At 44.0% G+C, this 144,179-nt stretch overlaps 1 protein-coding gene, 1 non-coding gene and 1 pseudogene across 2 annotated transcripts; 1 reads left to right on the forward strand and 2 right to left on the reverse strand.

The window, feature by feature from the left end:
- Positions 1 to 10,496: 10,496 nt before the first annotated feature.
- On the reverse strand, positions 10,497 to 40,562 carry LOC102273996 (liprin-alpha-1-like; annotated as a pseudogene).
- Positions 40,563 to 60,894: 20,332 nt separating this feature from the next.
- Positions 60,895 to 112,354, reverse strand: FBXO16 (F-box protein 16). Its single transcript, XM_070370124.1, is given in 7 exon segments — positions 60,895 to 60,978; positions 75,437 to 75,539; positions 79,239 to 79,471; positions 86,581 to 86,745; positions 93,783 to 93,986; positions 104,934 to 104,969; positions 112,256 to 112,354. Coding segments are annotated over 7 exon segments (924 nt in total).
- LOC138988086 (U6 spliceosomal RNA) lies at positions 69,814 to 69,920 on the forward strand. Its single transcript, XR_011464421.1, has one exon. It is a non-coding gene; the product is annotated as a U6 spliceosomal RNA (small nuclear RNA).
- Positions 112,355 to 144,179: the final 31,825 nt, after the last annotated feature.

Here is a 144,179-nt window from a genome sequence, read left to right on the forward strand (position 1 = left end):
CCGTGACTCTTACATACTGTGGAGCAGCCCAAGCTGAGCACCGACAGGGTGCCAGGCACTGGCTCTTCTGGGAGCTGGGTGAGGACCGGAGAGGACCGGAGAGGACCAGAATTCCTGCTGTGGAGAGGCTGGGGAGCAATGCTGCAAGGCTACTACGGAGGCCCCGGGGAGGCTGAGGCCTGGGGAAGGCAGGGAAGGGCAGATGTGGGAGCAGCTGGGGGCCAGCCAGCCTGAACCTGGATTCAGGCGTGTGAACCGTGGCCCCTTCACACGGGGAGGCACAGCCTGTCAGCACTTTCAGGCACAGGTGGCTCCTGTTAACCTGAGTGAATCTCCAGAGAAGGGGCAGTTGAGAGCCCCCAGGCAATGACCCAGCAGCAGGACGCCAGGCTCACCCTGGTACAGGTGTCCAGTGGCACACAAGCCACATCTGTGGCAGCTGCCACCACGGTGCCCGGTCCCTGAGTGAGAGGGATACTCAGGCCCCAAGGACAAAGAAGGGGCAGCCTTGTTGGAGTGACCAATGGGCATTTCCTCTGAGATCTGAAGAAGAGGTTTCCCAGGTATATGGGAAGGGGCTTCCCAGAGTGGAGCCAGCACCAGCAAAGGTAAGAACATAGGAAGAAGCAAAAGGAATGGTTTGGCTGGCGTGGGGAAGACCCAGTGGGCCCCATGCAGGGCCTGACTGCCTTCCCCAGCCTTCAGCCTCCTTGGGGCTCACCCAGCTGGATGGCCCCTGCAGCATGCCTGGTGGCCAAGCGCATCAATCCAACACTGCTCACAACCTATACTTGTTTGCTGAGGTCATCACAATTAGGCTGTGAGCAAGCATGTCCCCAGGTGGTGTGAGAGCTGGGACACAGGACAAGGAGCTCCTGAAGGCTCAGCAGACAAAGCACAGTGGCCTCAGTGGGCAGCTGCCTCCCAGAGCATCTGCCCTGCAGCCAGGCCTGTGACTGTCATTTTAAAGTTACTGATCAATGACCTTTGGCAGGATAAGATCCTGGTGGGCCTAATCTAATCACATGAGCCCTTACGAACTGATGGCTTTCTCTGGTTATGGACACAAGGGCAGGTCCGGTCTGTCAGGAGCTGAGCTCAGAGGTGTGAGTAGGTGAGTAAAGCTACAGGCCCTGAATGGAAGCGCAAAAGCTTTCATCACTTCCTGGGTTGAATGATGCAAGCATCTCCAGCTGTTTCATTGTCCCCTGGGAAATGGTGCAGCTGTTGAGAGCTAGGTGGGGCAGAGCACATAGAGGTCATCTCACTGTGGGGATAGGCCCAGCAAAAGGCTCTTGGAGTTCTAGGGACCCAAGATTGTGGGTGTGGACTTGGAGGGGAAAAGTACTGGGTACCAAGTCAGAGTGGGGAAAGCACCTTCAAGGTTTCCCCCTCTTCCTCGAAGTCGCCTGGGGAAGACCCCTGTCTGAGCCTCAGATAAATCTCAGATAAATGCACCTGGATTGGAGGTGCCCATGCTAGAAGTGTAAGTCTGTGAAGAGCCCAGCCAGCTAGGGGCCTGAGTCCTTGCCTGTGTAGGGGGGCAAATTCTGTTACCTGAGAATGTATCTCTCTGGCACGAGGATTCATTTAAGTCCTGATTATTTTAAAAAACAGAAGACTTGGGAAGTGTTTTGTTTTGTTATTTTTACCTTCCTCTTAGGTGCCTATAGAATTTAGATAAAGAGACTGTTCCTGGAACAGAGCTGTCCCTGGAGAAATCTGCCAAGAACGTGGGTTTTGTGTAGTGGGGGGAGTCAGCAGAGCCTGGAGACCAGAGTCCAGTCTCGTCCCACTGTCTCCGCAGGGCCCAGGAGACACTGATTTACCAAACTTTGATTTCGCATCTCCATGTGAACTGTCTGCATTCCCAATGAAGTCCCCAATCCCTACCTGACTCCCTCTTTTGTCTTTAGCTGAAGATGGTATTAATACTTAAGGTGAGGGTTTTGGCATTGGCGAATTACTCATTTTCCCTGGGTCTCTCCCATGTATACATGTTATTAAACTTTGATGCTCTCCTGTTAATCTGCCTCATGTCAATTTAACTCTCATACCAACCAGAAGAATCTAGAAGGGTAGAGGAAAATCTTCTTTCCAGATAGCTGAGTATTTCGTTATACATACAAACAGATAGGGGCATCCTTGGTGGCTCAGATGGTGAAAAAATCCACCTTTCATGTGGGAGACCTGGGTTTGATCCCTGGATTGGGAGGAGGGCATGACAACCCACTCCAGCATTCTTGCAGGGAGAACCCCCATGAACAGAGGAGCCTGGCGGGCTACAGTCTATGGGGTCACAAAGAGCTGGACACGACTGAGGGACTAAGCACAGCACGAACGCACACACACACACACCACACACAAACTAAGGTTGTCTCCATATCTTGACTTTTGCAGGTAATGCGGCAATGCACAAGGGACATAGATATTTCTTTGAGATACAGATTCCATTTCCTTTGGATATACACCCAGAATTGGGATTGCTGGGTCATATGGTAGATCTATTTCTAATTTTTGAAGGTAGCTTCCTCCTGTTTGCCACAGTGGCTGCACCAATTTGCACTACTACGAACAGTGTACATGAGTCCCCTTTTCTCCAAGGGGAGCGTTTTCCATCTGGGGAGACTAGCAGTGATGCCTGTACAGAACCTCTCTGCTGGTTCCTCCTAAGTCTGAGCACCAGACTTACCAGCATCACTGCCTTAGAGGATACCTGTGGGCAAGAGGGAGAAGGTACTGCAGAGAAAGCAGAGGCTGTGGGGATGAGATGCAGGACCCATGTGGGGAGGGGCAGGGAAGCACCACCAGCTCCTTCAGCTGCAGCTCCTCAAAGGGCCCTGGAGAGTGCTGACAAGGGCTGGTGCTGTTTTGAGAGCCTATCTGAAGAGTCTTCCTGAGGGGTTTACTCCATGTGGATGGCTGGGGTCTCAGCGTAGCCTTGAAGGTACCAGGGTCCACTGCAGACCACGGGGAAAGCAGCCCTACCTGCCTCCTGCCCTGGGCCTGGCTCCTCTGAGCTGGAGAACCCATCCCCCCTGCTCCCAGGTGCGCATCTGCTTCCCCTGCTGGAAGGCACCTAGTCTGGGCAATCCTGGGAAGGTCAGATCAGAGTACCACTCTCATTTTTACACACATTAGCTGTTATTTCAACCAAGCATGCCCCTTGTGGATGGGGAACCGAGGTCTCAAAGAATAAAGGGCCATAGTCTAAAGCTTGTTCCTCTTCTTCCTGCCTCCAGCATATGATCATGAGCTGCTGAAAATAAATTGGCAACTCACATCTTGTATGTTTCACTGCCTCTAGAGAAGTGGTTTCATCCATACTAGAGCACGTGAATAGATGTGCACAGCTAGGACATGTTTCTAGCTGTCACCTGCTAATAACTGACATCTGGTACACGTGAGCTTCTTGTTAAGTGTCTACAATACACATAAGTCAATCTTCAGGATGATGAACGTGACAGGCGTTGTATGTTGTTTGTCAAGACACCCTTTGCAGTGCCTTTTAAAATAAATGTGTTGAATTCTATAATTAAACACCTTAGACCTTGATTGGAGAAGGCAATGGCACCCCACTCCAGTACTCTTGCCTGGAAAATCCCATGGACGCAGGAGCCTGGTAGGCTGCAGTCCATGGGGCCGCTAGGAGTCGGACCTGACTGAGTGACTTCACTTTCATTTTTCACTTTCATGCATTGGAGAAGGAAATGGCAACCCACTCCAGTGTTCTTGCCTGGAGAATCCCAGGGACGGGGGAGCCTGGTGGGCTACCGTCTATGGGGTCACAGAGTCGGACACGACTGAAGTGACTTAGCATAGCATAGCATAGACCTCGAGAGCAGGCTGGCGTTTTAAGTGCCTGTCAATAAAAGGCCATGAGGTGCGTCAGATCCCTTACTTGGCCTCCACGTAGCAGCAGCTACATTAATTCTGTGCTTCTTTATTGAGCACCTATTGTATGACAGGTTCTGCATTTGGCTCTGTCCCTGGTTAGGCCCTGTTTAATAAGATGCTTAGCTCCTTGGGTGGAGGACAAAGGTCAAGTGGTCTTGGAGACATTAAGCCCATGAGTGAGTCCGTTTGTCTGCTACACAATATAACCTTCCTGTGTTCATTGCTCTCAGGAAGCGCATCTAGGGTTGGGGGAGATGGGCGCTACCCATGGGAACCTGGTCTCTATTTGATGTCACTGTTGCCTGACATCAGAATTCCCGGTCCACCCCCAGACTTGGTGCACAACTGTCACGTCCTTTGACTTGTGTGCAGGGTACCGCACACCTATTCACATGTCTTTTTCTTTGTTTGTTTGTTTGCATTCTTTTCCTTTCAGTGAACACCGCTGCATGAGTACCTTCTCTTGGTTTGCAAAGGTTCCGGAATGTTCCTTTGTTGTGTCATGCTGTTGGATGTCCTGTTTTTTAAGCTCAAATAAATAACAGTGAGCGTCGAATAAATACACTCAAGTAGTATTCAAGAGGAAGATGTCATCATGATAGACATCAACTTGCTTCACCTGCTTTTGCTTCTCTTTTTCAAACAAAGAGCCTGTCATGTGGGCTGCTCTGCTGGAAGCACACGTCCGCCCCCCACCCCAAACCCCCACCCCCCGCCATCCAGAGAGGGGGGCGAGATGCCTGCCCTCAGGAGCCTGCAGTGTTGGAAGCGTCGGCTCTCTCTCTCTCTCACACAGGGCCCTGATGGCATCTGTCCCTCACAGTTGTCAACCTCAGGAGATTGAGTGTCACCTGGCACACAGGTGTGCAGTCTCACTGAGATCAGACGTTTTGTCTAATGAGAGTTAGGGGCAGCAACACATGTGTGTGACTGACCCAGGCATCTAGGAAGCTCTAAGGAACCACACCACACCCTGACGGTCACGGTGAGGCCACCACTCGGCTCACTGGTGCGCTCGTCAGGTCCTTGCTCTCTGTGCTCTGTGGTAAAAAGTTCAGCTGCAGGACGGCTGGAGCACAGAGAAGGGAAGGCAGGAGGCATTTGCTGTTGCAGGAGAGGGACTCTGGCAGGGGCGACCAGAGGAGGATCCTGGGAAACTGTGAGCAGCAGGTCTGAGAAATCAGAACACCCTGAAGACAGGGCAGGTGGTGCCACGGCTGCTCCTTGGGTCTAGGCTGCACTATCGTTCAACAAGCCGAGGCCTGATCTTAGAGACGTGCCTGCCACAGCCCCGGCAGGCAAGGGGTTTCCAGGCTCTGGACCAGGTGCTTGGCAGCCATGACTCAAGCCTGTGTCCTCCTCACTGTCTAAGGAAGAAGAACAAGGGCATCAGTGGGGACCCCAAGTCTCCGGGTCTCCAGGGGCTGCACCAGGGATGAGCTCTCCCATGCAGCCCTGTCTGGCCTCACGTGGCCCCCTCCTCGGCAACATTTGCGCATTTTGGACGTAGACCTGACTAGCTAATTGAGACTCAAATTACGTTCTGTATAACGCATATATATGGAATTTAGAAAGATGGTAACAATAACCCTGTGTACGAGACAGCAAAAGAGACACTGATGTATATAACAGTCTTATGGACTCTGTGGGAGAGGGAGAGGGTGGGAAGATCTGGGAGAATGGCATTGAAGCATGTATAATATCATGTATGAAACGAGTCGCCAGTCCAGGTTCGATGCACGGTACTGGATGCTTGGGGCTGATGCACTGGGATGACCCAGAGGGAGGGTATGGGGAGGGAGGAGGGAGGAGGGTTCAGGATGGGGAACACATGTATACCTGTGGTGGATTCATTTCAATATTTGGCAAAACTAACACAATATTGTAAAGTTTAAAATAAAATTAAATTAAAAAAAAATTACGTTCTGTCGTATGATGTTAGTTGACAGCAATCCAAAGTAGATATTTTGAAAATCTGAGTTGACAGAAAAGACTGCCCCCACAGGTGAGTTTTCTGGAAAATAAGCCACAATTATGGAGCAGCAGCTCACAGCCCCATACCTGGGCCCTGTAGCTGAGGCCCTCCTATAAAGTCCACTCCATGGCTTGCATTATGGGTCCTGCTGCTGCCAGGTGGCAATCAACGCCAGGGGTGGCCTACGTCCACAGCACGGACACGGCCTCAGCACAATCAGATGGGCTGCTGGGATGGAAGGTAGAACAGAGGACTAACAATCTCCAAGCCCAGCCTCTCTAAAGGGATCCAGCCCATCCAGCAGAGCTACCTGAGTGTGTGGCTCTGACACAGAGACGCGTCCGTGGTGCTAAAATGACCCCCATCTAACCCCAGCTAACCCCCCTCCTCCTGCCACAAACAGGCGACTAGAAATTACAGTTCTATGTGCATAAGAGGGTCTTAGCCCCCTGAGGTGGAAGGCAGCAAGCTGTCCCAGGTCCGACTTGTCCCCACTCTGGCCCATCCCTGGCAGCATCAAGTCATCTTTTGGCCTTCTGCTTTAGGACCAGAGGGAAGGAAATGACCGGAAAAAGCCAATCCCACAGAATCAGCATTTCTTTCCATCTGTGTTTGCACACTTCCTCCCCGCTCATGGGACCATGCAGCATGGCGGGAACGCAGAGGCTGGATTCTGCTACAGTCAGGACTTACTCCTGCTGAGCTTGAGGGGTGAGTACAGGCAGCCTGGGCCTGGTCCAGGGGCAGGGGGCATGGACGCCACACCCTAGGAGTGGAGGGTCAGCGGGTCTCCGGAGGTCGGCCCGGGAGAGCCCTCAGCAGCAGAGAACATGACCTTGGCACCTGGCTGCCGCCGGAGTAGTCAGAGCATGGCCCGAGTCTCCCTCCCGTCCCTCCCGGCACAGGTCCCCTCCCACAGGGTGCAGTGCAGTGCTGGCCACGCCCTGTGTGCACGTTCTCAGAGGGAACAGGGCCCAGAGCATCAGGGTTCACGAGGCTGCCCTGCCCTGGGCCTCTCCGTCCGGAGGCCAGTGTTTAACACTGAAGTGCACCGGCATCTGGGGGTCGGCTGCCGCTGAGGGGCCACCTTCCCTTGCAGGTGCTGCTCTGGGTGGTCCTCTGGTGGGTCCGGCCCGGGAGCCCAGCCCTGCTCGAGCCGCTCTGAGAGCAGGAGGCTGTCTGCTCTGTCCTGTTCACGGCTCAGCTGGAAAGCTGGATTGGGTTTTAAGTTTTTTTACCAGCAGTTTTTAGCTATATGTCAGAATAAAGTCAGCCACAGAGTTCTCTCCTTGATCTGCTTGGTCCTTCGTGTTTCTCTGGATTCTCAAAGCAGCTGAAGCCCAGAATGGGGTGGGGGGGTGTCTGAAGGGGCAGGGACTCGGGCACCAGCTGCTGTCCCAGGACTGACTCGTCTGTTTGTTTCCAGTTTACCTGCACTAATTCTGCAGGTGATTATACAGCATCCAGAATATGACAAAGACTACATTTTGAACTCAATGCAATCTTTAATCTGTTAATACTTGTTATATGGACCCTAAGATATTTTATTACAGAGTTTTTAATTAGTGAAAAATTCATGAATACCATAGAGAAAATATTTTAAAATTTAATGTTTCTTTTATTTATGTAAACTTATGACTTCATTTATATACTTACTTTTTCTTGTATATCTGGGCTATGAATCTCCTTTCAGATCAGTTCATGTTCTGATACCTGATTTTAGTCTTTCAAATGTATGTACTGTAATGCTTGTCTGTATAAATCCTATGAACAAATATAGGGCTTTTGTAAATGATGCATTTATTGTAATTATTCTTGTTTAATTTTTAAATGTTAAACCATGAGAGAAGGGGTTTTACTGCGATTGTAAAATCATCATGACACGGTGTGCATTATCCTTCCAGAATGTAACCAAGCTGTCCAACAATCACTCTGAAATGAGCGAACTTAATTTCAACCAATTGTTGTATTTTAACGACTGACCTAAACTGTACTTTTTTTCTAGGAGGAAATGCTTTTTGTCTGCAGTGTGAAGCGATTTAAAAGTACTGGGTGTTAAATGTGAGCTTCTAATGAAATTTGGGCTGAAAGGATGACTAGAAGACGACTATGAAAATCTCTCCGGTAACCTAGTCTCTGTGGCCCTGGATCCCTCGCCTCCGGTGAGACTCTTCGAGGATCAACCGCGGTGCCCTGCACCCGCTGTGGAGCCATCGAGCTGAACACTGAGGGCACCACATCCCGGACAGACAGACAGCATAGTGCAGCTCTGACAAAGGCCTTATTTTTCTTATGTAAATCATCTTTTTACATCTGTTTGTAAACATGTTTAAAGAATGGACCTAGGCGTACATTTTTAGATTTTGATGACATAGCCATTTTGAATAGTATAAGTAGCAAATGTAACTTTTACTTTTTCAGCAGCACATTAAAAAAGCTAGTAAGAGATGCGTTCAGATCATGGTGCCTTATGCAGCTGATATCTCGGTAGACAGAGACAGCATGTCTCTCTACATGTGGGTTCTGCCTTTAATTTCCTTGTACAATTCATTGTTACCATTCTGTTTTTCTATTAATCTTTTGTGATCTTCCTGAATATGTGACAAAGTATGTACAGTCTACTTTTGAACTATTTTTATCACAGTATTATTTATTGCTTTCTTTCAATAAAGTCAGAGCTTCCCTGGTGGCTCAGAGGATAAAGCGTCTGCCTGCAATGCCGGAGACCCGTGTTCGATCCCTGGGTTGGGAAGATCCCCTGGAGAAGGAAATGGCAACCCACTCCAGCATTCTTGCCTGGAGAATCCCATGGACAGAGGAGCCTGGCGGGCTACAGTCCACGGGGTCGCAAAGAGTCGGACACGACTGAGCGACTTCACTGCACTCACTGCTTCAATAAAGTACTGGAGCAAAATTTCCCACTGCCAGTAAAGAGTGACGAGGGTAAGCTGTACTCTCAATGAGAACAGACCAGAGCTGGTAATGGGAGCCCGTGTCATCACACGGACATTCTGTTAAGAGAAACGGATGGATACAATGGAAAGGCTAGAAGGCAGAAGTATAGGTGTCCCCAAAGGACGACCGACTAGGTGTTCGTACCCTTGGCTCCGGAGACAAGAGGCTTCATCACTTCAGCATCTGCGGGGACAAGGCCCCTCTGCTGCTGAGGCGTGGGCAGCGGGCCCAGGGTGGGAACAAAGTGCAGGTGTCAAGGCTCACCGTGGATCCCAGGGCGGGGTGGCCGAGGGCAACCCTGACGCGGACCCGAATGATGCACTAGGGAGTGTGCGTGTGCATGCTTGTGTGTGGGAGCTTTTTATGTTATTTTAGTCAAGTCTTTATTATTCATATATCCATAGAGACAAGAATGTAGCAAAGGGAGGTGGGAAGGAGATTCAAGAGGGAGGGGACATTTGAACACCTATGGCTAATTCATGTTGATGTATGGCAGAAATCAAATCTATATTGCACAGAATTATGCTTCAGAAAAAAAGAACATAGCAAGGTGGTCAGGAAAGTATGAAAAAAAGATTTCTCATATTTATAATCACAACTCTGCGTACATCTGGGAGCAGGCTGCCCACCATCATCACACCTTCCCGCCAGCATCAGACGTTTACCCCAAGCATCAGGCCATAGTCCAGCATCAGACCCTCCCCAAGCATCAGGCCCTCCCCAGCATCAGGCCCTCCTCCAGCATCAGGCCCTAGTCCAGGATCAGGACCTCCCCCAGCATCAGGCCTCAGTCCAGCATCAGGTCCTCCCCAGCATCAGGCCCATAGTCCAGCATCAGGCCCTCCTCCAGCATCAGGGCCTCCCCCAGCATCAGGCCCATAGTCCAGCATCAGGACCTCCTCCAGCATCAGGCCCTAGTCCAGCATCAGGCCCTCCCCCAGCATCAGGCCTCAGTCCAACATCAGGGCCTCCCCCAGAATCAGACCCTAGTCCAGCATCAGATGTTCCTGCCCCAGCATCAGGGCCCTCCTCCAGCATCAGGTCCTCCCCCATAGTCCAGCATCAGGGCCTCCCCCAGCATCAGGCCTTAGTCCAGCACCAGACCTTCCCCAACCATCAGACCCTAGTCCACCATCAGGCCCTCCTCCAGCATCAGGCCCTAGTCCAGCATCAGGTCCTCCCCCAGCATCAGGTCCTCCTGCAGCATCAGGCCCTCCCCCAGCATCAGGTCCTCCTCCAGCATCAGGTCCTCCCCCAGCATCAGGCCCTCCCCCAGCATCAGGCCCTCCCCCAGCATCAGGCCCTCCCCCAGCATCAGGCCCTCCCCCAGCATCAGGCCCTCCCCCAGCATCAGGCCCTCGCCCAGCATCAGGTCCTCCTCCAGCATCAGGCCCTCCTCCAGCATCAGGCCCTCCTCCAGCATCAGGGCCTCCCCCAGCATCAGGCCCTCCCCCAGCATCAGGTCCTCCTCCAGCATCAGGTCCTCCCCCAGCATCAAGCCCTCCCCCAGCATCAGGCCCATAGTCCAGCATCAGGCCCTCCTCCAGCATCAGGCCCTCCCCCAGCATCAGGCCCTCCCCCAGCATCAGGCCCTAGTCCAGCATCAGGCCCTCCTCCAGCATCAGGCCCTAGTCCAGCATCAGGCCCTCCCCAGCATCAGGCGTGGCAGCCCCACTTGTCTGACACTCCTGAGCACACTTAGGCAGCCCCAGAGCAGCAGGACAATAGCTCTTGCAGGAGGTGCATCTTTAGCAATCACCTGCGGAGCAGCAGTAGCAGCTGGGGTCTGTTTCAGGCCAAGGAGAGGCAAAGGAAAGGCACTTTGTGCCGAGGCAGCAGTGGGTGTGGGCACGTTTCAAAGCTCTGCTTCCTCCCCGAGGGGGCTTTGCTCTCCAGCTCTCTCACGTGGTCACTCGAGGGCCCCAGGGCTGTGTCCTTCCAGATTCACGGTCTCCTTAATATCTCAAGCCCAAGTCCTGAGTTGCATCCCAGTCTGGTGTGGCAGAGGGCTGGGAACACACAAGCTCAAGGGCTGAAAGGATCCCAGGGGAACAGTCGGGCCCCAGTGGGTGGCAGAGCAGGGGATGAGGGTGGCCGCCCACAGAGGGCCCCGCAGCAGCACTGGAAGGAGAGCAGGGGTGCCTTAGCTCACTCGGGGACGTTGCCCGGCCTCAGCGCCCAGATGTTACTGCCAGCAGCTCTGGGGATGCAGAAAGCCCGGCGAGTGACACCACTCCACTCGGGCCGTGTGAGTGGGCACTGCCTACCATGGCCTCAGTTTTCATTCCGGTTCCAACTGTCCCTCCAAGGGCTCCTCTTCCGAATGGCACATTTTCTTGATGTGGGTGAACGCGTCCCTGCTTGTTTCTGTCAGCACTGTTGTCGGTCATCGTGTGTTTTCCTCTTTACAATCTGTGCTTGCTGCTCTTCCAGTTTAACTTAGGAGCAGCCCTTATTTTCTGCATTTCCTAGTTGTCAGCGTTCACTGGGGCTTTCCAGGTGGTTCTAGCGGTAAAGATCCTGCCTGCCACTGCAAGAGATAACGAGAGATGTGGGTTCGATCCCCCTGGAGGAGGGCATGGCAACCCACTCCAGTCTTCTTGCCTGGAGAATCCCATGGACAGAGGAGCTAGTGGGCTACAGTCCCTGGGGTCACAGAGAGTCAGACACGACTGAAGCAGTTCAGCACACACTCAGGTTTTAGTTCAGTCGCTCAGTTGTGTCCGACTCTTTGCCACTCCGCGGACTGCAGCACTCCAGGCTTTCCTGTAATTCACTATCTCCTGGAGTTTGCTCAAACTCATGTCCATCGAATCAGCGATGCCATAGAACCATCTCATTCCTGTTGCATCCACCAGAGAGGTGGCTGGGGCTCGGCAAAGTGCATGGTCCCACTGCATGGGTGTGAACCTGCCTTCACCACTCCCTAACCGCATGACCATCACTGTCTCCTCCTCTGTAAATCGGGAGGTGGCAGCACCTGTTTGGTAAGGGGCACACACAGCATCTGGTATATAATCAATGCACCATCCATCTCAGCGTTACATTTAGTAATAATAAGGATAGCATTTAATAATCTGCTCCTTTTTCTCTCTTCTCACTTAACTGCACTCCAGACCACATCTGTTTTACTTACCCTTATAAATCCCACACCCAACACAAACAAGACACTCAACAAATCTCTGGCTGAAGAGGCAGGAACATATCCTGTCCTTAAGGAGATGAAGCCGAGTGAGATGGGGGCCTGATGATAACACTGTGTGATGAGGAGACGCCAGGAGGACCTGCGTGGCTGTGGGATGGAGTAGGGGGCATGGGCAGAACCCGTGATGAGCTCCTGGGGATGGGGAAAGTGGCAGGAAGGAGAGGTGCTGTTCCTTGTGGGGTGTCCACAGATTTTACCTCACCCCTCACTGATGAGCACTTAGGCCATTTCCAAACACTTGTCACTGTTCTGGAGGAAACAATCATTGCCCAGCTCCTACTCATTCGTAGAGTATGTTTCTAGCACTGCAGTATAAACATCTGCAATATTCATTCCATGCTCTGTTCATCCACCCATCTGGCCAGCCATCTGTTCATCCATCCATCCACTCACTAATCCATCCATCCTTTAACTCTTAATTCTTCCATCCATCCACACATCCGTTCATCAACTGATCCGATCATCTCGGACCCTAAAGAAGACAGATGCCTCGTCTGCTCCTCCCAGGAGGACACCCAGCGTGAGTGACAGGGGCCTCATGGGGACAGCGGGAGAGACACAGAAGGGACATGCATGCAGACCCTCCTCCCTCTGAACGGTGAAGCACCCACCTGGTCCTAGCACCTCCTTGCCGGGGTGTCCAGGCCGGCCCTTCTCCTTCTTGCCAAACAAACGGCCGATGGAGGACTTGATGCCCTTCTTCTTTGGGGCTTTCTGCGGCGAGTCCTGGCTGCTGCTGCTGCTGCTGCTGGGGTTGCCCCCGGGGCCGTCCTGAGAGCCTGTCGAGCTTTGGGGAGAGAAAACAACCTTTAACCGGCACCCTTGTGCAAACACACACCCCTCCACAAGACCTACTGATAGAACTGGCCACCCAGCAACACCCGCGCCTCAACCTCGCAGCAGACAGTGGAGTCTCCTTCACCAACCACACTCCACACGAGCAATGCAGGCTTCCGGCCACAAACAATGGCCCCGGGAAGCTGAGATTCTCTGCCTGGAGCTCTCCCCTGAGGAGGGCTTCACTCCAGACGAGCTGGTGCAGAGGGCTCTCCAACCCTCCCTCAGGGTCGCTGCTCGGCAGGTGATGACCCTCCCAGAGAAGGCGAGCTCCCCTGCTCTGGGCAGTTCCCCCCGCTTCCCGCAGGGTGACCGTCCCCGGCCGTGGCAGGAGAGTGATGGTCACTGTGCAGGGCTGCTGGTCAGGTGACCACACGTGCCCTCCATCGAGTGCTGCCTGGCTCACAACGGGAGCTCAGCAGGTGGGGGTCTGAATGAGGACAGGGTCAGTCACAGGAGGTGACAGACAGTCTCCTGAGAGGAGACCCCTGAGAAAAAGGGAGGGACCCTCAAGAGCAAATCCAAGAGGCACGGAGCCGTAACCATCAGGAATGCACCCAGGCCGGGCAGAGCTCTAGCAAGAGCAGGAAGAAATCTCCCACAGGAGTCAATACGTAGAGACGGATGTTTTCTAAAATCACTGAGGTCACTGAGCTCTTCTACCCCAGCACCTGAAGTTCACCACTAAACACAGGCACTGAATCCAGTGGGATTCCTTTACAATCATCCCTGCAACTCTTTGAAGACAAGAGGCGCAGGGCTCCTGAGACTGACGACGAGGCACGCAGGCCCCTTACTTGTGGGCGTCCCTGATGTCCTCGTAGCTGGCTCTGTGCGGTGACCCCCTGTCCAGCCGGTCTAGCCGAAGGAACCGCAGCAAGGCGGGGGTCGAGGCTTCACATTGATGGCGGTCTTGTCATCTTCTACCTCTTCCGGTAAAGGTGGCAGCTGAGGGAGTGAGGTAAGTGTGAAATTGGCTAACGATAGACTGTGTCCGAAAAAGGCAATCACACAGGCTTTACATTATAACCAGAAACTTATTTGAAAACATAGTAGCGATGCTATCCGCCAAGTACAAAAAAATGTGTTGTTCTAGCTTAATGCCATCTTAAAGGACTGTCTTGTTCAAGAGAAGCGGGGCCGTGGGGCAGCGAGAACACCCTACTGAGTGCACAGATCCTGGCCTGGAGCCTCCCTGCAGCCTGGCTCCACTCTCCCTTGAATCCAGCGACCAGATGGCCCTGCCAGGCAGGACAGCGGAGCCACGCCAGCACCGTGAACCCTGCATGGCATGAACTGCCCTGATGAAAGGACTGTGTTCATCGCCAGATGCTGCTCAGGAGAACCACTAGCAACAGTAAGAAACCTCTCAGCAAAGCCGTCCAGACCTTTCTGTTTGAAGGAGAAAAGGAAACAGCTTGTACCACCACCCAAGATCATGTTTAGTGATGATGCAGGTCACTGAACCCATGACAACAAGTGAAGTATAGAAAAGGTACCTAACCCCTGCATGCGAACACCATGTGTCTGGCTTGTCTTTCTCAGAAACATACAGACTGGGGGCTACACACTGAAGTGCTTACACGCAGTTGGAGTGTAATTTGCTCACTGTGGTTTACATAAAGTAAACTGCTGCTGCTAAGTCACTTCAGTCGTGTCCGACTCTGTGGGACCCCATAGACGGCAGCCCACCAGGCTCCCCCGTCCCTGGGATTCTCCAGGCAAGAACATTGGAGTGGGTTGCCATTTCCTTCTCCAATGCATGAAAGTGAAAAGTGAAAGTGAAGTCGCTCAGTCGTGTCCGGCTCGTAGCGACCCCATGGACTGCAGCCTACCAGGCTCCTCCGTCCTAGGTCTTCACTAAGAACTGATTTGTTTCAACCTAGAGGGGTGGGATGGGGAGGGAGACGGGAGGGAGGTTCAAAAGGGAAGGGATGTATGTGTACCTATGGATGGTTCATGTTGAGGTTTGACAGAAAACAATAAAGTTCTGTAAAGCAATTATCCTTCAATTAAAAAATAAACTAATTAAAAAAAAATGATCTCGCCTGGACTCCCAGCTTTTCCGCTGGTCCTGGGTCTGAAGACAGGAAACACAGTGGTGGCAACAGTGTGGGGAACAGATTAACCCCTTCGGGGTCCAGACAGGTCTCACTATACATTTGCTACTGGGTGTGCGAGCCTGGGCACGGTGCCCGGCCTCTCTAAGCCTTAGTGTCCATGTCTGCTGAATGGGGATAACAGCAGCCTGGACCTCACCTGGGTGTCTGCGGGATTAGATGACAGACTCGGAAAGCATCTGACACGGTGCCTGGCGCACAGAGTCTCCTGCACACTGCTACCCACCATCATTAAATTGGCTTCCTCCAAATCTAACATCTATGGCTCTGAGTCAGTCATTTGTTTTAAAAAAACTCTAAGCGGAGATTCCATGGTAGTCCAGACATTAGGACTTGGCACTTTCACTGCCGGGACACCGGTCTGATCCCTGGTTGGGGAACTAAGATCCCATAAGCTGTGCAGCATGGCCAAAAAAATAAGTAAAGAAAATTTTAAAAATAATAAATAATACTATGTCTACTATAAATAAGCATGAGATGATTAGAAGGCAAACAAGTGGGATATAGGCAAACTGTTACAATCGTCCCAACGAATGACCTATTTCCAACAGAACCATCAACATATTTTAAGTGGTGGGTGAGTTTCATTACTTCCATTAAAATGTCAGTTCTTCACCAGTACATAACCACACAGTGTTCATTCACATAAAATGATAAGGACTCTCTAATACTTCACAGAGAAACAAAGGCATGCTAAATTACTAAATAGTTTACCTTTCAACAATGCTTCCTTAAATCACTAGGCTGATAGATGCATGCAAAGAAAGGAAGAGAAACCAGATGTATTGTGACTTTGAAGCTAAAACTTCAAGAATCGGCATAGACAAACACAGTATAGCCAAAACGATGGCAAACATAGAAGTGAGATGAAGATTTAGACAACGTGTAACTAGAAACAGAACATTTTTTTTGACCACAGAAGTGAAATAAGCTATTCAAGATTTACTAGAGAAACACTATAAATTATTACTCAGGAAGATACAGTTCTATTACAACATCATGATTTATTAAAGCACAGCATTCTCTACAATAAAGGGCCTTAACAGTTGTCTATTCTCAGCCAAACTTCTCTATAAGTTAGTTTCTCTTAATAAAAAAGATGTTATACTTTAAAATAGTGATTTAACTGATGAGGAAGTTACCATAATACCTATTTTAACACTGAACAAATCTAACCACCTATTGGATATTAATGTAAAATGCTTACCTAGAATTTGATGTAAAATTTCTCAAAATAAATTTATTAAAGTAGGTTCCTGTGAAAATATGTAAGAATGGAAGCTAGCATAATAGCAGGTGCAGTCTTTACATTTTATTCACCATAGAAGATAGTTTTTTAAAGAGTCTAGTAGAAACATTAACTGTGCAAAAGCTGATGAGATTTATAGCCTTAAATACAAGCACCAAAATAGAAAGGATATTGTGTCAAAAGTCCATTAATTCTACACTTAAGAAGATCATTTCTATAGGTAAGGATAATCTCATTTATGAATTACACATGATATGTAGTTGAGGATCCATCTACATTATGCTTGTAAATGCATAGTGATAGGCTAATTCAAACTTACTGCTCTGGGGGGAAAACACCATTTAATGAGACATGAAGACAAAGCACAAACCCGACTAAGTGCACCCACAACACTGCTATGACCAGAGCAGGTGGGAGGACGGGGAAGGGGAGATGGATGGGTAAACTACAGCCTGGGGGGCGAGGGGGGCAGTGGTGGGAAGCTGGGGTCTGGATTGACAACCACTAAGCAGACAACAGGATGAGCCAGGAAATCAAAACCAATGATGAAAGCAGACACACCGTCAGAGAACTCCAACAACAGGACAAAATATACAGAACTGTTCTTTTACAAATACTCGGAAGGAAATCAAGCATGAAACCACAGAGAAATCGTCAAAGAATTTTAAATATCAACTACTTAGCCAAAGATGCAAATTAGAAAAACAGTGTCTCCAAAGACCACAAAATGGAGTAGTTACCACTTCACATGCCGCTAAAATGATTCACAGTTAATTTAATTATATGCTGACTAACAATGCAGCTAACATGAAATGGGTGGTAACAACAAAAAAAGGGATAATACAAGTGCAGTGACAAAGCAGAGTGCTGTAAACATGATTTCACGGGGTAAACAGCAATGCACTCACAAAACCTAAGCTAAACATGGAAGAAAGCTGGAACACGTGCTTTAGAGCTGCACACTCTGTCACCAAAAGCCCTAGGTCGTCATCCTGTTTTCAGACTCGGAAGAGTGAAGAAGCCCGACCTCTTCCCTGGGGCCCTGGGGCACCGGGCTTTTAACCTGGTTTCACACGCAGAGCTGGCCTGAGCGCGCGGCCAGGCCCATCAGCAAGACCAGTGTAGATTCTTGGTTTGGTTCCCGCCGCATGCCCTGCACCCTGCAGCCAGGCATCCCCAGTGGGAAATGTGCCGCCCGGTTTCCACGTGCAGTGAGAGCTGCCTACGGTTACTCTCACGAAGCGGTCTGCTCCCTGAGAACAGCAACTTCCTGCAGCTGCTGTGTCCAGCACAGGCCAGGCCCAGCGTTACAGAGGCAGGCTCTGGCTGAGTTCATGATGACGTGCTAAGCCTGTGGTCCAAATATCAAGACTAATTTGTCGCTGTGCGATTATGGAATGGTGGTCCAAATATCAAGACTAATTTGTCGCTGTGCGATTATGGAATGATTTCGCTCAGTTGTGTCCGACTCTTTGCGACCCCATGGACAGTGGCCTACCAGGGTCCGCGGTCCATGGGATTTTCCAGGCAAGAATACTGGAGTGGGCTGCCATTTCCTTCTCCAGGGCATCTTCCCAACCCAGGGATCGAACCCGGGTCTCCTGCATTGCAGACAGATGTTTTACCGTCTGAGCCACTAGGGAAGCCCTGATGAAAGACTAGGCAGTTTTAAAAATCTTAGACCTCTGAGCGTAGCAAATGTACCTGACTTTCTTCTGGGTAAAAAGAGAAAAAACAAACAAACAAAAGAAAAGTAGTGTGCTCGGGGAGGGACGCGGCAGGGAGGAGGCCGACACATACCAGAGTCATGATGCCCAGCTTGTCTACCTTCCGCGCCAGGCTGTGCCGCCTCCTTCGGGGCTTGGAGCACCCTCTGCTGGGCGGGCAGGAGCCGGCATGCGAGGAGGTGGCATTCAGGTTGAGGGAGTTCAAGGATTTAAAACGACGAAGGTTGCTTGAGCTCCCCGTGCCCACCCTGCTCTCAATCCCCTCGGCCCGCTGCTCCGTGTTCTCCTTCTTTTCTTGGATCAACCTAAAATAGAAGAAAATCATCACCTGCCTTTGTCAGCAGAGGAATGTGTCTGGACAACAAATTTGGGCTTGCATTCTGTGTCACGATTAGCAAATTCCACGAACAGTTGCTCAATTAACATCTCAGCAAAAAGGTTCAACTTTCCCTCTTTGGAATAGTCTCAAACTTAGAATAATTTATCATTGAGTCTTACAAAGTGGCCCCTGATCATTCACGTTTGATTTGACTTATTTACTCTACCATTCTGATGGGGTCTGGGTGGCGACTCTCTCCGTGTAAGGAGATACCTGAAGTTGACAACCTTTACCTTCCCTGCTCTCAGGGCAGAGATGCACGTCAGTGCCTCAAGTCTTTTCCATTGGGAATCAGGAACTCTGTATAACCAAAACAGCGATTCACGAGCAAGCTAGAGTTTCTAAACACGAGTCTCCAGACCAGATGAAGTGCTGAGGTGATCTTTTAATTTTTTTTCTAAGGTTGTATATGTACAAACGCATCACTTGAAGTTCTCCACCAGCTTTGTGTGAGTTTCTGGATTCATGTCAATGTGCTGCATTAACCTAGAATTCAGTTACTGCTCTTCTCCCCTAATGTGTCATGGATGATTTTATATACAGGTTAAATACATGATTATGCAAATAAAATGCTTTTCAAATTAAAATACAAGATCCTTACAGGTAGTAAACTCTCCAGTTTCACTTCTACTTATACATCTTGAAAGTTTTTCAGTGTTGACAAGTTGATGGACAGAATTTACCATTTACATCAAGTCAACTTGTTGCATAAGGAAAAATCACTTTTACCTGACAACTTGCTGTAAAAATAAAAATATTAATATATAACCATTCCAAATTTCCTATGGGGATGCAAAAGACAGTCTTTCTGAGCTTGTCTGTGCTCAAACACGGCCCATAAAGCAGTCTGTCTCGGCGTCAAAAGTGCAGGTAGCACATCTGTGTTTGCTGGTTGTGGCGTTCACCCCTGCCTTTTGCCCGAGCCCCCCGCACTCGACCGGCAGGAACGGGCACCTCGGCCAGGGCTGACGGGACGAGAACAATCTGAGCAGCAGCTCTGCCAGGCCCTGTGCAGGGCCACCGGCCTGCGGCCACTCTGAACGTGGACTGGGACAGGAGGCACAGGTGCGCGGGTGTGGCACCAGGCAGGCCTCAGGGCCCCCAGCCACCCGGCTGCACCCAGACCCAAGGCCCCCTGCTCACCACGAGGCGGGCCTTTGGGTTCTATCCTGTTTTGTAAACTGTTAGAACTGCCAAGACTGTGTCTAAAGAAAACATTTTATATATACTGATGAGATGAGAAAAACTCAAACACATGTCCTGAGAGTGACATACAGTAACATATCACTATCTTACAACAAGCCAATCTTCACACTGTATTAAGTTAAAAAGGAAATGCAGATCTGAGTGGGAATTTGCCAACCCCAGAACCCCAGCTTTTCTGTTCCAGGTGGCTTTTCACCAGAACGTGGGAGGCTCCGAGGGACACATGAGGACGAACCCTCAGTGCCAGAGGGTGCACGGGCCGCAGGGGACACCACCTCGGCACCTCACCCACCTTGGGGCCCAGAGCTGAGGGGGGGACACCCCACAACGACCCCCCACAGAGTGCTGACACCACACGTTGGACAGAATGCCCTGGCTGACTGAGCTCTATAATCAAGGGCAATCTCAGAACGGAAACTTCTTGAAGCAGACCTGAAGTCAGTTTTCTTACTATGGAACACTCAGACTTCTCTAAGCAGAAGACAGCTCTTCAGAGAAACTGAGTTTCCGGGGAGTTGGGCTCAGGCGCACCCACCGGATCTCTTCGTTGATCTTGTCCAGCTGCTCCTGAATCATCACGGCCAGAGTCTCGGCATCGGCCTGCCCGCTGGGCGACAGCAGAGCGGCCGAGCTGAAGAGGGTGACCCCGCCGCCCTCGCCGTCAGACGTGCCCTCGTCACTCTCGAACGCCTGGGCCACGTTGGCTAGCACGCTGGCTTGCCGCCCGTGCTCCCGGTCCTGATCCTTCAGGGGCTGCACCTGGGCACGAGAGGACCACGTCTCGTCAGCGACATTCTGGGCAGCTCAAGTCTGTCAGGAACTGAACACAATTTTACATGGAAGCCCTGACTTCGGACAAATGGGCCATGCTTATGAGACACTGCCATCTCTTAAGCGAGCAGAACTGAAGAAACGGGCAGGAGGAGAATCCAGTTCCTAGATGGCCCGGTGACACTCAGGTCTTAGTGTGGACGGAAGGCAATCCTATGAGGTTATTCACAAGGGTGGGCTGATGGAGTCAGAGACAAAAACCGAAAATTAAAAAAATACATCCATGCTTCCGTCAGCCAGGCTGAAGGAAAATTAGAAAAAAATCCTTCAGCTCCACAGCCGCTGGGTCCCCCTCAGCGGTCATCACTGGTACTAGTTCACCGGGAAGTGCCGTCCTCGCGGGTTCCCAGCCCTCCGTTTCCCAGGCTGGTCTGAATGTCCCCATGGCCAGTGCCCTTGCCCCCTGTCTTTGTCACGACCCCGCCCCAGGGCTGGGCCACCCCCTTCGCTGGCTCCAGAATCACCTGCCATCATTCCTGCTCCGCTCCAGTGAACCAGCTACCTATGGGTTCACCCCGATCAGCCTGGTCAGCATGTCCTCTCCCTTCTCTCGCCTTCCAATCACACAACAGGAACCAGCAGATTCCTCCTCCAGGGCTCCCTGCAGCACCCACTGCAGGTCTCTGAAAGCTCCCTAGGAACGGCCTCTACTGTCCCCCTCCCCGCCCAGTTTCCAGCTCTCTGCAAGTAGGCAGTGTGCCCCGCCCTGCAGGGCAGCTCCCTGGGGTCTTGAGGAACCCATGTTATCAAGCCCCCTCCCCTGCTTGCCCTCCCCCACGCCCTCCCCAGCATGTCTCTCCCTGGGCTCCAGGCCCCACCTTCCCTGGGTTATTCCTTAGTCCCTTGTGCCCCTTCTCAACCTTGGAATTCGGGATGCCCCACAGCTCTACCCTTGTACCCCATCTCTCTTCACCAGCACCTGCCTGGTGACTTTACCGTGCTCGTGCCTTTAAATGCCATCTGTATCCCCACGACCCCAAGTCCACCCTGAGCTGAGTGAGTCCTCTCCCGGATGCAGGCCAGAACACTCAGCTGCTTTCCTGACACATCCCCTGGACACCCCATGGGCTCGTCCACCTCAACAGGGCTGAGGCCCGGCCCTTAGCTTCTCACCCTGGCAGCCCTCCTCACCTCAGAAAATAGGCTCCGGCCTCGAGCTTTTCAGGCCTGAGCCTGGGGTCCTCCCTGATGTGGCCCACTCTCTCCCTTGTCACCGCTAGTTGACACGACTCTTTTTCTATCTCCGAGTGGCTACTTCTCTTCCTGCCTCTGGGTCTCTGGTTCAAGGTCATCCTCCTGGTGTCACCTCGCTGGCCACCCTGTTCACACACGATCGTCCCTTCCTCCTCGGACAACTCAGGCACTCTGGTCTCCTTTCCCTGCTCATTACTGTCCGACAGGCTGTGTGGGTTTAAAAAGGGGTCCACAAATTCTTCCATCCTCCTCCCTTCAAGAGGCAGAAGGGGCAACTCACGCTCAGCCCCTGAGCGAGGCAGGACTTCGTAGCTCACTCTCACAAACAGAAGTGAATGTGTGGGGCTTTGAGACCTGGGCATGAAAGGTCCCGGGCTACACCCTGTGCTCTCGCTCTCAGAGGGTGTTCCGAGGAAAGCCAGGCCATGAAGAAGTCCACACGGCAGGGACCTGGGCCTGTCCCCAGCAGCCAGGTGAGTCTGAAAGCCTGCCATCCAGCCCTGGGGGGCCTTCCCGTGTCTGTGCCCTCAGGAGGCCCTGAACCAGGCCCGCCTGCTACAATGCACAGGAACTGTGGACTGTGAGCTGCTCACTGGGAAGTCACTAAGCTTTGCAATAATTCGTTACATAGCAGTGGATAAAGAACACACACGGTTTTTAATTCACTGCTGGAGTCCTACTTCTGACCATGTCTGGCCCAAACTAACTGCTCACTGAATATGGAAGGTCAAAACACAGACATGTATGAACAAATACATGCCATGAATGAGGTGAACATATAAAGGCACTTAAACTTCCAATGAGAATTCTTCTCACTATAAGCTGATGGATACGTGTATCCATTTACTAGTAGAACAATTACAAAACTGTGCTAATTAGTACCATGCTGGGCCTCACAGTAGGCCACAAGTTATCAAAATTGGTTATTTTAAGAAAAAAAAAGCATGCCTTAAAAGTAAACTCTTAGCCAGAAAAAGGAAAATGGGAAGACGTAAAGTGACCTATCAATGCTTTGCTCCAAACCCATTTCAGGACCACAGTGTGAGGGGGCAGGTGCCTCAAAAGGTGCCCACCAGGGACGGGAAGGGGGCGGCGGGGGTCCTTGCCTTGGATAGCTTGTCACACAGCACTGCCAGCCGGCCTTTCTGGGGGCGCCGCAGCACCACCCCATTGCCGGAGGAGTCTGCTGGCCGGTCCGCCACAGGGAATCTGAGGTCTGGGGTGCTGCCCAAGTGGGGTCAGCTGAAACACACGGGAAAGAAGAGCGTTGTTAGAAGAAAAGAGAGCTCACTCTGTCAGTCAAGCCAGAGCCTGTCAATTTGGAAGATTGGCAATTTCACAGCAAAAGGGCCCCTGGAAGGGCACTGCCCTCCTGGCTCCAACAGCAACAGGCTGCCCACTGCCCCACAAACTCTCAAGGCTCAGCCCCACCAGCTGGAAAACTCCTGTATGTGGGGAAAGCAGCGCTGACGCGAGGGTGTGGAGCTGACTATGACATGATCAGCTGTCTGGGGTTGGGGCATCCAGGGTCCCCCTGGAACCCACTCTCAGGTCCCAGGGTGGGGCCTGCACCTGCTCTGCTTTTTCTTTGGCACCCCACCTCCCTTCTGGCCCGCGCCTGCTCTGACCTCCCTCTCCTGCATGAAGTCCATGGATCACAATCACCTGTCTGCCTGGAACACTGTCTGCACCGCTCTCAGTGCTTCTAAAGGTGCCTCAGACAACTCAAAGCAGAAAGGCCTCGAACCCACAGCTCGGAGCTGAGCCACATTGGTGTCTCCCGTTAAAGCAGAGGTGAGCATGTCACCAGACTCTGGGCTGAACAAGGCTTAGCACAGATGCTCAGGCCCTGAGCACTAAGGCCTGGGCCTGCCAGTGCCAGGAACTCACTCAGCAGGGGCCTGCTGAGAGGCAGAGCGGCCCCCCCTTGACTGTGAGCCCTCTGCACTACAGGACCACCTGGGCTTTGCTCAGTCTTGTCTCTGGGAATAGGGTGGCGCCTTCACGTGCAGGAGTCCCTAAACCCGGGAGACAGAGCCCTCCTCCGAGGACAGGACACCCCATACATCTGCAGAGCGGCCAAGGCCAACCACCAGCTCAGCCTGCTCGGGGTCACATGCTGCTCTGCTTGACGGTATTGAGAGGAAAACTGTGCTGCACAGGAGATGGAAGTCTGGAATCTCCCCGAGCCACGCTTGTCTTCCCTCTGGTCTCCCCTCCCTCCTGACGGAACCGCTCCTTTCTCTGCTTCACTTCCACCCAAGGGCCTGGGGCCAGAGCACACTTGGGAATTGGGTGGGGGTACAACACAGTCCTGCCGTGGACTGCGGACCCTCTTGGGTCTCTGAGGGCCACAGAGGCCTCTGGGTTGGAGTGCTCCCCTGCCCCCCACCATGCCCCAACCATCACCTCCCAGTCCCCTCGCAGAGTGCAGCCTCCATCTCTCTCCCCCTCCTCACCCGAAGCTCTTTCCTCTGGGAGAAGGTCTCAGAGACAAGGTGACCAATTCCTCTGGGAGGTCCTACCAAATATGCTGTGCCTGCCCTGCCTGTGAGGCAGGTTTTCAGTCCCCACTCCCTCCCTCCTGAGCCAGCATAGTGCCCCCCACCCAGCCCACACTGCCCGTGAGCCCCACTCCGAGGCCCCACCTGTGCTGCTAAGTCACTGCCATGACCCCTCGAGAGCTGCCTCCTGGAGACACCCCTCCCTCACACCAGCCGCTGTGGCCCACTGTCTTCAGAGCACAGCAGCCCCTCCCGCCCCGCGGCTGCTTCCTCTTCTCATCTCTCACTCTCACTGACACACAGGGGACTGGTGACCAGGCCCCAGGCTTCTCCATCTGAACCCCCAACCGTGCCAGGCCTCGGGTCCAGGCACCAGCGCCCCCCTCCTTATCCAAACCCCCCAAGAGCAGGAGGCGTGTCCACCTCCTCTTCCTCCACTGTCTACACAGTCCTCCTCACACTCACCTCGTCCACCCTGGGAGCAGGGGTTCTCCACCTCTGACAGCACCAGCCCCTCACCCTGGAGGAGCTCTGCCAGCAAATTTGGCCATGTCCCCTATCCGTTCTGCAGGGCATGTGCTCTCCATGAACTCCACCTGCCATGGTTTTGGACATAGGGCCAGTTTCTGGCTCGGCCTTTGTCTCAAATGATATCCCCTTTCTCTAGAAGAAGGCTGGGTGGGGGCCCTGGACTGTGAAGATCCTCTAAGCACACAAACACAGAAATATGCGTATGGGCTCCAAACTGTCTCCTAACTCAGGATTCAAGCAGTAGTCCATTTCCTACAGGTGAATGAATGTCACCAGTTAAGCACTTAATAACCTTTGCTAAAGTTTATCTCTCACTTGTGACCATTTTCCGTGAAGAAGACAAAGAAACATTTAAATACTTAATAAGAATTACTGCCCCTATAACAATGAGTAAGAAAAAATCAGGATGCTCAGTAATCTGCTCACCTCATTCACAAGCCAGGTGATTCCTCCCACCACAGCCAAAGGCAGGTCATGTCTCAGTCTCCAATCACGTAAAAAAGACTACAGGTCATTAACCTTCTGCAACTCTTCAGAAACATCAGTGTCACAGTCTGTCAAGCCCCTCAAATGAATACACCCAAATATCAACTGGTTTTGAGTTTTGTCCCCACGCTCCAAACCTCCGCTGTGGTTGTGCTGAGTGTTGTTTTCCCAATCCTGTGAGCAGTAACCACCACTCTCCCTGGTACCAAGTTCGACCCTAAGGAACGATGCTTGTCTCTTCCCTCTCGCTGGCCACGAAGCTACAGGCTCCTTGAGGTATGACCATGAATTACACCCAGTCATACTGTCCACACACCAGACAGGCCTTTGTCACACTCGACAGTGCTGAGGGGAGCTGCCTGGGGGAGCAGCCTACCCGTGGTGGAGGGGAGCCCCTTGCAGTCTATCTGGTCCAGTTTGGCTCTCAGGGTTTCCAGGTTTAGAATCACCTGGTCCTAAGAAACAGCAAATGACACAGCCTGCACCGCTTGCTTTCCGGATGTAAAATGACTTGCACCAAAATGTGCATAACAGGTTACGTTAGTAGTTATCAACTCTGAACATTTTAATTCTGAAAAAATGTTCTCTAAGAGTCCCATAGCAAATATAAACATTCAGAACATTAACAGTTATAAACCATAATGAATAGGAAGTTCCATCTCAGGTGTAGAAAAGGTTTCTCTGAGGAAATATGGCAAGCCATTACAACAATGAAGTCTGTAGACAGAAGCTGGACTTGGGGCGGGGGTTCAGGTCAGGTACAGGACTCACTCTATTGCCCTCACTCCTCTCATTGCTTTAAACTGTCTCCCTGGAGCTCACCTGCATCCCTGGGCATTCCTCACATTCATTCCTCTACAGCCCACTTCACTTCCTCATGGGGTAAAACAAGTCAAACGGGCCAAGTTTCCGAGTCACTTGACTCAACCTGGCAGCTCTGTGCTGTCAGCCAAGGCAGTCACTCGCCTCGTGCAGCCCCTGAGCACATGAGGCAGGCCGGTGCAAAGCTCGATGTGGAAATCACACAGAAGATTTCAAGACTCACGGTGAAAGAAGGACGTCAGGTAGCCCGTTGGTTTTTAGGAAATTTTAGACTGTGTATGTAGCTTGTATTATCTTTCTGACACACAGCACAGTCCACATGAAAGGCTCACGCTTTGTCTCAGCTTTTGGGTGAACCCAGAAAGGACTACTCAGAATTCTGAACCACACACAATGGCCACACACTCTAAATGCATCTATAATGCAAACACATTCAGTGTTCAAAACCAGAATGCTATACGTGTTACAGCAGTGGATTAGCCATAAGGAAAATGTAACTTGACTTCTGCTAAGCATCTGTAGTGACTGTAACAATGAACTCAGCTCAATTCAGCTCTTAACAAATTTCTAAATGATTTAGAGATTTAAGTACCTTGTTGTTTTGCATTTCTTTTAATTGCCTTTTTGCTTTTTCAACTTCCCATATGACAGAATTCTGAAAAAGATATACACAGTGCTTTAGGGTCAATTCTTACAGATGCTGTGTTGACTGAGGGATGGCTACTCTTATGTCTGAAAGCATAAAGCACATCCAGAGGAGGGGTGGACCTTGAGCCCAGAGTGAAGTGCCAGCACGAGGCAGGATGACTAAGTTTAACACTAACTTGTACACAGACAATCTCCTCCTTGCCTGACTGGTATTCTAGACACAAGGAGCCCAGGTCCCTGGGTTAAGTGAAACTGCTTTATACTTGCTTTCAGCTTTTGCAGTTCAGTGGTCACTCAGGAAACTGGCACAGGTTTCACATGCCAAATTCAAATCTGAGACAAAACTATCCCCACCTCAAAGCCAGCCCACAAGTCAGGGTGAAGTGAGGGGACCGCCCTGTGTGGTCTCTAGTGAGGTGTGTGTTTCATCTTGGGTTTTGTGGGGGTAAAACGTGCTGCAGAACTTGTAGTGACCACTGGTATCTCTCAGACAAGCGTTGCTCAGGGAAGGTTCTGGGCCTCATTCTGGACCTTGTCTTTAGGGCACTGGTGCAGCTGGGACAGGTTTTCACCAGACCTGAACCAGAGTGTTGCCCACTGACCTGCTCTGATGGAGGTTCTCAGACATTTTCCAAAGCAAATGAAAAGAGAGAAGGCTAGAGTTGGAATATGAAAATGCTTGCTTTTACTTGCTTCAATCTTTTCTATCACATTATATGAAAGATCCTGAACTAAACTTCTTGATTTGGCTGCATCAGGCCTCAGTTGCATCACAAGGATTCTTTTGACGTGATTGCCACGTGGCACGTGGGATCTTAGCTCCCCAACCAGGGATTGAACCTGCTGAGTCCCTGACCTTGCAAGGCAGACTCTCAGCCACTGGACTGACAGAAAAGCCCCAGAAACAAACTTCTAAGAAAGAAACGAAGGGGTGAGGTGGACTTAGAAGAAAGTTCTAGCATGGCGGCTGGTAACACCAGAGCCATCAGTGGATCCAGCTCTCTGATGCTTTCTGTAAGGGTTGTGGGCACACATCTATGTGTGTTCCTTTACACACTGCCTGTGGATGCTATCACGCTTATTGACTAGCATGAAATGCTGTTACTCAATTATTCATAACCAGTAAAGACATTCACTCTGGGGCCCTCTATGGGAACAGTTTTCCAACTCCTGTCCTGAGAGATTTCCCCCACACACAGACCGGGCTGGGCCAGGCCAGGCCAGGCCAGATGCGCCTCTTTCTAAAGGGGCCATGGGGCTGGCTCACCTTATTCTCCAGAGCAGCCATTCTCTCCTTCAGATGAAGCTGAAGCTTCTCATCTGATTCGGACAGAAGCTTATCCACGGTATCTGATAAGCGTTTATTGTGTTCTTCATTCATTTTTTTCTCTCTGCCTTGCCTAAAACAGGAAAAAACAAAAACTCATAAACTTTAAGAGCACAGTACAGTCCTTATTTTAAAAGCATCAGGGAGCCGCGACGTGAGTGGCCTGTGCCCTGGTTCCCGAGGTGATTCCCTCCCACGGCCACCTCTGGTGGGCTCTTGAGCATCACCAGAGCAGACGGGCAGGTGCAGAGGGAGGCAGGGACTTCAACTGTCAAAGGTCACTTCCAATGCTTCTCTTTGGCAGAGCATCTGGGGGACCTTACTGTCAACAGCCATTACCTGTCGGAGAGGCTCCGGGAGCAAGCAGATTAACACTCAGAAACAAGCAGACTTTAAAGGGGATTGGCATACACACACATTGGTAGAGGAATTTCCCAGTATATAAACAGAAGCTTGAGTCTGGATTAAGGGGGTAAAACGAATTCAATTTATAAAGCAAAAGGTGAGAAAATTCATTTTGGGGAAAAAAGCCAGTGGAGATAGACTTTCACATATTTTTCTTTACAAGCAACATTACTTGAATTCTTTGTAATGATTACTGTTGTTCAGTCCCTCTGTCGTGTCTGACTCTTTGTGACCCCATGGACTGCAGCACGCCAGGCTTCTGTGTCCTTCACTATCTCCCAGAAGTTGCTCAAACTCATGTCCATCGAGTTAGTGATGCCATCCAACCATCTCGTCCTCTGTCGCACCTTCTCCTCCTGCCTTCAATCTGTCCCAGCATCAGGATCTTTTCCAATGTGTCAGTTCTTCACATCAGGTGGCCAAAGTATTGACCCTTCAGCCTCAGTATCAGTCCTTCCAATGAATACTCAGGACTGATTTCCTTTAGGATTGATTGGTTTGATCTCCACGCAGTCCAGGGGACTCTCAAGAGTCTTCGCCAACACCTCAGTTCAAAAGCATTGATTCTTTGGTGCTCAGCCTTCTTTATGGTCCAACTCTCACATCCATACATGACTACTGGAAAAACCACAGCTTTAACTAGGTATTCCTTTGATGGCAAAATAATATCTCTGCTTTTTAATATGCTGTCTAGGTTGGTCATAGCTTTTCTTCCAATGATAATTCATATTCAGTTCAGTTCACTTGTTCAGTCATGTCTGACTGTGTGACCCCATGGACTGCAGCATGCCAGGCTTCCCTGTCCACAATCAACTCCCAGAACTTGATCAAACTCATGTCCATTGAGTTGGTGATGCTGTCCAACCATCTCATCCTCTGTCATCCACTCTCTTCCTGCCTTTAATCTTTCCCAGCATCAGGGTCTTTTCCAATATGAAAATTCATGTTAAAAAACTGGAAATAATTACCTCAAACAATTTTTAAATGTAATAACAAAGTTGGCAAGTCTGTGTTTTATAAAATGAGCATCAACTTCAAGGTTTAAAAAGCTGTTTTAGGACCTAATATATAAAAAAAAAATGGAGAGAAGACAAAAGAATGATCTATTTGAGATTGGCTCTGTGTTAGAAATTGCTGAGACTAATTGGCAGGTCCATCTACTTTTGTGCATATTTGAAATTTTCCATTGCAATACATTTAAAAAGCTTATTTTCTGTTAAAACAGAGTCTTCTGCAGCAACACAATTTGAAAGCATCAGTTCTTCAGTTCTCAGCCTTCTTTATGGTCCAACTCTCACACCCATATGCGACTACCGGAAAAACCATAGCTTTGACTATATGGACCTTTGTCAGCAAAGTAATGTCTCTGCTTTTCAATATGCTGTATATGTTTGTCACAGCTTTCCAAGGAGCAAGCATTTTTTAATCTCATGGCTGCAGTCACCATCTGCAGTGATTTTTGAGCCCAAGGGAACAAAACCTGTCACAGCTTCCACAATAAGGCATTGGCATTCAAATATTTTTAAAGCAAAACAAAAGTTGACTTTGAATTGGCTTAGTCATAAACAGCATCCCGATCTCAACAGCCTCTGAGCAGAAGTTCTGAAAGTAAGGAAATGCACCCCTGATCGGGAGACATTGAGCTCTGTGCCTAAGCGGGGAGGGCACCTCACTGCAGGTCTCATGATGGGCGTCAGAACCACTGCCCCCTGGAAGTCCGCCTGTGAGGCTCTGCAGTCCAGGCCCAAGAACACAGGCATGGTGGGGACAGTACTGACACGTGAGGCTGGACCTGGGATTCCCACTCCATTTCCTGGATGGTCTGTATCTCTGTGTGGCCAACCCTTCTGGGAAACCTCTTTCAGGACTCGGTGATGCGAGCCTCCATCATCACCCTTTCCTGACGCACCTTCTGTCGCAGCACAACTATGGTTCTCCTCCTGCCCAGGAGCAGCCATTCAACACACACACACCGTGCTGGACCAGCAGTTTGGCATGTGGGACTCCAGTGCCACGTCCAAGGCAAGCAGGCTCCACACCTGGGTGCCATGCCTACAGTTTCATGGGCCCCGGGCTGGCACCCTCAGGTTTGTTTGAGGGGCAGTCGTGAGGTCCACCTGTATCCCAAGCAGATTCCCAGACTGGCTGGTCAGAGCAACAAGCAGCCTCTTTGAATGTGGGGACGCCCTGGCCCTTGCCCACTGCCTATGGGTGACCACCTTTGGCCCTGCTCCCGAGGAGGTGGGTGCCCGGATCAGCAGATGAGGCCACACACGCACACACTCGGTGGCACAGACGGGAGTGGTGGAGAAAGGCAGCGCTGGCCCCGCCCAAGCTGTGTCTCCTGCCCAGACACTGCCTCCCTGTCAGCAAATGCACCCGCTGCAGCTCCTTGTTCTCCTCCTCCAGTTGGGCCTCCATCTGGCACAGCCTCGCCTCGGTGCTGTTGTGTTTCTCTCCCGCCTGTTGGCAAAGAACAGCGTCAGCTCCACTCGCAAGGACCCTGTCCTGACAGCACGCGGGCTGTGACCGCAGGGGTGGCAAGCGGGCCATACTTTGTGCGGACCACGGGCCCTGGGTTTGCAGGGGGCACGCCCGCATGCCTGCTCACGCAGCCTGCATGGCTTTGTGTGTGACACGTGGGTCACGGTGGGTGCTGGTGACCGGCTCGTGAGAGGAGATGTGCTCACCCCCGCCCCGGGCCCCACACCCGTGGCCACTGTGCCCCTCCTCGGACTGCCTGTGGCAAGTCAGTGTGGGCAGCAGGCAGCGGCAAGCGTGGGATGTGCGAGGCACACGTTCTACCTTTCTAAACTGGGAGGTAAGTTCAAACCGTTTAGCCTCCTTAGTGGCAGAACTTCCAGAAGACAAAAGGTCGGACTACAAGGCCAACTGGGGACGGACAGCATAGATACTGGGGGAGAGAAGAAACCAAGCCTTGAGAGGAAGATCACAGGCAGAAGGGCGACCCCTGGCTACCGGGGTCCAGCCCCGGATGGATCCAGGAATTCCCTCAGGAGGACGGCGTCTGTGACTGAGAGAAATAGAGAAAGAGGTAAGGAAAACATTTTGCAGTTAAGAAAATAGAGGAGAGAAAAGAGGCTGATATTCCTTGGTTTATGCAGAAAGCCAATAAAGCCCCAGCACAGGACTTGCTCTGTTCACGTAGGCTGCAGGTGCCCTCTCGAATAGCAGAAGGTGCCCCACCTTAGGCACCTTCTCTAGTGGGTCTTAGAAGCCCAGGCAGGAAAGTGAACATGGTGGGCCCCTGCGCTCCAGGGAATCAGCCTGAAAAGGAAAAGGAAAGAGAAAGAACGACACAGGGAGACCAAGCTTCGGTGAGCAAGGCCCACACTTTATTTTCCAAAGTAGTTTTTATACCTTAAGTTGTGCATAGAGGATGATGGGAAGGGGGTGGTAGAGTCATGCAAGGTCAGCAGTCCTTGACCTTTATCGAAGCCAGGCTTTCTTTTTGCAAACTTATCATATGCAAAAGCTTTAGGTGATTTACATCATCTTCTGGCCAGGAGGCCTGTTAACATTTTATGACCCTTTCTTCAGAAAACTTATTTTTCTCTAAAGGTGATTATTCTAGTCAGGTGCCACCCTCTGAAAGCATTAGATAAAGTTGCATTCCTATAGGGCAAAAGTGTGGTGGGTTATAACAAGAAAAGAATTAACTCAAGGGTCCAAGGTTACAAACATTAAAGCTACTACTTACATTTCTATACACCAACTATATTAATCAATACACTCCCAGGGACACAGTAGGTAAGAGATATGGAAACTTGGCAGCAAGCATTAGCTCAACAAAAAAATCCTCTACTAGTTCTATTCCAACAATTTTAACTCTCTGAGAAGCTCTGCATTGTTAGAATATCTTAAGCTTCCTGAGCCTATCGTGGGTGGGAGGCTGTGAATCTGAACAAACCTGTCAGGCAAGCTAGAAAGTCATCAGAGGGGTTTGAATTGAAACACTCCTATTATGCCCAGGAGAATTATTAACTAGAGCTCTAAATTGATTTTCTTACAGAGAAAAGTGATCAGGGATAGCCCCCTGTGAATGTCAGAGGAGTTGGTGAAAGTAAAACAGACAGATTCTGATTTTGGGGTAGATGCTCAGGCAGGTCCATGGGGTGCCCCTCGAGCTCTGACTTGCTTTGCCCATCAGAGCTCTCCCACATGACCTTGTCATGGGTGGGGATTCCCGTGCTGGCTCCTGGCACCTGGCGGCTCTTAGTGACCCTGCTCTGGGAGGGTCTGTGAGCACCCGACACAGCCAACTGGATGGCCCCTCAGCTGCTCACTGAGCTTCAGGCAACAATCCTGACAGCCACGCCAGCACAGGCCCAGCCCGACTCTCCATGCCCAGCCAGTGCCCACCGGCAGTGCGGGGCAACACCTTTCCTGTGAGAAGGATGGGATGGCTGGCTGGCTGGCAGTGGGGATGATGCCCCCAGCAGCGCCACATCCCCGGGATGCGTCCTCTCACCCACGGACTCCCGGGGATGGTGAGCTGGGAGTGGACCCCGGGTCTGCACGTGCCCCGCTGTGACTTCTTCAGCAAGTGTATGGATAAAGACTTAAAACTGTGTTCATTACAGAGCTATTTTGGCCATCTCTTAAACGAGAATGGGAGTTTTCTAGGTCTCTATCCTGCTAGGCTTTGAGTTGCTGACTCAAATCTGAGCAGCAGTGACTCAGAGCTGAAGCGTCCTGGGAACACACAGAACACAGGACAAAACTGGAGAGAAATTAAGGTAGGGATGACACAGAAGCAGGAGCTGCCTGACACTCAGGGAGTGCTCCCATCTCAGACGGGCAGCACGACCCCCGCATCTGAGCTCCTGTGCGGACTGAGCAGCATGGGCAGGGGCACAGTGGGACAGCACGGGAACAGGCCTTCCCTGCACCCGCCCCCCAGGGACCAGAGCAGCACCTTGGAGAGCGCAGCCACCCTCTGCGCCAGCTCAGCCTCCACCTTGGGCAGAGTCTCTGCCCTCCACAGCATCTGCTGCAGCTTCTCCACCAGCTCCAGGCACTCCTGCAACTGGAGGTTCTTATCCTCTGTCTACAAAGGGAGAGCAGAGAATCAAAACAGGCCAAGTGGTGTAGCCACTGTCGCTTTAAGTAAGCTGAGACAAAATCTAAATGCACGTGTCTACTGGATTTGTTCTGTTTTGGAAGCTGCATCAGGATAAATTTTCTCTCAGTGTTCCTGGGCTTGGTCTCAGTGAGCAGAACACCTCCTGCCACAGTATTTGCTTTTCCTAAACGTTCCCCAAATACGTCTTTAAAAAACAACAAAAAAAGTTCTTATATATTAAAGAAGATCAGTTTTCTATAGAATCTTATTCGTTCTTATTGACAAGTTAAGGGAAGAAGGGTTCACTACAGACCCTTCTTAAAACATCACCAGAATCATCATTTGAAGGGAACCCTACCGACTGCAGATGGCCATGGGTGTGTAAAGCCAAAATATGGCTTTCATCTTCTCTGAAATACAGACCTGATAAGAGCATGCCTGGTGAAATGCCAGTCAACTAACATTTGCAAATGCACGATTATTCTTTTAACAGATCTCCTTACTCTTAAAAACTTTCAATGTAGAACATTTAGACAGATTCTTTTTTAAAAAAAGAAAAAAAAAATTAAAGTATCTATAAGCTCAGGTTCCTGAGAGGTTAGCATTTGTTTCTAAGCAGCTTTCTTACTTTTTCTGTGTGCATATTACTCTATGTACGTACACAAACAATATGATATGCTTTAAAACCCTCAGAAAACAATAGCATATGGTACATGGTATTTTCTGATCTGCCTTTTACAGCCATTATTTTGTATATCGTAATGCTCTTAATTAGCATTCCCCATCATACATTTCAATGGCTTTCTAGTATTTTATTTTTGTGGTGGGGACAATGATACACTTTGGCACACACCAGACTGACTCATTTTGTTTTGGAGAAGCCAGATTTGGTTTTCCTGGTTAAGTCCTGATTATCTGAGACCACATGGGAACAGGAGCGAGTAAGGCTCACCAAACCACAGGAAGTACAAACCCTAATCAGACCGGAGCTCTAACCCTGCCTTTTGTCACAGTGACCCCAGTTCCCAACAGGCAGCCAGCTGCCGTGAAGTTCCCTGCTGCTCTCTGCTCTTTCAGTAAAAACGCTAACAAGCCAACAGATTCACGTTCAAGTAAAACAAAAGAGTCAGGAGTGGAATCCCACAAAATGGTTAAACCAAGTCCCAAATAATTCAAACCTGTAAGTTGCAGTCACCCCCAATTTTTAAAAAATGTATTTCCTTCCAGTACAGCTGATTTACCATGATGTACATCCACACTTTTGAACGCAATATTTTAGGGTCATAAGAACTTTACACTGGGACTTGATTTCCAACATGGGAGTCACATGAAAAGGTCTTTACCTTCCTTCCTCAGTAATTCACTACTATAAAAGTCAGACAGAGTTCAGTAAAGGCCATTACCTGTCGATGCATAGAATCCTTATTTGCAATTTCATTTTCAAGTTTATCATTGATGTCGTCCTAAGTTTCAAATCAAACATAAAGTTAACGTCCTCAAAATTAAAGTCCTAGACATGGCAGTTTTCTCAGACGTGAGCAAAAATGCGCCTACCTCAAAGGTCACATTTGCTCACGATTGGCATCCATCTGTCTTAATGTTCTGTCCAGCCACTCGGTTTACCAAGCTTCTTTTCTACATAATAAACCCAAACAGCAAACAAAAAGTATACTAAACTACCCTGTTATTGCAAGAATTCCAGGAGGAAAGGTATCTGGCATGAAGTCAGGACCTCTGTCTGCAACACCATACAGGCGGGCTTGACCCAGAACAGGGAGGGACCTTCAACAGATCCAATGGGGAGCTCTGAGGCTCATTTCCTCGGGTAAAAGTTGGAAAAATCTTATGCAATTTCCTCAGAATTAAACTAAGAATATTAACGAGTGGAAACGGAAGTCAAAGTGTAACACAACTGGAAGCAGCCTTCTCAAGCCTAGTTCTTAAAGCAGAGTTACACCACATGTATGAAACGATCAAACCAGGACCAGAACTTGCTGCTGGTGCAACTCCTGTCCGCTGGCTCAAAATCCATTTCAGGTCCCTCCCTGGTCACTAAGTAACCAATGTGGGCAAAGTCCTAACATTAAAAGTAAAAGGTCTTAAAAACGCTTTTTCCAGAATTCTGTATGTATTAAACTCTGCCACCTAATCTCCTGTTGCCAAAGAGTAGTGTGAACAGGTTATACAAACATGTGCAAATATTTCTGTTTTGAGTTCTCACACAGACTCACTCACACCAAGCTACTAAACAAGTACACCTGCTGTATTACGTTGGAGGGGTTCTCTCTGAGACGGCCTCACGGGGGAGGGGGAGCAGGGTGGGCACTGTCTGTCTGTGCACAGAGGAGAGGCGAGGCTCACAGGGGGAGGCCTGAGCCCCCAGCACTCTTCTGTTTTCACAGTGACCGCTAGGGAGTTTCTCATAAATCATGACACTCACAGACACGACCACAAGAACCATCATGATTCCACATGGTCACACAGCTTGGGCCTGAGGATCTGAGGGTGAGCAAATGCCACTCAACTTGTCTGACCACCAGTATCATTGTCACACATCCCTTCAAGGAACGGAACCTCAGAAAACTAAAGAAGATGGCCAGGCAAGCTGCCTCAGGAGAGCCCATGCAGCATGTTCCCATTTCTCCCTGTGGAGAACAGGCTCCACAGACGTCACCAGACTCACCTGAGTGAATCAGAAGGAAATTTCAGCATCATCAGGAACACATTCAACAGGCAGGTGGAGGGCGGGGATGAACCGGGAGACTGGGGTTGACATATATACAGTACTGATACTACACATAAAGTCAACGAGTAAGGACCTAGTGTACAGTACAGGGAAATTTACTTAGTGCTCTGTGGTGAAGTAAATGGGCAGGAAATCTAAAAGACAGGGAGATAGATAGATAGATAAATAGATAGATAGATAGATATGACTGATCTACTTTGCTGTACAGCAGAAGTTGACACAGCAGTGTAAAGCAACTATATGCCAATAAATGAATGAATGAATTTTAAAGAAAGGAACACACTGGGCCCCCTAGAACTTGTGGAAATGAGGAGTCCACACCCAGGGTGCAGCACAGCACCAGGGCTGCCCTCATGTTGGTCCACTGCCAACAGACCGCCTGGACCAGGCCTCTTCTACCCCAGAGACCTCGATGCAGAGGCAGGGAGGCAGCCAGTTGCGGTCTCGCCAGAGCTCTGCTCTTGCTCACACAGCCATCCCAAGGCTGAGATCACCGGGAGAACAAGGGACCCACATTCCACCTCAGGACAACAGACACGGCTGCCGTCACTCACTTTGCAGACATCCCACTGCAGTTTCGTGTTCACTTCCTTGGACTTGAGGAGGTCCTTCCTGGCCATGTCCACGTCCTCCTCCAGCTCTGTCACGTGGGCAGAGAGGGCCGCCAGGCGCTCCTTCATCTGGCTCTGCTCCTGCAACTGCTTGTCTATGACTTCCTAAAGCTCAATCACATTAGCCAGGTCTTCCTCGTGGCTTAGAGAGTCGTCGGAGGGTCTCTAAGGGGGAAACGAAGCCTTAGACAGCCTAGTTTTGGGAGGGAGGGAATACAGCACTTCCAGGCAATCAGTGAGGTCAAACTGGGAGCTCACAGGACCCTCATGGCCACTCAGACCTACATGGTGCATTGGTGAGAGGTCCCAACAGCCCTGCACAGACTGGATGGTAAGACAAGAACTAGACAGAGAGCGAGACCAAGGACTTGCCTTTCCACTGGAGCTTGGCATGTTTTCTTGCTTGTGATTTACATCAAGCACCCTGTCCGTTAGTATCTTTTCCTGGTTATTCTCCTCTTTAAGAATCATCTGCTAAAACCAAAAAATTGAATCAGAGTAAAGAAATAACTAAAGACAGCAAAACTCCACCTGGAAAAACTCAACTCAAAACTGAAAACACAACATAAAAAGAAAATACATGGTGATGCTATCCATCTCGAATATAACCAGGTGATTAGAGTCCGAATTTGTCTTCTACTGGACAAAGGGGTACTTAAGAGATTCTGCAGCTCTGAGCCACAAGTCTAGTTTACTAGTCATTAAAATAACCCAGGTGGGCGGGGCCTCAATCAGAAAGACAAATAACATCTGATGCCCACCACTACAGTCTTCATTCTTTTTTTAAGTGAAAGGATACAAATGACAAACCCTTAACTGAAATTACACGATGACTGATCAAACTTACCTTTTTATGTGTGGCACCTAATTCTTCTTCTAACAAACTACACCTTTCAAGTGCTACTCGTAATCGCGTTCTCAACTCAAATAAAAGGGGCTGAGTCATTGTGTGTTGATGTGTGTATATACGTTAGTACACTTCTTACTGTATACTCACCCTAATACATGGATACTGTCACAGAATACCTTTAATGTCTCTCATTGATCTTAACTTCAAGAAAATCTGCTTGTTAACAGCTTTAAATTCTAAGTTTGAGAGAACAAAATATTATCCTAAATTAATTCTATTACCCAGTTTTTAACTGCAAATTGATATAGAGAATATAATAAATCTTGAGACATTTATGCTAACTAATACTTTTTAACTGGGGGCCTCCCAGGTGGCTCAGTGGTAAAGAATCCGCCTGCCAATGCAAGAGGGCAGGTTCGACCCCTGGGTTGGGAAGATCCCCTGGAGTAGAAGATGGCCGCCCACTCCAGTATTCTTGCCTGGGAAGCCCCATGAAGAGAGGAGCGTGGTGGGCTACAGTCCACAGGGTCGCAAAGATTCGGACATGACTGAGCATGTATGCAGGCAACAATTTTTAACCATATAAAACTGACTTCTTACAGAAAAATGTATATACAGGAATTCAAGAAGCTCAAAATCAACTAGTTACATAAATACATGCATTATCCACCTAACAAGGCAGCAAGTGTACAAATCCAGGACGGCCTGGTGGCTGGTACCTTCTCGTTCAGGGCCTTGTGGCACTCAAACAGCAATTTCAGCACCCTGAGCACCTCCATCTTGCTGGTCATGCCGGCTGGGGACTGAGCCTGCTGCTTGCCCACCGTCATCTGGAGAGACGGCATGTACCGGGAAACCAGGCACTCCAGTACTCCAGCAGAAGCTGCAGGGCAGGGCCAAAGGAGCACCTTCAACCTCATGCTCGAATTCAGGGCCAGTAACTCCTCTCAGCCTCACGCTATAGCCGGAAACACGCTAAGGCACATCGGAATCCCACCAGTTTAGTCTAAAGTTAGAGTGGACTTCCCCAGTGGCCCAGTAGTTAAGACTCCACACTTCTGCAGGGGTCATGGGTTTTAATCCCTGATTGGGGAACTAAGATCCCATACAAAGTGTAGCATGGACAAAAATGTAAGTTAAGAGAACTCCCCCCTTAAATGTACTAAAATTACATTAGCTCTCATCATAAATTTGAAGTGAGTTATGAGGACTTCCCTGGTGGCTCAGAGGATAAAGCGTCTGCCTGTAATGCAGGAGACTCGGGTTTGATCCCTGGGTTGGGAAGATCCCCTGGAGAAGGAAATGGCAACCCACTCCAGTATTCTTGCCTGGAGAATCCCATGGACAGAGGAGCCTGGCGGGTTACAGTCCACGGGGTTGCAAAGAGTAGGACACGACTGAGTGACTTCACACTCATAAGAACCACGAGCTGATCCACCCTGGTTTGCTCAGTGGGAAGATGTGAAAAATGACTTGAAAATCAGACGAAATTTAAAGACAGCAACACGGAGGCCAGTGGTGACCCCCGTGGGGCAAATGTCAACATGTGAGAATCCCCTTACTGACCCTGGTGTTGTTTCTTTCTGCTTTCAGCTCAGCAATTTCTTCTAAGAAGCTGCTCCCTGCATATTTTTAGTTCTTCAGTAGGAGTTAGAAACTCCTAGAAAACAGTTAAATGAGAAGCTAAATGCAAACATAAATTAAAAAGAGAGCGAGACTGTGAAGACTGACCTTGTCAAGTCTCTCCAGATACTCTACACAAAGTATCTCCTTGCCCCTCCAGAGAAGAGGGGGTCCACTGACCCCAAGACCACACAGACCACCACAACTCAGACCGGCCTTCAGCCTCCACCTTGACCTGGCAGGCATGCGGCAGGGGAGAACCCAGAATCCAAGCCTGCCTTCTCAAGACCCAAGGACATCTGAGAAACTTTCCAAAACATAAACCTAACAACAAAGTGGATAAAGAGATTCTTAAACGACACACAGACAAGTGAGCTAGAACCACTGGGGAGAGTGAAGAAAAAAAGGAAAGGTCTACAAGGCCACTAGGCTTTGGAGTGCTCCTCTGGGAAAAAGGTGGATTACACCCCAAGGCCATCTGTTAGCCTGACTCCACTGAAGTCACCCAGTCATTCAATCAACTGGTTAAAATGTTAAATTTATGTTGTATGTATTTTACCACAATTTGTGTGCACACAGGGCCATCCACATGGTGAACTTGCTCAAACTGAACCACACAGAGTCTTTCATTCTTCTATTCTTCTTTGCAGAAATAAAAAGATCCTGGGCTACATATCCCCTACTACATACTGAGTGTTCAGCACCCAGAACAGTGCCCAGCACTTGTAAGAGGCATGTGGTAGACATGTAAAGCTATGAGGGTGTATGTGATACACGTAAGCACTAGGTACCACTAGTACTGGACACACTGGTCTGTGCTTTGTAAGATAGGAGACATTAATGGGCTTAACCTTTCTACTTCAAGGACTGACTCTCTAGCTCGATCCTCATGCCCCAGAGATTCCTCCAGCCAGTATATCCTTTCTTTGGAAGAAGGGAGACGTTAAGGGGCTTAGCCTTTCTGCTTCAAGGACTGACTCTATAGCTCAGTCCACGTGCCCCAGTGACTCCTCCAGCCAGTGTTTCCCTTCTTATGGGGCCCCTGCCCATCCTCCACACAGCACCTGCACAACCTCTTACAAGGTAAACCTGCTGGGGTCGATCCTGCCCACTAAGGCCAAATCACCCTGGCCGGCAGGGCCCACAACCATGCTAACAAAATGAAACACAACCCCAACGCTTTGCCAGGTGAGGGCCAATCCGATGGGCCCAGCCCCCCGGCTGCTCTCACCTCAGGCCACTCTGCTTCCAGGACTTGGGCCAAGGCCACGTCTTTCCTCGTTTTGGCCTTTGCCTTGGGGTTGCAGCACTGGAATAATGCCCACAGGCGGGCCCTTCTGCGACCCATCCTCACGGATGGGGGCAGCCCCCACTCGGGGGCAACCGTTGTTTCATGGCAGGATACCTTGGCTCCCGAGCTATCAACACCAATCTCACACTACGACCATCACTCTCACACCCCACTCTCACATCCACCGCTCTCAGACACCACTCTCACACACACTGCTCTCACACTATGACCACTGCTCTCACACTATGACCACCAGCACCGCTGTCTCAAGGAGAAATGGCACAAAGGCTCTGCCTCCAGCACGTCTCCCAGGAGCCCAGAACCAGAACCCACTCAGTCACAAGGGGCTCCGTGGTAACAGGGGGGCTGGGCTCAGGCCCACCGTCAAGGGTGCAGAGAGGGGAGGGGCTGCCAAAAAGATGACAGGTGAGTGTGGGGTGTGGGAGAAGGAAGGCTGTGCCCACAGCTCAGGCCCCCTGTCAAACATGACCCTGCAAGGTACTGGGTCACAGTTGAACCAACCAGTATAAACTGCTTCAGAAACCACCACCCTGGGAATGAGCACATCTTCTAAGTGGGCTTCTGCCCCCTAAGCCCCAAACAAGCCTCCAGTGAGGCTACTGAAAGGGCACCCCTGAACTCAAGGGCATCCCCAGAACCCACCCAGCTGAGGAGGACTCACCACGCTAGCTGCCCCTCACTCTCACCCTGAGCTCGGTCCTCCCTGACTGACTCCCTCACTCAAGCTCAGCAAGGGCTTGACCAACCTCGCTCCAGGCACTTAAAATGAACCCACAGTGGGTACAGGGTTCATTCAACCTGCTGTGAACTCGCCCTCTTAACTTCAACCCTGGGCTGTCAGACGACTCTGCCCTGTGGGGGCTGCAAGGTGGAGGTTCAGGGGTGTCCCTGCCTCGAGCTGCGACAGCCAGTGCCTCCCAGACCCCACCAGGTGCTGCCCCACCCTCCGCCCCCGAGTCTCCCACCCCTCTCCTGGCCCCACTCCCACCCTTGTGGCTCTCCACTCGCCAGGGCACAGGCCACACTGCTCCTGGCTCAGCCTGGACCTCTGCTGTCACTTGAGGACCTCGGTCCCCAGGGTGTTTGGGGTCCTATATCCACCCATCTCAGCAATTACAGACTCTGGGAGAGACAGAGTACAGTTTGGGGTCCTGCCCACAGTTCACCCTGAACACGTTCTCTTTTTTTGGCTTTATCTACTGGAGTTCTCTGAGATGTGTTTTTAAAACCTCAACTGTTGCTTTCAAAAAGACTGTAAAATCACTGTGCTCAACTTTAAGAATAAGGCTGCTGAGACTGAGCTTACAAGGACACTGCCCCCTCCCCAGCCTCAAGTCCCTCAGGCCCTAAGTGAACAGACAGCTCTGTCCCCACTGGACGTGTGTGTCAGAGGAAACTCTGGAGAAGGCAGCATCACTCAGAACCTCTAGGGTTTTCCAAACATAATGTCCAACATGCAACCAAAGAAGCAAAAAAGGGTGTAACAACAAACAAGACCAAGAGAAAAAGAGCTGAACCAGATCCAGAGGTATCAGATGTATATCAGCATATCAGAAGTGTGCTAGAGGTATCAGATGCAAATGTCACCTGTTCAAAAATATACTTGACAAAAGGAAAAATTTCTGAGAATCAAAACCGACTCTCGAACTTTACAATAACAGTGACTGAATTTAAGAACTCAGTCTCTGGGCTTAACACCAAATTGGACGTAGTTGAAGAGAGGATCAGTGAACTGAAGGACTGGTCGAGTAAAAAATATATATAAGAGAGAGAAAAAAAGGATAGAATATATTGAAGGAGTCTGTTGTTAAACTATGTTGTTAAAAAGTATAAATGGGGACCCTCATGGTGGAGAAAAGACAGAAAGGGGAATAAGAAATGCCTCCAGGGGTTGAAACTAGAGAGCCTCTTGATGAAAGTGAAAGGGGAGAGTGAAAAAGCTGGCATAAAACTCAACATTCAAAAAATGAAGATCATGGCATCCGGCCCCATCACTTCATGGCAAATAAATGGAGAAACAATGGAAACAGTGACAGACTTTATTTTCTTGGGCTCCAAAATTACTGCAGATGGTGAAATTAAAAGATGCTTGCTTCTTGGAAGGAAACCTATGACAAACCTAGACAGCATATTAAAAAGCAGAGACATTACTTTGCCGACAAAGGTTCACTGAGTCAAAGCTATGATTTTTCCAGTAGTCATGTATGGATGTAAGAGTTGCCCCATGAAGAAGGCTGAATGCCAAAGAATCGATGCTTCTGAACTGGGGAGTTGGAGAAGACTCTTGAGAGCCCCTTGGACTGCCAGGAGATCCAACAAGCCAATCCTAAAGCAAATCAGACCTGAATATTCACTGCAAAGACTGATGCCGAAGCTCCAATATTTTGGCCACCTGATGCAAAGAACTGACTCATTGGAAAAGAACCTGATGCTGGGGAAGACTGAGGGCAGGAGGAGAAGGGGACAACAGAGGATGAGATGGTTGGATGGCATCACCAACTTGATGGTCATGAGTCTGAGCAAGCTCCGGAGTTGGTGATGGACAGGGAAGCCTCGTGTGCTGCAGTCCATGGGGTTGCAACGGGGCAGATACTGAGCGACTGAACTGGCTGACAGGGACAGTGGTAAGAGTTGGTTCAAGAATCAGACCACTGACTCAAAAATGATAACCACCCATTGGTTTCAGCAGCTCTGTGGGTGCCTAAGGCTAGAAGAACATGTTCAAGCACTCAGAGGAAAAATGGTGTGGCTTTTAATGGCACAGCAACACTGAGAGCTGACTTTTCAAGAACAAGGAAGTCAGAAAATAATGGACTGGCATCTGTAAAATGCTGAAAAACAAATAACCACCAACCTGGAATTCTATACCCAAGAAAAACACTCTTCGAAAATGAAAGCAAAATAAAGACTTTTAGGGCAAGTGGAAATGAGACAACTCATCACCCACACACATGCACTAAAAGAATATTCAGGCAGTGCTTTGGGAAAAAGAAAAGTAGTCTCTGATGGAAATATAAAAAACAAGTAGAGACCAACAATGAGGTAACTGTGAGGGTAAATACTAACTTTACAAAACAATGATGTTAACGCCAAATATACATCTAACAGTTTAAAGTGTAACAGTGACAAGGAGGAAACAGTCGTGTCAGGGAGGCAGTAAAAGTACTAAGTTAGACTTGAATGTAAAACACACGCTGTGTCTCTGAATGTGCACCCAACAACCTGACAGAGGAGCACAGAACTAGAGAAACACTTCAAACTTCTAAAAGAAGGCAAGAGCAAAGAACACAGACTAGGTGGGACAAACAGAAAACACACAGCAACATGGTGTCTACACACTGAATATCAACATTATAAACAGAGCAAACACTCTCATTAAAAGATAAAGTGTCAAACTGATTCCAATGAAAACTGTACACTATTCACAGAGCTACATGTTAAGATGGAATATCTTTTAGACAGGTGAACCTAAAAGATACCCAGGCCAACAAGGACAGAAAACCGATGTGGCAATATCACTGTCAGATAGTCTCTAAAAAAGAAGCATTTCTAGCAATAAAAAGGAGCATCTCATACTGATACAAGTTCAATCTAGCAAGAAGATGAGGATTCTAAACTTGAATGTACCTAATGACATAACTTCAAAATATCAATACATAAAAACCAATAGAAATAGAAAAGGAGTAACAGCCAAGTTCATAATCCCAGTGGGAGACGTTAAAGACACATCTCTCGTGGAACTGGGCCCTGGTATGTAGTCACCTGCAGCCATGAAGTACCTGAAATGCGGCTGGCTCTACAATCAGATGCGCTGCAAGCATGAAACTCACACTGGATTTTAAAGACTTAGCATGAAAAAAAGAACGTGAACTATTTCATTAGGTTTTATCATGTTGATTACACACTGAAATGATAATATTTGGGGTGTGTTAAAATAAAATATATTACAGGTAATTTCACCTACTTCTGCTTTTATTCAACGTGGCTACCGGAATCTGAATTACATGAGTGACAAGCCTGATCTGACTGATACACATGGAACACTGCATTCCCACTGATACATATTCAAGAGCCCAAGGAACATATAACAGAAAGAATATGTATTGAGCCATTAGGAAAGCTTGAATTATTTCAAAGGACTGAAATAATGCAGAGGATACTTAGGGATTGCAATGGGCTGACAGTTTATGGGCCCTCAAACTTCACCCAGCACGTGGTGATGATCCGAGGAGGCAGGCACCCTGCGAAGGGTCAGGCCAGGAGGGAATGGGCTCCTGTGCTGTGAGGACAGGGAGAAGCAGGAGGCAGTCTAGGAACCAGGAAACAGGCCTCACCAGATGTGGCACCTGCTGGTGATCTTGGGACTCCCCAGCCTCAAGACTACAAGAAACAACTTTCTGTTGTTTATCAGCTAGTCTACGGGATTTATAACAGTAACCCCAAAAGCCTACAATGGGGCTCTTCATGGAATTAAGCTAGAAATCAAAAAAGGGTCACTGGAAAAAGCTCCCCAAACATTGCGAAGTTAAATGACACACTGCTTGAAGAATTTCATGAATAATAATTTTAAAAAACACAATGAAAATTAGAAAATACTTTTCCATAAAAGATAATGAAAATCTGGCTTATTCAAACCTGTGGGACACAGCGACTGTGTTTAGAGGGTAACTTAAAGTCTTAAACACATACACTGGAAAAAAAGGAAGGCTAAAAATCAATTAAGCCTCTCTCCCAAGAAACCAGGAAAAAAACATAGCAAACGAAACACAAGGTAGATGGGGGGAAAAAAAAAAAAAAAGGAGCAGAAAACAAGCAAACAGAAAGCAAATATGAAGTTTTTTAAAAACAAAGCCAAAAGTTTGCTCTTTGAAAGAACTGATAAACCCCTAGAGAGACTTATTAAGACAAAGAGACAAAGCTCAAATCACCAGCATCAGGGGTTTTTAAAAGGGGAGACAACACATCTTGCAGATAAGAAAGATACTATGAACCACAGTTCACTTACTAACTGGAGAGTCTGCTCGCCTCAATAACTTTCTAGCAGGAGGGAAATGCTTTACTGAAATAGACCCAAGAAGACATACAAAATCAGAAAATTTTATTTGCATGAAAAAAATTACATCTGAAATTAAAAGCCTCCCCACAATAAAACCAACTGGTTTTGCCAATCAATTCTTCCAAAATTCTAGGGAAGAAAACAGTAATCTCACAGGAATTCTTGCAGTAAACAAGGAACACTCTCCAACCTTGTTTTATAAGACTAGCATAACCTTGATACTAAATCCAACCAGGAAGAAGTACAAGAAAGTAAAATTACAGACTCTGAGTATAGATGAAATAACCCTAAATAAAACACTAAGAAATAAAGTCCAACTGAAAGAGAATACATTGAGATCAGGTTGGGGTCGTTTTAGAATCACAAAAATTTTTTAAAGTTAAATCACATAAAAGAAAAATAATCACATAAAAGAAAAATTACCTGTTTCAAAATCTGCAGAAAATAAACAAGAAAATGTAATGTAATAATTTTAGTTCACAACTAAGAAAAAACTCTTAGTAAACTAACAGAGAAGAATTTACATATTTTGATTAAACTATCTACAAAAAAGCTAATATCATGTGTGATGGTGAAATACTGAAAGCTTTTCCTCTGATAATGTGAAAGAGACAAGGATACTTATTCTTACTACTTCTGTTCACCAATGTACTCAGGACTGGAGATCCTAGTCCATACAATAAGGCAAGAAAAAGTAAAGGGTTATCACAGTTTCAAAGGGGAAAAAAGAACTGATTTGCAGACATAATTGTGTGTACATAAATAAATACAATTAGAATGATTTGAAATATATGGATTTACCAAGTGAATATAGAAAAGTAAATTCTGTATCTATTAGGAATTTATAATGGCACTGAAAATATCAAGATATCTAATCAAACATGTGCAAGACATACGGCAAACTATAAACTTCTAAGATAAATTAAAGAAGATCTTAAAAAATGGAGAGCTATCTATATTGTGTTCACGGATTATAAGAACAACATAAAAGACACACACACACACAGAGTTAACCGTGTGAGGTGATGCGTATGTAAGGCAATCATTCCATGATATCTATGGGCATCAAGTCATCGCAATGTAGACTTGAAATACACACAAACTGTATCTGTCAATGACTCCTTAGTGAAGCTGGGGGTCTAAAATCAGGGCCTGGCACCTGGTAGCTGGCAGGTGTGGGAACCCAGGTTCACATGCAGGCTGTACACACTCTTAATCACAGGTGAGACCTGAAGCAACCCAGCAACTCTCTATTTTTCTTTTTCTGTTTTGCTCTGTTCCCCTTGCCATTTGTGTTTAACAGATTCCCAGTATCGAGTGAGCAGTGTCAATGCAGCAATAACGTTTCCCCATCTAAGGCAGGAGCATGTAACACCAACAGACTTCCCATCACCCCGAGATAACTGGAGTGCCCCATCACAACAGAAAGCAAAGAAACACGACAGTCCCCGAGAGAGAGCTGCCCCACGGCAGGGGGAACTAGGTCCACCAGACGTCCCAAGGGGACCCCCAGGGGTTTGGAGCCCAGGCTGGGCCCCTCAGCTTGAGGCCACACTTGCCTTTCCACCATTCTGGGGGTCCTGGCAGAAGAAAGCCAGGCCAAGGAAGGGGCATGGTGTGGCCGGCCCGTGGGACTCAGGGCAGGACTGACTTGGGTCTGTGCTGGGCTCCATGTCCAAGTCACCACCCTTGGAGTGTACAAAGCTCTTGGGATCATTGTAGGTTTTTGGCAAAAAGCAATGGAGCTGAAGTCACTTATGATGGTTTTTTTAAAAAAAAAATCCTCACTGAGGATTCCCTCAGTGCCAGCCTCGGCCCCTAGTGAGATGCAGACTCCTTGTCATCCATGGCTCTGCCCGCAGCCTGCCATGGCAAGGGGAGGCTACCGGACACTGGGTGCCACATGGGGTTCTTCCCCCACTTTGAGTGAAGGGCTGCACCCCCCAGGATGAACCCGGATCAACCCTCCACCTCTGATGCTGAGGCGCCCATGCCTCCCACGACCGGAGGATCCAGCCTCTCCCGGGGTCTCCGTGTCACTGCACAAGCCTTCTCCATGCGGCCCCAGCAGGCAGGGTGAGCCCTGTGTGGAGCCTCCCAGCTCGCTGGCCTCACTGCCCGCATCAGGGCCTTGTATGTCCACTGAATGAGTGGATGAGGGCCCCTCACAATGACGGTGATGGTGACGAGGAGGAGGAAGTGAAGCGGGCTGAGATCCAAATGTCAGTCCCTGATTCAGCCATCTGTGTGTATGAACTCATTTAACCTCATGACAAGATTGTGTGTTGGGGTTGGGGGGTAGGGGGTGGGTCCTGCCACTGTTCTCACCTTGGAGCCAGCAAGTTCACTCTCAGTGTCCAGGGGTGGCTGCAGCCACTGGCCACAGACTGGACAGCTTTAACACAAATTCATCCCCCCCCCCCCAGTTCTGGAGTCAGAAACCTGTGATCAAGGTGTGGGCAGGGCTGAGCTCCCTCCAGAGGCTCCAGCGGAGGGTCCCTCTGGCCTGGTCCAGTCCTTGGGGGACGCCAGGCCACCCTGGGCTTCTGGCCACATCACCCCGACCTGTGCGTCCATCTGCACAAACCTTCTCCCCTGGGTGGCTCTGTGCCTCAGATCACCCCCTCTTTTCTTCCAAGGACATCTGTCGTTGGATTTAGGGTCCACATGCATCCCGGGTGATCTGGTGCAGAGGTCAGGAACTTACTTCCATCTGCCGAGACCTTTCATCGGAATAAGGCCACCTCTGGAGGCTGCAGAAGGATGGATGGCTTTCGGAGCCACTACTCAGCCCACCATACTTGTCATGAAGCCACAGGGCAGAGCCTCACTGGGCTTGGTGAAGGGAGCTTCGAAGAAGCAGGGCTCAGTCCTGGGGCTGCCTCAAGAAAACAGTTAGGATCAGGACACTCGGGCACAGAGACCAGATGGGCAGGGCTCGGAGGTGTGCTGGTGGGCGTGGGGCTCACCTGCAGGGAGCCCGGAGCCTGATATGACGGCCCAGGGCTGGGGGACACAGTGCATGGTTGGGAATGGACACATCCCAGCGCAGACAAGGGGAGGCAGGCCCGGGGGCTCAGGCCAGGGGAGCCCAGATCTTCCTGCTGCCCTCAAGGGGCAGGTCAGATGGGCACAGGAGGGAGCTGTGGTTTCAGCGACCTGGGTCGGAGTCCTGGTCTGCTGCTGTGTTGTCTCTGGTGAGTGACTCAGCCTCTCTGAGCCCACCGGAGAAGTGCTCGCTGGTGCCCGGGAAACAACGCATGCATTTTGGAACTGGGAGAAGAATCCTCGTCACTTATTGGTACAGCTCAATCTTTTCTGGAGGCCATAACCAATGTCTTTATGTTTGATGTTCATTTCAAAGTCAGAAGTTTTTAAAAAGATATGTGTGGCAAAGGATTTAATTGGACTTGGAAAGGCTCTTCTTTCTCCTTCATGAGCATGGCCATTTCATTATCATATGAGCAATAATGATATATGACTGAATATTCACATCACCAGTGAGAATTTCCCGAGTGCCAGACTCCAAGTTAAGTACTTTAGGATAACCCAGTTATGTAATGACTTGTTTCCCAGGTGGTTCAGCAGAAAAGAACCCGACAGCCAATGTAGGAGATGCAGGAGACCTGGGTTCAATTCCTGGGTTGGGAAGATCCCCTGGAGGAGGAAATGGCAACCCATTTCAGTATTCTTGCCTGAAAAATTCCACAGAGAGAGGATCTTAGGGGCTACAGGGCTGCAAGAGTTTGACACGTATGAGCCACTGAACATGCACACAGTCGTGTAAATACTGTTGTTATCTCTGACAAATGGTGAAGCTTCGGTGTTGTTGATTAGTCATCAGATTTTGTCCGATTCTTTGTGACCCCACGGAGTATACACTCCATGGAATTCTCTAGGCCAGAATACTGGAGTGGGTGGTGTTTCCCTTCTCCAGGGGATTTTTCTGACTCCCCACATATTGTAAGACTAAACTTGAGAATTCGTGTTTTTATTTCATTTCAAATAGCCTTTGGGAATCTGAAAGGACAGTGTAGGTACTTTCAAGATGTCTTCTGCAAAACAAAGCCCTTTCGGCAAATGTGGTCATTATATCCAGGTAGGTGTTGCTGTTGTAAGTGTCACATATCAGCCAGAGGCAAATTCTGAGCTCTTCCTCTGGCAGAAACAAATTGACAAAATAAGGCAAGAAAGAGAGCTGGGAAAACAAACCAGATCAACAAGTGGAAAAGCGTTCCTCATGAGACAAAGCTAGAGAAAAACCCAACATCCTTGTGGCCCAAAAACCCTCTTAGAAATGAATGTTCCATAGGGAAGAGACGAAACATGTCAAGTTCCAAGGAGAGGCAATGCCCATGGCCAGTGTAGCTTAGAGACGGCCTGACCACTCGATGAAGACACACACCAACGTAAACCCTTTGCAGACAGCAGTGACGGTCATCACCATAGTAAGTGTTTAGTCTGGGGACAACCTGCCCTGGGCTCCAATAAGCGAGCAAACCTGGTTCTCTTCCTCTGCCCCCACACCATTCACTCATAATGGCAGCTCAGGTGCTTTCGTGCCCTGCCTGCCTGTCTGGCTCATCCATGAGCTTTGACCACCTCCAGGAAAGGACTCTGCCTTCTCTTCTCTATGCACCATGAATCTGCACACAGTGGGCCTTCAGAACCTCAGGAGACTCACCCCACCCCCACTATAGCCAGACCCTCCCCAGGCATTAAAACAGCTGTGGAGTCACTTTGGCCCAAGTCCTACTTACGGATCCCTGGAGCCCACTACAGCCTCTACAGCATGATTAATCAGGCCCTTTACACACAGATTCCTGCCTGTCAGATCTGAGCTTTGGATTCATGGTCAGCTCTGTCCCTCCGTGGCAGCCAGGTGGGTCACAATGCAGACAAAGGAGCTCAGGAGCTGAGTGTCAAGGGAAGCATTGAAAGGACAGTGATGGATGCAATCTGTTGCAAACTGAAGGAGGGTCCCTGCATGTCTCAGAAACGGCCTCTGGTGTGCAGGTGTTGAGAAAGGCCCCCACAGTGCAAAGGAAAGAGGGGTACTCGGGGGCAAAGGCACTTGGCCTCTCCAGTAGCAGCTCCAGGTGGTAGCTCGTGAACAGTGGACAGCCAATGTGGTCACATGAGCGTGACGCTTATTCCCTCACAAAGAAAGAGAAAGGGGGCAGGGTGTGGGAGTACCTGGAGGATGTGGTGGGTTGGATGGAGGGACGTATCCTTCCTCTCTCCAGTGAAAATCGCTTTTTTGAGTCTCAGAGCTGCAAGAAGGCAGTTACCAAGTTAGGTCCCCACAGTATCCGGTGTGGGCTGGGTGTCTTAGCCCCCATCACATGGACAAGCCACACCATATGGCTTCCCTGAGTTCTAACAGCAGGATCTGGGGGTTTTGTTTAGGTACACACTTCCTTGCTCTAGCTGTGTTACCCCCTTCTTTGAGCCCCAGTTTTGTCCTCTAGAAAAAGGACATCGATTGCTACCTTAGCAGGTTGCTACCTTAATCCCATGAAGACTAATTAGGGTGATACTACAATGAATAGCTGGCCTTAAGAGATACTGGGCTTCCCTGACAGCTCAGCTGGTAAAGGATTCTCCTGCCATGCAGGAGACCCCGGTTTGATTCCTGGGTCGGGAATGCTGATCCGCTACAGAAGGGACAGACTACCCACTGCAGTATTCTTGGGCTTCTCTTGTGGCTCAGCTGGTAAAGAATCTGCCCACAATGCGGGAAACCTGGGTTCAATCCCTGGACTGGGAAGATCCCCTGGAGAAGGGAAAGGCTACCCACTCCAGTATTCTGGCCTGGAGAATTCCATGGACTGTATAGCCCACAGGGTTGCCAAGAGGTGGACACGACTGAGGGACTTTCACTTCACTTTCAAGAGATATGACCTGAATCCAGATTAAACTGGAGTCTCCCAGTGTCATCTAGCATTTCTTCCCTGAAGCCAGCCAAAACCCACACAGGTGCATTTCCAGGGTCTTCACGTAGCCAGCTGGACAGAAAACCCAGCGTAGTCCAAACAAGCTGACAGTCAAGCAGGAGAGGACTCACGGGCAGACGGCTTCCCTCCGGTCTCAGGTGGAGCTCCGGGACCACAGCAGGAACTGGCTCTCAACCCCTGGGCTCAGCAGCACCCTCCTTATCAGGCCAGCGGCTCTGCCCTAACGGGCGCAAGAAGGTCACCAACTGCCCCAGGTGAACTCACGCCCCCTCCCACTGCTGCAGCCTGACCTCACAGGGCCCCACCCCTTCCGGCAGAGCCAGCCCTCCTCTTCCTTTGAATCCCCCTTGAGGCCTGGTCCTGGGTCCCGATTGGTCAGTGCCAATCATGGTGGCCAGGGATGGAGCACACTGATTGGCCAGGTCCAGGTCATGTGACCATACTCTCCAAGACACGTGTGAGCTGCTCACGCTCTGGCAGGGATGGAGAGAGTGCAATGCCCCCAGAGCAGGGCTGAGAGTCCGGTCACTCTGTCCGTGTGCTCAGTGTCCTGGGACATGCCTGCACATCATCTCTACACACCACTTTGTCTCCTCTGCAGACCAAATATTCATGACATACCTTTTCCCTTCCCAAGCGCTGTTTCACGACTGACATTCAAGGGAGCATGACCTCCTTTTGGAAGGTAGGTTTGGAGATCCTCTCTTAAACTCTGGGCTTGTTCCTTGTATCATGTTAGAATAGTTGATTCAGTCTAAAAACCCTCACTGAGCACCACCATATGCTGCTTTGCCTATTCAGGATTCTTAGCTGTTCTGAGTAGAGGGGCATGGCCTAGGGGCCTCCCAAAGGGAATGAATTTTTTCCAAGGAAGTACCTGAGAGGCTGAATCACTGAATCACTTTGCTGTAAACCTTAAACAAATTATTGTAAATCAACAATACCTCAATTTAAAGAAAAGATATTCCCTCATCAAAAATGGTTCGAAATTTTGTAAAGCTTTTCCTTCAATTGTTGGTTTTTAGTATGTGTCTAATTGATTTGGTGCTGTCTTTTGAGGAAGGGATCCAACTTACTTTCCCACATGGATACCAAATTGTCCCAATGGGACGATTCCTTTGTCCTTTCTCCTGGAAATATCCTTTCTGCGTTTACACATTAAGAAGCTTCTTTTAACAATGCCAAGTATCAAGAACTTCAGATCTTTGGAAATTTGTACAGCACCCCAGAAGCATGTTTCCATTTCTGTGTCTTCTCTTCACACTTCACCATTGCCTGTTTCTAGTATACACAAGTACCCTCAGAGGGTTCTCTGTAGTGAACCATGTATGTTTCTGTGAGGACAGAGGATGTGAGCACAGAGGAGGGACTGAGTGACCCTAGTGACCACGTAACCATGCTCAGCAACCTCAATATTAAGTCTGGCTGAGACTTCCTAAGGCAAGGTCTGTGTTTCTCCCTCTTGCTGTCTGGATATGCAAAAGGATGTTGGTGGATTGGGACATGGGTCCCTGGGTCCAGCAGTGTAGAGATATACCCATAGCCTGCTTTTCCATTATATTTTCCTCCTGTGGGCTCTGCTGAGCTGCTGTGGAGATATTTCTGCTAAAGGCTTGAGAGGTAGTCAATCCTCCTGCTTCTCATCCCCTGACCTGTCTGTACTTCTGTCATTTTTTTAAATATAGCTAATTTTCAATGTTGTTAGTCCTTGTGTCATTCTGACTCTCAGGCACCTGTGGTTTAATAGACCTCCAAGTCCCAAGAGCTCTTTGCCTGGTGGAGACCTGGAGAACTCAGGGAGCAGCCCCACATCACACTGGAGCCCGGACCAGAGAGAAGGTTCTTGCCAGGAAGGCTCCATCCCTGCTGGGGGTGGGGTGGGGTCGGGGTTCACATCTGATTGTGCATCCCCCGGGCCTTCGGTGCAGGCCCCACTCTGAGATCTGGAAAGGAGGTGGCTTCCCTCCCTGACACAGAACTAGTATTTTTTTTGTCCTTGTCATTGTCTAGTCCCATTTGGCTCCCAGGCTCTACACTTGACCCTCACCCACAGGATCAGGAGAGCCCAGTTCTAGAAGAGTTTCATACAGGGAGAGGCTCCAGGAGACACTCCAATGCCCGGGCCTAAATAAGCATTTCCTTGGAGTTTCACAGCCCTGGGAGGAGATACTGGGTTTGTGTCCATTTTACAGTTGAATATGTTGAGCCTCAGATCATTGTGTGATTTGCCCTGGGTCACTCTGCAGGTCAGTGTAAGGTGGGATTTGAATCCAGACTCTATGTCTTGGAGCCTGTGACTGTACAGGTGTTTCTGCTCATCGGTAAATTTTATTTCATGGTTGTTGTTGTTGTTGTTGTTGTTTGATGCATTTGTATATGGTACTGTTCTGTTCTCTCTCTGATGGCTCATTTTCCTGCTACATTGCTGAGTTTATTAGTTTTAATACTTGTTACTTGGTGGAGTTTTTATGGTTTCATATAAATCCTGTCATAATCGAATAATGGCAGTGTAACTTCATTTGTTCCAATGGGGATGCTTTTATTTCCTTTTCTTGCCTAGTTATTCTGGGTAGGACACTTCCACTACTATGTTGAACAAGATTGGGGAGAGTGGGCATCCTTGTACTATTCCTGATCTTTTAGGAAAATCTTTCACCTCTTTACCACTGACTTGGATGTTAGCTGTGGGCTTGTCTTATATACCCTTTAGGATGTTCCATGTTTAACCACTGTATTGAGAGATTGTACCAAAATTGATGTTACACTTTGTTGAAAGCTTTTTCTGCAATTATTGAGATGATCACATGATTTCATTCTTAATTTTGCTCATATTGTGTATCACAGTGATTGATGTGCAAATAATAAATCATGCTTGCAGGCACAGAATAAATTCCATTTGATCATAGTGTATGATTCTTTTTAATGTGTCTTCAATTTGGTTTGCTAATATTCTTTTGAGGATTTTTACATCCGTGTACACCAGGGTTAGGGTTCTCTGGTGGTTCATATGGTAAAGAATCTGCCTGCAATGCGGGAGACCAGGGTTTGACCCCTGGGTCAGGAAGAGCCCCTTGAGAAAGGAATGGCTACACACTCCAATATTCTTGCCTGGAAAATTCTGTGGACAGAGGACCTGGTGGGCTACAGTCCATGGGTCACGAATAACTGGACATGACTGAGTGACTCACACTTACAAGAGTGCTTCTTGACATTCTTAATATCTAAATTTAAGATTTTATCTCAGTCAAAAATTACAGCCTAAGGCAAAAATGTCAAAAGTCCAAGAGTCCTTAGAAGTAAATGAGAATATGGCATAACAGATGAAAGCAAGAAGGACTCGACATAATGTACTTTTCATAAGAATTTTAGATCTTCAGAGGAATTCTCACTGAACTGAATTAAAATGCAAGCTTTAGTTTAAAATGCAAACCTTTTTTGGTATTATGTTTCTATGTTGAGACTGAAATGTTATTATGTATGTGTGAGATATTAAGCAATACTGTGTAGCTATTAAAATCATATTTTAAAATCATATTTTCAAAACCTTTAATGACATTTATAAGCACTTATAGAAAAAAAAAATAGCTAGGAATAGAAGATGATCCCATATAGCTTTAGATGACAGTACAAATGTGTTGAATGATAGTTTTTAGATTGTATTTATTAATTTTTAATTGAAGGATAACTGCTTTACATTGTTTGGTTTGTTTTCCTCATACAACAACATGAATAGGCCATAAGTATATTATCCACTCTTTGGTGAGCCTGCCTCCCACTTCCCGCCATCCCACCCTCTAGGTCATCACAGAGGACAGTGCTGGGCTCCCCATGTTATATAGCAACTTCCCACTAGCTAGCTATTTTACATATGGTAGTAGGTGATGTTTCAGTGCTACTCTCTCAATTCATCCCACCCTCTCCTTCTCCAGCTGAGTTCACAAGTCCTTCCTCTACATCTGTGTATCTGTTTCTGCTCTTCAAATATTCACCAGTACCATTTTACAAGATTCCATGTGTATGCGTTCATTTACTATATTTATTTTTCTCTTTCTGACTTACTTCACTCTGTATCACAGTTTCTAGGTTCATCTACCTCAGTTAAACTGACTCGTATTGTTCCTTTTCGTGGTTGAGTAATATTCCATTGTGTATATGTTCCACGACTTCTTTATACATTGTTCTCTTGATAGACATTAGGTTGCTTCCATGCCCTGGCTATTTTAAATAGTGCTGCAGTGGACATTGGGGTATATGTGTCTTTTTAGAGGTATGGTTTTCTCCGGGTATATGGCCAGTAGGGGATTGTTGCATCATATGGTAGCTTTATTCCTACTTTTTAAAGAAACCTACATTCCTTCTCCATAGTGGCTGTATCCATTTACATGTCTACCAACAGTGCAAGAGGGTTCCCTTTCTTCCATGTCCTGTCCAGCATTTATATTTGTAGAATTGTTGATGATGGCCATTCTGACTGGTGTGAGGTGATACCTCACGTAGTTTTGATTAGCATTTCATTAATAATGAGTGATGTGGAGCATCTTTGCATGTGTTTGGTGGCCTTCTTAATGTCGTCTTTGGATAAATTTGTTCATGTCTTCTGGTCACTTTTCAGTTGGTTGCTTTTTATCTGATATTAGGCTCGATGATCTACTTGTGTACTTTGTAGATAATCCTTTGTCAATTGCTTCATTTACAATTGCTTTCTCCTATTCTGAGGGTTGTCTTTTCATCTTGTTTATAGTTTTTTTGCTTATATACTTTGAAGTTTCTCTAGATGCCATTTATTTTTATTTTTATTTCAGTCATTCTCGGAGGTCTTGCTGTGATAAATGGCAAAGAGTGTTCTGCCTGTGTTTTCCTCTAAGAATTTTATAGTTTCTGGCCTTACTTTTGGTCTTTAATCCATTGTGAATTATTTTTTTGTGTAAGTATGAAGAAGTGTTCTAATTTCATTCGTTTACATGTAGTTGTCCAGTTTCCCAGCACCACTTACTGAAGAGGCTCTCTTTTCTGTCCTTTCTCCATTGTAGCTTCTTGCCTCCCTTGTCAAAGAAAAAGATGCCTATAGGAGTGTGGGTTCATCTCTCAGCTTTGTGTCTTGTCTTGTTCCTTTGCTCTCTGTTTCTGCTTTTGTGTCTGTACCATAGTGTCTTGGTAGTATAGTCTGAAGTCAGAAGGTTGATTCGTCCAGTTCCACCTTTCTTTCCAAGATTGCTTTGGCCCTTCTGGGTCTTTTTTCCCCCCATATAAATTTTTTTCCCCCCATATAAATTGTAAAATTATTAGTCCTAGTTCTTTTTAAAAATGTCATTGGTTGTTTGATAGGGAGGAATTGAATCTTCAGATTGCTTTGGGTAGTATAGACATTTTCACAACATTGATTTCTTTCAAGTCAAGAACAAGGCATATCTTTCTATCTGTTTATTTCAACTTGGCTATCTTTCATCATCATACAGCCTGTCTTTCTGCATACATGTGTTTTGTCTGTTTAGATAACTTTATTCCTAGCTAGCTATTGGAGAAAAAATGGAAACCCACTCCAGTACTCTTGCCTGGAAAATCCCATGTACAAGGAGCCTGATAGGCTACAGTCCATGAGGTCCCAAAGAGTCGGACACGACTGAGCGACTTCACTTTCACATTTCACTTTCATGCATTGGAGAAGGAAATAGCAACCCACTCCAGTGTTCTTGCCTGGAGAATCCCGGGGATGGGGGAGCCTGGTGGGCTCCCATCTATGGGGTCGCACAGAGTCGGACGTGACTGACGTGACTCAGCAGCAGCAGCATTCCTAGCTATGCTGTTCTTCTTGTTGCAGTGGGGAATGGCACTTTTTCTTAGTTTCTCTTGATTTTTTTTCTTGTTGTGCTGTAAGTCTGCAAAGGATTTCTGTGTATTAATTTTGTATCCTGGGCTTTACTAAATTCATTGATTAGCTCTAGTAATTTTCTGGTTCTATCTATAGGGTCTTCTATGAATAGAAACAGGTCATCTGCAATCAATGACAGATGGACTTCTTCTTTTCCAATATGCGTTCTTTCTCGTTTTCTTCTCTGATTGCTGTGTCTATGACTTTTAAAAAAAAAAAAACTATATTGATTAATAGGAATAGAGTGGGCCCCATGATCTTGATGCTGATCTTAGAGGAAATGCTTACATTTTGACACCATTGAGAATAATGTTTGCTGAGAGATTTTCCTATATGACCTTTCTTATGTTGAGGTAGGTATCTTCCATGCCCATTTATGGAGTGCTTTTTAAACTGGTATTTAGTTTTGTCAAAACCTTTCTCTGCATTGATCAAGATTATCATATGCTTTTTATCTTTCAGTTTGTTAATATAGTGTATCACATTGATTGATTTGCAGATAGCGAAGAATCTTTGAATCCCTGGGATAAACCCCACTTCAACTTGGTGTATGATCCTTTTCATGTGTTTTTGTTTGGTTTTTGCTACAATTTTCCCCAGGATTTTTGCGTTGATGTTCATCAGTGATGTTAGCCTGTAATTTTCTTTTCTGTGTGGCATTTCTGTTTCCTTTTGGTTCATGGTGATGGTGGCCTCGCAGAATGAGTTGGGAATGCTCCTCCCTCCACATTTTTCTGGAACAGTTTGACCAGCATAGGTATTATCACATCTCTACCATTTGAAAGCATTCATCTGTGAAGTCCCGGGCATTTCTTTGTTGGAGACTTTTGATCCCAGTTAGTAGTGCTTGTGATTGATCTGTTCATAGTTAGAGCTTGTGACTGGTGTTGGTGCTTGACTTATTCATATTTTCTATTTCTTCCTGGTTCAGCCTTAGAAGATTGTACTTTTCTAAGAATTTGTCCTTTTGTTCCAGGTTATCCATTTTATTGTCATGCAGTTGTTTCTAGTTGTCTCTTATGATCCTTTCTCTTTCTGTGTTGTCTGTTGAAACGTCTCCTTTTTCATTTCAAGTTCATTTGAGTGGGCTGCCTTCTATGGGGTCACATAGAGTTGGACACGAATGAAGCGACTTAGCAGCAGCAGCAGCATATAAGGCTCAGCAACCCCGAGCTTTCCCAGATGTGGGATTTTTAGTGCTAAAACCAGGACAGCTCTGGGCAAACCAGGATCCTGGTCACCCTAGTTCTGTGTATCATCTTCCTCAATCCTGAATGCTCCCCCTTGTCGGTCCCATCCCGTGTTTACTCTCCAATACTCCTCATCCTCCGTTTCTGCTTGCACATCACTTCTGCTGCCCCCAGGGAGTGGTTTATTCATCCTATCTAGGCGCTCTGGGGCTTCCCAGGAGGCACTGAACAGAAAGTGAAAGTGTTAGTCGCTCAGTCATGTCCTGACTCTTTTGCAACCCCATGGACTGCAGCCCGCCAGGCTCCTCTGTCCATGGAAATCCCAGGCGAGAATACTGGTACCTATGCCCTCCTCCAGGAGATGTTCCTGACCTGGGGATAGAACCCAGGTCTCCCGCATTGCAGGTGAAATCTTTACCATCTGAGTCACCAGGGGTGCTAGTGGAAAAGACCCCGCTGCCAGTTCAGGAGACCCAAGAGACATGGGTTCGATCCCTGGGTCTGGAGAAGGAAATGGCAACCGACTCCAGTATTCTTGCCTGGAGAATCCCATTGATAGAGGAGCCTGGCGGGCTACAGTCCAAGGGGTCTCAAAGAGCTGAACATGACCAAGTGACTTAGCACAAATGCTCAGGCTCTCCTGGCAGTGACCACTGTGTTCTAACAGCTTCTCTGTCTCTCTTCAAGTTATAAACTCATTAAAGACTGAGGCAGTTTTTTTTTCCCTTCTACCTATAATCTCAGAGCCTAGCAGAGATTCTGGTGCACAGTAGGTGTGCAATGAAGTTTTATTGATTTAATGACTATCAGTATCAACATATCAAGTGTCATCTATTTCATATGACTACATGGGATGTTATGGACTGAATGTTTGGGTCCCCTCCAAAACTCATATGTTGAAGTCTTAACCCCCAGAGCGGCTGTATTTGGACGTGGATCCTTTAGGGAAATGCATGAGTGTGTGCTAAGTCGCTCAGTCGTCTCCAACTCTCTGCGACCACATGGACTGTAGCCTGCCAGGCTCCTCTGTCCATGGGATTTTCCAGACAAGGATACTGGAGTGGGTTGCCATTTCCTCCTCCAGGGGATCTTCCTGAGTCAGGGATCAAGCCTGTGTCCCAATGCAGGGGGCCTGGGTTTGATCCCTGGTCAGCAAACTAGACTGTACATGCCGCAACTAAGCCCTGGTGTGATTAAATAAATTTTTTTAAAAATTGAAGTAACCCTAAATTCAACACTATACTTTAAAAACAGCATGTGCAGATTGAGCCTATTCCTGTTACAGTCACTCTATCTATGTAGCTCTCTATTCATCCTTCTATCTGTATTTGTTATAACAGTGTTCACCAACTGTGGATATTTATAGTATTTCTGTGATCATAAAGTCAGGATGATTTGAACTTAGGTAAAAAAAAAGAAGTGGAGAAGGAAATGGCAACCCACCCAGTGTTTTTACCTGGAGAATCTCAGGGACGGGGGAGCCTGGTGGGCTACCGTCTATGGGGTCGCCCAGAGTCGGACACAACTGAAGCGACTTAGCAGCAGCAGCAAAAAAAAAAAAAAAAAAAGGGGGACACCAAGAGATCGCTCTTTCTCCCCCTCCCTCCATCCCCCTCACTTTTTCCCCCTGCAGAGTCACCTAGGAAAGACCGTGTGAGCACACACTGAAAAGGAGCTCCCAAAGGGAGCTCTCAGCAGACATCCACCCTGTCAACATTGGGTCTCAGGCTTCCAGCCTCCAGAGTGGTGAGAAAACAAATTTCTGTAGTCAAAGCCACCAGCCTATGGTATTTTGTTATGGCACACCCAGCGCGATAACACAGGGCTCATACCGAGTTCATATAACCATGCTGTGACGATTGATGGGTGTGGTCACACAGGTACCCTCCTGAGTCAGAGAGCTGCTTTCTATTCCAAAACCCTTCCAATAATACTTCCCATCCCATTTTAAGAACATAAGTGTTCAACATGTCAAGATTGACAAACCTATTTTTCTATCATTCTGCTTTACTTCTGCAAACAAGTATCTTAGAATAGTAACTTCTGGGACTGGAAATGGTTACATGAATACGTGGTTCAGTTTCAAATGTATGACTAATATTTTTTGCAGCTAAGTAGCATTTTCTGTTTTCCAATGATACTTTAAAGCCCATTTGTGTTACTGAGTATGCATAATTAATTCCTCCTTTGGAAATGTCTTTGTTTTCTCCACTGAGCTGGTGATTCTTCATCGTCCCACTCAAATCCTACCACTCCCCTCCCACCCCTGGCCACACTTGTCATCCTGTTCCCTGCCTCAAATCCTGACATCTACAAGCTGCAGCCCCCAGGCCTCGCTGTTCTCAGCGCCTCTTTCTAGGCTCTTGACCAAAGGGAAGCACTATTAGAGTGTGAAGAGAGGAGTGTGAAGGGCGGGGAGAGAGAGGGGTGGGTCTTCTCCCTCCCTCCCTCCCTGCCAGAGCCTGGTCTCCACCATGGGTGCCTTCCTCTGTCATATAGCACCCATGCCGGGTGGCCCCTCTCCTATGACCACAGCTCTGGATGGGTTCTAGGAATAGCACACCCTTTCTCTTTTGTTTCTCCAGGCCCAAGGATGATGGAAGCTTCTGCTGTTAATAGTTCCCAGTGGCTTCTCCATTCATCTTGATTCTTTTTACCTTGCCCACAGTGTGAGTTAAGGGTTAAGTTGTAACCCCTGCCCCCAATTCCTATGTTGAAGTTCTAACCCCCAAGACCTATGTTGAAGTTCTAACCCCCTAAGTGACTGTCTTAGGAGAGTGTCTCCAAAAAGGTAATTAAAGTTAAACAAAGTCATACAGGTGGACCCTAATCCAATCTGACTTGTGTCCATATAATGAGGCCCAGGTGGCACTAGTGGTAAAGAACCCGCTTGCCAATGCAGGAGATATAAGAGATGTGGGTTCGATCCCTGGGTCTGGAAGATCACCTTGGAGGAGGGCATAGGAACCCACTCAAGTATTCTTGCCTGGAGAATCCCATGGACAGAGGAGCCTGGCGGGCTACAGTCCATGGGGTGCCAAAGAGTCGGACATGACTGAGCAACTTAGCATATACACAGTAAGAGAAGATTAGGACATCGACAAGCAGAGAAGGAAGACAGTCTGTGGGCAAGGCAGCCGTCTGCAAGCCAGAGAGAGAGGCCTCAAAAGAAACCAACCCTGCCCACATCTTAATCTTGGACTTCCCAGCCTCCAGAAAATAAATGTCTGTTGTTTTTAAGCCACTCATCAATTGTGGTGGTAGCTTAGTCACTCAGTCGTGTCCAACTCTTTGTGAACCTGTGGGCTGTAGCCCACCAGGCTCCTCTGTCCATGGGATTTCCCAGGCAAGAATACTGGAGTGGGTTTCCATTTCCTTCTCCAGGGCATCTTCCTAACCCAGGGATCAAACCCAAGTCTCCTGCATTGCATGCTGTTTCTTTACCTCTGAGACATCAGGGAAGCCCACTTATCAATGGTACTTTTGTTACAGCAGCCTAAACGGACTAAGGTTTTGCTACAGCAGCCCCAGCAAACTATGACACCATGGTCAATCGTCCCATCACTAAACCACTTGTGGAGCCCTGGGGATGTGCTGGTTATATCCTTCTCGGACCTGGTCTCACACAGCCAACCTCACCAAGGACACTTATCATATGTCCCTTTATCCACTCCACGGTATCTATCATCACATTCCTAAGTTTATAAATATGTCAACGTTTGTGTTGTGAATACCTGTTCCTGAAATACTGCAGGACTTACTTTCACAGTAAGGTTCCTAAGCTGTTTCTAAGCGAGGAGCCAAGTGACATCCAAGTCTCTGTGTGGAGCATCTTGTCGTTTTAGGAAAAATCTTTTCACATTTTTTACATCAGCTGCTGCTGGAAGGCCTGGGGTGATGACTGAAGTCCAGAGAGCTTTTGGAGATGCTGTGTGAGAGTTTTTGCTGCTGCTTCAGTGGCTGGGAGACCCAGTGGCTGGTGAGCTGGAACATGTAGGGAGGCCCTGGGTTCTGCATTTAAGGAGATCTAGGGAGGAAAAAAAGATACCGCTACAGTGAGTTGTTAGAACAGCAGAAAAAGCTATTTAATTCAACTTATTGAAGGAATATAAAGGGCTTCCCTAGTGGCTCAGTGGTAAAGGATCCACCTGCCAAGCAGGAGATGTGGGTTTAATTCCTGGGTTGGGAAAATCCCTGGGAGAAAGGAATGGCATTGCACTCCAGTATTCTTGCCCGGAGAAATCCATGGACAGAGAGGCTGGTTGGCCAAAGGCGGACAGAACCTAGTTACTGACCAACGACAAAGTAGTGTAAAACAATTTTATAAAATCATAGGACGGGATGGGATTTATTGAGATGTCCCAGTTTTACCACCTTCCGCCTCATTCACCCCTCAAGTATTGAGTTACTCCTAATAAATACATTTCTTTGTCTCCAAAGCACTTTCACAACCATATTTCATTTGAGCCTCAAGGAAATTGTGTGAGGTAGATAGGGAGGTATTAATGTCTCCATTTTACAAATAAATGAAACTGAAGAGCAGGTAGTTGAAATGCCAGCATTCAAGGAGCTAAAAAGTGTTAGACCTGGGCCCGGAGACTCGTGATCCTCAGACCAGGTGGGTATTGATAGAGTTCCCATCGTTTACCCTCCCTGCTAATCTGGGCATGTGCACTAAAGACTGATGTCACACGTGGACATTCCATCCAAAACTCACAGTGAGGAAGGACTTCTCAACATCTGGCCGTGAGCAGAAAATGCAGAGGAAGGGAGAGAGTGAGAGAAAGACCTAATACGAGCTGAGTTTACGGGGACCAGGAAGGGGCACATGCACTCTTATCTCAGCCCTGACTGGGCAGAGCAACACAGGAGAGCAAGCAGATGTACAGAGGCTGAGCCTCTCCAAACATTGTCCCCCTCCTGACTCCATATTCAGCTGGCAGGCCCCAGGAGTCAGGTCATCCATTACCTCCCTCTAATGCTCTGATGGATATGTTTGCAACACACAGGGTTTCCATTAATCTAGGGAAAGTCCTACTTTAGGCTTTCACTGAATCTGAAATTGCTTCAGCCATGACTGCTGTCTCCAGTGAACTGGGTCCCTCTCCTTCCACAGAGATGCCCCACACAGGCTGCTCTCACCTGCACCCTCCACCTGCCTCTCTCTCTTTATATATATCTTTAAATTGGAGGGTAATTGCCTTACAATGGTGTGGTGCTCTCTGCCATACATCAATATTAATCAGTCATAATGATATATATGTATATATCCCCTTACCCTCTTGAGCCTCCCTCGGCCCGCATTCCACCTCTTTAGGTCATCACAGACTCCAGGTTGGGCTCCCTGTGCTATATAGCAGCCTCCCACAAGTTATGAGCATACATGGGGCTTCCTTGGTGGTTCAAATGGTAAAGAATCTGCCTGCAATGAAGGAGACTCAGGTTTGATCCCTGGATTAGGAAGATCTCCTGGAGATGGGAATGGCAACCCACTCCAGTATTTTTGCCTGGGAAATCCCATGGACAGAGGAGCCTGGCGGGCTGCAGTCCATGGGCTCTCAAAGAGTCAGACACATCTGAGTGACTTTGAGAGTGAGTGAGTGTATATACATCAATGCTACCTTCTCAATTTGTCCTAGCCTCTCCTTCCCCCGCCGTGTCCACAAGTCCATTCCCTACATCTGCATCTCCATTTCTTCTCTGTAAATAGGTTCATCAGTACTGTTTTCCTAGATTCTGTATATATGTGTGGTGCATGCATGCTGAGTCACTTTGGTTGTGACTTTGGTCATATAGACCCCATAGACTGTAGCCTGCCATAATGCATATCATACATGCATTAATATACAATATTTGTTTTGCTCTTTCTGACTTTCTCACCTGCTCTCTTTACTCCTTCTCTACATCTATCCTTGGAGGCCCACCTTCTCCAAGAAGCTTGAGTGTTTCAACCCTCAGGGATTTTTGTCTCAGCTGCATTCCTGAAGCCATTATCATACAGACCCCCAAACTCAGCACTGAACATATGCTCTTCAGGACTAGTTCTCTGATGAGATGTCAGCCCCTGGAGAATCAAGCTGGAATCCCACATCCTACTGAATCTATGCTCCTGCTAGTAGATCCATGCATGCTAGCTGTGACTTTTCTGGGAAAGAGTAGGCAAAACTAGGGTTAAACACAGCCAGTCATTGGAATCCAAGAGGAAAGGGGGAAGGAGTGGGAATTAATTGTCTTCCCGTGTTGGAAGTTTTCACTGTTGTTTCAAGATCCGTGTACAGTAGCATATTCATGTTGCTCTAGGATTAGCACAAGGTACAAGAACAAACAGAAGCCTTCCTTTGTGCTATTTTAGGAACAAGGAAAATAAAATAATACCTTCCAAATGGAGGAACAGCCTAGCTTTCTGTGACACAAGAATGGGCTCATAACACCTCGGCTGTAACTGTTTCAAATGGAATCCTATTACAGTGTAGAGGATATTTATCAGTGTATTTGAGGAACCCTTTCTTCTAAGTCCCCCCAGGGGGAGATCCACAGGCTCAGGCAGGCTCCTCTCAAACTCTCCTATTCCACCCTGGCAGGTCCCAGGGACTCCCCCACCCCACCACCTCTCCTCTTGGTAATTGTCACCACCACCCCAAGCTATCAAGTTTCTCACCCCTTCCTGAGGGGCTCTGGAAACTGGTCTCTTTATGCCCACCTGTTGGACTGCACCTCACAGGCCTACAAAGCCTATATTTGCCCAGCTTCAAGACTGACGAAAGCCTGGATTGAGCAACAGAGGGCTTCCCCGGTGGCTCAGCGGTGAAGAATCCACTAGCAATGCAGGAGACACAGGAGATGGGGGTTCGATCCCTGCACCAGGAAGATCCCCTGGAGAAGGGAATGGCAAACCCACTCCAGTATTCTTGACCAGAGAATCCCATGAACAGAGGGACCTGCCGGGCTACAACCCATAAAGTTGCAAAGAGTCAGGCCTGACTGAAGTGCCTTAGCCTGCACACATGGATCAGGCAACAGAGACTTCAGTGGTTTGACAGATGGGGAGCTTCTGTGTCTGAAGCAAAGTCCTGGAGCGACCTCCCACCCTGTGCAGCATACACCTTCAGGACGTGGCAGCAGTCTTTGCTCCTGGTGGAGGGGGAGATTGCCAGTTACAGGGGAGTTGATGTCAGATGGGCTCATCGATTACCAGGGAAACCAACAGAAAGGCACACACCTCACCGTCCCTTTGATAAGAACAATCACTAGCTGGCGCCCAAGGCAAGTATGTAGGAAGGCCAGAGTAAGTGTAAATGAAGCAGGCACTGGTCGGGCAAGGGACGGACAGAGAGCAAGAGGACAGCCTTCTTGAGTGGGCTAGTCAGCCACACCACCACCATTCCTGGTTGTCCCCTGAAAAAAGCTTCCAGACCCTCATTTTAAGACTTTAATGCCCATGATGACAAGAGGAAAGACAAAAATGGGGAATTACACATGTGTGTGTGTGTGTGTGTGTCCAGTGGCTAAGCTGTGTCTGACTCTTTGCAACCCCGTGGGTTGTAGCCTGCCAGGCTCCTCTGTCCATGGAACTTTCCAGACAAGAATACTGGAGTGGGTTGTCATTTCCTCCTCCAGGGGATCTTCCTGACCCAGGGATCAAACCTGTATCTCCTGCATTGGTAGGTGGATTTTTTACCACTTGAGCCACCTGGGAAGCCTGAGGAAATATACAGAGTACAAATCTAACAGTCTTGAATTTGGTCCAGAGCACCTGATGATCTGGTTGAAATAACTGGAAATTTCCTTTATGTCAACATTGGGTGTTGTAAGCAGATAGGGGAGGGGGTCCCTGGAGAAAGATAATCAAGCTTGACCTCATTTTGGTCCAAGAGATTTTGTGATCTAAACCTGGCCACAATGCTTGCCCTTAAACAGGTCTCAGTAATTAATGATCTTAAGGGGAGAAAGGACTGCAGGCACGAAGGGAAAGCAGTCAAGAAACAATGGGTCTAGGACTCCTTGGTGGTCCAGTGGCTAAGACTCCGAGCTCCCAATGCAAAGGGGCTGGGGTTCCATCCCTGGTCAGGGAACTAGATCCTGCATGCCACAACTAAGAGTTTGCACGCCCCAACTAAAGATCCTGCATGCTGTATGATGTGGCCATTGAAAAAGATTGGTCCACATTAAAAAATATATACCTTAAATTTTTTTTTTTTAATAGAGAAATAGAGGTGAGCAAGAAATAATCAACACAGCAACAGGCCTGTTTTTTTTGTTCTTCATTTGTCTTTAGCTCTGGGGTAAAACCATCAGTTGTGGGGGAAGGCTAAGCAGAAAATTCTAGCCAGGGTTTTGGAATTTAAGTCCAAGATTATATATATATATATATATATATATATATATATATATATATATATATATAAAATATACCATTCAGCCTCCCAAATAGGTGGTATAATGTCGGGTTGTGCCGCTAAATGTGCAAAGAACATAGAATTCCTATGGTTCTTTTTAGTAGGGACTATGAATTTACATTTCAAAGCATCCATGTAAAAAAAAAAAATTGGCTTCTAATGTAGTTTTCTGTAAAAAGCCAAACTATTTAGTACAAAGGGTTATACTCATGCACATACATATAGACTACATATGCACATGTGTATTTTTTTAAGAATTTTTTTGATGTGGACCATTTTTAAAGTTGTTTATTGAATTTGTTACAATATTGCTTCTGTTTTTCGTTTTGGTTTTTGAGCAGTGAGGCATGTGGGATCGTGGTCCCCCCATCAGGGGTTGAACCTGCAGCCCCTGCATTGGAAGGCACAGTCTTAACCACGGCACCACCAGGGAAGTCCCTTTTGTTTAACTCTTAAGTAAAAACAAGAAGCCATTTGGCCACAGTCTAAATATTCAGGGAAAGAAGTAAGTAGAATTACTCCTGTTGGAAATGCCACATTAATTTATTATGCATAGCATGATCAAACAAGAGGCCACAAGACAGAACAAGCAGACTATGCTCTTTCAGAGGTAAAAGAGAAATGCAAAGATGCTAAGTCGTGGTCCTTCCTGAGAATTAATTTTGCCCCCAGGATTCTTAGCAATTAGGTCTTTTCATCTTGGAGGTATCAGAGGCAAAGGAGGGCGCACAGCACCAAATCCATGGCACAGAGTTCAACACACAGTATTCTACCTGGGGACGTGGAATCAAAAACCCAGCACTGAGAAGGAGTCATACACAGACATAAGATTTATGGAGGCCATGCAGGGAAAGAAAATATATGGGTTACATATCATACCACTCTGGATGCAACCATTTTTCACACAGCAGAAACTGAGAGAGAAGATAAAGGAGAAAGACAAAGAAAAGTGGGGAGGGGCTTTCCCTGGTGGTCCAGTGGTTAAAAATCTGCCTTCCAATGCAGGCGATGAGGGTTTGATCCCTGGTGGGGGAACTAAGATGCCACAAGCCACAGGGCAATTAAGTTTGCAAGTCACAACTACTGAGCCCGGGAGCCACATGTAGAGAGAAGCCCACACCCCACAATGTAAGATCCCACATGCTGCAATTGAGACCCACCAAGGCGATGGAAAGCTGGAATCAAGATTGTCAGGAGAAATATCAATAACCTCAGATATGCAGATGACACCACCCTTATGGCAGAAAGTGAAGAGGAACTCAAAAGCCTCTTGATGAAAGAGAAAGAGGAGAGTGAAAAAGTTGGCTTAAAGCTCAACATTCAGAAAACTAAGATCATCGCATCTGGTCCCATCACTTCATGGGAAATAGATGGGGAAACAATGGAAACAGTGTCAGACTTTATTTTTGGGGGCTCCAGAATCATTGCAGATGGTGACTGCAGCCATGAAATTAAAAGAGGCTTACTCCTTGGAAGAAAAGTTATGACCAACCTAGATAGCATATTGAAAAGCAGAGACATTACTTTGCCAACAAAGGTCTGTCTAGTCAAGGCTATGGTTTTTCCAGTGGTCATGTATGGATGTGAGAGTTGGACTGTGAAGAAAGCTGAGCGCTGAAGAATTGATGCTTTTGAACTGTGCTGTTGGAGAAGACTCCTGAGAGTCCCTTGGACTGCAAGGAGATCCAACCAGTCCATTCTAAAGGAGATCAGTCCTGGGTGTTCTTTGGAAGGAATGATGCTAAAGCTGAAACTCCAGTACTTTGGCCACCTCATGTGAAGAGTTGACTCATTGGGAGAAACTCTGATGCTGGGAGGGATTAGGGGCAGGAGGAAAAGGGGACAACAGAATGAGATGGCTGGATGGCATCACTGACTCGATGGATGTGAGTTTGAGTGAACTCCAGGAGTTGGTGATGGACAGGGAGGTCTGGCGTGCTCTGATTCATGGGGCCGCAAAGAGTCGGACACAACTGAGCGACTGAACTGAAGTGAACTGAACTGAACTGAAAGGCGATGGCACCCCACTCCAGTACTCTTGCCTGGAAAATCCCATGGGTAGAGGAGCCTGGTGGGCTGCAGTCCATGGGGTCGCAAAGAGTCAGACACGTCTGAGCGACTTCACTTTCAATTTTCACTTTCGTGCATTGGAGAAGGAAATGGCAACCCACTCCAGTGTTCTTGCCTGGAGAATCCCAGGGACGAGGAGACCTGGTGGGCTGCCATCTATGGGGTCGCACAGAGTCGGACATGACTGAAGCGACTTAGCAGCAGCAGCGGCAGCAGCAGCAGTAGCATAGCCATAAAAGAATTTAAAAAAAAAAAAAAAAAAAGAAAAGTGGGGCAAGTAAAGGTAAAATCAAGAAAGAGAAGGATGGAGCCTCCTCCTGGCCACCTGGCTGACCCCTCGTCAGCAACTCAGCAGCCACTCAACATCAGCACTCTCTCAGTATCCCTGCTGTCTCCATGGTGATTTAATGTGATTCTGATGGATCTGACTAGTTCATGAACGCTTCCTGGAGTTTGGCACTGTTGGTGCTAACTCCATTTTCCAGATGAGAAAACAGTGCTTCCGAGATTGTTAACAACTTGTCCCAAATCACCGAGTTGCTAAAATTGTGGGATCAGGCCATTGAACCTAGGCTGTTTCAGGCCCAAGCGTGTGCTCTTGGTGAGCAAAGTAAAAAATAAGATGGTGTTTAATGGAGGAGAACATGAACATGTATTGAGTACTTAATATATACGTGGCATGTGATCCTCACAACAGTCCTGCAAGGGAGGTATCATTCCCATTTCATAGATGAAGAAATTGAGGCTCAGTGCTCACTTTGGCAGCACATATACTTAAATTGGAATGATACAAAGAAGATTAGCATGGCCCCTGCTCAAGGATGACATGCAAATTGGTGAAGCATTTCATGTTTTTATGGCAGAAACCATCACAACATTGTAAAGCGATTTTCCTCCAATTAAAAAATAAAGTTAAAAAAGTATGAATAAAACAGGGAAATGTCTTTAAAAGTTGAGGCTCAGAGAGGTTAAGTAACTTATCTAAAGTTGCACTGCAAAGCCCCAGTCTGGGGTACTTCACCTCCTCTCAGTGTCTATGCTGAGAGTTTTGTACTTTCTCTCTGAAATAAATCCTGTTTTCTTGTTACCATGAAAAAAAAAAAAAAAAGGCCAGGTCTCTCAGACTGCAAAGCCCATATTCCATTAAAAAAAATATTGTTGTTTTGCTCCTAAATTTTATTTATTTGGCTTCTTCAGGTCTTCACTGTGGCATGTGGAATCTAGTTTCCTGACCAGGGATCAAACCCAGGCTCCCTACATTGGGACTAGTGTCTTAGCCACTGGAACACCAGGGAAGTCCCCCATATTCTTTCTTATTCTTTCTTCCAGATAGAATTCGCAGGAATTTCACAGATTGAACTAAGTAATTAAAAATCTCTCCTTTAGATATTTTTAGTTCTGCATATCCAAACCAAACACCTAGTGTATTTGTCAGAATTTGAAAGAAGTCTATTAAAGACTGCTTGCAAGAAAACCACTGTATAAACTATGTTTTATAAGTTCTTCTGTTTTAATTATTTAGGTTTTCTAAAGTTTGAAGGAAAAAAAAAAGGAGACAGAAACCAGTTTTTAATGATTTGGAATTAGGATTCATGAATACACCAGATTCTTTCTTGGTACTGGGGGAAAGCAGAGAATAAATGTGGTGGGAAACTATGAGGGTCCAGAGATTCAGACTTGAGCCTGGAATAGACATTAAAGAGGTATTTCAAGGACTTCCCATGTGGTCCAGTGGCTAAGACTCTGTGCTCCCAATGCAGTGGTGTGGGCTCGATCCCTGGTCAGGGAACTAGATCCCACATGCCACAAGGAAGATTGATCTTATGTGCTGCAACTAAGACCGGTGCAGTGAAATAAATACTCAATAAATTAAATATTTAAAAAAAACCAATTAAAAAATTAAAAAAAAAAAGATGCAATTCTAATTTATTTTAGAAATAGCTTGAGTGTCTGCTAGTCAACAGTAGAGCTAAGGCCAGAACCTGGGGTTTCCCAATTCTTAAACCATTGTTTTTTCTTAGACATGAACCATGAATTGCTTTAGAGAATACTCCTTTCTCCTCCTCTCTTAATCCAGATGGGGGGGGGGGGGAGTGAGAAAGCTTAAAGACTATTAAAAAACAATCGGGACATTAAGAATCAAGTTATCCTGGAAGGAGGTCAAGACAGTAACCACAGAGGCTGGAGTTAAGGGGAGGAGAACCAGGCAAGATAAGGTCTTAATCTAAAGCAATTAGAGTAAGCAGGCAAGCTTTTGTTACTTGTTTTTAGCTGAACGCTGTGAACAGAAAGTTTTTTGAAATCCTTGGCTAAATCAAAACCTGCAAAGTGAGGACTTCTAACCTTCAAGAAAAAAAAGCTGAGCGTGAGACAAAAAGGTATTTGTTTTTATACTTAACTTGGTAGGGAAAAGGAAAGAAAAAATAAGATGTCAGTTCAGCTGGGTCCCAATTCCAGCCCTGGGAAGCCCAAAGCCCACCCCTCTTGGTTTTATTTTTAAGAATAGCATTTTTCCCTCCCTTGGCCAAGTTCAGTGTGTAGGATCTTAGTTCCCTTACCAAGGATCAAACCTTCACCCCCTGAAAGCGTGAAGTCTTAACCACTGGATTGCCAGGGAAGTTCTACCCTCCCCACCTTGGTTTTTGTAAATAGTCCTGAAGGGCTTTCTTGGTTTCTAGACTACTGAGATCTTGCTTCCGTGTGTAAAGAGATGGAAGTCAGGCTTTACATCCCAGTAATAGGGAACAAATTTGATTGGGAATGGCTGGGTTACCATCTAACACTGACATGTCATTTTCCCCTGACCGGGCTCAGCTTCCATCCATCCGGCTGGCTTTTCTTTCATGGTCTTATTTCTTTCCTTTCTGCCCTCTGCCCCTACTCCCCTCTCCTTGCAGGAGCAGAAACAAGAAACTCTTCCTCTAATCTCCAGCCTGGCAGGTTTTCCCTCCCCTGGAGTCCAGGTGCCTGTAGCATTAGCTCCTCAGTGGCTTTCCCCAAGGAGACAGCTCCCTCCTTCCTCTTCCCAAAAAGGAATCATGGGGCCAGCTGTTAAGATTTCAAACAATTATTTTTTTCACGTCTTTACTCAACATGGGAAAATCTCTGAAGTTTAAGGTGGCACCTGGCTGTCCTGTAGTGCTTGTATTTCTTTCAAGGCTTTGTTCTGTCTGGAATTTTATTATAATAACTAATGATGGGATTTCTTTAATGGTCCAGTGGTTAAGATTCTGAGCTTCCAATGCAGGGGGGTCACAGGTTCAATCCATGGTCAGGAAATTAAGATCCCACATGCCACATAGTGTGGCCAAAAAGCAAAACAAACAAACAACCACTACAACAAAAAACTAATGGGAATGAACATACCTTGATGTTTACATAATTTTAATAAATCAACTTCAAAATGATAAAACATTAGTAATCAAATAGAGATTCACTCAGTCATATCCAACTCTTTGGGACCCCACAGACTGTAGCCCTCGAGGCTCCTCTGTCCATAGGATTTTCCCAGGCAAGAATATTGGAATGTGTGGTCATTTCCTCTCCCAGGGGAATCTTCGTGACCCAGGGATCAAACCCGTGTCTCCAGTATTGGCAGGTGGATTCTTTACCACTGAGCCACATGGAAAGGCTAGCTTCTATCAATGATTCACACCAAAAGGTGGTTCAATGAAGCAGCTATGATGAGGCAGTACTAGAATTCAAAGGGGAATCAGGTACCCTTGAAACTCAAACCTAATAATAGTAGAAAACACCACCCACTTACTTACCCAATATACACAGATTTGAAACTGTTTCTTTGAGAATGTTTCTGTTTGGGGGGATAATTCTCTTATTTGAAGGCTCTAAGTAATGACAGGCAGAGAAGATGCCTCAGTGACCTGATAGCCATGCCCTGGAGAGACAGCAGAGAGGGGTCCCCAACCTCCGGGATCTAATACCTGATGATCTGAGGTGGAGCTGATGTAATAATAATAGAAATAAAGTACACAATAAATGTAATGCACTTGAATCATCCTGAAACCTTCCCCACTTCTCCAATTCATGGGGAAAATCCCCTTTCATAAAACTGGTCCCTGGTGCCAAAAAGTTTAGGGATATTCAAAGGAATGTTCTTTGTCCTTCACACACCCACTGTTTGTTTGTCTAACTGCCCCATCTCACAAAGCTTTAACCTCCCCTAGCATCACACGCCTCTTCCCACTTTGAGGGGCAGGGTGCACACCAGTGTTCAGGCCTCAGGTCCTCCCTGGGCGCTGGTGATCTGTCCTTCTCATCCTGGCTCTGTAAGGCACTCCCCTAAGTTTTTCCTGCTCCCCTGTTTCTCTAGTTCCTCCTGAATCTTCCTAGATAAACCTGTCTAAATGATGCAAGAACTTTCTATCTAATGAATCTGTGATTTTCTCCACTTTAATCACACCTGGGCTGTGTCTACCACACTCTCTCCACAGCTGCACTTGTCGTTTCTGTTTCGTTTTCAGCTTTCTATTTTACACTGGAGTACAGCCGATTAACAATGTTGTGATGGCTTCAGGTGGACAGCAAAGGGACTCAGATGTATGTATTCATGTGTCCATTCTCCCCCAAGCCCCTCTCCCACCCAGGCTGCCACATAACATTAAGCAGAGTTCCCTGTGCTGTACAGTAGGTCCTTCATTATCCATTTTATTGTCAGATTTTATTTACTCCTTATTTTCTTTATGTCCCCTAAATGAATTTCCTCAAAACCCAGTTCCTCTCCTCTCAGGCCCCATAGCTAGTATTTCATTTTCACAATCACCTTGCCTCATGTAGGAGTGTGGTGGGCGGGGGGCGTGGCAAACTGGCGCAGTGGAGGGAGGGGGCCTTAGCCACCTGCAGTCTGCGGCCTGAACAGCCACAAGGCTCCCCCAGTGGCAGAGTGGTACAGACTCTGCCTGCCAAGGCAGGAGATGCAGTAGACTCGGGTTCGATCCCTGGGTCTGAAAGATCACCTGGAGTAGGAAATGGCAACCCACTGCAGTATTCTTGCCTGGAAAATTCCATGGAAAGGAGGAGCCTGGCAGGCTACAGTCCATGGGGTTGCAAAGAGTCAGACAAGACTGAGCATGCACGCATATCATAGACACCAATGTTGAGTCAAACATCCCAGCTCACTTTTGGAGGGTTTAATTATGCCTTAATGCTCCTTATCATAATTAAGCAGAAATAGTGATTCTAATTAGCATATTTACAGAAACCACACAAGTATGCTTCCCTGGTGGCTCAGATGGTAAAGAACCCACCTGCAATGCAGGAGACCCAGGTTCAATCCCTGGGTCAGAAGATCCCCTGGAGGAGGAAATGGCAACCCACTCCAGTATTCTTGCCTGGAGAATTCCATGGACAGAGAAGCCTGGCAGGCTACAGTCCACAGGGTCGCAAAGAGTCAGACATGACTGAGCAAATAACACACACAAGTAGGTCCATATAATCGCACACTTCACCTACTCGTAGCTTAATGGTGTTCCATCCGTGTTTACTTTGCCCTGGTTTCCCTTTCAGCTTGAATGAGCACAACTTTTGAAGTCTTTAATTTATGACTGTTTTAACTTAAGCAAGCCCTGCTAGAGGGTGACAGATGGTAAATGTCAAAAACCCAGAGAGAGGGTTTCTTATATGGAATGCATATCAGGCTGGCCAAAACATTTGGGTTTTTCCATAAGATGTAAAGGAAAACCAGAATCAAATTTTTGGCCAACTCAATATCTTTTTCTTGGGCTCGCCAGGTGGTGCAGTGGTAAAGAATTCTCCTGCCAATGCAGGAGATGCAAGAGAAGATGGGCTTGATCCCTGGGTCAGGAAGATCCCCTGGAATAGAAAAAGGCAATCCATTCCAGTATTCTTGCCTGGAAAATTCTGTGGACAGAGGAGCCTGGTGGGCTAGAAAAAAAGGCAAGCCCATGGGACCACAGAGAGTTGGATACAACTGAGTTGGACAACTGAAGCGACTGAGCACAGCACAATACGTTTTTCTTAGGTCAGTGGAACTTGCATTCTACAGATAAGTAATTTCTACAGAGAAATTTCTATAGGCTCCCCTCTCTGACCCTAAAGGACTCACAGAAAAGAAAGAAACAATGATAATAATACTTCCTTTAAATTGTATAGTTTTCAAAGCAGATTCACACACATCAATCCATCCAAGCTTTTAAAAAAACCAAGGCTCAGAGAGATTAAATAAAGGGCATCTTCAAGGTCACACAGCTAGCCAGTCAGTGTCAGAGACCAGAATTTAAACCTTTACTTGATGGTTCCCATAAAAAAAAAAATCAATCTCAAGAATAGGATTATAGAGATCCAGCATTTTCCATTAACATTATGGGGGGGGGATGTTTTATAAGCAATACTTACCAGCGACTGTGCTTTTCTTAGTTTAGATCTGTCCTGTGATTTATTTTTCTTATCACATGACTGTCGGTTGACAGCTGGGGTCATTTCATGTTTTTTCCTTCTTCTGTTAATTGGAGAGCATTGGGAAAATTATAAATATCATTTTAAAGCTTTGGTGGTTGTCATAGCTGTTTGTCTATTTGATTTTGTTGTTCCTGCTATTTATTTTTTGGCAGAAAGTATACTTTTATTTATTTATTTATTTTTTAAATTTTATTTTATTTTTAAACTTTCATAATTGTATTAGTTTTTGAATCCATCACATTATCATTCACTCTATTTAAAAGATTATCTTCACTCAGGTGGAAAGAAGCCAAGTGTCTATCAATAGAGAAGGGGTTGAATAAACTCTGACACATCCACACAATGGAGGACTGTGGGCTGTAAAAAGGAGGCCAGAGTATTTCTTTATATACCTGTGGAGTGAGCTCCTGGATATATTGTTACATGAAGAAAGAAAGTGGGATAAAGTGGTATGTATTGTGTGACACCATTTCTTTCAGAAAGGGATGCATGTGTCTGTATTTGTTTCTTTTTTTTTTCATCCACCCCACTTCCCCACCTTTATGATTTTTTAAATGTAAGGACATTTTAAAAAATAGTTTACCTATCTGTAGGATTCCCCTGTAATCCAATTAGGAACAGGGAACAGTATTGAAGACTTTTCAAGATACACTTTGTTTTGTATATTTGACTTTGGAACCATCTCAAAATTACGAAATAAAAGAAAAAAAAATCCCCAAATCTAAAAACAGCTGGTGGTGTTACCCCACACAAAGGAATAACTTCATGGGACTTTAAAACAGTCATTTGTCTGAACAGCCTTAGTAGAACATATCCTAAGGACAAAAACACAGCCAAAGACATACTAAATTGTTTTCAGTAACCTTATTGTTTGTATTAACATTAATATTTGCTTTTTAAAGTGATTGCATACAATAGGATAAAGTATGGATTCACATTATTATTATTATGAGTATATACCCTCAGGCTAAAGGCAAAATGAACCAGAAACAAACATTGAATTCTAGTTAGCAGATTTATTTTGACAATGATATGAGTTAGCAATTCCAGAAAATACTTCCAGAATTTGTTAAGTAAATGTATACTCTGTGTGTATACTTCATATAATACATTTTTTTTATGCAAAATTATGCTACATTGTGCTTGGTCGCTCACTTGTGTCCAGCTGTTTGCGACTCCATGGATTGTAGCCTGCCAACCTCCTCTGTCTATGGGGATTTTCCAGGCAGAAATACTGGAGTAGGTTACCATGTCCTCCTCCAGGGGATCTTCTCAACCCAGGGATGGAACCCAGTTCTCCCACATTGCAGGTGGGTTCTGAGCCACCAGGGAATCCCACACAAAATTATGTATGTACATACATAGCAAGAAGAGATAAGAAAGCCTTCTTCAGCGATCAATGCAAAGAAATAGAGGAAAACAACAGAATGGGAAAGACTAGTGATCTCTTAAAGAAAATCAGAGATACCAAAGGAACATTTCATGAAAAGATGGGCTCGATAAAGGACAGAAATGGTATGGACCTAACAGAAGCAGAAGATATTAAGAAGAGATGGCAAGAACACACAGAAGAACTGTACAAAAAAGATCTTCACGACCCAGATAATCACGATGGTGTGATCACTGACCTAGAGCCAGACATCCTGGAATGTGAAGTCAAGTGGGCCTTAGAAAGCATCACTATGAACAAAGCTAGTGGAGGTGATAGAATTCCAGTTGAGCTATTCCAAATCCTGACAGACGATGCTGTGAAAGTGCTGCACTCAATATGCCAGCACATTTGGAAAACTCAGCAGTGGCCACAGGACTGAAAAGGTCAGTTTTCATTCCAATCCCAAAGAAAGGCAATGCCAAAGAATGCTCAAACTACCGCACAATTGCACTCATCTCACACGCTAGTAAAGTAATGCTCAAAATTCTCCAAGCCAGGCTTCAGCAATATGTGAACCGTGAACTTCCTGATGTTCAAGCTGGTTTTAGAAAAGGCAGAGGAACCAGAGATCAAATTGCCAACATCCGCTGGATCATGGAAAAAGCAAGAGAGTTCCAGAAAAACATCTATTTCTGCTTTATTGACTATGCCAAAGCCTTTGACTGTGTGGATCACAATAAACTGTGGAAAATTCTTCAAGAGATGGGAATACCAGACCACCTGACCTGCCTCTTGAGAAATTTGTATGCAGGTCAGGAAGCAACAGTTAGAACTGGACATGGAACAACAGACTGGTTCCAAATAGAAAAAGGAGTACGTCAAGGCTGTATACTGTCACCCTGCTTATTTAACTTCTATGCAGAGTACATCATGAGAAACACTGGACTGGAAGAAGCACAAGCTGGAATCAAGATTGCCGGGAGAAATATCGATAACCTCAGATATGCAGATGACACCAGCCTTATGGCAGAAAGTGAAGAGGAACTCAAAAGCCTCTTGATGAAAGTGAAAGTGGAGAGTGAAAAAGTTGGCTTAAAGCTCAACATTCAGAAAACAAAGATCATGGCCTCCAGTCCCATCACTTCATGGGAAATAGATGGGGAAACAGTGGAAACAGTGTCAGACTTTATTTTTCTGGGCTCCAAAGTCACTGCAGATGGTGACTGCAGCCACGAAATTAAAAGACGCTTACTCCTTGGAAGGAAAGTTATGTCCAACCTAGATAGCATATTCAAAAGCAGAGACATTACTTTGCCAACAAAGGTCCGTCTAGTCAAGGCTATGGTTTTTCCTGTGGTAATGTCTGAATGTGAGAGTTGGACTGTGAAGAAAGCTGAGCGCCCAAGAATTGATGCTTTTGAACTGTGGTGTTGGAGAAGACTCTTGAGAGTCCCTTGGACTGCAAGGAGATCCAACCAGTCCACTCTGAAGGAGATCAGCCCTGGGTGTTCTTTGGAAGGAATGATGCTAAAGCTGAAACTCCAGTACTTTGGCCATCTCATGCAAAGAGTTGGCTCATTGGAAAAGACTCTGATGCTGGGAGGGATTGGGGGCAAGAGGAGAAAGGGACGACAGAGGATGAGATGGCTGGATGGCATCACTGACTAGATGGACGTGAGTCTGAGTGAACTCCAGGAGTTGGTGATGGACAGGGAGGCCTGGCGTGCTGCGATTCATGGAGTCGCAAAGGGTCGGACATGACTGAGCGATTGATCTGATCGGACATATATAGTCGAATATATATATATATACACACATGTATATATACACACACATATATACACCAATGTCACAGAAGGGAGGCACAAATACGGAAAAGACTCTTATGAACCCTATGGTGCTGGATTGGAATCTGAGGTATTAAAATATTAAAAGAAGCTGTAAGGAAAGCATTACAGCTACAAAATGCAAACAAATCCTAAAGAAAAGATCAAATTTACCAATAAAGGTTCATTTACTTTAAATCACTTTTTGCTTCTTGGGGCTTCTCTGGTGGCTCAGCAGTAAAGAATCCACCCTGCAATGCAGCAGATGCAGTTTTGATCCCTGGGTTGGGACGATCCCCTGGAAAAGAGAATGGCAACCCACTCCAGTATTCTTGCCTGGAGAGTCCCCATGGACAGAGGAGCCTGGTGGGCTACAGTCCATGGGGTTGCACAGAGTCTGACATGACTCAGTGACTAAACCACCACCACCGGTGAAAAATATTTGTATTTCACAGTAGCTTCTGTTTTCATCTTTTTGTAGACCAAAGTGCCAGTAAATTTTTTCTAAAAGGAAAAAAGTGGAGAAGGGCACAGTTCTTACACTTGCCAGCTGTGTTCAATGGAGTCACAATTGTCCAGGTAATTGAAGCGAATTCTATCATTTGGATGCTTGTCAGAAGACCTCCAGGGTGGGAGTTCTTTCTCCCCTGGGTGGTTCTTCTTTCTTAAAGAGGAAGAGGATCAGAAAGCAGATGAAGGAGACAGCTTTCCCCCTGGAGAACTGCTTCCAATGGGTTGAACATCCACAATCACAAACCCATCTTTTGGAGGTGTCTAGAAGGAGAAAATGATTTTTGTTCTTAAAACACCATAATAATAACAAAAGTAAAATAAAGAACATGGACTTCCCTGGTGGTCTAGTGATTAAGAATCTGCCTGCCAATGCAGGGGACACTGGTTCAATCCCTGGTCCGGGAAGATTCCACATGCCTGTGTGCCACAACCACTGAGCCAGAGCTCTAGAGTCTTTGCTCTGCAACAAGAGAAGCCATTGCAATAAGAATCCTGAGCATGGAAGGTAAAGAATAGCCCCTGTTCACTGCAACTAGAGAATTCCCAAGGGCAGTAATGAAGACCCTTTGCAACCAAAAATGAATAAATAAATAAATCCTTTAAAAAAATCATTATCATCATCACCATGATGGCACTGATGATGGTGGCAATGATTACAGCAGCCAACAACCCAGAGGTACTTGAATGTGCCAGGAACTGTCTCAGGAAGTATTCCTGTGTTATTATTATTTTCTGAGGGGTGTTATACAGTGAGGCATGCCAGATCTTCATTCCCTCTACTAGAGATCGAACCTGCACCCCTTACATTGGAAGCAGAGAGTCTTAACTGTTGGACCTCCAGGAAAGTCCCGTTCCTACATTACTTTATTTAACCTTCATAATAATTTTAAAAGATAATCATAACTACTTCCCTTTTACAGAAGAGAAAACTGAAGGTAGGATGAACTGATTAATTTTTCCACTACTACTATTAAGACATAAGCAGTAAGACACAGGGTCAGAATTTGAATCCAGCACTCTCCAGCTTCAAACCTACGCAATGAACTTCTCTATCCTATATTGCCACCTCTCCTACCATAACATTATACAGTTATTCCACAACTGCAGTTAATTTGTTACTAAAAATATACATTCTTAAAAACAGTACCCTGTTCTACCTATCTAAAACACAGAGACAATTACCATTACGTAGGGGTAAACTATCAGATCAGATCAGATCAGCCGCTCACTCGTGTCCGACTCTTTGCGACTCCATGAATCACAGCACGCCAGGCCTCCCTGTCCATCACCAACTCCCGATGGCACCCAGCCATCTCATGCTCTGTCGTCCCCTTCTCCTCTTGCTCCCAATCCCTCCCAGCACCAGAGTCTTTTCCAATGAGTCAACTCTTCGCATGAGGTGGCCAAAGTACTGGAGTTTCAGCTTTAGCATCATTCCTTCCAAAGAAATCCCAGGACTGATCTCCTTCAGAATGGACTGGTTGGATCTCCTTGCGGTCCAAGGGACTCTCAAGAGTCTTCTCCAACACCACAGTTCAAAAGCATCAATTCTTCAGCTCTCAGCCTTCTTCACAGTCCAACTCTCACATCCATACATGACCACAGGAAAAACCATAGCCTTGACTAGACGAACCTTTGTTGGGAAAGTAATGTCTCTGCTTTTGAATATGCTATCTAGGTTGGACATAACTTTCCTTCCAAGGAGTAAGTGTCTTTTAATTTCCTGGCTGCAGTCACCATCTGCAGTGATTTTGGAGCCCAGAAAAATAAAGTCCGACACTGTTTCCACTGGTTCCCCATCTATTTCCCATGAAGTAGTGGGCCCGGAGGCCATGATCTTCGTTTTCTGAATGTTGAGCTTTAAGCCGACTTTTTCACTCTCCACTTTCACTTTCATCAAGAGGCTTTTGAGTTCCTCTTCACTTTCTGCCATAAGGGTGGTGTCATCTGCATATCTGAGGTTATTGATATTTCTCCTGGCAATCTTGATTCCAGCTTGTGCTTCTTCCAGTCCAGCGTTTCTCATGATGTACTCTGCATAGAAGTTAAATAAGCAGGGTGACAGTATACAGCCTTGACGTACTCCTTTTCCTATTTGGAACCAGTCTGTTGTTCCATGTCCAGTTCTAACTGTTGCTTCCTGACCTGCATACAAATTTCTCAAGAGGCAGGTCAGGTGGTCTGGTATTCCCATCTCTTGAAGAATTTTCCATAGTTTCTTGTGATCCACACAGTCAAAGACTTTGGCATAGTCAATAAAGCAGAAATAGATGTTTTTCTGGAACTCTCTTGCTTTTTCCATGATCCAGCGGATGTTGGCAATTTGATCTCTGGTTCCTCTGCCTTTTCTAAAACCAGCTTGAACATCAGGAAGTTCACGGTTCACATATTGCTGAAGCCTGGCTTGGAGAATTTTGAGCATTACTTTACTAGCGTGTGAGATGAGTGCAATTGTGCGGTAGTTTGAGCATTCTTTGGCATTGCCTTTCTTTGGGATTGGAATGAAAACTGACCTTTTCCAGTCCTGTGGCCACTGCTGAGTTTTCCAAATGTGCTGGCATATTGAGTGCAGCACTTTCACAGCATCGTCTGTCAGGATTTGGAATAGCTCAACTGGAATTCTATCACCTCCACTAGCTTTGTTCGTAGTGATGCTTTCTAAGGCCCACTTGACTTCACATTCCAGAATGTCTGGCTCTAGGTCAGTGATCACACCATCGTGATTATCTGGGTCGTGAAGATCTTTTTTGTACAGTTCTTCTGTGTATTCTTGCCATCTCTTCTTAATATCTTCTGCTTCTGTTAGGTCCATACCATTTCTGTCCTTTATCGAGCCCATCTTTTCATGAAATGTTTCTTTTGTATCTCTGATTTTCTTTATGGTATCTCTGATTTTCTTTAAGAGATCTCTAATCTTTCCCATTCTGTTGTTTTCCTCTATTTCTTTGCATTGATCGCTGAAGAAGGCTTACTTATCTCTTCTTGGTATTCTTTGGAACTCTGCATTCAGATGTTTATATCTTTCGTTTTCTCCTTTGCTTTTCGCTTCTCTTCTTTTCACAGCTATTTGTAAGGCCTCCCCAGACAGCCATTTTGCTTTTTTGCATTACTTTTCCATGGGGATGGTCTTGTTCCCTGTCTCCTGTACAATGTCATGAACCTCATTCCATAGTTCATCAGGCACTCTATCTATCAGATCTAGGGCCCTTAAATCTATTTCTCCCTTCCACATAAGGGATTTGATTTAGGTCATACCTGAATGGTCTAGTGGATTTCCATACTTTCTTCAATTTAAGTCTGAATTTGGTAATAAGGAGTTCATGATCTGAGCCACAGTCAGCTCCTGGTCTTGTTTTTGCTGACTGTATAGAGCTTGTCCATCTTTGATTGCAAAGAATATAGTCAATCTGATTTCGGTGTTGACCATCTGGTGATGTCCATGTATAGAGTCTTCTCTTGTGTTGTTGGAAGAGGGTGTTTGCTATGACCAGTGCATTTTCTTAGCAAAACTCTATTAGTCTTTGCCCTGCTTCATTCCATATTCCAAGGCCAAATTGGCCTGTTACTCCAGGTGTTTCTTGACTTCCTACTTTTGCATTCCAGTCCCCTATAATGAAAAGGACATCTTTTTTGGATGTTAGTTCTAGAAGGTCTTGTAGGTCTTCATAGAACCATTCAACTTCAGTTTCTTCAGCGTTACTGGTTGGGGCATAGACTTGGATTACTGTGATATTGAATGGCTTGCCTTGAAAATGAACAGAGATCATTCTGTCGTTTTTGAGACTGCATCCAAGTACTGCATTTCAGACTCTTTTGTTGACCATGATGGCTACTCCATTTCTTCTGAGGGATTCCTGCCTGCAGTAGTAGATATAATGGTCATCTGAGTTAAATTCACCCATTCCAATCCATTTCATTTCGCTGATTCCTAGAATGTCGACATTCACTCTTGCCATCTCTTGTTTGACCGCTTCCAATTTGCCTTGATTCATGGACCTGGCATTCCAGGTTCCTATGCAATATTGCTCTTTACAGCATCGGACCTTGCTTCTATCACCAGTCACATCCACAGCTGGGTATTGTTTTTGCTTTGGCTCCATTCCTTCATTCTTTCTGGAGTTATTTCTCCACTGATCTCCAGTAGCATAATGGGCACCTACTGACCTGGGGAGTTTCTCTTTCAGTATCCCATCATTTTGCCTTTTCATACTGTTCATGGGGTTCTCAAGGCAAGAATACTGAAGTGGTTTGCCATTCCCTACTGCAGTGGACCACATTGTGTCAGATCTCTCCACCATGACCCGCCTGTCTTGGGTTGCCCCACAGGCATGACTTAGTTTCATTGAGTTAGACAAGGCTGTGGTCCTAGTGTGATTAGATTGACTAGTTTTCTATGAATATGGTTTCAGTGTGTCTGCCCTCTGATGCCCTCTTGCCACACCTACCATCATACTTGGGTTTCTCTTACCTAGGGTGTGGGGTATCTCTTCAAGGCTGCTCCAGCAAAGCGCAGCCATTGCTCCTTACCTTGGACGAGGGGTATCTCCTGACCTTCAATGGGGTATAGCTCCTCTAGGCACTCCTGCGCCCATGCAGCCATGGCTCCTTGGGCGTGGGGTTGCTCCTCCCAGCCGCCACCCCTGGCCTCGGGCTTAAGGGCATGGGATAAAGTATAGATTTTATCAATTATCAAAACTTCAGCCATTTCCAAAGACTTGGAAAACAAAAGTCTTTTTTTTTTTTTTTTTTTGGAAAGTCTATTTTTTAATTGCCCAAAATGAAAGTCTGTTTTTTTTGTATATAAAATTCATAAGGGTTTTTATACGGTTGTAGCCTAAGGGACGGAGAAGGCAATGACACCCCATTCCAGTACTCTTGCCTGGAAAATCCCATGGACGGAAGAGCCTGGTAGGCTGCAGTCCCATGGGGTCTCTAAGAGTCAGACACGACTGAGAGGCTTCACTTTCACTTTTAACTTTCATATGTTGGAGAAGGAAATGGCAACCCACTCCAGTGTTCTTGCCTGGAGAATCCCCATGGACAGAGAAGCCTGGTGAACTACAGTCCATGGGGTTGAAAAGAGTTGGACACGACTGAGCAGCTAAGCACAGCACAGTGTGGATCTCACTTAAAGTGGACATTCAAGGAATCCCCTGGTGGTCCAGCGGTTAGGACTCCATACTTTCACTGCCAAGAGCAGGAGTTTGATCCCTGGTCAGGGAACTAAAAGCCCAAGTCACACGGGGTGGCCAAAAAAATAAACTAAATAAAAAAAGATGGACATTCATTTCATTTTTCTGAGTTTATATTGAATGAAATCTATTTTTGCTGGAAGAGGTCTTGTTTAACACCACTGGTAATAAAGAATACATGATAATAAAAAAGCAGTTTCAGGGGAGAAAATTTAGGCATAGATGCTAGGAACTACATACATAAATAAGCATCATTAATTCTGAAAAGTACAAAATATTTGACCCATTAACAGAATAGATAATAATGAAAACTGGTGACTTTTTCATTAAGTAAACAAAAACTTTGTTCCCTTTACCCAAAGCCGTTTGAGACTTTTGTAAATCGCAAATGTTGAAAAAATTTTAAATGCTTTTGTTTACATATATTGAAATGACCGGACATCTTTTCTCTTTTATTCTGTGAATTACATGGACCGATTTTTGAATATTATGCCAACCTTACTCTCCTTGGATATATCCCGCTTGGCCATCATGTATTATTCTTTTTTTATATCTTACTGGGTTTAATTTGCCAATTTTGTCTTTAATAGAAAAACTGAAATTTACTATAACAAAGTACTCCTTAAAGAAATTAAATACTAAGCAACAATGTGGCAATTTTCTTGTATCAGAACTATTCATCATCTTAAAATATGTGTCTGTCAGTTGCTCAGTCATGTCCTTTATCTATGATCATAAAGCCATGACTCGTTATGATCCTGTGGACTGTAGCTCACCAGGCTCCTCCGACCATGGGCATTCTCCAGGCAAGAATACTGGAGTGGGTAGCCATTTTCTTCTTCAGGGTATCCTCTCGACCCAGGGATCAAATCTGCATCTCCTGCATTGCAGATGGATTCCTTACCATTTGAGCCACAAGGGAAGTGCATAAACAGTTTCTGGAAAAAGAGTTATTGTTGAAGACCAAGTATTAAAATCAGTATTACATACAATACTCAAAACCTTTTTTCATTCTACATCCTGGTTAATCACTTTTCTCTCCTCTGCCCCAGAACAGCCCACACTTCAGCTATTGAAGCCTTTCCCTGCCTATGAGTGACTTTGAATGAGAGTTAAGGAAAGCTTTGTGATAAAAGGAGCCATAGCTATTGTAATTTTTAAAATAACTCTTCCACCACTGCACTTTACATTTTTCTTTTTAAAAGAAATTCTCATGAAGAACAGCCATCATTGAAATCAGAAAGACTGCTTTTATCATTGTAATTATAACAATATTAATTATGCAGTTTATTACTACATTAAATGTAGAGGGTTTCTACTTCAAGTAAATGCAATAAAATGAAATGTAAATGAGCATGTTAAGAACCAACTATTCATATTTCAAAAGGATTCTTCAATTCAAAACGGACTCACTGTAGCTTTCCTATAAAAAAAAAATCCCCGTGGTTTTAAAAATAATTTAAAATTTTTAATTTACACATAGTTTTCAGGAACTCTTCTATTATATGAAATGATGCACAACTCTGCGTGTATATAGATCATGCCATAAAGGAAAAGCTCATAAAAATTTCCCATGTTACCTAATTAACTGTGACTATAAGAATGAACATAAACATTGCTTACAACGCATAGAAAACCACTAGAAAAATTTATGCTCATACTATTTACTGTTTACGAGTCTATGTAAGGACTTTACATTGCTAGTTTCTAAAGTAAAAAGAACTTTAATATGCCCATTATGCCCTTTCCTAATTACTAATTTTTTGCAAACTTTTCTTTATAAATGATAGAAACATAAACTTCAGTTTTCCTGGTAGAATCACAGAAAATTTGAATTAGTTAAGTAAAATTTGATGACCTATAGGTCATAAATACTGCATGTTACCCACAGAATCCCCGTGTCAGAATTGTGTACTGTAGGCGTCAGAGACACAGAAATCCAGGAATCTGGAGAGAATGAGGAGCTCCAAGTCCTAACCTGGATGGAATTGTGGTTTGTGAGTGTCAGATGACTTTCAACTAACATGGATATCTTGAAAAGAGCTGTTAAGTTCTTAGAACTAGGGAATTTTGAAGTCATGGTATATTTCTTTTGAACCAATGGCCTTCTCCAACATAGTTCTAGAATTCCTAAGTAGCTGATGTTAGTAATTCTGTTGCTTCATTTCCCAAATTTACCTTGGGCTTGGTAACATGGAGTTCTTTCACCATTTGAATATAATGCTTCTTCCATACATCCTGCTTATAGGGAGTTGGGGAGACACTGATGTACCAGTTAAACCGTAAACATTTTAGCATCCAGAGCTGATCCAGTTCAGTTAAATTCTTCCAATGCCAGCTCACCTGGAAAAACAATGTTAAAAATCTATTCAGTTTACATGTCCACTTTCTCTAGGTTTTGAGCTGTCACCCTGGTACTGAGAGAACTTCTTTATTTTTTTTCTGGAGTGGGTTGCCATGCTCTCCTCCAGGGGATCTTCCTGACCCAGGGATCGAACCCACTTCTCTGTGTTTCCTGCACTGCAGGGGGGTTCTTTACCACGGAGCCACTGGGGAAGTGGATTCATGGATTCATTCATGAGAGAATCAGAGCAAACATAATTTTAACTAGATAAACCAGGCCTGGAATTCACAACTAGTTTCTTTTTGGTCCTTTTCCTCCAAATCACAGCCAAGTTACCTCCTACCTGAAGTGCTTCCTAACCAGGCAGGAAGATTTTTTTAAAAAATTTTAATTGGAGGATGATTACAACATTATGATGGTTTTGCCATACACTGGCCATAGGTATACATGTGTCCCCTCCAACTTGAACACCACTTCGACCTCCCTCCCCATCCCATCCCTCCAGGTTCTCAGAAAGCACTGGCTTTGGGTACCCCTTTTTCTTTTTTTTAAATGTTAATTAATACAGAATCCAAATCAACTAATATTTATCGAGCACCTATTAACCATCCTCATCACAACCTGAAAGGTAGTATAATTAATATTCTTTCCCCTTGCAAATGGGAGAAACTAAGCTTCAGATAAGAGAACTTCCTAAAGATCTCTGGCTATGCCAAAGCCTTTGATTGTGTGGATCACAATAAACTGTGGAAAATTCTGAAAGAGATGGGAATACCAGACCACCTGACCTGACTCTTGAGAAACCTGTATGCAGGTCAGGAAGCAACAGTTAGAACTGGACATGGAACAACAGACTGGTTCCAAATAGGAAAAGGAGTACGTCAAGGCTGTATATTGTCACCCTGCTTATTTAACTTCTATGCAGAGTACATAATGAGAAATGCTGGGCTGGAGGAAGCACAAGCTGGAATCAAGATTGCCAGGAGAAATATCAATAACCTCAGATATGCAGATGACACCACCCTTATGGCAGAAACTGAAGAACTAAAGAGCCTCTTGATGAAAGAGGAGAGTGAAAAAGTTGGCATAAAGCTCAACATTCAGAAAACTAAGATCATGGCATCCAGTCCCATCACTTCATGGAAAAATAGAGAAACAGTGGAAACAGTGGCAGACTTTATTTTTCTGGGCTCCAAAGTCACTGCAGATGATGATTGAAGCCAGCCATGAAATTAAAAGATGCTTACTCCTTGAAGGAAAGTTATGACCAACCTAGACAGCATATTAAAAAGCAGAGACATTACTTTGTCAACAAAGGTCCATCTAGTTAAGGCTATGGTTTTTCCAGTAGTCATGTATGGATGTGAGAGTTGGACTATAAAGAAAGCTGAGCACTGAATAATTGATGCTTTTGAACTGTGGTGTTGAGAAGACTCTTAAAAGTCCCTTGGACAGCAAGGAGATCCAACCAGTCCATCCTAAAGGAGAAATCAGTCCTGGGTGTTTATTGAGGGACTGATGTTGAAGCTGAAACTCCATTACTTTGGCCACCTGATGCAAAGAGCTGACTCATTTGAAAAGACCCTGATGTTGGGAAAGATTGAAGGCAGGAGGAGAAGGGGACAACAGAGGATGAGATGGTTGGATGGCATCACCAACTCAATGGACATGGGTTTGGTAAACTCTGGGAGTTGGTGATGGACAGGGAGGCCTGGCATGCTGTGATTCATGGGGTCACAAAAAGAGACACGACTGAGTGACTGAACTGAACTGAAGGATCTCTGGGAGTCTGCGTATGAACATTGTATGAAGGCTACAGAAACTCCAGTTGGCACATTGCTTATTTTTTTCTTCTGTTTTTCTTTCATTTAGATAAAGGGAACACAATGACTAATACTATATTCAGTTCAGTTCAGTTTTTCCTCCATTCTTCACCAACTCCCGGATTTAACTAAATATATAAGTGATGGGAACACAATGAGTCTTTTCCAAATACTATCGCATGAGGTTGGTGTGTTCTAAATAGCCTTTAAAATTCAATAGAGCATTAAGTATTTGTCCTGGGGACTTCCCTGGTGGTCTAGTGGCTAAGATTCTATGCTTTCAGTGCAGGGGGCAAGGGTTTGATCCCTGGTTAGGGAACTGGATTCCACATGCTGCAACTGACGCCTGGTGCAGCCAAATTAATAATTTTTTTTAAAGTATTCTGTACATTCCATTTTCATAGCATTATGGTCAATCCTACATATCCAGCAAATGGCGGAGGTGGCCCTATTATGTGTAGTAGTTTTTAAAATAATTTATTCCAGGTTTTAAATGTCTTAGTAGAAACTAGAATCAAGTCCATATATAAAGTTGACACTAGGCATTCCATGTCTCTTATCAAGAATTGCAGAGATGATAGCTAATTTTCACATTCATTTCATCCTTGGAAAACTGGCCTCTTTTTCAAGGTTAACTCAATAATAAATAATGTTTCAGTGCCCCCAAAAGGAGCAGAACACTCTGTAATGGAACTCGCTACCCATCCATCTGTTTATCTATCTGTCTCTCTTCCTCCCTCCTTCCATCCAATGTGTATGGAGTTTCTATTACGTTCAAGATTATTTTATGGGCTGAAGATAAGACATGTAGGGGAGAGGGAAGCAGAACGGGGCACAAGTAGGAGAAACAGTAGGTTCAAGATCTAGATGGAGGAAAAGGCTTAGAGGATCTGATACAACACTGCAGGCAGAAACAGAAATCACAACCACTTTGTGCAACCCTGAATGAAACTACACTGCTGTTAATCCTCATATGGTTCAGTTCAGTTCAGTCACTCCAGTGTGGGGTTTGCGACTCCAGGGAATGGGGAGAAAGCCAGGCCTCCCTGTCCATCTTTTTCCTGGAGTTGACTTAGACTCAGGTTTAGACCTGAGTCAGTGATGCCATCCAGCCATCTCATCCTCTGATAGATAAAATTTTCCTTTGCCGCCAATTTTCCCAGCATTGTTTTTTCCAAAAGTCAAACAGGAATGAGGTGGCCAGGGTACTGGAGTTTTAGCTTTAGCAAAACCTTAAAAGAACACCCAGGACTGATCACATTTTAGAATGGACTCAAAGCTCTCTTGCAGTCCAGGGACCCTCAAGAGTCTTCTGCAAACCACAGTTAAAAAACATCAATTCTTCGGTGCTCAGCATTCTGGGAAATCCAAAATCACAATGCTGAAAGGAAAAACCAAGCCTTGATATATGGACGGACCTTAGTTGGCAAAGTAATGTCTCTGCTTTTGAATATGCTATCTAGGTTGGAATGATAACTTTCTCTTCCAAAAAGTAAGCGTCTTTTAATTTCGTGGCTGCAGTCAAAACAGTGACCCAGAACCCAGAAAAATAAAGTCTGACAACTGTTTCCACTGTTTCCCCATCTATTTTTCCCTGTTTTTGAAGTGATGGGACTGAGGCCAATGATCTTTGTTTTCTGAATGCAGCTTTAAATTTTTCACTCTCCATTTTCACTTTCATCATAAGCATTTCTGTTCTTCCAAAACATGTTTTCTTATCATAAGGCTGGTGTCATCTATATCTGAATGTTATTGATATTTCTCCCGGCAATTTGATTCCAGCTTGTGCTTTTCCAGTCCAGTGTTTCTCATGATGTACTCTGCATAGAAGTTAAATAAGCAGGGTGACAGTATACAGCCTTGACGTACTCCTTTTCCTATTTGGAACCAGTCTTTTGTTCCATGTCCAGTTCTAACTGTTGCTTCCTGACCTGTTAGTTAATTCAATCAAGATATGGAGTTTGGGAGGGAGGGGATGGGGAGACAGTTTTTCTCAGTTGTAGGATTTTCTTCTTTTGACTTTGTTTTATTGTTTAGGCCTATTGGTAGTTAAGTTGGGTCCCCCCCTGCACTGGGGATAGATAAAATTTTGCTTTGTTTTTTATTTTTGCTGCCTTTTGTTTGTTTAAAACTAAACAGGAATGAGGAAAGTTGAGGGTAGGTAAGCTCTTTCAAAACTGTAAGACAACCCCCACCACAATTTTAAACCACATTTTCAAAACTGTAAGACAACCCCCACCACATTTTGATGAGCTCAAAGCTCATCTTGGTGCAATGACTTTATTGTTTACTTTAAATCTAGCTGAAGAACAATTGCCTCACAGTCAGTTCTGGAAATAAAATATGATGCTGAAATCTACTAAGATTGACATATGGTACATATAGATGATAAGATTATCTATTTCATATCACATTTCCCTGGAATAATAACATTCTCACTGTGAAAATCATGGAAAATTCTGAGAAACCTGAAGAAAAACAATACCCAGAACACTGTCAATCAGAGATGACCAAACATTATCAACAAGCTGGTAGAGTTATTTTCCTTTCTGTTTTTCAGGTATACATGAAAGCAAAATTGGGAAACTGCATGCAATTTAAAATCATGCTTTCTTCATTTTACACATAATAAACATCTCTGTTTTTCCAAAACATGTTTTCTAATGACTGCCTAATAATTCATTATATGGCAGAATGATACTCTATTACTGGGCATTTAAAACACTATGTTTTTTTTTTTTTTAATTGTTTCAATTTCAGAATAATATATGTACATCAATACTAAATTCAAAGATACCAAGAGGCACACTGTAAAAAACATTAAAAAAATAAATAAAAGCCTCTCTCATCCTTGTCATCTAGCCACTCATTTCCCTCCCTGAATATAACCATTGTTACTGGCTTCTTGTGTGCCATTCCAGAAGGGCAACAAATATGGATACATTCTTTTATTCTTTCCAAAGCGGTAGTATAATTCTGCACCTTAGTTATTCTATTGATGATATATTGAGATAGTTGCAACCAGTCTGCTATTAGCAGACATTTCCATTGTTTCCAACATTTTGCTGCTACAAGCAATGATGAAATATTCTTATATAGATATAAATTTTGCATGCGTTGAAGTATACCCATAAGACAAATTCCAAGAAGTGGAACTACTGGCCAAAGGTAATCTTATTTTTTTTAATTAAAAAAAATTTTAAAGTTTTTAGCCATGTCTCATGGCATGCAGGATCTCAATTCCCACTTTCAGGATCAAACTTTTGTTTGGTAGTGAAAGCCACTGGATCATGGGAATGTCTAGGAATCTTTATTTAAAAATGGCTGCTGCTGGAACTAATTTTTCAGTTGTGTCCGACGTATACCCCATCAGACAGCAGCCCACCAGGCTCCCCATCCCTGGGATTCTCCAGGCAAGAACACTGGAGTGGTCTGCCATTTCCTTCTCTAATGCATGAAAAAAAAGTGAAAGTGAAGTTTTTCAGTCGTGTCCGACTCTTAGCTACCCCATGGACTGCAGCCTACCAGGCTCCTCCGTCCATGGGATTTTCCAGGCAAAAGTACTGGAGTGGGGTGCCATTGCCTTCTCCAATTTAAAAATTGAGTACTACAAAATTGCTCTCCTTGGTGTTTGCGTCAATTTATCTATGAAGGTGCAACATATGAAGGTGCTTGTTTCCCCACACCCCAACAATATAAAGTGTTATCATTAAAAAAGAAACTAAAAAAAAAAAAGAAACTCAATCTATCTGAGTCACAAAATGGCATGAAAATGAGGCTAAGCATTTTATCTATTTTAGAAACATCTGCTTTTCTTTCTGTGAACTATTTGTTCACTTCCTTTGCTCATTTTTCTGCTAGGCTTTGCTTTTTTTTCTTCTTACTGTAGATTTATAGTCTTTCTTTAAAAAAATAAGAAAATCACCCCTTTGCTGGCAATATGTTTTTTCCCCCATTTATTTTAATTTTTTTGGCCACACTGTAGCAGCTTGTGGGTTCTTAGTCTCCCGGCCAGGGGTTGAACCTGAGCCCTCATCAGTGAAAGCACTGAGTCCTAACCACTACCAGGGAGTTCCCTCCTGTTTACTGTCTGTATTTATTTACAGTTTTCTTCTCTATGAAGAAAATTTTAATTTTTATAATCACAACTTAAAATCTTGCTCTCTTTATTTATAAAGCATATATAATATATATACAAATTATGTAAAATAAATAAAGCAAGATTTTAAGTTATACATTTTCTTTTGAGGCTCTTAATATTATAGATTACTCACAAAGTCTTCCTTCCCTAGATTTCCTTTAATTACATTTTTTTCCCCTTTAGTCATGCCTGATGGCTTACAGGATCTTAGTTCCCCAAACAGGGAATGAACTTCTGCCCTCAGCCGTGAAAGAACAGAGACTTAACTACTGGACCAGGGAATTCCCTCCTTTGAGTAGGGAATGGTTTCCCATAATTTCACATCAATGTTTTATCCTTCTAGAATTTTTTTCCAGATACTGCCCGATTGTCCCAACACCAATTATTAAATATGTCATCTATCTTACTGCATTCATTTTCTTAATTTTTTTTTCATTTTCTTAATTTTAAAAACTAAAGTTACCATGTGAATGCACAGTAACAGGTAATTTCTGGTCTTTCTAGACTATGAAAAGAAATCTACAAAATGACTATCAATTTTATATCTTAAAAAATATACTTGAATACACCATGGAATTACTTGTAATAAAATAATGGTAATGTAATTACATGTAATAAAATAATGGATGCTTTTCCAACCTGTGAGCACACATTTGCCCACTCTGAACTCCTTTAGTCTCACATGCTTCTGTATTTATCACATTACCACCTTATTTCATGCTTTTCTATTTATGAATGGCCTGCACTCTACACTTTAAGTTTTACTATGGTCCTCTGCTGTGCAATATAAGACTATTCTGCTGATGAACCATTATATACATGTGTATATATTTCCCCAAATGGCTAATGCTATTTTATGGACACTTAGTGATGGCTTACTTTTTCTCCCCTTTGAGCACTAAGTGTACAGCCAGACACAAAGAGATGGGGCCAATCCAAACTGTACAAATAAAACGTAGTGAGCATCTTGTCAGTGCTTGGTTTTGTATATGTGCTTTCCTTTTTTCCCTCAAGTTTCAGTGTTTTCTAGGCTGTCTTTACAAAACACCGAATGCTGCTTCTTTATCTGTACCTGTGCACAGTGACAAAGGCTTCGGGGGTCCAGGAAAGAAAAGATACATAAAGATAACACCTTTGGGAGCTTGGTAGTAAAATCTAGAGCTTCTGCTGGAATTTTCTCCTGAAGCTTTCGACAGAACTTTTGCTGTGACAGGGAGCAGTGTTCTAACAGGACTGTCAGGATTTTTCTCCTCTGAGTATCCATCCATTTGTCAAACTGGAAAAAAAAAAAAAAAAGGCAAAGCAAAAAAAGAAAAAAAAAAAAAGCTCCAGGTTTAGTCTGACACCAGAGACGCATTATGAAAGATAAAGAATTGCATAGAAAGTGTGTTTAGTAACTTATTCTTAACGAATTGCATGCATTTCTTTCCCTAACAAGTACACCCCATGTTTTGCCACCTACCTGTTCTTTCTCACATTTGTGTGTGTGAGCCAAGCAAGGCCAGTGTGGACATAGACGTGCACTTGACCTCAAAACGTGGAGTTACAGAAAAATTTGGGAGCTGGTCATAGTCATAAACTGAGACTATATACAGACTTGTAAAATATAGATCTTTAACTTCTGATGGGCCTATATACCAATTAATCCATCATATAGTTGAGAATATCATAAATTAAAAATGCACATAATACACTTAACCTACCAAACATCCTAGTTTAGCCCAGTCTACCTTAATGTGCTCAGAACGCTTACATGAACCTTGATGCTTATTGCTGTTGTTTAGTCGCTCAGTCATGTCCTACTGTTTTGCGACCCCATAGACTGTTGCTCACCAGGCTCCTGTGTCCATGGGATTCTCCAGGCAAGAATACTGGAGTAGGTTGCCGTGCCCTCCTCCATGGGATCTTCCTGACCCAGGGATCAAACCTGGGTCTCCTGCATTGACAGGGGTATTCTTTATCACTGAGCCACCAGGGAAGCCCTCACATGAACTTACAGTTGGGCAAAATCATCTACCACAAAGCCTATTTTATAATAAAGTGTTGACTAGTTCATGTAATTTACTGACTACTACACCTGGAGAAGGGAATGGCAACCCACTCCAGTATTTTTGCCTGGAGAGTTCCATGGACAGAGGAGCCTGGTGGGCTACAGTCCATGGGGTTGCACAGAGTTGAACACGACTGACTCAACTTAGCATGTACACAAGCACACTGAATGTGAAACCAGAATGGCTGTCTGGGTACTAATGGTTTTAAGTGTATTTGGCCTGTACTCTTGTGACCGAGTGGCTGACTGGGAGCTGTGGCTCACTGGCTGCCCAGCACCATAAATGAGTATCCTACTGCACGTGGCTAGCCACCCCTCCCAAAAAAACCCAAATACAAAATTTTAAATATGGTGTCCACTGAACGTCTATCACTTTTGCATCACTGTAAAGCCAAAAAGTTGCTAAGCCAAAGCATCTTAAGCCACGGACTGTCTGTACAACCTTAAGAGAAGACACCTGGGCAGTCAGTCTCCCCCCACAGTTTCTACATCAGCTCATTAGTGATTAAAACTCCAGGACCAGAAACAAACCTTTGTGTTCACAATTAGAGACAAGGCAATACAAGCAAATATCTCTGAGAAGGGGGAGTATGTAGGGTTAAAGTCCTGTGCGTGTGTGTATTCTCAGTCACTCACTTGTCTGACTCTTTGCTGAGCCCGCTAGGCTCCTCTGTCCATGGAATTTTCCAGGCAAGAGTACTGGGATGAGGTGTCATTTCCTATTCCAAGGGATCTTCCCGACCCAGGGATGAAACTTGTGTCTTTTGGGTCTCCTGCATTGGCAGGTGGATTCTTTACCACTAGCACCACCTGGGAAGCCCCAGTTAAAGTCCTGCTGCTGCTGGTGCTAAGTCTCTTCAGTCGTGTCCGACTCTGTGCGACCCCATAGATGGCAGCCCACCAGGCTCCCCCATCCCTGGGATTCTGCAGGCAAGAACACTGGAGTGGGTTGCCATTTCCTTCTCCAATGCATGAAGGTGAAAAGAGAAAGTGAAGTCGCTCAGTCATATCTGACTCTTAGTGACCCCATGGACTGCAGCCTACCAGGCTCCTCCACCCATGGGATTTTCCAGGCAAGAGTACTGGAGTGGGGTGCCATTGCCTTCTTGGAGTTAAAGTCCTACTAATATGTAAATGATTGATATGATTGGAAAGGAAAAGTTGATAGGAGGACCTGGAAAAAAAAAAAAAAAAAAAAGAGTGCCAGAGACAGAAAGTACATGCCAAAGCAATCTGGGGCATACCAAACAAACGCTTGGGTTACTTCACAATTTTCCCTAGTGATGACCCCAAACCAGTCCCAAGATTAGTGACTGATCAAAGAGGAGAGTGTGAGAGCTGGCCAAAATCAAAAGAAAGGTTCTTATGGGAACAGCTAGCAGCTGAAAAAGTTGTTATCAGAGTCTAAATCTCTGTTTTTCTTCTTTAGTCCATTAGAGAAGAGAAAACAGGAAAGTTTGGGGCTACTTGTATTTTATACACTATTGCATTTCACCAATAGATATTTTCTAGTTATTATAAAGTAATCAGAATTTCATAATACTTTAGTTTTAATCATAAAATACATTGACCACCTAAAAAGGCATATAAAATAAAAATGTATTGACAAGCCTTATGACAAGTCGACTTCTTTGTAATCATAGGATCTATTTTTTTAAATTAGTTGGAGTACTTCTTGATTAAAACCATTCACTGTGGGACTTCCTTGGAAGTCCAGTGGTTAAGAAACTGCCAGTGCAGTGGACATGGGTTCCATCCCTGGTCTGGGATGATTCCACATGACCAAGGCAAATAAGCCTGAGAGCCACAATTGCAGGCAGACACACCACACTGTCTGAGCCACCCTAGAGCCTAAAAAAAAAAAAAGCCACTAAAGTAAAAAGATTTTACACCTTATGACAAGTCAACTTCTTTGTGGTCCCATGCTCATTTTTTTAAGAGAAAGCCTGCACACAGCATTAAAAGACCCAGCTCAGCCATAAACAAATAAATAAAAAGAATCTGCCTTCCAATGTGCAGGGACTAGGGTTGATAACCTGGTCTGGGATGCCCACATGCCACAACTAGAGAAAGCCTGAGAGCTGCAACAAAGACCCAGAGCAGCCAAACCAAAGATTTTTAAATAAAACAAAAACTATTCACTGTCACCAGATCTTTTCAGTGCTCATCAATCTCACTTTGGACACTGCATTCAGGGGGAGGGGACTCTCAAATGAAAAAAAAAAAAAAAAAAAAGATCAGAAACCTTAACTTACAAATAAGTGAATAAAATCTATTCATGCATGAATGACCCAGATTTCCTCTCAGCCATAAACAAATATTTCCAACTAAAAAGAATCTTTCCTTTGGGGATGGGTTAAGGGAATGATAGAGAAGCCAGACCAGAGTGGTGAGGGCCAGAGGAAGGACCAGCCCATGATGCAACGGTGATCTATAAAACAAGGAGCCAGTGGGGCAACAAAGACAGGAGAGCTGCCAAACCAAGGCATTTTTAAATAAAGACTGTAACTGCTTTTCCAGCAGTTATACAGTTTGAGAGAACTGGGGAATGAAGAAAGGGGATCTGGTACTTTAGTGTTATGAGTACTGAATTGGATCTCTTGTGATTTTTCTTTGAGAGAAAAAAAAAAATTGGTATTCATCTTTAAAATTACTTTTGGGCAAATAAGTGCTGAATAAAACTGCTATATGGGGATGCAGGATGATTAGGGAAGAAATTTTTATGGGATATAATTATCACTACAGTAAGCTGTGGTACATATAACACAATGGAGTATTACTCAGCCATTAAAAAGAATACATTTTAATCAGTTCTAATGAGATGGATAAAACTGGAACCTATTAGTGGTGAAGGGCCAGAAAGAAAAACACCAATACAGTATACTAACGCATATATATGGAATTTAGAAAGATGGTAGCAATAACCCTGTGTACAAGACACAAAGAGACACTGATGTTTAGATCAGTCTTATGGACTCTTGGGAGAGGGAGAGGGTGGGGAGATTTGGGAGAATGGCATTGAAACATGTATATATCATGTATGAAATGAGTCACCAGTCCAGAAAGGGGATCGTATACTGGATGCTTGGAGCTGGTGCACTGGGATGACCCCAGAGGGATTTTTGGGGAGAGACAGGAGGAGGGTTCAGGATTCATCTTTAAAATTACCTTGGGCGGATTCATTACGTGATATTTGCAAAACTAATACAATATTGTAAAGTTTAAAAATAAAATTAAAGGGAAAAATTTTCCAAGCAAAAAAAAAAAAAAAATCAACAAAAAATCAGAAATAACCCCAAATGCCTCACAATAGTGAATCAGCTCAGCAACATGATAAGAGAAAATATGACATTAAGGATGCATGGGGGCTTTGGGAGTGAGGCCATTCAGAGTCTCACTAAGAATCTCTTAATTTCTTCCTTTATACATTGATTGAATAATTATATCTAAATTTAGAGTTACTGGGAAGATTAAATAAATGAAAATATGTATAAAATTTCTAAAAGAATGTATGACTCATTGTACTCATGGTAGCTAATATTATAAACAGTGGTCCCCAAACTTTTTGGCACCAGGGACCAGTTTCATAGAAGAGAATTTTTCCATGGACTGGGGGAACAGGCAGGGAGGGATGGCTTTGGGGTGATTCAAGTGCATTACATTTTGTTGTAGTTCAGTCGCTCAGTCATGTCCGACTCTGCAACTCCATGGGCTGCAGCATGCCAGACTTCCCTGTCCTTTGCCATCTCCTGGAGCTGGCTCAAACTCATCTCCATTGAGTCAGTGATGTTTTCCTACCATCTGGTCCTCTGTCGTCCTCTTCTCCTGCCTTTAATCTTTCCCAGCATCAGTCTTTTCTAATGAGTCGGCTCTTCGCATCCGGTGGCCAAAGTATGGAGTTTCAGCTTCAGCATCAGTCCTTCCAATGAATATTCAGGACTGACTTCCTTTAGAATTGACTGGCTTGATCTCCTTGCAGTTCAAGGGATTCTCAAGAGTCTTCTCCAACACCACAGTTCAGAAGCATCAATTCTTCATTGCTCAGCCTTCTTTATGGTTCAACTCTCACATTCATACATGACTACTGGAAAAACTACAGCATTACATTTATTGTGCACTTTATTTCTAATGTGATGCCACTGCTGATCTGATGTGAGGTACCAATGGGTCTGTGGCCCAGAGGTTGGGGACCCCTGTTATAAAATATCACAGTGATGTTAAAAATAATAAGCATGAGGGGTAAATCATTAGATATACAATAATTAAATTACAAAGCATAAAGTAACCATGTTTGTACATTAACAAGGACAGGAAGCACATTTGCAAGGATTGAGGTCAGCTCAATTATTTTCATGGATGCCCAGAAGAGAACAGGCTCAGATTGAAGAACAGTGATTTAGAATAAATATAAAAGAACATTAGGATTATAAAGTGCTGAAGAAATCTATAAAAGAAAACATTCAAACCTTTTCCTCTAGAGATAAAAAGATAATTACATTGGTTTCTCATTTATTTCCTTGATTATAACAGTCAAAGATAATTTATATTTGGCTTTGATAGGTGTTCTTTGCCTTGGGGGTTTCTCCTTTCTAGTTTCTAATCTATTTAGTCTAATAGAAAATGAATTTGCATTCCTTGAACTTCTACCAGTTGAAGGTGGGTAGATGACTGATAAGAATGCTTAACAGCTGGAGAAAATCCCCTTGGAATTTAAAAGGTGCTGGGAATAATCCAAAAAGTAGATAATCCATGGAAGAATTAACTGTACATGAATTTGGTAATCGCCCAGTATCTTTCTCTTTTTTAAAATTTTTTCTAAATTGAAGCATTGTTATTTTACAATGTTTTAGGTATCTAGCAAAGTGATTTACATATATATACACACACACACACACACACACACACACATATATATACACACACACACATATATTGTTTTAGATTCTTTTCCACTGTATGTTATTATAAGATATTGGATATAGTTCCTTGTGCTATACAGTAGGTTCCTTTTTTTTTTTTTCAATCAAATATATTATATAGTAGTATATATATCTGTCCCACATCTCTTGCTTCAGCTCTTCAAAAAAAAAGAGCCATACCATCATAGCCAAGGATCTAATGTGTGAGACAGGGGAGCAGCTAGGACCATTTTCTTATCCTAGTACCATGTATGATACCTCATTTTACAATTAGTTCCTTTTTAATATTAATATCATATATGATTAGTATATGACATTGTGCTATATTATTTTATGCTATACTATCTTATATGACCATCACTGGTGACTCAGTGGAAAAGAATACGCCTGCCAAGCAGGAGACGTGGTCAATCCCTGGGTCAGGAAGATCCCTTGAAGAAGGAAATGGCAACTGGCTCCAGTATTCTTGCTTGGGAAATCACATGGACAGAGGAGCCTGGTGAGTTTACAGTCCACGGAGTTGCAAAAGACTCAGACATGACTTAGTGACTAAACAGCAGCAATACTATCTTATGTCATATCATAATTATATTTTATAGTTACTTTGGGATTTCTTGACAATAGGATTGTGAAAATCCCATTTTCAGAGTGATTGTTACAAGGATTCTTGCTGCGCTTTCAAGATGTGAGGACCATTGCTAGGGCATCAGCGCCACTCATCTCACACCAAATGGCAAGGAAAGGAAAGTTCTCAGGCAGTGAGGTCAAAATGAAGGAAGAGCCTTGTTATTTTTTTGCTTTTTGGTTATATTATTTTGGGCTTCACTGGTGGCTCAGCTGGTAAAGAATCTGTCTGCAATGCAGGAGACCTGGGTTTGATCCCTGGGTTGGGAAGACCCCCTGGAGAAGGAAATGGAAACCCACTCCAATATTCTTGCTTGGAAAATCCCATGGACAGAGAAACTTGGAGGGCTACAGTTCATGGGGTCGCAAAAGAGTCAGACACTACTGAGGATGCACACATGGCTAAATATAAAATACTTTTTGGATTGTCTATCATTGAATAGGTTTCACATTACATTTTGCCCCTTACTATCCAGATTGTTTTTAAAAGTGACTTTACTTCTAATATGAGATTGAGCTTTAAAGCCAATACTTGACTCCTACAATGAAAATCCCAAGTAATGCTAAGTTTAAAAATCAGTATCCTTGGGCTTCCCTGGTGGCTCAGTGGTAAAGAATCTACCTGCCAATGCAGGTAACATGGGTTTGATCCCTGATCTGGGAAGATCCTACATGCAATGGAGCAACTAAGCCCGTGAGCCACAACTACTGAGCCTATGTTGATCCCACATGCCACGACTTAAACAAGAAGGCTCTAGAGCCCAGTCTCTGCAACAAGAGAAGCCCTGGCAATGAGAAGCTTGCACACCACAACTAGAGAAAAGCCTGTGCAGCGAGGAAGACTCACAGCCATAAATAAAGGAAAAAAAAAAAAAAACTTGTATTCTTGCTTCTCTCCTTTTTTATTGAAAATGCATTCCTTATGCTATCAATCTGTTATATTGTTCATAAAACACACAGACAAATAAAGCCTAAAATGGAGAGAGAAAACTGAATAAAAATAAACTGGAAATATTCCCTTCAAACTTAATTCCTGTGGCTTTCATGGAGGTATAAAGATTACCATATGATCTAGTGAATTTATGGAATAAGTTTGTTGTTTGGCAAAAGAGAAAAACTAGTATCATTTATTCATTTAGAAAATATTTATTAAATGCCTGATAACATCAAGCAATGTACAACAAGGAGCATGGTAAAACCATGCCTGACCCTGTAGTTTGGCTGATTGGAGTAGAGAGATAATTAGTGATCTTTGCAAATATCAGTGACCTTTGAAATCTATGCTTCTATTAGTTATGGTAAAAGAAAAGAATTAACAAGATCTTTTCAAAAGTTTGAAGACCTTGAATTTTATCCAGGGTGATATTTAAAATGTTTAACAACTGGCAATGCTACCAACCAATCAAAATAGACAGAGGCTGGTCAGCCATACCAATGAATTCTGCCTGAACATTAGCCCTGGTTTTATTAATTTAGGGATTTCCTTTCATAGTAAGTAGAATGAAAATGCAAATATAGTCATTTTAAATATGTCCCTTTTTATTTTATCTATTTGCTTTTTTTATAAGTCTCTTTTTTAAGTTGTTGGTAACAAAGTTAGTTTAAAAACACAAATACAATATGAGAAAAACTTAGCTAGATTTTAAATTTCGGGTATTTCTCATTTTGCCATTTTTAGTGAATTTATTTTATAAAATTTTATTATTATTTTGAATAGATATTACCTTCACATGATTAAAAACATTCACATGATTAAAAATTCAAAAGACACAAAAGGCTCTCCAGGTAAGAGTCTCTTCCACCCTTTAGACAGTTTTCCTGTCTGAAGGAAATCAATATTGCCCCTTTTCTTGTAAAAGTAAAGTGAAGTTAATCAGTCATATCCAACTCTTTGTGACCCCACGGACTGTAACCTGCCAGGCTCCTCTGTCCATGGGGTTTTCCAGGCAAGAATACTGGAATGGATTGCCATTTCTTTCTCCAGGGGATATGTAAAGTCTTCCAGAAACACTGTGTATATGACTTTTTTCCCCTTCCTTAGGTTAGTAAATATCTTTAGACTGGAGCTTGTAGACCAGCACAGAAAAGAAGTGGTGAGTAAATCAGACAAACAAGAACAGTAAGATACAGAGCTTTATGATGGATTGAATGTTTATGTCACCCCTAATTCCTAAATTGAAACCCTGACCCTGCGGTAATGACCCAGGGAGGTGGGTGGGGCCTTTGAGAGGATTAGGTCATGAGGGAGAGCATTCATATATGGGATTGCGAGCATCCATGCTCAGTCGCTCAGTTGTGTCTGACTCTTTGGGACCCCATGGATTGTAGCCCCCCAGGCTCCTCTGTTGATGGGATTTCCCAGGCAAGAATACTGGAGTGGGTTGCCACTTCCTACTCCAGGGGATCTTCCTGACCCAGAGTTTCCTGATTGGCAGGCGGATTCTTTACCACTGAGCCACCAGGGAAGCCCGCATGAATGGGTTTAATGTCCTTTATTAAAGAGACTACAGAGTGACCTGTTAGCCCTTTTGTCATGTAAAGACACATGGAGAGTTTCTGAGCCGGAAAGCAGGTTCCCACCAGACACTGAGTCTGCTAGCACCTTGATCTTGGACTTTCCAGCCTCTAGAACTATGAGAAATAAATTTTCTGCTGTTTATGAGCCCCCGCCCCCACCAGTGTTTTGTTATAGCACCTGGAATGGACTAAGACATACAGGAAAATGAATCCCAGTAACTCACAGGGTAGGATATTCTGTCTACTGCTATATTCTGGGGCAAAGATGGTCCCTTAAAAGGAAAGAAGGCTTTGACTGTATGCTTTAAAGATGGACTATTTCAAGTTCATTATATACATCTAGAGCTTAAAGAAATCAAAGTATAATTTTTTTAAAGGGATCCTGATTTGTTTTTTTAAATTAAGGTACAATTCATATACCACCAGTCGCTTCAGTCGTGTCCACCCAGCATTTGCATATATTCCATCCAAGGAGTTTTCAGGCAAAGTACTGCAGTACTGCCTTCTCCATCATTTCACACCACCCAGCATTTTAGTATGTTTACAAGGCTGTAAAGCCAGCACTATTGTCTAATTTCAGAACGTTTTCATTACCCTCCAAATAAATTCCATATCCACTACAGTCAGTCACTCCTCCCCTGCTCCCTGGCCCTTAGAAACCACTCATCTATTTTCTGTCTGTATGGATTTGTCTATTTTGAATATTTCATATAAATGGAATCATATACTAGATGGCTTTGGTGTTTGGTTTCTTTCACTCAGCATACTATGTTCAAAGTTTATCTATGTTGTAGCATATATCAGTACTTCGTTCTTTTTTCTTGCCCTTGTTTTTTAAAATTTAACCATTTTTAAGTGTACAGTTCAGTGACATGGTGCACACTCACACTGTTGTGCAACATCCCCACCATCCGTCTGCAGAACTGTTCTTAAAACTCAAGCTGAAGCTCTACCTGTTAAATAACGTCCCTATTTCTTCATAACCTCTATTTTACTTTCTTTCTCTGTGAATTTGCCTGTTCTAAGATCTTCATATAAGTGGAGTCAAACAATATTGGTCCTTTTGTGTCTGGTTTATTTCACCTAGCACAATGTCTTCAAAGTTCATTCATGAGTAGCTTGAAACAGAACTGCCTTTCATTTTAAGGCTGAATACTATTCTGTTGTTTGGCTAGACCCCATTTTGTTTATCCATTTCTCACCAAATGGACGTTTGGGTGTTTACATTTTTGATGATTATGAATAATGCCACTGTGAACATTAGTGTACACATTTTTGTATGATCATGTTTCCAGTTCTCTTGGGTAGAAGAGACTCTCAATGAGACTGTAGAGGAATTTAATGAGCAATACACATTAGCCAGAGATGGATAGAGTAAGTCCCCTCATACAAACATTTGAGTTTCAAACTTTCAAAGATGCGAATGTGTGTTTGCATGTTCAATCACATTAGTACATGTGTCTGGCGTGCATGGTCATGTGTGTCCATTCACTACAGGTGGCTGTGCTTTTGTGTACTTTACAGTACAGTAGAGCAGTTTTTTAATTTCAAGCCCAGGATGTCTGGAAGCAAGCTTACAAACAGCGGGGTGTAGCCAGTTATGTTAGTTGGGTTCCAAGGCTGACTTTGTTGGATTTACGATCAAATTGGACCTATGAATTCACTTTTGGAACAGAACTCATTAATACAGAGTGGACTTACGGTACTTTGGTCATGGACAATGGTCATTGAGACTGTTTCCTTTGAGGAAGTGTGAAAGTAACTTAGATATGGATATATAGATTTATATACATTCCTTTGTTAATGTTCTTTTTCATTACAGTTTATTCCAGGATACTAGATATAGTTCCCTGTGCTGTACAGTAGGACCTCGTTGCTCAGCCATTCTAAATGTAATAGCTTGCATTAACCAGCCCCAAACTCCCGGTCCATCCTTCTCCCTCCTCTCCTCCTGCTTGGCAACCACAAGTCTGATCTCTACATCTGTGAAACTGTTTCTGCTTTGAGGGTAGGTTCATTGGTGCCACAGTTTAGATTCCACATATAAGTGATATTCATATGGTGTTTGTCCTTCTCTTTCTGACTTAGAATCAAGTATACTTTAAATAGTTACCCATTTTCCAAGCAGAGCTCTTCTTTCTTAAAATACCTACAATCAAAAAAAAAAAAAAAAAAGATGGAATGATTTAATATTTTGTGGTTCAAAATACCCATTAAGAAGACATCATTAGGACTTCCCTGATGGTCCAGTGGTTAAGTATCTGCCTGCCAATGCAGGGGACATGGACTCAATCCTTGGTTCCAAAAGATTCTACATGCCTTGGTACAACTAAGCACATGTGCTACAAGTACTGAAGCCTGCATGCCCTAGAGCCCCTGCTCCCCAACAAGAGAAGCCACCATAATGAGAAGCCTGCTCACTGCAGCCAGAGAGTGGCCTCTGCTTGCCAAAACTAAAGAAAGCCCATGCACAGCAATGAAAACCCAGCACAGTCAAAAATAAAATAAATAAATTTTTAAAAAGACATCATTAAAGGATCAATCATTAAACATTGACAGTCTTTTCCATTTTATCAACTGAGTATAAAGAGACAGATTTTGTACCTGAAAGGGTAACTTTATTTATAACTTGGGCAAACTTTCCTTTTTCTTAGTTTCTCCATGTGAGACAATTCATCCTAAAGAATAAATAAATTTTTTAAGGCAAGAAATAAGAAAAGAAGGGAACTATAAAGTGAAATCATTTTTGGAATTTGAAAGGCGATGACAAAACTGACAAAGGAAAAATAGGAAAACGGACAACCTCCCTCCAAATATTTCAGCATGACTAGTATTAGAACTTGTGAAATTTATGAGTGAGCAGCTCTGTTTTTTTATTTCATGAGTTCACATACCAGTGGGTGTACATTACATATATGTTTGCATATGTGCACCTCTGGGCTTATAGCTCAGTGTTTATCTGTATAGGTTTGTTGTTATATACCATTGAGGACAGAAATTACGTCTTATTCACCTTGACTTCTCCACTGCAGAATGCTGTACGTGGCATATTACAGGTGCTCAAGCTTGCTGGAAGGAATGAATATGCTTGTGACAAATGAATATCCTTTGGATGTATCACTACCATGTGACTGTATTTACATATTAGTGGAGAGGTGTTTTCCTGAGCTTCAGTCATTTGTGTATCTATCTGAATGGGTGAGGAAGGGACAACTCGAGTGAGAAGGTTTGGCAGAGGAGGGCGAGCTGGAGCCAGGAAGCCAGAGACAGCAGGAGACAGGTGTGACTGTCTCTTGCCCACCCTGTGCTCTACTGGCTTTCAAAATTGGGCTCCATGTTTCCCCTTCCTCCTGGCACTTTCTAAATTCTCTTGCACTGTCAGAACATTCCTATTTAGAAACTAGCTCAGGGCTATTTCTTCCCTTTTGTGGAGGAGGATGAGGAGCTGGTTTCATGCTTCCAACAGATCTGTTTTCCTTTCTTTTTTTAGACTCTCAAATTCTGCTTTCAAAGGGCAGGCAAAATGGAGACTGAAATAATTGATTCAACAACAACCTCAAGGCCTGTAAAATGCCATCTTTGCTACTAACCAGGGAATATCATATATCACAGGTAGACACTTTTTATACTTTAGAGAAGAAGAAAAAGAATACCATTTTCTCCTCCCTCCTAATTAACTGCCCCTGGGCTACTAGGACCCTCAAATAACAGTGACAGATGATCTCAGAATTTCTAGATAATAGTAGAGGGGATTTCCCGGGTGGTCCAGTGGTTAAGACTCTGTGTTTCTGCTGCAGAAAGCAAGGGTTCAATCCCTGGTTGGGCAATTAAGGTCCCACAGGCCAATGGAGTGGTCAAAACAAGCAAACAAAGAAAAAGAAAATAGAAGAGAGCCTATAAAATTAAAAAAAAAAAAAACTATAAAATTTTTCAGAAGACTGAAAAATCAGGATTCAGGGCTTTCATGGTGGTCCAGGGGTTAAGAATCTGCCTGCCAATGCAGGACATACAAGTTCCATTCCTGGTCAGGGAAGATTCCACATGCCTCGGGGCAGCTAAGCCAGTGATCCACAACTATTGATCCTGCACGGCCTAGAGTCCATGTACTGTAGCTAGAGCGTAGCCCCCACTTGCTGCAATTGGAGAAAGCCCTCGTGCACCAATGAAGACTCAGTGCAGCCAAGAAAAAATAAAGAATAACAAAAAAAAAGAAAAATCAGGATTCACACATTTCCTGAACCCTTCTCTTGTGTCTAACAAAGTCCTATCAAGCATCTAATTCCCCTCCTAAGTCTCGGGCACCAGCAATTTTCTGGCACCCACTGGTCTCACTCTTCCCAACTCCTCCTCCACTTGCAGCCCATGCTCCACCTGGCCTTTCTAGGATTCACTATTGCCCGCCAGGTGATTCTGTTCATTTTCTCTTCCCAGGTAGATTACAGCTTCTTTCCCTTATATGATCCACAGGTTCCAGGGGAAGCTCTCAACAAAACACCTGCTGACTGAACAACAACAAGAGATTCAGATGTCATAGAATTTTAGGGCTAAAAGGAATCTTAGGATCTTTTGGTTCACTTTTTCTGTTTTAGAGAGGATAAGCAGAGGCCCAAAGGGTTACCTTTATAGATTTTAAAGAAAAATCATTGGTTCCAGACTGTATGTTCAGCTGAATAGTATACTTGGTTCCTCACTAGAAAGCCATGCGGTGCAAGTGTGCTTGCTGCTGCTAAGTCGCTTCAGTCGTGTCCGACTCTGTGTGACCCCACAGATGGCAGCCCACCAGGCTCTGCCATCCCTGGGATTCTCCAGGCAAGAACACGTGCTTAGTCATGTCCAAGTCTTGGAGACCCCATGGACTGTAGCCCGCCAGGCTTCTCTGTCCATGGGATTTCCCAGGCAAGAATACTGGACTGGGTTGCCATTTCCTACTCTAGGGGAATCTTCCTGACCCAGGGATCAAACCCATGTCTCTTGCATATCCTGCATTGACAGGCAGATTCTTTATCACTATCACCTAGGAAACCCTGCTAGAACCATGGTCTTTCTATTCTGACCCCAACCTTGATCTTCCCTATTCTGACCTCAAGCCCTACATTCTCAATGAATTGCTGCCCATGGTTTGACCTGACAGAGGTTAAACACACACACACACACACACACACACACACACAATTAGGTCCCAGGATGACAACCTCCTTTCAAAAGGAGGTTGGGAGGACCATCGTGGTGTCCAATGACAACAGAAGGCATCAGAAAGAAAGGGGCACTGACTTGAAGGGGTGTGGAGAGTCAGCAAGAAAGTGGCAGGGGGACTTTCCTGGTGGTCTAGTGGCTAAGACTCCAAACTCCCTATGTAGGGGCCTGAGTTCCATCTCTGGTCAGGGAACTAGATTCCACTTGCTGCAATGAAAAAGATTCCACACGCCGCATCTAGAGATCCTGCATGCCATAATGAAGATCCAGTGCAGTCAAACAAATAAAAAAATTAATATTTAAATAAATAAATAATAAATAAAGTCAGTCATTGATAATAAAATCAAATAAACAGGGTAGGAGATAGGGTCTTTAGAGGGCCAATGACCAAGTCTAAGGAGAGTCCAATCAAATCCAGTTCTTCACCAAAAGGTGATTAGAGTCAGGTAGGAACTGATAGGCATGAGGGGCAGAAAGAGAAACACTAGACAAACTCAGATCTGGTTCTGACTCTATCCTTGACAAGAAGTATAATTTGGAACAAATTATTTAACTGTCAGGCCCTCAGGCAGACTCAGAATCTTATAGTCTCTGGTTGGGAGCACGTCTTCATTCCAAGGATTTGCAATCAGATTTTTGATCTTAAAAAGCTGGAAGAGGGTTGGAAGGATAAATTGGGAGTTTGGGATTAACATATACAAACTGCTATATATAAAATAAATAACCAAAAGGACCTACTTATAGTACATACACTACTCAATATTGTGTAATCACCCATAAGGGAAAGAATCTGAAAAAGAATAGATATGTATAACTGAATCCCTTTGCTGTACACTTGAAACTAATACAACATTGTAAATCAGCCATACTTCAATTAAAATAAAAAAAGAGCCCAGAAACAGTATCAATTCAAATGGAAAACATTAGAGAGAATCATCTTTCCTTGCAGAATGCTGCAGTTTGTTTACATCACAGTTTACTTAGAGCCTGCTGTTAAGTCAAAATCCCATGGCTGTTATTTTAGTCTGTTGACAATGATTTCACCATGTGACACCATTACCATGGAGGTGTAAGACATTTGGGGGCTCCTAAATTATGACCGATGGATGGTGGTTAGGTGCTTTTTCTCAGAACACCCTTTTAACTACATGTGTACTGTACTACATGTATGAACCATATTAAGAAAAAAAAGAAATGTTGATCACTTTCCATTAAAATACTAGATGAAAAAAAAAAAAAACCCTACACTACACAGCAAAGAAATACATACTTATAAAACATTCCTCCTCTCAACGTTTTCATAAGGCCTGAATTATCTTGTAATCTGATGATTTGAACTCAACCTCTCTGCTTAAAGGTTCTTGTGAAGTTAAACTCCTATGAGGTTTATTTTAGACTGAAACAGTTTCATATTTTTCATTTTACTACAGAATAGAAAAAAGGCAAAATTAAAACAAAAACCAGGGACTTCCCTAGTGGTACAGTGTTTAAGACTCCGCGCTTGCAATGCAGGGTGCCTGGGTTCTATCCCTAGCTAGCAAACTAAAATCCCATATGCTGTGCAGTGTGGCCAAAACAAAAAAAAGTGGACCTCAAAATTACGCTGATCATTGGCAAATGCCCTGTTGTAGAAGTGTAGAAAAGCCCCTGAAGTTATCGTATGGACACCGTCTACCCAGCTGTAAACTTAGGTATCTATTTTTAACCCCTTTCACAGTGTCAGAATGTTAGACCTGGAAGGGTACCTTTGAGGTCATCTGATCTAAGCCACTCAGTTTCCAAAGGCAGGTAGTAAAGATCAGAAGCAAAGGAGACTCGCTGAAGTCAAGCAGGAGATTATTTAGTATAGCTAATCTGGAACCTGTGTTTTTCAATTCTCAGCATTACTGTTCTTTGCTCGCTTTTACTTATATTTGTTTTTTAAATATCATTGCAGTGTATACGGTAAAAAACAAGAACTCTCTCCTAACAGACTTCCTTCCCACTCTTCCATGTCGTCCCAACTTTTTAAGGGAAACCACTATTGATAGTTAGCCATCTCATCCTCTGTCATCAGCCTCCTAAAGAACCCACCTCCCAATGCAGGAGACATTTCCAGATGGGTTTAATCCCTGGGGGGGAAGATTCCCTGGAGGAGGGAATGGCAACCCACTCTAATATTCTTGCCTGGAAAATTCCATGGACAGAGGAGCCTGGAGGGCTACAGTCTGTGGAGTTGCAAAGAGTTGGACAAGACTGAGCACATGTGCACACACTAACAGTTTGCTGTATACATATGCAAATTCCATGTGTGTGTCTAAGTATTGATACATTCATTCACATACATATGGGTATATACATGGGCCAAGATTTTTTTAATTTGTATTATGTTTAATTTTTATTGAATATGTATAATTGACATATAATATAATTATATGTATATTAAGTGACATATAATATAATTAGTTTCAGGTGTGCAACATAGTGATTTGACAGTTTTTAAATTTTAATTATATTTTTATTGAAGGATTTTGCTTTACAGAATTTTGTTGTTTTCTGTCAAACCTCAACATGAATCAGCCATAGGTATGCATATATCCCCACCCTTTTGAACCTCCCTCCCCCTCTCCCTCCCCATCCCACCCCTCTATGTTGATACAGTGCCCCTGTGTGAGTTTCCTAAGCCATGAAGCAAATTCCCATTGCCTATCTATTTTACATATGGCAGGCTAAGATTTTTGAAAATACTTTTACTCCAAACTAGAACCTAACTAAACCAAAATAAAAATGGGGGGGGGGATAAAATGGGAGTTCTGAACAACAAAATAAATATAATTTCTAATAGAAATTGTTATTTCTCTTATCATTGCTCATCTAGAAATTATCATAAAATTTTTAAACATTTTTATTTATTTGACTGCACTGGGTCTTAGTTGTGCCATGTGGGTTCTTTAGCTGCAGCATGCAAACTCTTGTGGCATGTGGGATCTAGTTTCCTGAACACAGATGGAACCCAGGCCCCCTGCATTGGGAGCACAGACTCTGAGCCCCTGGGCCACCAGGGAATTCCCTAGAAATTCTCATAAAATTTGACAAAAGCTTTTCAGGCTTCCCAGGTGGAGCCAGTGTTAAAGAACTCACCTGCTGGGACTTCCTGGTGGTCCAGGGGCTGAGACTCCATGCTCCCAATGCAGGGGGCCTGGGCTTGATTTCTGGTCAGGGAACTAGATCCCACATGCTGCAACTAAGGGTTCACATGCTTCAAAAAAATTGCAACTAAATAAATTAAAAAAGAAAACTCACCTGCTAATGCAGGTGATATAAAGGACACTGGGTTCAACCCGTGGGTCATGAAGATCCCTTGGAGGAGGTCATGGCAACCTACTCCAGTATTCTTGCCCGGAGAATCCCACAGACAGAGGAGCCTGGCCAGCTATAGTCCATGGGGTCTCCAAGAGTCAGACATGACTCAGTGACTAACACACGTGAAGGGTCCTCAGTGCTATGCACGGGGGGTAGGGTCGAATTTATCCTTTGGAGCAGTCTGTTATCGGTTTTGCTGCATAGGATTAGTTTGGTATTTTAGAAAGATCGTTCTGAGGCCAGAATAGAGGATGGATTAGAGACAGTGAAACCAGCTGAGGGGTTACTGCAATGTGCCAGGCGAAGGAGGGTGCATGTGTGAACTGAGAACGTGGAGCTGGATGTGCACAAGTCAAAGGAGAAGAGGGGTCTGGATGAAGAGACCTAGGAGGAAGACTCACAGAACCTGAAAACCAGCTGGATATTGAGGTGAAGGGGAGCTGGTAGACACTCTGCTTTCTCATCTCCTAAATCTTTTTTTAAAATGTGTATTAATTTATTTGGCTGTGTTGGGTTTTAGTTGCAGCACACAAGGTCGTTAGTTGCAGTATGTGGGACTGAATTCCCTGGCCAGTGATAGAACCTGGGCCCCAGCCCTGGAGCAGAGAGTCTTAGCCACTGGACCACCAGGGAAGTCCCTTAGATATTTCTTTCTAAGCAGGAACTCTGTATCTCTTGCCAACTCTGGCCATGTAACTGGGGCTCAATTAAAGTTTTCTTTCTTTTTGTTCTAAATGTATTTCAGTTTTTTTCAATTAAAAATTTTGAAGAAATCCTTCATTTTTTTAATCCACTACACAATCCTAAGCAATTCCTGTTCATGTTTTGATTACCAAAATTTTAATGCTTTTTTCCCCTTTAAACATGATTTCAACTAATAAAATAGTTGTTATTACTCACCCGGTCATTCAAAAGCTGATGGTTTAGGGGTGTCGAGGTACTTATCTTTGTCTGCATTTTGGGACCATTTGTGTTTTTTGGAGGTGCAAATGCCAGCATGAAATAACTGGATATTCTTCTGTAAGAAAAACTACTCCTGCAGAAGAAATGAATCATACAATCTTCAGAATACTAAAAATACTAATACCATATAATCTTTTTTAGTACACTGGGACAGGGACTAGGGGGAGAGTAACATTTGCTAGGAGCATTTTATATGTCAGGTACTTAACAGGTTTGCTCAATTAAAACCCATAAAAATATGGTAAGGTGGTGGGTTTTAGCTTATTTTACAGGTGAAGAAAATGAGGCTCACTGAAGTTACATGCTTTGCCCAGAGTTATACAGACAATAGGTGGTGAAACAGGGAATCAGACCCAGGTCTGTTTAACTCTGTTTGATTTTCATTGGACAAATGGGAAAAAATCAGAATCACTCTTAGCTAAGAACATACCATATTTGTCAGAAAGAAGTATTTATAAAGTCACCGTGCAATCTGAACTACTCCGTCTTTGTCCCTTGTGACCTCCTTCTTCCTCTGTTACCTTTCTGACATCTAGCTAACAAGGGCTCTAGCTTGCTACCATATTTAAGAAGTAGAATAGTACAATGGACAAGGCTAAGAATTTACATATGGACAGATTTGGGTTTATTGGGGAAAATACACTGGGGAAACACACTAAGCACGGGCGGCTGCGACCAGCGTACTAAGCGCGGCCGAGAGCAGCTACCCAATGTCCGAGGTCAGGAGCACAAGCTGGGAGGATCCCATGCCCGAAGAGCAGCGGCCAAGAGGAGTTACCCCACGTCTGAGGCCAGGGGTGGTGGCCGGGAGGAGCCACTCCACACTCAAGGCCAGGGGCAGCAGTCAGGAGGAGTAACCCCACGCCTGAGGCCAGGGGCAGTGGCGGGAGGACCAACCCCACGTCCAAGGAGCGGTAGCTATGCAGGCACAGGAGGGCCTAGAGGCGCTATCCTACGTTGAAGGTCAGGAAGGGCTGTGGTGAGGAGATACCCCTCATCCAAGGTAAGGAGCAGCAGCTGCGCTTTGCTGGAACAGGCGTGAAGAGATACTCCATGCCCAAGGTAAGAGAAACCCAAGTAAGATGGTAGGTGTTGCAAGAGGGCATCAGAGGGCAGATACACTGAAACCATATTCATAGAAAACTAGTCAATCTAATCACACTAGGACCACAGCCTTGTCTAACTCAATGAAAGTAAGCCGTGCCTGTGGGGCAACCCAAGACAGGCGGGTCATGGTGGAGAGATCTGACAGAATGTGGTCCACTGGAGAAGGGAATGGCAAACCACTTCAGTATTCTTTACTTGAGAACCCCATGAACAGTATGAAAAGGCAAAATGATAGGGTACTGAAAGAGGAACTCCCCAGGTCAGTAGGTGCCCAATATGCTACTGGAGATCAGTGGAGAAATAATTCCAGAAAGAATGAAGGGATGAAGCCAAAGCAAAAACAGTACCCCACTGTGGATGTGACTGGTGATAGAAGCAAGGTCTGGTGCTGTAAAGAGCAATATTGCATAGGAACCTGGAATGTCAGGTCCATGAATCAAGGCAAATTGGAAGTGGTCAAACAGGAGATGGCAAGAGTGAACATCGACATTTTAGGAATCAGCTAACTAAAATGGACTGGAATGGGTGAATTTAACTCAGATGACCATTATATCTATTACTGCGGGCAGGAATCCCTCAGAAGAAATGGAGTAGCCATCATGGTCAACAAAAGAGTCTGAAATGCAGTACTTGGATGCAATCTCAAAAACGACAGAATGACCTATTCGTTTCCAAGGCAAGCCATTCAATATCACAGTAATCCAAGTCTATGCCCCAACCAGTAATGCTGAAGAAGCTGAAGTTGAACGGTTCTATGAAGACCTACAAGACCTTTTAGAACTAACACCAAAAACAGATGTCCTTTTCATCATAGGGGACTGGAATGCAAAAGTAGGAAGTCAAGAAACACCTGGAGTAACAGGCAAATTTGGCCTTGGAATACGGAATGAAGCATGACAAAGACTAAGAGTTTTGCCAAGAAAATGCACTGGTCATAACAAACACTCTCTTCCAACAACACAAGAGAAGACTCTACACATGGACATCACCAGATGGTCAACACCAAAATCAGATTGATTATATTCTTTGCAGCCAAAGATGGAGAAGCTGTATACAGTCAACAAAAACAAGACCAGGAGCTGACTGTGGCTCAGATCTTGAAGTCCTTATTTCCAAAATCAGTCTGAAATTGAAGAAAGTAGGGAAAACCACTAGACCATTCAGGTATGACCTAAATCAAATCCCTTATGATTATACAGTGGAAGTGAGAAATAGATTTACGGGCTTAGATCTGATAGAGTGCCTGATGAACTATGGAATGAGGTTCATGACATTGTACAGGAGACAGGGATCAAGACCATTCCCATAGAAAAGAAATGCAAAAAAGCAAAATGGCTGTCTGGGGAGGCCTTACAAATAGCTGTGAAAAGAAGAGAAGTGAAAAGCAAAGAAGAAAAGGAAAGATATAAACATCTGAGTGCAGAGTTCCAAAGAACAGCAAGAAGAGATAAGTAAGCCCTCCTCAGTGATCAATGCAAAGAAATAGAGGAAAACAACAGAATGGGAAAGACTCGTGATCTCTTCAAGAAAATTAGAGATACCAAGGGAATATTTCATGCAAAGATGGGCTCGATAAAGGACAGAAATGGTATGGACCTAACAGAAGCAGAAGATATGAAGAAGAGGTGGCAAGAATACACAGAAGAACTGTACAAAAAAGATCTTCATGACCCAGATAATCACAAAGGTGTGATCACTGACCTAGAGCCAGACATCCTGGAATGTGAAGTTAAGTGGGCCTTAGAAAGCATCACTATGAACAAAGCTAGTGGAGGTGATGGAATTCCAGTTGAGCTATTTCAAATCCTGAAAGACGATGCTGTGAAAGTGCTGCACTTAATATGCCAGCAAATTTGGAAAACTCAACAGTGGTCACAGGACTGGAAAAGGTCAGTTTTCATTCCAATCCCAAAGAAAGGCAATGCCAAAGAATGCCCAAACTACCGCACAATTGCACTCATCTCACATGCTAGTAAAGTAATGCTCAAAATTCTCCAAGCCAGGCTTCAGCAATACGTGAACCATGAACTTCCTGATGTTCAAGCTGGTTTTAGAAAAGGCAGAGGAACCAGAGATCAAATTGCCAACATCCACTGGATCATGGAAAAAGCAGGAGAGTTCCAGAAAAACATGTATTTCTGCTTTATTGACCATGCCAAAGCCTTTGAATATGTGGATCACAATAAACTGTGGAAAATTGTGAAAGAAATGGGAATACCAGACCACCTCACCTGCCTCTTGAGAAATCTGTATGCAGGTCAGGAAGCAACAGTTACAACTGGACATGGAACAACAGACTGGTTCTAAATAGGAAAAGGAGTACGTCAAGGCTGTATATTGTCACCCTGCTTATTTAACTTCTATGCAGAGTACATCATGAGAAACGCTGGACTGGAAGAAGCACAAGCTGGAATCAAGATTGCTGAGAGAAATATCAATAACCTCAGATGTGCAGATGACACCAGCCTTATGGCAGAAAGTGGAGAGGAACTATAAAGCCTCTTGATGAAAGTGAAAGAGGAGAGTGAAAAAGTTGGCTTAAAGCTCAACATCCAGAAAACGAAGATCATGGCATCTGGTCCCATCACTTCATGGGAAATAGATGGGGAACCAGTGGAAACAGTGTCAGACTTTATTTTTCTGGGCTCCAAAATCACTGCAGATGGTGACTGCAGCCATGAAATTAAAAGACGCTTACTCCTTGGAAGCAAAGTTATGTCCAACCTAGATAGCATATTCAAAAGCAGAGACATTACTTTGCCAACAAAGGTCCATCTAGTCAAGGCTATGGTTTTTCTGTGGTCATGTATGAATGTGTGAGTTGGACCGTGAAGAAGGCTGAGAGCCGAAGAATTGATGCTTTTGAACTGTGGTGTTGGAGAAGACTCTTGAGAGTCCCTTGGACTGCAAGGAGATCCAACCAGTCCATTCTGAAGGAGATCAGCCCTGGAATTTCTTTGGAGGGAATGATGCTGAAGCTGAAACTCCATTACTTTGGCCACCTCATGCAAAGGGTTGACTCACTGGAAAAGACTCTGCTGCTGGGAGGGATTGGGGGCAGGAGGAGAAGGGGACGACAGAGGATGAGATGGCTGGATGGCATCACTGATTTGATGGATGTGAGTCTGAGTGAACTCCGGGAGTTGGTGATGGACAGGGAGGCCCGGTGTGCTGTGATTCATGGGGTCGCAAAGAGTCGGACATGACTGAGCGACTGAACTGAACTGACACTGGGGAAAATATACCTTGCACCCAGTACTGTATATGTCTGCCTTCATTTTTGTGGCCTCACAGCATGTGGGATCTCAGTTCTCCCCCTGGAGATGGAACTCACATCCCTTGTAACCATGACTGCCGTTGTTCTGTCACTAAGTTGTGTCCAGCTTTTTGCAACTCCATGGACTGAAGTACATCAGCCTTCCCTGTCCTTCACTATCTCCCAGAGTTTGCTCAGACTCATGTCCATTGAGTTGGCGATGCCATCCAACCATCTCATCCTCTCTTGCCTTCCTTCTCATCCTGCCTTCAATCTTTCCCAGCATCAGGGTCTTTTCCAAGGAGTCGGCTTTTCGCACCAGGTGGCCAAAGTTGTGGAGCTTCAGCTGTAGCATCAGTCCTTCCAATGAATATTCAGGGTTGATTTCCTTTAGAATTGACTCATTTGATCTCCTTGCTGTCCAAGGGAGTCTCAAAGGTCTTCTCCAGTACCACAATTAAAAAGCATCAATTTTTCAATGCTCAACCTTCTTTATGATCCAATTCTAACCATTGGACAGCCAGGGAAGTCCCTATGTCTGCCTTCATTGGTTTAAAGCACTCTAATTTCCATGAGGGATTACTTTTCCCTCAGTGTTTAGGGTCTTCTGGGTTGCTTAATCAAGGTGGCCTACCCCTGCCCAGTCTTGAGACTAAGCTAGGCCAGGTAACTGATGCTGGCTTATCCTTGCTTTACACCCAAGGTGATCATTCAAAGTACCGTAGATGCTCTGAGTAGACTGTTAAGCTGTTCTTAGAGTCTTCTTGTAGGGGCTTCCTAGGTGGTGCTAGTGGCAAAGAATCCGCCTGCCAATGCTGGAGACATAAGAGATGCAGGTTTGATCCCTGGCTCAGGAAGATCCTCTGGAGAAGGCCATGGCAGCCCACTCCAGTATTCTTGCCTGGAGAATCCCATGGACAGAGGAACCTGGTGGGCTACAGTCCATGGGGTTGCAAATATAAGCTGCAAATATATAAAGCACAGTCACTGAGTCTAGATCTGCTCAGTTAAAAATCACATATTTCCTTTTTTATTGCTATTTATTCATGTTTGATGTTTCTTCTATTTAAACTGATTGAAGTTTTTTGTGTGTGTGAGTGTGTGTTTTATTTTTTTTTAATCTGTTTAGGCCAAGCCACTCGGCTTGCAGAGTCTTAGTCCCCAACCAGGGACTGACCCTGGCCCTCAGCAATTAAAGTACAGAGTCCTAACCACTGGACCACCAGGGAATTCCTTAAACCAATTGTTTTTAATCTTTTATTTTTTTCAGGGCCATAAGACTCTTTGAGGATATGATGAAAACTATGAATCTTCTCCCTAGAAAAATGCATATTAACATTACATTTTGCTTATACCAGGTTAAAAACTTCTGTTGTAAGCTCAGAAACTCTCTTTTCCCAGTTTGAGTAGAAAACAATCTGACTGATTGTAAGCACGATTTCTGATTAGGACAAAGTAGCTTTTCCAGGGCCTCCCTAAGGTTTTGCATTGTTTTTTTTTTTTTTTTTTTCTTCCTGGTTCTTCAGAGCTAGAAATTATTTGAATTAGGCTTTTTTTTTTCAAATCAACTTGAATAAAGTTTGGTTTTCAGGAGATGGGCCTGGCTGAGAAAAAGAGCCCTCTTTGTAATAGTCTTACTGAAGCAGGCAAATGGAGGTATTCTGCCCTGGTTTTTGTCATTATCCTTTTACAATTTTTTCCTCTGTCCACTCTAGAAGATGGGCAGTGTGCATATCTGTATGCCCACACTGGTTCACAGTATAGACCACTCAGACACTTTCATACAACATACAAAAAAATTACAAGACAAAGCAAGTTGCCTTCCCTCCTTCTACATACAAACCTTGCTGTTGTTTTTTCATGACCTCTTTCCCCCTTAATGGCTGTCCTTGCATGTTCCCCTTTAATTTTTCTTTGGATAAAGGGGAAGAAGAAGGGCTTATGGCCCTTACCCCCAGTGTGTGCTTCTAGTGTCATGCTTAAAGGCAAGGATAGGTCCTCTGGTAAAGTTCCAGTGTTTACATACCTCCAATCCCATCTTCAAGGCCATCCTTCATACTGTCACCATTGCACGACTTCACTAAAGACTTATTAGGTCTGTATTACAGGTATAAAGACAAGTTTTGACTATAATGGAGATTACAGTCTACTACAAGAGGGCTTTTTTTTTTAACAAATAAAGATGTATATATTTAAGGTGATGTTTTAATATATGTACACACTGTGGAATGCTTACCACAATCAAACTATGTAACATATCCATCACCTCCCATAGTTACTGTGTGTGTGCACGTGTGGGTGTGTGTGCATGTGTGCACTTCTGTGTGTGTGATTACCCTTGAGATCTACTCTTCTAGCAAATTTCAAGTATATAATATATTATTATTAACTATAATCGCCATGATCCCTGGGCAGGAAAATCCTCTGAAGAAGTAAATGGCAACCCACTCCAGTATTCTTGCCTGGAGAATCCCATGGGCAGAGGAACCTGGTGGGCTACAGTCCACGGGATTGCAAGAGTGGGACACAACTTAGCGACTAAACTACCACCACCATCACCACATAGTCACTCTGCTGTACATAAGGTCTCTAGAACTTATTCATTTTATAACTGAAGGTTTGTACCCTTTGATCAATATCTCCACATTTCCCTACTCCCCAACTTTGGCTAACCACTACTCTATTCAGGGAAGTATTTTTTAAAAGGTCTGTTAGTCATTTTTCAGCTCAAAAACCTTCAGAGACTCGATAATGGCTACAGAATCCTTAGCGTGCTAATCTAGGTACACCATGAGTTTACCTTTTTGGTTCATCCTCCTTCCTCTCCCTTCATGCACTATCTGTACAGACACACTGAACTTCAGATCAGAGAATGTGGTACAAAACTGGTGCTTCTCTGCTAATGTGGTTTTCTGAATGTGCTCACCTGAATCCTAAACTCAGTAGTGCACAGTAGGTGCTCAATAAAAATTTATCTAAATCAGCGGAATGAATGAACACAATAGTGGAGGTGAGGTGGTTTAAGGATTAAAGCTAGTGGCAAAGAAGGTACAATTCAACATTAGGAACCAAGCATTGGGGTTAGACTCAGGATAATTGGGTTTTTATTTGGCGTTTACAGACCAGAACACGGTTAAGTTTCTCCACTAATACACAGCTCACCCATTGTACACTGCAGTATCATCAGAGAAGGAAATAGAGATTACCAGGAAATGATCAGGAAATAGGGTACTGCTGCTGCTGCTAAGTCGCTTCAGTCGTGTCCGACTCTGTGCGACCCCATGGACGGCAGCCCACCAGGCTCCCCTGTCCCTGGGATTCTCCAAGCAAGAATACTGGAGTGGGTTGCCATTTCCTTCTCTGAAATAGGGTATGGTTAGATTTAAATATGAGTTCATCTTACATTCAACTAGGTGGAAACAAAGAGAAACTATAAGACAATGCAAAGACCTAGTGCAAAGACCTAGTGCTTTGATACCCACTCCAGTGTTCTTGCCTGGAGAATCCCAGGGACGGGGGAGCCTGGTGGGCTGCCGTCTCTGGGGTTGCACAGAGTCAGACACGACTGAAGTGACTTAGCAGTAGCAGTGCTTTGATAAGCATAAAAGTAATTATTTGTTGGTTGTTAATTTCATATATATGATGCACCTGGTAATTTAACTGGTAACACAGAGCAAAATGTAATTCCTGGGGTCACTGCCAAGGCTCGTGAGAAGCCCAGGAGGACCTGAGAGAAGAGCTCTCAAAAGAGTCTCCATTTTTTTCATGCAGTGATCACTGCTCTCACCACTTTAAATCTTTCTCTTCAAGCCTTTATCGCTGGAGTTGCCATAGCTCCTGTTTCTGTGACTCTGTCTAGCCCCCACCCCTTTCAGTAGGCCAATCACTACCTATAAATCTTTTCACTGGCATCCGGGGTCTCTTAGGCAACAATGCGTGGTCTCTTGATTGGCCGGGACATCCTAGAGGGCTGGCTTCAAAATTGGGAGCAGGGACAAAAAGGAAAAGTGGGAGTGCCCAGAGGGTGGGAAAGGCCACCATCTCTCAATATAATGCTAGGACGAAGGTGCAGCCAGTCCTGAAACAAATAGCATGAAATGCCCCCATTCAAGCCGTAAGCATGTTTCAAATCAAGCCAACCTACTGAGCATGCCCAGTTACTTCGTTCTGGTCACTCCGTTCTGGTCACTCCAGGGTTCTGAAACGTAAACTCCGTTTCTCCGGGTTTTTAGAGTGGCCAACAAGTTGCAGGAAAAACAATTCTGGAGAGGTTCAGTGAAAGAATAGCACCTGCACACACGAAGTGGAAGAACGTGGGAAAATTGCCCAACACACAAACTCAGCAATGCTTCAACATGAATTTTAATTTATTGGGTTAAGGAATTCAGGCCGACTAACAGATACACCAGGGAACCAGCAGATGGCATGCCTGAATAAGGATAACTCCAAATTTGGGAAATTTTATGATCTGGTCTAATTTAATTAATTAAATTTATGAAGCATCTACCATGTAATGAGAGGCAGAGTGAGAATGCAAGAATAAAAAAGAAATCTAATGAGGATTCAAAAATGCAATGTAGAAATAACTACTGTGATAGAACTATAAACTAATACTGGAGAAAAACATTTCAGAAGGGACATCTGGGAAGTGTAAAACAGTTCTTATGGGCAGCAGCTAACCAAATTAAAAAAAGAAGACTTTTCTCATTATTTCACGTTCTCTAAAATACATAAAAATGTACTCTCTTCCAAGGTAAATAAATGTAAACCCTATGTTTATATTGTTTCATTGTTTTGAAATAGGCAGCATTCGTGTATCTCCCATTTAAAAAGAAAATGAAAAGTAAAGCGCATAGAGGTTGCTGCTTTCTTTAGAGTTGACAAAGGATCAAAGTGGCCAAATTGAAATTAGAACTTATGTTGTCTGAATTCCAGCCCAGTGGTTTTAAGTATGGCTGTATGTTTTATGATCAGGTTGTAAGTAAAATGAATAAACAAAGACTCTTGCAGGGGTGGAGGCCTGGGAGAGATAAGTAGATGCAATACTAAATTACCATGTATTACCAGTTAACATGGATGGTTTCAAAATGGGTTCATCTAGAAAAAGACCAGTTTTAACAACTCTCTTGGAGACTGTTGGGTCTCGGTGAAGTTCCTCCTCATTAAAGACTTTCTATTGGTGGTTATAACATTGAATGAAAGAAAGATGGGACTAAAGAGAGCCTGACACTTTATCCCTGCTAGATCTGAATATTTTTATCCCTGAAAATAAGGTCCCTTTCATTGATCCTCTCATCTAGCATCCTCTGGACCTCTCCTTGTTCAGCCCTTCATCAGTGTGACTACTGATCCCCAATGAACACCACCATTCACATTGTGTTCACGGTGAGCACATTGGCTCAATGTCCTTGAAAATTTAACATTACTTTCATTTAAAATTTTTAAAAATTCCTTTTAAAAATATTTATTTGGCTGCACTGGATCTTAGTTGCAGCACACAAGATCTTTGATCTTTAGCTGAAGTTTGTGGGATCTAGTTCCCAGTTGTTCTTCACTCGCTAAGTCATGTTTGACTCTGAAACCCTGCAGCACGCCAGGCTTCCCTGTCTTTCACTAGTTCCCAGACCAGGGATTAAACCTAGGTCCTCTGCATTGGGAGGGTGGAATGTTAGTTACTGGACTACCAGGGAAGCCCCTCAACATTATTTTTAAAGGAAACATTTCAACCATAAAGAAAAGTTTACAGACTTGCCTAAGAAACACCCTTTTCTCCCTGCAGAGATTTTTTAACATGTTAACATTTTGTTTCCTGTGTGTGATTAACAGTTGAAGCCTCTTTTACATGCTGCCCAGATCTCATTTCCCACCCTGCCTGCCTAGAGGCATCCACTGTCATGAAATTAGTGTGCTGCCTACTTGTTCACTTTTTATGCTTATTATATATACATGTTTGGCCTTATAAACAGTGTGACTGTTTTAAAGAGCTATCATAATTTACATACTTTGTAGTTTGCTTCTTTCACTCAGTGGTCTATTTCTGAGATGTGATCATGTTGATACATTCAATGATAATTTCTACATCATTCCCACCTCCCACTAGGAGCCAAAATATGTTCTATGCCTGACAGTTTTCACAAGACCATGTGTAAATTGCATAAAAATGTGAGAGCAGCACATCTCTAGAGGGTCTGAAGGTACAAGGGATCTAGAAGTACCTGAAGCAGGTCCACACTGATTTTCATAAATGCTCTTAGCTGCTTCACTCACCCTCAGTAGAGGCAGGGTTAGCTCCACAAGACACAATGACTTGGTAAGAATCAGCCTAAGGATCAACCTTACTTTTTTTTAAAAAAAAAGTATTACTGCATTAGTATTTATCAATGAAATTGAAAATGTCATTTCAGATCCCTTTTATAATGCAATTCCCATAGCTCATCTTCTGATGTTAAACTATATTTATGACTGTCTAAGCTCAGTATTTATTATCATTTAGGGAGCACCTGTAAAAAAGATGGTCACTGGTGGCTCAAATAGTAAAAAATCTGGCTGCAATGCAGGAGATCTGGGTTCCACCCCAGGGTCGGGAAGATCCCCTGGAGAAGGGAATGGCAATCCACTCCAGTATTCTTGCCTGGAGAAGTCCATGGACAGAGGAGCCTGGTGGGCTACAGTCCATTGGATCGCAAAGAGTCGGACACGACTGAGGGACTAACACTTCCACTTTTCTTTGTATAAAATAGCTGCCTATAATTAAAGATGCCACAGAGATGTGTCCCAAGGGTTTGGACAAACCACAGATTATATAGCTGTTTTTGGTCAGTCTCCTAACATGGGGTGGCAAAGATTCAGAAAGAAGATTATATTAAAATACACCATCTTAACCAAGTGTACAGTTGAATAACGTTAAGTACAGTCATACTATGCTACAAGATCAAAGTATTTCTTTAAGTCCTGTATGCTACCATAGAACAAAATGATGCCTGTGAAGTCTAGGCTGAAAAGGGAGGAAAAGGAAGAGAAAGGAAGGTAGGTAAAATGATGGAGGCAAAGGTAACAGCTTTGGCTTGGAATGAGTGAATCCAGACCCAGCTGTTAAAACGCTGCCTGGCTTTGGCTAAGTCTTTTTAACCTTTCTGGACAGTTCTTTTCCACGTCTGAATAATGAGAGGCTAGGTTTAGATGATTTCTAAGGAATCTTTAAGTTCTGAAATAGCTTATGTAGAAAAAAAAATTAATTATGAAGAAAAAGAGAGAAGAAACATTTCCCAAAGAACAGAAGATGGGGAATGCCACCAATAACCTCAAGCCCCACCTGCTCACTAAAGTGGGTGTTGGTAAAGAGGGTATCTGCTCTGCTGCTTCACCCTGGAGCTCTGCAATATGAAAGCTGACTACCTCTATCTGCACCCAGTACCACTCTCAGCAACCGCCTCTTAACCAATTCCAATCCCCGGGTCCCCATGGGGCACGCTGGTTCTCGAAACAGGTTTTGGTGGTCTCGCAATAATAGCGTTCCAGGCTTGAGTGATGAGAGTCGCTGCACTATCTCAGCAGGGAAGGGAGGGAGAGCTTTGCAAAGGGGACTGACGGCATTTAAGAAAAGCTTCCAGAGCTTGGAACGATTCCGCCGCAGCAGGACAGGGCCAGGCATCAGCCTCGGGGCGAGGTAAAGAACAACGAAACCTGCAGAGGGGTATCCAAAAGCTGGGCTCAAAATTGGAGCACTCGGTCGAGCGTGCGCAGCGCGCCTGCGCCGTACGTGCGTGCGCATGCTCCTCGCCCCCCGCGCCGGGCTGCGCGCCCCGGCGATCACCAAAGATCGCTGTACCGCCGAGGCGCACGCCGGCGGTCCTCGCTGGCTCCGTTTACCTCATGGACCTGAGGCCGCCCCCGGCCGGCGCCTCAGCCCCCTGGGACCCCGGCCCCGCGGTGTGAGGTGAGCCCCGGGTCGTGCAGGCCCCTTCCCGTCAGGCTCAGCGAGAAAAGAGCTCGGGAGTGGGGACTGAGGATATGCCGCCGCGGCTGCCCGCTCCTCGGTCTAACCCTGTGCCAAAGAGCCACCAGCAGCCGCGGCACCTCCTCCTCAGGGATCGTTATTCTCGTCGCCGCCAAAACAAAAGCCTTGGGCGCCGCGCTGTGGAGGGGTGTCTCGGGGCTTTCTCGGGGTGGGCTGCGGGCCGGCGGGGGAGCCCGAGTTTGGGGCTGGGCGCTGAGGCGGACCGATGCGCGCGGACTGGATTAACCCTCTCGGTCCCGAGCCCGCGCCTGCGCTCCGCGCTAGGCGCAGCCCTGGGGCTCGGTCGGCGCCGCGGGGGCGTGTGGCGCTCCCGGGCCGCTGGGGGCTGTGGGTGGAGCACGCGACCGCTGGCAGGGAGGACAATGCACCGAGGGCTGGGTGCGGAGGCGCGGGGGGCGTCGGGGCTTCTGGACTGCTTCCCGTTTCTACTCCTGAAAATTGTCCCCTCTCCTCCCTCCCATCAGCTTTGCAAAGTCTGCATATTCCTCCTCGAGGCTTCCCCCTCTGCCCCCTTGGATGCTCCGTGTGTTTGCCCTGGGGTAACGTGGGGAGGTTCATCCATACCCTCTGAAATAAGGTGCTGTTAAACATTTCAAGACATTTTTAACATCTTCCTAGAGGCCTTTTTCAGAATTAGATGCCTTACTCAATAAGAGAAAAAGGGGTGTTTTTTTCTTTCTTTCTTAAAAGAACAAAAGCAAATGCCACTAATTTAGGCAGAGGAGTCAACTCGAAGTTGGAAAATATCTAGGAAGGACAAAAGGTCTGGCTTTTGGCCCAGAATAAATGAAATTTTAAATTTTGGTTCCCTTCCGAGTGTAGGCAGACAGAGCAGCAGAGCAGACCAGCAGCTATAGAAATAAATGACTGCTCTATACGGTTGGTCAAACAAGATCTTATTTTATAGAAGTAGTTTGGAGAGACCTGTAATGTTTATGTACGGGAATTGGGTTACTTGGTAAAGCCAATACCGCAGGAGCAAGGAAACAAAGACTTGACAAGGGGGATGTTACCTCCCTCTTGAGCCGCCTTTTAGCTTTTAGTGGTGTGCTGAAAAGGGATAGATAAATCCGTAGTTGGACTACAGCCTACCAGGCTCCTCCATCCATGGGATTTTCCAGGCAAGAATACTGGAGTGGGGTGCCATTGCCTTCTCCAAGTTCTGTTTTTAAGAACCATTTACTCCTCAAGATGCTTTCCATCCGTCCCTTTTTTTTCCCCCCATCCGTATTTTTAAGCAAATCAGTATCTTCTTTTTCCTCCATAAGAAGAAGGAAAAAAAAAAAAAAAAGTGTTTGTTTGAAGTACCAAACCACAACATAGAGGTAATAAGATAGGAAAGTGATGTAAAAGCTTAAGTGGGCAAGCTTGCAAGGATAGAACTGAGAATAAAAGATAATTGAGATACAATTCTTCTTACAGTGTTGCCTTTTATTTAGTGAAATAACAGGTTCCTCCTCTACCCACCTCCCCCCAAATGCTTTGAAACTTTCAGGAAAATAAGGTAATTAGTTGTCAGGAAGCATTTAACTGGAGGCTTCCTGTGTACTGTTTTGGATCTGTCAGGAATTCGAGGAGAGGCAAGCCTCTCCTGGGGGCTGAGGAATCCAGGCATTTCCTTCATTAGTTTCTCTATACGGCTATAAGTACCCTCTTCCTTCTTGTGAACCATATGGTAAAAGTGATTGTTTACAACTCTCTCTCTCTTTAATATGGATCACCTATGTTTTGTAAGTCTGGAATTTTAATCTTTATCTTTGCTGAGAATAACTACCTTGTAAGACAATATGTATGCCAGCACCATGTTAATTAAAACACCTTTGCTCCATCAGAGCTCTGGTCCCCGTGTCTTTCTCTCTCTCAGGCTGTTTCTTTGGATCACAGAAGCCCTCTGAGTTCACCTTCCTGCCCGGGCTTTTAAGACCCTCTCGAGAAGGCACTGTGCACCTTCACCCCATTGAGAGGGCTCCTGAGGCCTCCGTGAACATAGTGAGCCCCATGCCAGGGGCTTTATTGGCTTTCTGTGTAAACCAAGGACTGTCAGCCTCTTTCTCTCCTTTACTTTCTTATTGTCGACTCCAGACCACCACGTTCTGGTCCATTAAAGGACCTCAACAATTAGTAAAACCTGTCGTCTTACCTTCTCTTAACTCCTCCTCCTTTTTTTTTTTTTTTTTTTTCCTCATCCACTAATATTCCCTGGCTCTACATCTCTCCTAAATCTACCAGTGCCCTATTAATAGAGGAAGAAAGGACTATAGGTTCTTTCATCCCTTTTTTCATCTTAGGTACTGTATTCCTCTGAGCTTTATTTTGTGCTTGAACATTTAGGTGGATTTTTCTAGAGAGATCCCCAGCCATGATTGAGATATTTGAAGTAGGGAGGCTTGAGGGGAAGGTAAATAGTAAAGTGCATGTTCTTTTTTTGTATAGCACAGTGTTGTGAGCACGTCATCATTGGGCAAAGAGGGGGGTTTTAAAATCACTGTAAGTCCTCTGTTGCCCACTTGACAGGCAAAAAATCTCTCTCCCCAACTTAAATTTCGTATGTGTTAGTAAAACTACGAGATTTCATACTGAAAATTTATTCTGAGCATGTTGGTTTGTTGATGTTAGACTGCTGTTGACTTTATTTTCTTCAGGAGACATGTGATAGGAAACAGTTCTTACTGCATCTTTACGTTCTTCCACAGTGAAGAGCAGTGTTAGCCTCAAGTTTTTTTTTATTTTTTAACTTTACAGTATTGTATTGGTTTTCCATCCCTCTGGGTCGTCCCAGTGCATCAGCCCCAAGCATCCAGTATCGTGCATCGAACCTGGACTGGTGACTCGTTTCATATTTGATATTATACATGTTTCAATGCCATTCTCCCAAATCGTCCCACCCTCTCCCTCTCCCACAGAGTCCAAAAGACTGTTCTATGTCTCTTTTGCTGTCTCGTATACAGGGTTATTGTTACCATCTTTCTAAATTCCATATATATGCGTTAGTATACTATATTGGTGTTTTTCTTTCTGGCTTACTTCACTCTGTATAATAGGCTCCAGTTTCATCCACCTCATTAGAACTGATTCAAATGTATTCTTTTTAATGGCTGAGTAATACTCCATTGTGTATATGTACCAAAGCTTTCTTATCCATTTACCTGCTGATGGACATGTAGGTTGCTTCCATGTCCTGACTATTATAAACCCCTAAATCTCTGAATTAGAGACGTTTAAAGCTGCAGCTGCCCAAAAAAAGCAGTAGTGCAAATGAAAAGCAAGACTTTGAAATATGTATGAGAGGAATTGTTCAGTATAGATTTGGGAGAAGAAGGGTCACAGTATCTTGATGAAAGAAGTGAAGGTTTTTAGTAGTGGCATTTCCAGAAGGTTAGGAATGAATGTTTGAAGAGTAACAACTCCTCTTTGACTAGAAATTAGTTTTAACTGACTGTTGCATCAGAAATGATGAATCTATCTTTGAGTTACAATCTGTTATGCTGAGAACTAGCAACAGTTTTGGGGGATCCAAGGAATGCGCTGTGAATAAAGTTTAAGAAAAAACAACTAGGCTGCTGCTGCTGCTGCTAAGTCACTTCAGTCGTGTCCGACTCTGTGCGACCCCATGGACTACAGCCTACCAGGCTCCTCCACCCATGGGATTTTCCAGGCAAGAGTACTGGAGTGGGTTGCCATTGCCTTCTCCGATGAATTAAATATGGAGCTATATACACTTTAGCAACCAGAAAACAGTATCCTGAGAATGAATTTATTTTTTAAATAAGATATTGAAAACAAAAGGCCAAAACCCACATGAGTTTTAGGAAAAGGAATCTAGCACTTTGAGCAGTGATATGCTCTCAGTGTGTACTTTGCTGTCTAACAAGATGATAATTTCCTTGAGAGAAGAAGCTTCAGAGGTAGTGATTGCTAATTCTTATAATGCAGTCTTCGAAAACTCTGAAAGAAGACAAAAGAATATCCTCCTGTTCCCATTGTAGCCAGTGTGTTTGAGGCAACCTTTAATTTCTGACTTGGAAATGCAAAATGTTACGTACATGTATAGTGTGTCCAGATAAGTAAATCTAAGCTGAGAAAGATGAAAGGAATCACTTTCTGTACAGAAAGTGTGAATTGGAATAGAGTTGCTAACATCTTTTGTTGCAGGGCTTTGCTGACAAGCCCCCAGGGCCCACTTTTGTCATTGTCTCTTCTGGGATTCTGCCTGCTTTCTTCCCTCTTCACAGTTGCCGTCTCTTGCTTTTCCCACCTGAGTTCTTTGGGTCTGGCTTTTTAGCCAGCCTCTGAAGACAGTCCTCCAAGATTGCATCCCCTTTAGTGCTGTTCTTCAGGACAAATACTCAACTTATTTTAGGGGCTTTTACTTTTTAACATCAAAAGAGAACTGGTAAATTGGGGAATATCAGATTCCTGATGTTACACATTGATAAAAATTAAACAGAACTGGACATGGAACAACAGACTGGTTCCAAATAGGAAAAGGAGTACGTCATGGCTGTATATTGTCACCCTGCTTATTTAACTTACATGCAGAGTACATCATGAGAAACGCTGGGCTGGAAGAAGCACAAGCTGAAATCAAGATTGCAGGGACAATTATCAATAACCTCAGATATGCAGATGACACCACCCTTATGGCAGAAAGTGAAGAGGAACTCAAAAGCCTCTTGATGAAAGTGAAAGTGGAGAGTGAAAAAGTTGGCTTAAAGCTCAACATGCAGAAAACTAAGATCATGGCATCTGGTCCCATCACTTCATGGGAAATAGATGGGGAAACAGTGGAAACAGTGTCAGACTTTAATTTTCTGGGCTCCAAAATCACTGCAGATGGTGACTGCAGCCATGAAATTAAAAGACGCTTACTCCTTGGAAGGAAAGTTATGACCAATCTAGATAGCATATTCAAAAGCAGAGACATTACTTTGCCAATGAAGGTCCGTTTATTCAAGGCTATGGGTTTTTCCAGTGGTCATGTTTGGATGTGAGAGTTAGACTGTGAAGAAAGCTGAGCGCCGAAGAGTTGATGCTTTTGAACTGTAGTGTTGGAGAAGACTCTTGAGAGTCCCTTGGACTGCAAGGAGATCCAACCAGTCCATCCTAAAGGAGATCAGTCTTGGGTGTTCATTGGAAGGACTGATGCTGAAGCTGTAACTCCAATACTTTGGCTACCTCATGCGAAGAATTGACTAACTGGAAAAGACCCTGATTCTGGGAGGGATTGGGGGTAGGAGGAGGAGGGGACGACAGAGGATGAGATGGTTGGATGGCATCACCGACTCAATGGATATGAGTTTGGGTAAACTCTGGGAGTTGGTGATAGACAGGGAGGCCTGGCGTGCTGCGATTTATGGGGTTCCAAGAGTCGGACATGACAGAGTGACTGAACTGAACTTTTTATCATCAAAAGAGAACTGGTAAATTGGGGAATATCAGATTCCTGATGTTACATATTGATAAAAATTAAAGTGTAGGGTTAAATGTATCCAGTCCTTTTTGTTTTCTGATGAAATAGTCATCAGGTCACTTAATCGGAAATTAGTTTTCCACATATCTTATATTGCTCTGTAAAGAAGTGAATGTCTCTTTTCTTAGGGTTAGGGCATGAAAAACTGTTGCCAAATCCCTTAATTTTTACTGGTCCTTGGCACCTGAGACTGTTCCCTTCAGTTACTCCAGCAATTCCCTTTATTCAGCTGAGATTCTGCAGATTCCTATAGTAAAAGATACAGTGTCAAAAAGAAAAAAATCTTTTAACCTTCATGTGATCGGTTGCTGTATTTTGTCAGTATTTCCTGGTTTCCTCAATCTTCTGTGTCCTGCTGTCTGAAACTTGCAGCTTCTTCAAGGATGGTTCTCGTAGGAAAAAGGAATGTTGCTATCCGTACTCAAGTGATCCTGATTAGAAGCATTTATTTCATTATGTCATTGAAAAGCAATTTAGAATATATATCAAAAGTTTTTTTTTTTTTTAACTGTGCATAATATTTGGTTCAGCTGAGAGGTGATCTGATTTTTTTCAGTATTGAAAATCAATTTTTGACCCATTCTAAGTTTATCATAATTTTTTTTTTGCTTTTCTTGTTACCTGTAGTAGGGTATTTTTGTGTCCCTTGGCTTGTTATTTAATCAACAGCCAGGAAATCATTGATTCAAATAGTAATATCGTCAGCACACGTTTATAGATTCAGCACACTTAATTTTCCCACACACAAATAACATGCGACAGATTTTAAAATAACATTTCAGCATTTATAATACTTTACTACTCTTTTGTTTTGTTTTTGATTTTTGGCCACACTGTGCAGCTTGTGGGACCTTAATTCCCTGACCAGCGATCAAACTCAAGCTCCCTGACAAAAAGTGTGGAGTCCTAATCACTGGATTGCCAGGGAAGTTCCTATAATATTGTGTTTTTAGACAATTCAGGTAGTTTTATTCTGTTCCATGTATGTATATTTTTGACAGAAGTGGGAGACTATATGCTGTTTTGTAAACCATTTAAAATTTTATTTTTCACTTATTGTATTGTTACTGTCTTTTCAAGTCAGTATATACAGATCCTGCTCATCATTTTTAGTGAGTGTATTATGTGTTGGTTGTACCTTAGTTTAACCAATTCCTTATTGGCAGACTTTCAGATTGTCTCTGGGTTTTTGTACTAACATTTCAGTTATACATCATGTGTACTTGTGTTTACTTTCTTAGAATAAATTGTAGAATAGGTCTGCTGAATCAAATTATATACATTTTAAGGGCTTTTGATGTTCATAGCTATTTTTTTGAAATACCAACTAGTTTGCTTTTCCTCCAGTAGTATTTGAAAATGGAGAATTTCCTGGTGGTCTAGTGGTTAGACACTTCACTGCCCTGGCCTGGGTTCAGTCCTTGTTTGGGGAACTAAAATTCTGCAAGCCATGTGGGACAGCCAAAAAAAAAAAAAAAAAAGTATTCCCAAGTGTTGGAATGTTGAATATATTCTTTTTTCTGCACCCTCTCCTATACTGTGTTCTGTTATTCTTACTTTGCTCATCTGATTGGCAAAAATGTTATATATCATGTTTGTATGCTTTTAATTAGTAAAGTTGAATATCTTTTCATATGTTTGTTGGCCATTTGTATTTCTTTTGTAAATTTATGTCTTTTTTCCATTTTTCTATTAAGGTAGTATTCTTTATCTGCTTTTTAAAAAATTCATTTATATATTACTTTCACTAAGCACATAATTATGTGCAAATATCCTGTACTGTTTTAAGTTATTCTATTTTAGGGTAGCATTTCTCAAAATATGACTTACAGATCAGTACCGAGATAATTGTTAGAATGCATGTATATCATTCATTTTCCAGAGGTTTGGATTTCTTAGACCTATGGGGTTTCTATGAATCTGCTGCACATTAAAATTAGGGAACCTCTGATTTGGAAGAAATGTGAATTCCTTAATATTTTTACTGTTCCTATTTGTCTTGTCTCATGGCATTCTACTGTTTTTTCTTATTTATCTTAATAATCATAAGCTACAGTCTTAATGTTATTAAAGTTTTATGCTACCCCAACCTAACAATAATTTTACAAAAATGTTTTGATAGATGGAAATTGGGATGTTAAAGTATATAAAGGAAAGCACTTTTGTAAGTCTGTGAGAAGCATTGTTTGTAAATGAAGCAAAAAGAATAACTGAGAGAAAAATAAAATAGAGTAGACAGAAGTATAAGGGGGTTTCTCATCTAGTTTAAAAAACTCCATATTACTTTGTTTCTTCCTCAAGTTTTGTATGGTCATTTTCTTTGAACCATAAATTTGGAACCCATACTGCTTGAAAAATAGTCTAAATGAAAATTTTGAAATTTTCATTGTTATACACATATTCAGTAGGGAGCAATGTTCCCTTTAATTTTTTTTAAGTTGCAAGCAGATGAACATGCTGCATAAGGAGCAAACTACAAAAATGGAACTTCTATGGATGTTTGATAATGTAGCCAAATAAAGCGTTCAGGGCTTATTTGATACATTTAATGATATGCATAATTGTTACCATGCTGCATGATAATTAAGCTTAAATATACATGACTTTGTTTAATATCTCTTTTCCATAGCCAGACATCACATTTCTGGGCCCAGCTTGAAGGAGGAAAAAATATGGCAGGCCAAGAAGCTTTAACAAATATTTCTGATTTAGAGATTTCCGTATTAGAGAGATGAAGCGTTTGGGGCAGAGGTTGCTTGTAACTTTGGTGTTTCTAATTCCTAAGGTTGTAGACTTTCCTTTTCCCTTCTTCTACTCAAGACCATATGCTTGGGGGAGAAATTGGGAAGATTGAGCCATGCTTTACTTTCTCCAAATAGTTTTTTCTGCTCAGTAATTAAAGCTTGGGATGCAGAGGTCCCTGTCATTGGTAGTGCACAAAGGACAGTTTCTTTCTCTGCTTTAGCCAGGCCGGTTCAAGTTCTCAAGGTCTAAGCTGTCACAGGCCCTAATATCTATTTGAGTTGTCCTGTTAACCTGGGTCTCTGAGAATTTCTGACCTGACTTTCTCATGTTTTCCCAGCCGAGGTTGTGTACTTCAAACAGAAATATTTGACATCCGTGAAAGAAAAACAAAAGCAGACTTAGCATCATTACAAAACCAAATGGAAGTATGATAGTTTTAGAATATGTTTTTTTCCTACCAATCCTGCCTTCCACTCTGCCTACCCTTCCAGCCCCAAGAAAGATGCATATTTTTGTCCCTAGAAAAAAAGTGAATGTGAAGGTTGCATCCAACTCTCTGCGACCTCATGGACTGTAGCCTGCCAGGCTCCTTTGTCCATACAATTCTCCAGGCAAGAATACTGGAGTGGGTTGCCATTTCCTCCTCCAGGGAATCTTCCCAACCCAAGGATTGAACCCATGTCTCTAGCATTGCAGGCGGATTCTTTACTGTCCGAGCCACCAGGGAAGCCCCCAGGAAAGGCAGTGTCAAATCAGACTCTGAAACTTGGTAGAAACTCTTAACTGGAAATCATTCATATCCCACGCTGTAACTTTCTAGGGTTGACTCCTCTCTGCAGCCTGACTGTGTGTAATGAAGCATTTGTTGGTCAAACGTTTTCTCTATCTATGTACTAAATTTTTGTACTATCTAAAAGGATGAAGCATTGTTGGGAAAATGTCCTGATACTACTATTAGAATCTTCTGTTTGCCAGTTCAGTATTGGTTGATAGAAGTAAATCTTTGTGTATGTTGTAATTCAGTAATAAAACTACCTAAAGTTTGATGTTGCTTTACCTTTTATAGAGTAAATTATTTTATAATTCACTCATATACCATCTTTGGTAGGGAGGTGGAATTTTTAGAAAGGAAAATTCTGAGCTCAGAGAAGTTAAGTGATTCACATAGTTGGGAAGAGGCTTGAATCCTTATCTTTTGATTTCTTTATAGTTTACACCTTTCACAGATACCATCTGCTGAATCATGGAATGATTAAAATGTATATCATAAAATTTAAATAACTTGTTATTAAGTGTGGCAGATATTTAAATAAAATTTAGGACAACAGCATGCAAGTTTCTCAAAATGGATGAATTATATCTTGTGACAAATGAAAAACTACCATTATAGATGGGAAATTAAACTATATGTTATATAAACAACTGAGGGAGGAAATAGTACCTTTAAATGCTATTTATGGATTCTCTGGTGTATCTATAGCAAGAATGATAAGGTAGAAAAACTATAGTATTTTTTTATGAAATACCCGTGTATTTTATTTGTAAGGCAGTATTGTATCTCTCATTAAAGTTTGTGTTGTTGTTGTTACCCACACACCCGGCATTTGGAATTTTAGTTATCCACCAGGGAGTGCACTGGAGCTCCAGCAGAGGATGTGTGCAGTTTTAATCACTGGACTACCAGAAAGTCCCAAAGGCAGTATTTTAAAATTTCTCTTTCTAGTAGCTGATTGTTAGTGTGTAGAAACGCAACTGATTTTTGTATACTGATTTTGTATCCTGCAACTTTACTGAGCTAATCAAAGTTTTAATATCAAGCCTGTAATATTTTAAGAGGAAATTGCTAATTTCTCCCATTTTTTAAAAAAATTATTTTTCAGGTATTTCAGTCAAAGGAAGAAATAGCTCTTCTCCTAAGATGGAATCTGTTGTTTGGGAATGTGGTTGATCAACTTGACACATTGGCCAAATGGTGCCCGATGTAATAAAATGAAAAGAAGAGGCAAGATGATGTCATTTGGCCATATTGTGAAACCAAAAACAAATGCCTTTTGTGAGAGCAAGGTAACAAACCTCTGACAGTGCAAAGAGTAATTCTGTTTGAAGAACTTAACGGTAAGATAGAAGAAGTACTTTCAAGCTGAGACCTGCAGGTGTACAAAGATCTAAAATACATATTGAGTAGGCCTGATCATCTGAATCCCATTTAATCGAGAAAGCATGGCTATGAGTTGGATCATCTTCTATCTGTGGCCCTTGACTATGTTTGTGGGCCATATAGGTGGGCACAGTTTGTTTTCTTTGAGCCTATTACCTTGAGGATGTGCCAGGATTTGCCTTATAACACTGCCTTCATGCCCAATCTTCTGAATCATTACGACCAACAGATGGCAGTTTTAGCATTGGAGGTAAGACTTCATCTATTATTTGTCATGTTGTAGAAAATTATTCTTGTATTGCCCTTTTAATCAGTCTAATGAATGTGTTTGATAAACAACAGGAAAAACTAATATGTAATTTTTAACTGCATCTTGTACATTAAAAGGTTTTTAGTATTTAGTATTTATGTATTTAGGTTCAGACTCTGATATGATTGAAGATCTCATGTTTGGGGAATGTTACTCATCTTAGTTTTCAGATACTATTCTTTTATGAAGAACTTTGAAACATTGGAACTGAGGAAGTAATAGCCTTTCAGAAGTTTAAATTGTCCAAGTTATGGTTACATCCTTTCTGTTATTTGATAATAAGACTTTAAAGAGCAGACTATAATAATAATATTCATAATTCACTTAGTAAATATTGAAGGTAATGTGATTTTGAAAATGGGTTCTTTGGTTCAGCCTTTAGGCTGGTGGGTTTACAGTATTTACATTGTCTTAAATACTTAAGATGGTATCCTGGTCTTACTATCTTTACATCAGTTTAAGAACAGTAACTCCCAAGCAGTGATAAAGGTTTTGTTGTGTGAATTATCTGTTCTTGACCTCTCAGGACTTCATGAAAATCTGTTGCCTTACTTGAATTTTTCTAATGATAATTCTTTAGGCACTTTTTAATTATTTTACTTTAGAAGCTATGACAAATTAATGGATATAGTTAATAATAGGTTTAAATAATTTTGTATGTGTTTCAATAATGGTTTTAGAATTGTAGACAAAGATATGTTTACCAGATCAGAATTAGGGGGCAATAAACTGTGACAATAAGAGGTAAAAGCTTTGGAATTGTATAAACTGCAGCAGCAGCTACCACTTTCTATCTGTATTACTTTGGGCAAGTTACTTGAGCTTTCTTACCATTGTCACTTTGTTTGTAAAATAGAGTTAACACTTTGGAAGATATAAAATGAAGGGTTTATAAAGTACTTGGCATAGTACTTTTGGAGTAAGTTCTCTTAAAGTGATAGATTTTACCATTTTCTCATATTCTAAAATTAATGTAGCTACATAGTACATAGAATTTAAAGTTTTTTTTTTTTTTTTTTTTTGATTTTAGTCTTTAATCCTTTGTTACAGTGCTTTCAGCAAATTGAATACTACTTGTTTTGGAATCTTTATTTTATAGTAAAATTCAAAGGTTTAGTATTTCCAAGTAAACTAACGTAAATCTGGGAAATTTTGTAGAAAGATGATTATTCATAGATTTTGAAACATAGAGGGCAACTTGTATAGTCCAAATACTTGAAAATATTGTAGAGGTTGAATAAAATATTTCTGCTCTTCCACTGACTACACAAAGTCTAACTGGTAAGGAGAGATTTGGTATAGACTGTTAGATTGGGTATATGAAAATGGGTATTGATTTAATATAGGAATTTGGTTCCTGGCATGGTAGTCCCTGCTGCTGCTGCTGCTAAGTCACTTCAATCATGTCTGACTCTGTGCGACCCCATAGACGGCAGCCCACCAGGCTCCCCCGTCCCTGGGATTCTCCAGGCAAGAACACTGGAGTGGGTTGCCATTTCCTTCTCCATGGTAGTCCCTGTTGGGTATTAAAACTACCCAGTTCTCTCACCAAAAAAATGAAGGAGAAATATCTTTGGTTCTGGTATCATTTTAAGTCAGTATAACTCCTTTGGAAAGCAAATAGAGTTGTAAGAAATAAGTCATAAAGATTTATATACTGATTTGGGATTAACTTTTGCCTCTTTCACATAGTAGCTTTCAGACTTTGAAATTAAGTCACCTAACATCTCTGTGATCTGGAGAAGGCAATGGCACCCCACTCCAGTACTCTTGCCTGGAAAATCCCATGGACAGAGGAGCCCGGTAGGCTACAGTCCATGGGGTCGCAAAGAGTTGGACACGACTGAGTCAATTCAGTTCACTTCAACATCTTTGTGAAAATATTTGTGAAAAGGCACTAATAACAAAAATACTTTGAATGGCTTTTAGGATTAAATGAGAGATTTAAGTAGCTAGCACAATGCACGATGCAGAATAGGTGATCCACAAGTGTTAACTCTATTCCAAATTTCATTTCTAAGTGACCCTAGAGAGAAAGTACTAGAAAGACGATGTATTTGTTTCATATGAATTTGCATCTCTCATTGTGGGCTCCTGGGGCTTTCATAATGGTGGTGTGGTGAGCTGTCTCTGTCCTCTCTTCAAACATGCCCATATAGGCTAGACATTTTGTTGGCAGTGAGACTGCATTTTTTTGAATTTCACTCATTCTAGGGAGAGCACCTAGATGAGTAAGAGAAAGCTCTGGTGATGTGAAGTCATGTCAGGGATAGTTGGCTTGGTCATCATATCAGGACACTGATGCCACTGACAGAGTCTCCTGACAGTCTCAGAGTGTAAAGTGTCTGTAATAGCAAAGGATATGGAAATTCAGCAATCAACACAACACACTTGCAAATAGAAGTAAGGATTCTTAGATCCTTACAAGGACTTGTCTGCTGATGACACCCTCCTGTCTCTGATCCAGGAACTTTGGATCAGCTTGCCAGCTTTTAGTGGGAGCAAACAATTGGAGCAGGTAACCCCACCACATTCTTGAGTGTTCTTTGTGGGACTGGATGAGTTGAAAGACATTTCCTAGGTAAAGCATCTTTCAGCAGACCCAGGCTTCAAGCCTGCCTCAGGTTCATTCCTGTACTGATGTTTGGTGAAATCAAAATGAATGCTTCGAATGAAATAATATATGGTATTGAGCTAAGGATGCCAGGAGAGAAATTGCAGAATTTGGGTTACTTCAAATTTGCTTATTATTGTTCACAATCAACAAGTTGGGTGTTCTTTCATTGTGTATAGAGAATTGTTCCTCAATACTTCGATTGAAATTGGAACATGTTCAAATAAATGGGGTGAATGTCCATTTATTAAATTGGAGAAAAGATCCTTGTTAGTATGTTAGTATGTTTATTTCTCTTACTTTACAAAACGTGCATTTATACACAAACACACACATTAAATTTTTCTTACATTCTTAATTTGATGTCTGTCTTTTCCCCGAGTATTGTGGCTTTTGATGGAAACAAGATTGCTCATTCCTGAGTTTCCCACACCATTTTGAACTGTCTAAATTGCCAAGTACACGATACAGTACAATTGTCTCCAATGTACAGTTGACAGTGCACAGGAGACAGGAATCAAGACCATCCCCAAGAAAAAGAAATGCCAAAAAACAAAGTGGCTCTCTGAGGAGTCCTTACAAATAGCTGTGAAAAGACCGGAAGCGAAAAGCAAAGGAGAAAAGGAAAGATATACCCATTTGAATACAGAGTTCCAAACAATAGCAAGGAGAGATAAGAAAGCCTTCTTCAGCGATCAATGCAAAGTAATAGAGGAAAACAATAGAATGGGAAAGACTAGAGTTCTCTTCAAGAAAATTAGAGATACCAAGGGAACATTGCATGCAAAGATGGGCTCAATAAAGGACAGATATGGTAGGGACCTAACAGAAGCAGAGGATATGAAGAAGAGGTGGCAAGAATACACACAAGAACTGTACAAAAAAGATTTTCACGACCCAGATAATCACGATGGTGTGATCACTCACCTAGAGCCAGGCATCCTGGAATGTGAAGTCAAGTGGGCCTTAGGAAGAATCACTAGGAACAAAGCTAGTAGAGGTGATGGAATTCCAGTTGAGCTATTTCAAATCCTGAAAGATGTCACTGTGAAAGTGTGGCACTCAATATCCCAGCAAATATGGAAAACTCAGCAGTGGCCACAGGACTGGAAAAGGTCAGTTTTCATTCCAATCCCAAAGAAAGGCAATGCCAAAGAATGCTCAAACTACCACACAGTTGCACTCAACTCACACTTTAGTTCACTTCAGTTCAGTTCAGTTCAGTCGCTCAGTCACGTCCGACTCTTTGCGACCCCATGAATCACAGCACGCCAGGCCTGCCTGTCCATCACCAACTCCTGGAGTTCACTCAAACTCATGTCCATCGAGTCGGTGATGCCATCCAGTCATCTCATCCTCTGTTGTCCCCTTCTCCTCCTGCCCCCAATCCCTCCCAGCATCAGAGTCTTATCCAATGAGTCAACTCTTCGCATGAGGTGACCAAAATATTGGAGTTTCAGCTTCAGCATCAGTCCCTCCATCGAACACTCAGGACTGATCTCCTTTAGTATGGACTGGTTGGATCTCCTTGCAGTCCAAGGGACTCTCAAGAGTCTTCTCCAACACCACAGTTCAAAAGCATCAATTCTTCGGCGTTCAGCTTTCTTCACAGTCCAACTCTCACATCCATACATAACCACTGGAAAAACCATAGCCTTGACTAGACAGACCTTTGTTGGCAAAGTAATATCTCTGCTTTTCAATATGCTATCTAGGTTATTCATAACTTTCATGTATTTGAATTTTTAAGAAACTACTCAACTATTTTCCATAGAAGTTCTACCATTTTACATTCTACCAGCAGTGTATGAGAGACGTACATTCTCAGTATTCTTACAATCATTTGGTATTTTCACTATTTTTTATTCAGCTTTTCTGATGATGTGATATCTTACATTATTTCAATTTGCATTTCCCTTATGACTAATAATATTGAACATCTTTTCATGTGCCGTTCATATATCTTCTTTGATAAAATGTCTGTTCATGTCTGTTCGTGTCTATTGTTCATTTTCAGTTGAATTGTTTTTTATTTTTGAGCTTTGAGAGTTCTTTATATATTCTAGATACAAATCCTTTGTTGGAAATGTAGTTTGTAAATAGTTTATTCTAGTCTATAGCTTGCTTTTTCATCCTTTTAACAAAGTCTAGGAGAATAGAAGTCTTAAATTTTAACAAAGTCCAGTTTACCAAGTTTTTTCCTTTTAGGGACTGCGTTTTTGGTGTCGTTTTTGCCACTATTTTTTCTGTTTCCTTAATATCAGCTTACAGTGTTAGCTTTGTTTACATCATGTGATTTCAGAGTTCAAAGAACTCTAGTGTATGTGTTTAAATTTTTCTTTTAATGTAAAAAGAACAGGAAAATATGAGACCAAAGTGGTATCTCTTCCTTTACCTCCCACCTCAGAATATGTACTACTGCGTATAAGGAATCCTCTTCCTCTCCTACCCTTTTCTTTCATTTTTGTCCTCCTCTCCTATTGATACATGTTAGTTGACAAAAATACAGAAATTGAAGTACATAAGAAAAAACAAAATTGAAATCTCTTGTAATCCCATTACCAAGCAGTAATCAGGTTTCTGAGCTTTTGACACATATCTTTTGTGGATTTTTCTGTGTAAAATGGACTGTATTGTTATTTGTTGTTCTCAGCCAGGCCTTTTCATTAATACCACCTGTAATAATGAAAATATCCATATAGATTCAGCAATACACCTCATAGTTAACCAAATCAGAATCTCTATGGGTAGGGTGAAGAGGGTTTTGTTGAAAAAAACCAAAAATTTACCTTCAGAAAATTTTAATTGCCTTCAGAAATCTTCTGAAACAGAAAAAACAAGAATATTGCCATACTATATATGAAGAAAACTTTGACTTGTGTACAACTCTCCACCTAATGATCTGATTTGAACTTTTTCCTGGCCATTCCACCCTGTGGTGAATTTGGACTGCTCTCGGGGTTTCCGGCCATCTCTGTGCACTCCGTGCTCCTATCTGTGTGGAATACAGTCATGTCACACTTCCCTGCCTTAGGCTCTGTCAGGGGCTCACAGTGAATATTCGAAGCTCATGGAGCTGTTTGATGTTCCTTGGCCTGAAGATATGGAATGCAGTAGGTGCGAAAATCATAGATTTTTCATAGACCATTGTTTCTTTTGCAGCATATTTAAAATTATTTGTCTTCTAGTTCATCAGTTTTTAAGAACTTTTCGAAGTGTGTATATTACTTATAATTTTGAACAGAAGTTTCATGCCTCAGGGCTGTTCATTTCCTAAGGAATTTGGAATGAAATGAAAAAGGTGAAAAAAGAAAAACATTTCTATGAAGAAATTTTTAAAATAACTAAGAAAAATGTAATCAAGATATTGATATCTTTCCCTTACACTTTTTTTTTCCTGGTTATAAAAGTAATGCCATTTATAAAAGATTAGAAGATATAGAGAACATAATCATTTGTTGCCTCATTATTAAATATCTTTAATGATTTAATGGGAGTTGAATATCTTTATGATTTCAGTGTTAATGACTATAGTAATGCTGTCCTCTCTATTTTTCGTTCTTTTTTTTTTTTTCAATTTTGTTTTCTCGACCATGCAACATGTGGGATTTTAGTTCCCTGATTAGAGATAGAACCCATGGCCCCTGCACTGGAAGCATGGAATCAACCACTGGACTGCCAGGAAATTCCCTTGGTTCTGTTTTACTGTTATGTATTAACATACCCAGACCCAGAAAATGTCAGATACTTTTCAGATCACTTCCAGTATATAGATTGTAAGCATTTCCTAAAGGTTTGAGGATATTTACCTGACAGTCTTACAGATTTGTATAAGAGAACATAATTGTTAGTAATAATGTGTATGGTAGTAATACTGCATTTTTTATACTATAATGTTGTGCCTTTTTGTGTTCTTAAATGTTTCAAGGATAAAGCATAGATGAATACCTATAAAACTTTTACTATCTAGCTTTGTCCAATAATATTTTGCAGTGTTTGCTTCAGATTTTTTTTTCTTGGCCACACCCAAGATCCCACATGGCTTGCAGGATCTTAGTTCCCCCAACTAAGGACGGAACCTGGGGCCCAGACAGTGAGAATACCAAGTCCTAACCATTGGACCACCAGGGAATGCCCCAGATTTCTTTTTTAAAGAAATAAAACAGTACAGGTAGAGTTGAAGATTCCTACGTTAGTATCCATCTTGATTTCATTTCCTTCTTTTCTCCTCAGAGATGAGATAATCATTATGTTGAATTTGTTGTTAATTCTTTTTATGTTTGTTTTTATACTCTTACTATACATTACAAGGAAATGGCCGCCCACTCCAGTGTTCTTGCCTGGAGAATTCCAGGGACGGGGGAGCCTGGTGGGCTGCCATCTATGGGGTTGCACAGAGTCGGATACGACTGAAGCAACTTAGCAGCATACATTACAAACATATCCATAAGCAACATTATATACTTTTTTACATTTTATAAATATATAAATATATAATGTTGTTTATGTATCTGTGTTTATATCTGTATATGTTGTTTATATTTGTTAGTCTGTTGTTTATATTTGTTCCTCTTAATTGCTGTGTAATGGCCAGTTGTGTTAATATTATCTATAGTTATTTAGCCATCTTCTACTGATGATCATTTAAGTTATTTCCAAGGGTTTGCTATTATGGGCAGTGCTGCACAGAACACTTTTTTCCTCCTTCGTGTTTAAAATTAATTTTATTTATCATCTATCAATAGTCCTTCAGTTCAGTTCAGTCGCTCAGTGGTGTCCAACTCTTTGCGACCCCATGAATCGCAGCATGCCAGGCCTCCCTGTCCATCATCAACTCCCGGAGTTCACTCAAACTCATGTCCATCGAGTCGGTGATGCCATCCAGCCATCTCATCCTCTGTCGTCCCCTTCTCCTCCTGCCCCCACCCCGTCCCAGCATCAGAGTCTTTTTTCAATGAGTCAACTGTCAATAGTCCTTGGAGATAGGTAAAAAGCCTACGTTGTTACTATCATTTGATAGATGGAGAAACTTAAACATGTATTAGTTACTTGTAGTCGGTTCACTAACAGTTTGCTTTCTTTTATTTGTCTACTCTATTTTCCATCTATTTGACATACTGTCTTGTCTAGACCCATCAAACCATTCATCCACTGTCTCCCCAAAACCTTATAATATTTATAGTTCCTCTTTTAGAAATCTAAATTTATTAGTATTTATAACAACAGTTATGAATTACCTCGGCAGGAATCCTATTTTATGTTTTGTGTCTAACTCCTATTGTTTAATGGTCTTTTTATTTTAATAGATTATGTACAGTTATAGAGATGTCATTATGATCTCTGTTTTGATAGTATTAAATCTGTTTTATGTCCTCACTATTTTGCCTGGAATTGCCTAACTCTGAATTCTTACTTAAATTCTGACAAACTTTTCTTTCATAATAACCTTTCATTCTTCCACATCTCTCATATCCTTGTTCATACTGCACCTGTTCTTCAGTTTTATGGATACCCCAAAGTTGTGGGGTTTGCTCTCGCCTTTCCTAATAGCTCCCTTCCTGATCTCATTTCTTTTCTTAAGTTAAGCTTTGTTGTCTGTCACATAAGATAGTACTTTTGCTAACAATTTCAACTTATTCCATCTACTGTGCTTGTTCAGATCTCTAGCTGAACCAATTCAACTAGTTTCTTACAAATTAATTATGCTGCATATTTAATTATTTAAACCATAGCAACTCCTTGTTTTTTTTTTTTTAACTACAGTCCAGATTCTATCATTGTTTTATTATATTTGCTTTATCACATCTGTCCATCCCTCTACTGATCCACTAATCTACATTATTCTTTGAGTGTATTTAAAAATAAATTAGAGACAACAGTTATTGTCCTCACAGATATTTTATCAGGTCCTTCACCAAACATTTGTCTATAGTATTTTTTTTTCTATTTAAAACTTTACAAGGAAATGCACAAATCTAAAGATAGCACCTGAGTTTTGATAAAAACCTGCAGCTTAGAAAGCCAGATCCTTAGAAGGGTGTAGAACTGGATCATTACCATTACCTCATGCTCTCATGCTCCTTGCTAGTCAGCTCTTGTCTATACCATCCTCTGGAAGCAACTACTGTTTAGCATCTTTCCTAGATAATTACTTTGTGTATTCTAGAACTTCATACAAATGAAG

The sequence above is a fragment of the Bos mutus genome, chromosome 5 (genome assembly GCF_027580195.1).
Source record: "Bos mutus isolate GX-2022 chromosome 5, NWIPB_WYAK_1.1, whole genome shotgun sequence".
NCBI lineage: Eukaryota > Metazoa > Chordata > Mammalia > Artiodactyla > Bovidae > Bos > Bos mutus.